At 45.9% G+C, this 143079-nt stretch overlaps 4 protein-coding genes across 7 annotated transcripts in view; 1 reads left to right on the top strand and 3 right to left on the bottom strand.

Annotated features, from left to right (window-relative positions):
• Positions 1-35949, bottom strand: part of Tdrd12 (tudor domain containing 12) — an 88385-nt gene extending 52436 nt beyond the window's left edge. For both annotated transcript variants that reach the window (XM_059274875.1, XM_059274868.1), the window contains exons 1-7: positions 35743-35949; positions 22548-22706; positions 18725-18861; positions 16738-16857; positions 4688-4743; positions 3405-3490; positions 1508-1697 (exon numbers count right to left, since the gene is read on the bottom strand). In XM_059274875.1, coding sequence (XP_059130858.1) covers positions 1508-1697; positions 3405-3490; positions 4688-4743; positions 16738-16857; positions 18725-18861; positions 22548-22706; positions 35743-35766 — 772 coding nt within the window. In that variant the 5' untranslated portion in view covers positions 35767-35949. The remainder of the gene's footprint in view (positions 1-1507; positions 1698-3404; positions 3491-4687; positions 4744-16737; positions 16858-18724; positions 18862-22547; positions 22707-35742) is intronic.
• Positions 35950-45762: 9813 nt separating this feature from the next.
• Positions 45763-52186, bottom strand: Nudt19 (nudix hydrolase 19). 2 transcript variants are annotated; one of them, XM_059274848.1, is made up of 4 exons: positions 51180-52186; positions 48902-48934; positions 47542-47749; positions 45763-46161 (listed from the first exon to the last, which is right to left on the bottom strand). In XM_059274848.1, exons 1-4 carry the CDS (start codon positions 51864-51866, stop codon positions 45947-45949), a joined length of 1143 nt encoding a protein of 380 aa, XP_059130831.1. In that variant the 5' UTR covers positions 51867-52186; the 3' UTR covers positions 45763-45946. The 2 variants fall into 2 exon arrangements, with proteins under 2 accessions (XP_059130831.1, XP_059130838.1); XM_059274855.1 differs by lacking the exon at positions 48902-48934 and having other exon boundaries at positions 51180-52183.
• Positions 52187-87124: 34938 nt separating this feature from the next.
• Rgs9bp (regulator of G protein signaling 9 binding protein) lies at positions 87125-89778 on the bottom strand. The gene has a single exon (XM_059253377.1). It carries the CDS (start codon positions 89439-89441, stop codon positions 88728-88730), a length of 714 nt encoding a protein of 237 aa, XP_059109360.1. The 5' UTR covers positions 89442-89778; the 3' UTR covers positions 87125-88727.
• A 576-nt stretch (positions 89779-90354) lies between these two features.
• Positions 90355-142696, top strand: Ankrd27 (ankyrin repeat domain 27). 2 transcript variants are annotated; one of them, XM_059274828.1, is made up of 29 exons: positions 90356-90568; positions 96578-96709; positions 104883-104993; positions 106065-106221; positions 107024-107178; positions 108294-108353; positions 108437-108490; positions 108574-108639; positions 109076-109152; positions 110359-110480; positions 111729-111807; positions 113050-113182; positions 116684-116776; positions 118444-118571; positions 119007-119089; positions 119790-119905; positions 120808-120900; positions 122848-123045; positions 125129-125188; positions 125306-125425; positions 126729-126773; positions 129765-129887; positions 131446-131643; positions 132440-132559; positions 137221-137382; positions 138742-138853; positions 140029-140107; positions 140277-140349; positions 141506-142696. In XM_059274828.1, the coding sequence occupies exons 2-29, from the start codon at positions 96608-96610 to the stop codon at positions 141734-141736; spliced, it is 3150 nt and encodes a 1049-aa protein (XP_059130811.1). In that variant the 5' UTR covers positions 90356-90568; positions 96578-96607; the 3' UTR covers positions 141737-142696. The 2 variants fall into 2 exon arrangements, with proteins under 2 accessions (XP_059130822.1, XP_059130811.1); XM_059274839.1 differs by lacking the exon at positions 140029-140107 and having other exon boundaries at positions 90355-90568.
• The last annotated feature ends 383 nt before the right edge of the window (positions 142697-143079 follow it).

Genomic DNA, 143079 nt, shown 5'->3' with positions numbered 1-143079 from the left:
TTTTTGTCCTAAGGGCTGGGTGTCTATCAGGGTCGGGCCCCATCCTTCTGGCATCACAGACTTAGGTCTCCTCATGAAGACCCTGTTGCAGACATAGCCACACTGAGAGGACTGCAGCATACAGACTCTGAGGACAAAGAATTCAGCCCACAGCACAGTTTTTGAAAAGAGCAACAAAATTGCTAAGGCTCTAACTCAGGGGTTGGGGGAAAGGAGACTAAGAGGGAAGCAGGGAAAGGACGAGAAAGGAAAGAAGGCTGGGCCTACTGATCTGTGACACCTAGAGGCTAATAAAGCATATAAGGAAGAAACGACACCAACGCACACCTCTTTCAGAAGACAGAAGCAAAGGAGACACTTGCTAGCTCATTCTCCAAGACCCTCACTATCCTGATGCCCAAACCAGAGAACAGCATTTCAAGAGAATGAAGGCCCATTATGTCTTACGAACACAGAGGCAAAATCCTTTAAAAGCAATGACAAACCAAATCAAACACTATATAAAAGATGCCACTAAAGAATGGAAACAAGCCATACACTAGAAGAAAATAACTGCAAAAGATCTATCTGAAGAAAGACTATTATCCAAAGTAGATAAAAAACTCTTAAAGCCTGCCAATCAAGAGAATAAAGAACCCACTTCTGAAACAGACAAAAATGGGCTGAGGTTTAACAAAGCTCAGTGGCAGAGCGTGTGTGAGGCCCTGGGATCACTCTCCAGTGTACTCAGAGTATGATTTTGTGCTGGCTATGAAAGAAACCAAACTGGCAGGAATTACCTAGTACTGCAGCAGGTGGCCCTAGGTCACTGACAACATCCTTACACCATGTGTGCTGGAGAGACTGTGCCAGAGAATCTAAGCCCTGTGAGTCTAAAAGAACATACAATATTTCAAAACTAAAACATGAAATAAAAAAGAGCGCATGCCTTTAATCCCAGCACTCAGGAGGCAGAGGCGGGTGGATCTCTGTGAGTTCAAGGCCAGCCTGGTCTACAGAGTGAGATCTAGGACAGGCTCCAAAGCTACACAGAGAAACCCTGTCTCAAAAAACAAACAAACAAAAAAAGAGTCCTTATTATTTACTTCTGCTCTTGCTTATGCAGGAAAATTATAGGAGACCTAGCAAGGGATAGCAGTGTGAGGGACTAAAATTGGATGCAGAGAGGTACACTTAAAATTGTATCCATGGTCCACACTAACCAACATTTGTAATAAAAAGCTCTCTAAAGTGTCTGAAAACTATTCAAAACCTTTGTTCAACTTTGTTGAAATCTTTAAACCACATATTATTTGGACTTTTGAAAAATGTAGCCCAATATTAATATAAAGTCAGAATTTCCTGGTCTCATAAATACAAACAGTAGCATCTCCAGGACCACAATACCCATCAGAGGCTCCTAAGAAGTAAACTAATTATTAAACGGAGTCTAAGCTTCTGTTTCCAAGTAGGAAGGAGCTTAGACAGAACTTGGTGTGCTGAGGATGAAGCAACATGAAATACTCACTTTCCGTTCCATGACAGTCTTTTCCTTGCAAAAGCATTGGCCACAGAGTAAGTGACGGGCTGAGCTTACTGGAGCAGGGCACCGAATTGAGACTGGGCCTGGGTTTCTCAAAAGTATCGAGGTTTTTACTCCCCATGGGTGACACATAATAAGCAAAGTTCTTTGCAACCAGATCATCATTTACACAAACCTATGAAAATGTAAACATTTTATGAATTACCATTCGGATGGGTGTAGTCAATGTTCACAAAGTCAATCAATATTTCAAACTCAGCCCAAATTCCTGAAAAATGTTTTATGGAGCATAATTTGACGGAAATTCCTGCTATGTTAGCACGCCCTAATGATTTTCATGAGAAAATAGCTATAAGCTGTAGGAAATCAAGATGTACCTTGGAGGAAGAGGAAGCTAACTCCATCTGGCCAGGCACAGATTTGGTGGGGGACCACTAAGCATAAAAGGGGAAACTGAAAAAACTAGATCCTATCAAAACTTAATGCTTTGCCTGGCAGTGGTGGCGTATGCCAGGCTGCAAAGCAATAGGGTAAAACAACCAACACTGACTTCCGGTCTCTACACATATTCACGAACAAGCAAGACGGGCACACACACTAAATAAATTACAGAACTAAGAATGCTGTCTAAATAAAATGATCAGGTCAATTTTTTGTTTGTTTTTTTCCAAGACAGGGTTTCTCTGTGTAGCCCTGGCTGTCCTGGAACTTGCTCTGTAGACCAGGCTGGCCTTGAACTCACAGAGATCCTCTTGTCTCTACCTCTTGAGTGCTGGGATTAAAGGTGTGCGCCACCACCACCTGGCTTTAGGTCAATGTTTTTAATACCAACAGAAGAGGCTAGGAATGCGGCTGAAAGGGAGACAGAGTATGAGCCCCAGCATGGCCCCAGGTGTCTGTCTCTCACTAGTACATGTGCACAGACACACACAGACATGGAAGAAATGACTGAAGGAATAGTCCTACCAGCTTCTATTCTAAGCTAGATCTTCAATGGTTAAAGTAACTCCCACTGTGTGAATTAAAGTAAAGTTTAAAATAAGGATAAACATTTCCAAAATACAAATCTCGCCAGGTATGGTGGCCCATGCCTGTAATCTCTAGCACTTGAGAGCAGAGGCAAAATTAAGAGTATAAAGTCATCCACTGCTTGGGTGACCAAGGACCTGAGACTAGATAGCCCAAGGACCTAAGGTAAAACCAAATACTAGTGTTCTTTTAAAAACTGCAACGAAATGACTCCTAATGATATTCTTCTACACTCATGAAGCAGTGCCTTGCTCAGCCATCAGCTGAAAAGCTTCCTCCTGCAGCAGACGGGAACAAGTGCACTGCCCCACAGCCAGACAGTGTGCAGAAGAGTAAGAGGACAGACCTTGGAACACTCAGCCCTAAATGGGATGACTATCAAATCCCTCCTCTGAAAGCTCAGGGAACCCTGAGGAAGAGGAGGCAGAAAGAGGGTAAAGAGCCAGAGGGGATGGAGGACACCAAGAAAATAAGGCCCTCTAAGTCACCGTGACCAATGTACATATCAACTCAAGAGACTAAGGCAGCATGCACACAGCCTGCATGGGTCTGCACCAGGTCCTTTGCATATACATTATGGCTTCCAGCTTAAGGTTTTTATAGGATTCCTGAGTGTGGGAACAAGCGAGCCTCTGCTTCCTGCACCTTCTCCTGGGCTCTTTTCCTTCTGTTGGTTTGTCCTGTCCAACTCTGATGTGACAGTTTTTGTTTTATCTTCTTATATTTTATTTTAAAAAAATTTAAGGTCATCCTCAGCAAAACTGAAAGTTCAAGGATAGCCTGGGCTACACAAGACTACCTCAAAAAACTAAAACCAGAAAACAACCCTCTCCTCCCCAAATTTTTCACTTACTTTTTCATTTTTTATTGTTGCATAAAGGTAAACCTCAAAGGTATCTTCTTCCACAGCACAAAGTTTCGCCTCCACTTGGGTAGTTGCTAAATGGCAATAAATGGACATACAAGTGAGCTGACACTAAGGTTTGTTTGGTTTTGTTTTAAAGCAAGCACAGTTTCACTAGGTAACTGGTAACATTTAGGCCTTTCACATCCACTCATACTTCAGAACAGTCCTAAAAGGTGGCACAGCACAGCAATACTGATGACATGCGTTAGGAGATACCACAGCATAAACAGTGTCGGAACAGGGTCAAAGGAATGACACACAGTCAACAACGCCTTGGGGAACCGTCAGAGGCTTCAGGAAAAAAGACAGAGAGGGGGCCTTTTACCTAAGATGCATTTTGTTCCCTGGATTGTTCTTAGATGTGATTTCATGCCTCCTGTGACAAATGTTTACATTCAATTTATAAGACATGTTTATTCTTGTTGGATGTCAGAACACAGCTATAGAACCAATCTGGTCAGTGTATCTGAATCTGGATATTGCTTTCTGCCCTGCTTTTGTGCTTTCTTAGATATTATCTATGGTACATGCTAGGCAACTGTGTTTAAATTGTTCTGTCCTGAGAAAGTTCTGGGAAAAGGTTGCTCTGTTAATATTAGTATGTGCTTACTTGAAGTTATTTGCATGATTTTCTAATCATGTTTTTCTGAACTCAGCCTTCCTTGGATTACTGCTTTTTTTGTTACATTCATGTGTAAAGTACACTGAAACTGAAGTAACGTATTTACAGCAGTAGACTGTAGTCCACCCTATTCTTTAAGGTCTTCAAATCCCAGGTCTCGCAGACAGATCTGCATAGGTTGGCAAAAGTCGACAAAAACAATTTACATACTTTCAGTTAGCAATAACTGTTACACAACAAATGTACACTTATTATCCCTTGTTCCTAAAAGAAGTCAGGCTTTTCACCAAATGCTGGATCAAGAAACTCCACACACATTCTCTTGGTATACCCTCGGCATTTAAAAGCAATCTGAGAGAGAGGCAGGGCTGTTATTGTGAGAGGGGTCCTCTACACAACCAGCCAGCTTTTTATTTCAGCGGACAATTACTGACATCCAAATCCACCTGCAAAATTATAGGAACATAATCAAAGCGACACCTGGCATGGAAGGGGCTCCGAGTAACTTAAGGAGTGCCAAACCGTCATGCATGTGGATCTTAGACATCTGGCAACAGAAGTGTAAGCCACCATATGTATTAATTCTGCAAACATACCCTGGCCTTACCTCTTAGAATATTCTGAAAGTACTGGATAGCTGCACTGTCCCATTTTGTGGCAGGTCTGGAACAGCAAACAGATCAACTTCATGAAGTGAAAACCACAGGCTAACAGCACTGTCATTTTGTTAGCTGGATGACGGGTATTTCCCACACTAACTATCAAGCATCCAACACAGACAAGGAGCCTATGCCCGCTCTGCTTCGGGGTACAGACTCCAGCTTTATCTGACAATGCCATCTGCACAGCTCAGACAGGTACAGAGGCCCTGCTGAGATGACACTCCTCCCATTCCAATCTATGGCACCTTCTGTCACACCACTGTCCCCAGTTACCTGCAACAAATCCATTTTCCCAAACAGAGTCCAAGCTCCTTGGAGAGAGAGCCCAAGTGTGCACCATCCATCATTGGCTGCCACAGAGAATGGCACTACACACTGCTCAACCAACCCCAGAGGCAGCCCTGGGAAAGCCAGCTACTCTCTCTGGGTGGCCCTCACTCCGAGGCTTAGTACACTGGAGTTTATTTTATTTTACTGCTTTTTTGTTTGTTTGTTTTTTGAGACAAGGTTTCTCTGTGTAGCTTGAGAGACTGTCCTGGAACTTGCTCTGTAGACCAAGCTGGCCTCGAACTCACAGAGATCTGTGTGCCTCTGCTTCCCAAGTACTGGGATTAAAGGCATGTGCACCACCACAATCTGGCTTATTTTGCTCTTTTTAGAGATCCTTTACAGTTTCCTGAAAGTAATATGCTTATTCTCTCAGTAAAAAACAAATATATAGTTCTGAATACCAACCATGTCCAGGCATTAGCCATGTAAATCACCTTATTTAATCTTTAAAGCAGGTATTGGAGGGCAGCGGTGGCAGCTTTAATGACTAAAACCATTGGAAACATGGGAGTTCTTGTAGTAAGTGTGTAAACTGATGACATGACTGCTCCTAGGTGTGGTTAAGGAGAAGGGTTTTTGTAGCTAGGAGGGAGAGAACAGCCAGAGGCATCTGGAAGAAGAGACAGAGAGAGAGAGAGAGAGAGAGAGAGAGAGAGAGAGAGAGAGAGAGAGAGAGAAAGACTGACATGGCTAGAGCTATCTGTAGAGAGGAGAGAACAGAAAACAGGAAGCAATGAGAAGCAGGAGCAGAGCCTAGAGAAAGGCGGCGGCGGCGGCGGCGGCGGCATAGCCAAAGCAGCCGAGGTTTAGGAGAGTGAGTGGTGGGCTGAGTGGAAGAGAACGCTGGAAGGAGTTGAGGGGAGGGGAGGGGAGGGGAGGGGAGGGGAGGGGAGGGGAGGGGAGGAGAGGAGAGGAGAGGAGAGGAGAGGAGAGGAGAGGAGAGGAGAGGAGAGGAGAGGAGAGGAGAGGAGAGAGGAGAAGGGCTAGGAGAGAGAACCCTGAAATGTGTAACAGAAACCGTGGTACTGAGCGAGCCTGGAGGCTATCAAGAGCTCTGATATGCTCATAGGCACCATAAGTCCTGGCTGCCAGAAGTAAGGGAAGTGACTCCTTTTAGTAGAGGGGAACCACTTTCACAAGATCCTAAGGAATGCCGGATTTCATCTAACCACCAGAAATCCTCCTAGTCCAGGCTGGGCCCACTTTTGGATATCTGGACTGCCTTTTGGAGTCTGGGGAACTGGAGTTTCCTCTGGACCTAAGAGCAACAAGCTTTATTTTTGTTCTTTCTAAGCACTACATGGTCCTGCTTTTTTTGCAGTGCCTACATCTCTTCCTCTGACATTCTTTGTGATGTGTAGTAAAGGTGTGCACTAAGCAAGCCAGTGGAGATGAAGAAAAAACCAAAACCAAAGACACAAAAGAGAATGATTCCAAAGTCACACTACACATGAAAAAGATCTACTAATTTTTTTTTTAACTGTTTTGTTGTTGGAGACAGGGTTTCTCTGTGTGGCTTTGGAGCCTGTTCTGGAACTTGCTCTGCCTGCCTCTACTGGGATTAAAGGCGTGCACCACCACTGCCTGGCTCCTAGTAATTTTTTTTTAAAGAAAATATATATCAAGTTCCTACTGAGCAACACACTCAAAAGAAAACTCAATATAGTATGAATGGGTGGGTACCTGCCTGCCTGTCCCCCACCCCCGCCCCCTCTTTTTGGATGTGTGTGAGAGAATAAGTACAAAAGAACACAGGAAGAGATATCCAATAACACCATTAACACAGCATTATGTGGGAAAAACATCACTTTTAAAAGAATCTTTTGGTGTTTTTTTATATTTGTGTATGGTATATGTGTGTAGTGTGTGCACACATGTTTGTGGGGTTGGAAATCAGGTATCTGTCTCTGCAGCCTGCCCTCATGGCTCAATGTGCACGTGCACCCTCTCTCTCTCTCTCTCTCTCTCTCTCTCTCTCTCTCTCTCTCTCTCGTTCTGTCTCCCAGTCATTCTGTCTGTTTCTCTCTCATGTTCCCACTCTGAGACAGTTTTTTGCCCCCCTCCTCCCCAATAAATCTCTTGCATGAGATCTGTTGCATAGTGTGGTCTCTTAGCGGCACACTTTGGCCCCAACCCACCAAGGTCCCCCTCACTTGATCCTAACATAAGATATGTGTGGAGGGCTGGAGAGATGGTTCAGAGGTTAAGAACACTGGCTGTTTCTTCCAGAGGTCCTGAGTTCAATTCCCAGCAACCACGTGGTGGCTCACAACCATCTATAATGAGATCTTGTGCCTTCTTCTGGTAAGCAGGCATACATGCAGACAGGACACTGTATGTATAATAAATAAATAAATCTAAAGAAAAAAAAGATATGTGTGGAAGGTCAGGTTAATGTCAGGTATCTTTCCTTGATCACTCACCATTTTTTTGGAGATTATCTCAAAACACAACAAACCAAACCAAACACTAGACTAGCCAGGTGGTGGTGGTGCACTGGGAACCCAGACGGTACTCCAGCCAGGGAAGCAGGTAGGCTAAGTGTAGATCTTCACCTCTTTCCCTGCTCCTACAAATCCAATCCCCCGGTCTCATGCTCAGCTCTGCAGCAGAATACATGCTGCAGCCTCCCTTACCCTGCCCTCATCTCTGTCTATCACACAGACCTTCCCCTTCTAATCTACCTCCACCTACTCATTGCTCTACCCTAGCAGGCACTCCCTGGGAGCCCACTCTGACCAGGGACTTAAGTGGTCTAACTGCAGATCTCCACCTCTCCCTCTAGTCCTCCAAGTCCAATCCCCCCATTCTCATCCTCAGCTCTGTAGCAGACCTTCTGCTGTGGCCTCTCTCTCTCTGCCCCATTTCCAGGGGACTAAGCAGATCCTGGGGGAGCATCCTGCTTTCCTCCCTCCTGTGGACCCCCTCAGCCTAACACCCAGTCCATCCCCATTCCTAAGCAACAGTTCCCAAGACCCAGAAACACGTTTTACTTGGCAGAAGAGTTTCATACAAGGCAACATACAGTTACCACACTCTCTTAAGAACCAGAGAGGAAACAGAAGCCAAGGAACAAAACACTCACCCAACAAGGACAAGAGTGGATATCTAAATATCTAAATTACATCAATATCTAAATTACAATCTTCCCAATCTCAGATGCCTAGATGCCAGTGTAAAAACACAATCAGTAAAAGTGAGGTCAGTGTCTCCACTAGAGCTCAGCCCAGAAACCCTACCACAGCATGCCCTGAATATTCCAACACAGATGAATTACAAGACAAAGACTTTAAAACAGTCTGGATGAAGATGACAGAGGTCCTTAAAGAAACCTACAAAAACACAGAGTGGAAGGAAATGAATAAAAACAGTTCCAGACCTGAAAGTGGAAACTGAGGGAAATCTGGAAATGAAAAGTTTAGGAACTTGAAGGGGAAGCTCAGAGGTAGGCATCATGGACCTAATACAAGAGATGGAAGAGAGAATCTCAAGCACTGAAGATAAGAAGAAATGGATAGATCAGTCAAAGAAAATGTTGAGTCTAAAACAATACAAAACAAACAAACAAACAAAAAACTTCTGGCACAGAACATCCAGAAAATCTGGTACACTATGAAAAGACCTATTCTAAGAATAATAGGAAGAGCCAGGCAGTGGTGATGCACACCTTTAGTCTCAGCACTCAGAGGCAGAGGCAGGAGGATCTCTGTGAGTTCCAGGACAGCCAGGGCTACACAGAGAAACCCTGTCTCAAAAAAACAAAACAAAACAAAACAAAAAAACAAAAAAAAAGAAAGAAAGAAAAGAAAAGAAGAGGAGGAATAGAGGAAGGAGAAGAAACCAAGGTCAAAGGCCCACAAAATATTTTCACCAAAATCATTGAAGAAAATTTCCCTAACCTAAAGGAGATGCCTATCAAGCATACAGAACACCAAGCAGACTGGACCAGAAAAGGAAGTCCCCTCAGTACATAATAATCAAAACACTAAACATATATAACAAAGAAAAACTATTAAAGCTGTAAGGGAAAAAGACCAAGTAACATATAAAGGCAAAACTATTTGAATTATACCTGCTTTCTCAATGGAGACTCTAAAAGCAGGACGAGCCTGGACAGATGTGCTACAGACTCTCAAAGACCAGAGGTGCTGGGCAAGACTACTATACCCAGCAAAATTCTCAATCACAACAGATGGAGAAAGTAAGACATTCCAAAAGGACATTGCAATTCTTAACATCTATGCATCAAACACAAGGGCACCCAAGTTTGTAAATGAAATACTACTACAGCTAAACTCATATAATGATCCTCACACAGTGACAGTGGGAGACTTCAATACTTCACTCTCACCAATAAACAGATCATCCAGACAAAAACTAAACAGAGAAATGCTGAAGCTAACTGAAGTTATAAACTAAATGGACCTAACAGATATTTACAGAACATTTCACCCAAACACAAAAAAATATACCTTCTTCTCAGCACTTCATGGTTTCTCCAAAACTGACCACATACATGGACACAAAGTAAGTCTCAACAGATACAAGAAAACTGAAATAACACCCTACATTCTATTTGACCACCACAAATTTAACGTGGATATCAACAACAGAACAACAGAAAGCTTGCAAACTCACGGAAAGTGAATAACTTACTACTGGATGAAAAATGAGTCAAGAAAGAAATTAAATACTTCCAAGAATTGAATAAAATGAATACACAACATATCCAAGCTTATAGGACACAATGAAGGCTGTTCTAAGAGGCAAGTTAATAGCACTAAATGCCTACATAAAAAAATTGGAAAGATCTCACACTAGTAACTTAACAGCACCTGAGAGCTCTAGAACAAAAAGAAGAAACACATATAAAAGGAGTAGATGGACATAAATAATCAAATGCAGGGCCTGAAGTCAATAAAATAGAAATAAACAAAAATATACAAAGAATAAATATAACAAACTATTAGTTCTTTGAGAAAATCAGTAAGACTGACAAAACCTTACCCAAATTAACTAAAAGGCAGAGAGAAAATACCCAAATTTACAAAACTAGAAAAGAACAGAGGGACATAGCAACAGACACCAAGGAAATCCAGAGAGTCATAAGGACATACTTTAAAAGCCTGTACTCCATCAATTTGGAAAATCTAAAGGAAATGGATCATTTTTCCGATACATACCACTTACCAAAGTTAAACCAAGATCAGACAAGCAATTTAAACAGACCCATAATCTCTAGTGAAATAGAAGCAGCCGTCAAATGTTTCTCAACCAAAAAAAGCCCAGGGCCAGATGGTTTTAGTACAAGTTCTACCAGACTTTCAAAGAAGAGTTAACGCCAATACTTCTCAAATTATTCCATAAAACAGAAACAGAGGGTACATAACCAAAGTCATTTTATGAGGTCACAGTCACCCTGATACCCAAACCACATAGAGATCCAGCAAAGAAAAAGAATTACAGACCAATTTCCCTTATTAACATAGATGCAAAATTCTTAATAAAATACTTGCAAACTGAATCCATCAAAAAGATCATCCATCATGATCAAGTAGGCTTCATCCCAGAGATACAGAGATGGTTCAGCATATGAAAATCTGTCAATGTAATCCAACATATAAACAAACTGGAAGAAAAAAAAAAACACATGATCATCTCATTAGATGCAGAAAAAGGCCTTTGACAAAATCCAGTATTCCTTCATGATAAAAGTCCTGGAGAGATCAGGGATACAAGGGACATACCTCAACATAATAAGGGCAGTTACAGCATGCCTATAGCCAACATCAACTTAAATGGAGAGAAACTCAAATCAATTCCATTACAATGAGGCACAAGACAAGGTTGTCCACTCTCTCCATACCTATTTAATATAGTACTTGAAGTCTTAGCTAGAGCAATAAGACAACTGAAGGAGATCAAGAAGATACAAGCTGGAAAGGAAGAAGTCCAAGTGTCCTCATTTACAAATGATACAATAAAATATGTAAGGGGCCCAAAATTCCACTGAGAACTCCAACAGCTGATAATCACTCTCAGCAATATATTGAATACAAAATATTTTTTACCCACTACACATCTGATAGAGGGCTAATATCAAAATATATAAAGAACTCAAAAAACTAGACACCACCCTATTGCTGTGAAGAGACACCATGACCACAACTCCTGTAGAAGAAAGTGTTTAATTGGGTGGCTTAGTTTCAGAGGTGTAGTCCATTATCACCATGGCAGGAAGTTGAGCATTCTACAACATGATCTGCCAGCAGAAGCAACAAAGAGATTACAAAGCCCAGGGACACACTTCTTCCAACAAGGACCCACTTCTTCGTCCTAATCCTTTCACCCTAGTGACTAAGTATTCAAATCTATGAGCCTTTAGAGGTCATTCTCATTTAAACCACCACAGCTAGGTATCAAGAAACAACCCAATTAAAACATGGGGTACACAGCTAAATAGAGACTTCTCAAAAGAGGAAATTCAAATTGCTGAGAAACACTTAAAGAAATGTTCACCATCTTTAGTCCATCAGGGAAATGCAAACCAAAACTGCTTTGAGATTTTATCTTATACCCATAAGAATGTCTAAGATCAATAAAAGAAATGACAGTTCATGCTAGCAAGGATGTGGAGCAAGGGGAACACTCACCCATTGCTGGTAGTAGTGCAAATTTGTACAGCCACTATGGAAATCAGTGTGGTGGTTCCTCAGGATCTACCTCAGGATTGATCTGCTCCAAGATCCAGCTACACCACTCTTGGGCATATACACAAAAGATGCTTCATCCTATCACACAAACACTGGCTCAACCATGTTCACTGATGCTCTATTCATAATAACCAGAAACTGGAAACAACCCAGATGTCCCTCAACAGACAAATGAATAAAGAAACAGATAATGTACCACATTAAAAAATGTGGTATAATAACACAATGGAGTATTTTTACTTAGCCATTAAAAAAATGGCATCATGAAATTTGCAGGTAAATGGATGAAGCTAGAAAAAATCATCCTGAGTGAAGTAACCCTGACCCAGAAAGACAAATATGCTGTGTATTTACTTGTATGAGGGCATTAGCTGTTCAGTCAATGATAACCAAGCTACAGTCTGTAGAATCATAGAGTTAGGTATAAAGTTAGGAACAGATAGATCTCTTTAGGAAAGGGAAATAGAGTTATGGATGGATGCGGGGGCTGGAATGGGAGGATCAAGTGGGAAGAAACAGCTAGAATTAAGGACCCTTTGAGAGGTAGTATGGAAACATAATATAGCAGAAACCTCCTAAAATATATACATACATATATGTACATAAAATATATACATGAAGGTGATCTAAATGAAATCACCAAGTAATAGGGAAGACAAGGTCCCAACTAGCCATCTCTTGTCACCAAATGAAGCTTCTAGTACTAGGATTGGGTTACATTTGAGTTGTTGGCCAAAGGGGTCCCATGCCAATCCTCAAACAACCCAGGCTGTTGGCAAGACTACAGGTTGCTCTCCACAACCTGACAGAAAGGCTGCATTGCTGAAGATCATATCTATACAACTCATTGAACATGGAGAAGTGGAGCTGGTGCCTACAAGCTGGTGCCTTCACCTCAACATTCTAGTGTCTTTGGGATAGGAAGGTACTCTGTGCACTACCAAAGAGAAATGTAAACACAAACCCTTGGATCTACAATGGTGTCCTGCCTTCAAGTTATGCTACGGTAACAGTGGCACAAAGCTTGTGGGAATAACCAACCAATATCTGATTTGACTTAAAGCCCACTCCATGAAATGGATCCCATACCTGACTGCTTGGGTGACCAAGAACCAGAGCCTAGATAGCTGAGGGACCTAGGATAAAACCAAAAACTACTGGTTTTGTTGTTGTTTAAAGGTATCAACAAGATGACATCTGCTCTACTCATACATGTAGAATATTATTTTAAGGTGTGTTATTGCTATGGGCCGCAGGAATATATATATTATATGAACTCAGCTGATTATGGCAAAGGCACTACCTGAAGGGATCAAGGAATTTCTTCAGAGGAAGCCAAATTCCAAGGAGCTTTTGGTGTTATTTGGCTTGTTATATATCAGCTGTCTTTCTGTTATGAAAATCATGTGTGCCTTCATAGTTTTCCCAATTGATTTTTCCCTAAGAAGTGCTAACAGTGTGGACCAATCACTCTCTGGACATATACATTCAAGGTATTTGGAGAATAGCCTCAGGAAAGGCTTCCTTCCCCCCAGCCCATCTGTTTCTCCCCTTTCAGCACTGGAATCAGATATCTCCCTTAGCCACTTTCAAGGACTAACAGAAATAACAAGTCCAGACCACCACATGCTAGTCTCCTGATTTAAGGTAAATTCCACAAGGAGACACCACCTAGGTCAGGTGGACCTTAAGTAATAGCTTTACACAATTTAGCTCAGACCCTCCTTTCTTACAGCTTTACTAACTTTATAGACCCCCAACTTCTTACCTAGCCACTTCTCAGAATGTAGACTGAGCACATAGACCCCCTTTTTCATATACTAACCGGTCATTAGCACTCAGTTGACCTCCTCTTTTACCACTCCCATTTTGGATTGTAAAAGAAAGCCTGATGGTCACTGCCTGAGGAAAATTCTTATCTGCCTTTATGACCCCGTAGAATTCAAGCCTGGTGACCTTGCTGGACCAGGGGATTGCTATGGCTTGGGTTTATAACTGGATTTCTAGGAGACTTCGGAGGAGGAACATAGAGGACGGAGAGAATAAGGAACTGGAGAAGATAACAGAGAATGGAAGAACTAGATGGGTAAGAACTGGAGAGGAACAAACAGATGGGGAAGAACTAGATTAAAGGGCTAGAGGAGAGTACTGAAGAGAATACTAGAAAAACAAGATGGAAGATGAGGAAGAGCCAGATGGGGAAGAACAAGATGAGAGAGGAGCTGATATGGGAAAGAACTAGATGGATGAGAACCTAGAAGGGGCAGAACTAAGATGAAGGGATTTAGATAGAACCTAGAGGGGACAGCAGATAAATGTAGAGAGAAATCAGGCAAGAAAGGAGCTAAAAATGAGAGCAGAGTAGAAGCTTGTAGACAGAGAACTGACACAAAATAATAAGGTGTATGGACTAAGGAGTTTCATGTACATAGATTCATTTCTTTTCATCAAAGATTAATTATCAGCTGGTTGTAGATTCTTCCCAGACCCTGGGAGGGGACTATCAAGGGGCTGGACACCCATAGTCCTCGATATGTTACTTTTGTTTATGTTGCATTTGTTTAAATCTGTGAAGCTGTGTTACTGTGCTTGTCTAAAATACCTGATGGTCTAATAAAGAGCTGAATGGTCAATAGCAAGGCAGGAGAAGGATAGGTGGGGTTGGCAGATAGAGAGGATATATAGAAGGAGAAATCTGGGAGGAAAAAAAGATCAAAAAAGTAGCCAGAGAAGGAGGAGGACATCAGGGTCCAGCCACCCAGCTACACAGCAAGCCACGGAGTAAGAGTAAGATTTACAGAAGTAAGAGAACAGGAAAAGCCCAGAGGCAAAAGGTAGACAGGATAATATAAGTTAAGAAAAGCTGGTTAGAAACTAAGCCAAGCTAAAGCTAGGCATTCATAAGTAAGATTCATCTCTGTGTGATTTATTTGGGAGCTGGGTGTCAGCCCCCCAAAAAAAGCAAAAAGCAAACAACAACAGTGGGCTGTCAAAGGTGAACCAGGTCCAGCAGTTAAGGAAAGCCTGCAAGAAACAAGCCAAGCTAAGGTCGGGCATTTATAAGTAATAATAATCCTCCATTTATGATTTATTTGGGAGCTGGGTGGTGGGTCCCCCAAAAAAGAAAAACAAACAACAATACATAGATTGGTGCCTTGGCTAGCCATCAGAGAAGCTTCTTCCTGCAGCAGATGGAACAAATAGTAACCTACAGCCACACAAGCAGAAAGTGACAGACCTTGGAACACTCAGCCCTAAATGGGATGACTATCAAATCCCTCCTCTGAAAGCTCAGGGAACCCTGAGGAAGAGGAGGCAGAAAGAGGGTAAAGAGCCAGAGGGGATGGAGGACACCAAGAAAATAAGGCCCTCTAAGTCACCGTGACCAATGTACATATCAACTCAAGAGACTAAGGCAGCATGCACACAGCCTGCATGGGTCTGCACCAGGTCCTTTGCATATACATTATGGCTTCCAGCTTAAGGTTTTTATAGGATTCCTGAGTGTGGGAACAAGCGAGCCTCTGCTTCCTGCACCTTCTCCTGGGCTCTTTTCCTTCTGTTGGTTTGTCCTGTCCAACTCTGATGTGACAGTTTTTGTTTTATCTTTTTCTATTTTATTTTGTTATATATTTATTATTAGCTCTCAAAGTCCTGTTTTCTAATGAGAAATAGAAAGGAGTGGACTGGGACGGGAGAGGATGAGGGGAAGAACTGAGAAACTGTAATCAGGATGTATTACGTGAGAAAAAAATATTTTCAATAAAAGAGGGGAAATATCATCCAGGGAGGCTCGGTCATTTTCAAAGCAGTTTGGTTTATTTTGGGGGGACACTTGGGAAAAAATTTGGTAATGAAGTCTCATTATAAATTTCTCACAAGAAAAAAAGATAAAAATGGAAAATACTCACTTTCACTACTGCAGTTATCAGAACTTACTCATGTTTTGTATTGTTGCTGCTTGGTTTTGAGACCAAATCTCACAGTACCACCAAGGCAACACGCAGTCTGTCCTCTCACATCAGCCTCGAGTATATGAATTACAGGCAGACACCACCACACCCAGCTTATTATACTTTTTTTCATTGTCACAACCATCCTGATTTCCCTGTTTTTAATTTTAGAAAAAAATTCATAGAAGTAGCCAGGCGGTGGTGGTGCACGCCTTTAATCCCAGCACTCGTGAGGCAGAGGCAGGTGGATCTCTGTGAGTTCGAGGCCAGCCTGGGCTACAGAGTGAGTTCCAGGACAGGCACGAAAACTACACAGAGAAACCCTGTCTCGAAAAACAAAAACAAAAAAAAATTCATAGAAGTAAAGCAACTTATAACTCATTTTGCTGGCAAATGAACCTAAGTAGTATCCAAATCCACCCAAAATAAAAAGAAACAGGAAAGTAACTGGAGAGTCCCCACATACAAAACCTGTACATTAGAACAGCTATTTTACTTATTTTGTTTGAAGAAAAAAGGAAAGAAACAAAGAAACAAAGAAAGAAAGAAAGAGAGAAAGAAAGAAAGAGACCAACATTGTCCTTACACTCAAACACCCTGAAATCCACACAAGTTCTTTCAGGACACTTCACAGCCTATTCATCTCATTTCCCATGCTGCTTACTACGAAGGAGAATTAAAAAATGCAGTGTTTTGTGTGACAGGTCATTGTCTTTTATTTCTAAGATAACCAAGACACCAAATCCTATCCCCTTATTTAGTACGGCTGTCTTATGTCAGATCATCTCAGGGAAGATTTAATCTAGAGGGAACACTGACTTCACAATGGCACACCATGGTATTACAGGTCTGTTCGCCCAACCCTGCATGCAAGTGGAATCAATTTTTATTAACTAGATTTTACTTTCTGATTGTGCTCTTTATAACAAATGATGGAAACACATACAAAAATAAAAAGCGTGCGAATATTTTAAGCTTTCAAAAAAAAGCTGTACTTACACAATTTCAGCACTGTCTTCACAGAAGTCAATGTGCAATGTCACGGGTTTTGTACAGTAAAGTCTGAATTTTTTTGCTCTATAAGGAAGCTGCATAAAGGATTCTACCGCAACTCGGATGCTTAAAGGTAAAATACAAATAATTCTATTATAAGTAAAAATTACACATAATAAATTCATTTAAAGCCCACTTATATAATTAATATCTCTATATAGAAAACAATTATTCCTTTTCCTGATATAGCTACAATACTTAGAGACATGTGGCCATAAGCTGTTCCCAATGGAGCAAAAGACAACTTCAGGTTTATGTATAAAGGTCTACATATTATACATAATCTGTGTGATTAAAATTCCATGGCACAGCAAAAACTACATCTAATGAGGCTACAAATGGTGAGAAATGCTTGACTACCAATTGAAGAAATCTATTTGAAATTTTATTTTTATTCTTTTAGATAAGGTCTCACCTAGTTCAGACAGGCCTGCTTCCATATCCAAGTGCTAGGATTACAGGCATGTGTCAGAATCACCATGCTGCTATTTAAGATTTTAAAATACCAAATTCAGGCAGGTGAGGTTGCTGACTGAGTCTGACCTCTGAAGACAGTCACATGGGGCTCAGAAGGGAAGGAAGAGGACTGACCCCTGCAAGCTGTCCCCTAACCTCCATATGTGTACTGTGGCTTAAATACCAACCCCAACACACACAACATGTCAGAATCACACAAAAGTTCCTGTAAACAGGCAGATGTTGTCACAAGAGCTGGAGGACTAAGATTTGATAAATTACACTATTTTTCTTCAGGCAAACTACAGGTCACTTTAACCTATCACATTTAAATATCAACCGGCTCTCTTCCTGGGTCCCCACCATCCCCTCCATGGGCAACCACACAGGCTTGTTATCTAGAAAAGGTTAGAAAATGGTGGCTGTACTGAACTTCTTCCTGGACTCTTTCATCATGTAATTCTTTTGTCCTAAAAAAAATCGAAATTGTAAAGCTGTGGACACAAGCTGCTTCTTCCTGCACTCTCTGTAAACCCTAATGTCCCATTTGCCACATGTCTGATGTACCTGCAGTCTACTTTGTACAGTGCCTTATCCACAGGAGAAGGGTCCTCATGGTTACTTAAGTGACCACCTTTATTCTGGGAAGGACACTGGAAAGGTTGGCACAAATATAAAGACTGGCCTATTAGTCCCAGTAAACCATGACCTTCAGCTCCAACTGGAGCAGCCTGCCCAGTGGACATTTGGACAACTGGAGCAGCCTGCCCAGTGGACATTTGGACAACTGGAGCAGCCTGCCCAGTGGACATTTGGTCCTGTGTCCTGCCCTCTCCGTTATGCCAGATAACCAAGAACGTATGCTTGCACACTTTGTCCTGGGTACCCTAACGGTGGTCTGTCTGCATCCTCCTCCTCTATGAGACACAACGTTTCTACTCTGGGCAGCATCATTCTTGAAGCCAATCTCCCTCTAAGACCTCCGGTGTCCATGGACAAGCTCAGGGAACAGACCAGACAGCGGCTGACAGAGGCACCAAGACATGCAGAGAGAGGCCTGCCTTGTGCTTTCAGAACAGAAGCCACCGCTGAGCCCCATTCTGACCACTTGTGCTCCCAAGCCTCTCCTTACTTTAAAAATTGACACTGGTTTTGTTGGAGAGAGAACTTAGCAGTTAACATATGCTGCTACAGCAGAGGTCCTGAATTTGGTCCTATCCACCCACATCAGGTGGCTCACAACTGCCTTAACTCCAGCTCCAAGGATCCAATGGTCTTCTGCCACACACACACACACACACACACACACACACACACACACACGCACGCACACAATACACATGTACACATGTACACATAATTAAAACACATAATTTTTTTTAAACAAGAATTAAATGTGCTTCCTTTATTGACATTTTCCTTTAAAACTGCCATTTGTCTCCTTAAGGCATATAAGGCAAAATAAACACTTATGTACTTTTTAGATTTTACTGGAATATACTTGGCAAAATCCACAAGGAAACACTCTGCCAGGTAATGGTCTGCGGAAGAGATGATGGACTTAATCACAGCCCTGCACCAGCACTTCAGCTCCTGACAGTACACCACACACACCTGCAAATGAAAACAAATCTCCAGTCACACATGAGACGTCAGAAGTCCCTTAGCTCATCACAGGCTAGAGCTACAGGGGACACTGCCTGCGAGGACAGAAGTTCAGCGAATGTTTCCTTACTATAGCAGTTCCCTTTCATCACTCACAGTTAACTATAATCTGAAAAGATGAATGAAAGTTCCAGAAGCAAACAATTCATAACTTTAATTATCCTCTGCTCCAAGTCACATAAGGAATTCTTACACCATCTTGCTCCACTGAGCCTAGAACATGAATTGCTCACTTGCCCAGGACATACTATGTAACAGTACTGGCCTCTTAATCACTTAGAAGTCATCCTGTCTTGGACATCAGGTCAGCTGTCATAGGACTGAAGCACTTGGTTCAAATAACTTTCATTTCACCTAAAAATAGCCTTAGAGCAGATTTTTATTATAGTATATTGTCATGGTGATGTTACTTTATTATTGTTGCCAGTGTCTTTGTAAATTAAGTTCTGCAGTAACTCAGATCTCCAATAGTCTTAGCAGGGTAGCTCCTTAACCAGGCTGTCTCTACAACATGCAAGTTAAAATGCACTGTTCTCTTCTTCAGTCAGAGAACAAAGCCTAGGAATGATGGTCAGAAACTTCAACCCCTGGATCTTTTCCTCATGGCCTCACACACTTTAATATCTATTTTTTTTGTCTGGTATAAACAGTTTCTGGCTTTACGACTGTATGAACTTTGTCTTCTGGGGTTTGTTTGGGCAATATACATTGTGTGGGAGCCCATAACTGACTCAGTTTCCTAGTATGAATCTGAAGTCTATTCTGAGTCAATAGAATTCAAGCTTGCTTGCTCCAGGGCTGTGAGAAAGTCCTGATTAGCCCACAGGAAGGAACACACTATCTAGCTAGATGCAGGCTGCTGATGCCAGCCAGAGGTACACTGAGATAGAAAAAGAAACTGCCTGCTCCTTGACTCAAGGCAGGATAGATAGTGGTTGAATGCCTGTGCTGTGCATTGTTCTACCTCTGTCCTTCAAAACTGTACATAAGCTGGCTGTGAAATAAACTCAGGGCTGTCCGGCATTGACCGGCAGACCTCTCGACTCTTTTCTGTCTTCTTCATTGTCTCTTCAATCCACACGCCTCTACCCAGCTACCCAGCTGTCAGCAGGCCGGACAACACTGCCTGCCATACGCTAAGTCTTCAAAAACCACTGGCTGAATACCTGCAGCTGCTCTTAAAGGAACCACCCTGATGATCCTTACTGGACCACAGGGCCCCACCAGGCCGCAGGCCACTTGACTGGCACACCCAGGCCAACCATGTGCTGACCACAGGCTTTTATAAGGCCACCCTGCAAACTAAAGTTGGAAAATACAGTGCAGCCATTCCACAAGAACTTTACAGTTCAAAGGTCAGTGGCTGGAGAGAATTCTGGCAAAGAATGAGGGCAACTTTTATTGAATGCCAAAATCAAAGACAACTGTGGGATACGTTGCACAGTTAACATCCACACTCAGCATATTTTGAAACTCTTATTCTACAGCAGTCTATCAAGTATAAAACTGATTACACATAATGACCAGGATGTAGCTCGGTAGTGTATCTGGATGCAGAAATGCAGCTTCAATCCCTATTATTCAAAACACACACCTTTCTGGTGGTGACAACCTCCCTATAAAAACATGCCTTCTCCTTCATGCCTCTTCAAGAGACAAAGAGGGAACACAAGAGGCAGTGCCTGGCAGGGCTCCCATTCCTATCTCATGGATGTAAAATGCCCAGGATGCTGTACGGTTACCATGGTATTGAGCCATGCACAAACTGCACTCTTGCATGCTGCCTGATGCCCTATCTTTTGTCAGCCACAGGTAGAAAAGCAGCTTACAGAAAGATGCTCCTTCTGGGGAAGCAGCACCAAAGCCCCTGGATTAAGGGCATCTGACAGACACACTAGCTTTTGAAAAAGAACGTCACAAAGATGAAAATGGTACTATGAAGTGCAAAGAGGCTGTGGTACACAGTTCAGAGGCCTGCATGAAGCTCTGGAGTTCATCACTAGTACAAAGTAAGAATTAAGTAAATAAACAGAGAAGACTCTGAATACTGGATAACTGGACACCAATCACTAAGATGAACAATTTTAAGAGTAAGAATCATTCTTAAGAGAGCTGGAGAGATGGCTCAGTGGTTAAGAGCACTGGCAGCTCTTCCAGAGGTCCTGAGTTCAATTCCCAGCATCCACATAGTGGCTCACAACCACTTATAATGAGATCTGGTTCTCTCTTCTGGCATAAAGTTGTACATGCAGATACAGCACTCATACATAAATTTAAAAAAAATCATTCTTAGGTGTTTACACTACAAATTGTTTCTTTATTTTCTGTTTTGGTCGTTGTTGTTGAAACTGGGTCTCTCTACACAGCCCTGGCTCTCTTGTCTGGACCTCATAGAGATCTACCTACCTCTGCCTCCCCCAAGTGCCACCACACCCAGTCAACTATCTCATACTTTATTAGTTAACAAAGGAGGGAAACACACCCAACTAACTATCTCATACTTTATTAGTTAACAATGGAGGGAAAATTCTACTTTTGGATTTATGAATCCTAACTCAGAATGAGGGACTGAGAAAAATCTTCTGTCAAAAACACAAATCAAAGAGCTGATCTAGGCAGTGGTAGCCACTACTGAATGGAGAGACCATTAAGTAGACCACTGATGGTAATGTCAAGGGTGAGACCAGGCTGTCACAATCTCCGTCCACGGGCAACCTCCCAACATAGCCTTATCTCCCAAATTAATACAACAGAAAGCTCACGGCATAAATATTACTGAGGCAAAGAGAGATCAAATCTATTTAAATATTTTACTACACGAAATATAGAGGACAAAGGGGAGGGTTTAAGAGTAAACAGGCATCTGAAATACACAGACAGATGCACATGCACACACACCTTAAAAAACCGGCTGACTACTTTCATTTTTCAAGCTAACATTTAGTGTTACATGAAAAATAATGCATCATGTTATAGTGATAATGGGGGGAGAGACACAAATATTTTCTAGTTTTTCTCAAAACAAGCTTATAAATCTCTTCCTATCACACTACTGTAAAAGCCCACTCTCCTGAAAAAGGCCTGACAAGAGACTGTGGACAATGGAGTTTATGTTGTAAGAACAGAGAAGGGCCATGACATGGAACAAGTAGAATAAAATAACACAAGTTGCCCAAAGCCTGAGTAACAACAACAAAAAAAAAAAAAAGAAAAAAGAAAAGAAAAGAAAAAAGAAAAAAGAGGCACCAGCATTAACTAAAATCCCACGTCCTGTTTGCTGAAGACTCTCCATGTACATGTTGGGTCTAGAATATTCTGGCTCCCAGCCCCAGGAAGATGACCATGTGCTTTTACAGTCAGGTGGTGAGAGAGCTCTGTCAGTGAAGGTCCCTGCTGCAAGGCCAATGGAGTTTGATCCTGGAGCCCACACGGTTGGAGAACCTTGCCCAACCATCCTCTTCCAAGACTAGGTTCTAGCTTAGGCAAAGTAAACTAGCACCAGGCGATGACAGGAGCTGCTGAATATCCCAAGGCTTTCACCATCTAGGGAGAGAACACTTTGCATTTTGAGCGCTGTTTTAAACATTGACATCGAAGCACATTTAGGCCTAATGACAACAGAAGAAGGCACATACCTGTCCTTCTTCCAGCATTAATGGCTTTATTTCTATGTCTTGACACATGCTGTTATAGAAGTCATTCATGGCACTGTTTAGTTTTTGATAGTCAACTTCTTGTTCTAAAAAATGACTACATCCTTTTATAATTACCCAGAAGCAACCTGGATCTTCAATCTGTAAATATTTAAGAAGACAAAACAATGTATGATTTAGAAGTAGTCATGTGATATAAAACCTTAAGTCACAGTAACTATTTCTAACGTAAAGGAATCTAACAAATCCTTGACAAACACTTTTGTCTTAAATGGTCAGATTGAAGCAGATATAGTGGTACATCTATGTGAGTTTGATGCCAGCCTGGTCTACACAGTGGGTTCCAGAACAGTCAGAGCTACATAGTGACACCCTGTCTTGAAAACAAACAAACACAAAATATAAAAACAAAAACAGGCAACAAAAACAAAAAAGGTCAGACTGAAGATAAAATCCCCAAACACATAAACAAGCATAGGCAAGCAATTCTCAATTATGTGCACAATTCAAAACCAAACAGGATACTAATAAGCATGGCAGCACACATGTATAATAGTAGTACTCAGGAGGCTGAGGCAGGGGGATCACAAGTTCAAAACCAGTCTAGACTATGGGTCTAACTCCTGTTTCAAATTCTACCCCCGCAAAGCAAACAGATGCCCTTGATCTCCAATATTTCAAAATATACATGATATACATAAGCAAGCCATGGACAGTATTTATGACCATTTTTTAAGAAAGAAAAAAATCTGCTGGGAGTGGTGGTGCACGCCTTTAATCCCAGCACTCAGGAGGCAGAGGCAGGTGGATCTCTGTGAGTTTTAGGCCAGCCCAGTCTACAGAGCGAGTTCCAGGACAGCCAGGGCTATGTAAGACAGATCCTGTCTTAAAACAAAACAAACAAAAAACAAAAACAAAATAAAATAACGTAAGCGTGGGAAGCCAAGGAAGCTCTGAGTGAGTCTGTAAGGAACAGATAAAGTCCTAAGTAATGTGTATTGTTGACATGGGCACAGGCATGTCATGGACACCAATGCCTCAGACTCATGGGAGTCAGCAAAGCCTTCCTCTGGTTAGAGTGTGGATGGTGACAGTGTGTATAAAAACTAACTACAGCTTTCTCCCCCTGGATGACTGCAACTCAAGAAGGCTCTGATACCAAGACTCCTTTTGGACTAGCTAACCCCTCATGCTCCTGCTGTACGTCATGAACTCACTGAGGTTCTGGTTGAGCATAGTTGTTGCTGCTCCATCAGAGTGCACACAGCCCACCATATACCAGTCTTTCAGTCCATGTGTCTATGTATCTATCCCTTCTTCATTCACCTCAGTCATGTTAAGTCCAAAGTCACACAGGACGCAGTGCATGTCGACATTCTATTATTTATTCAAAGAGAAATGGGGGCTGGAGATGGAGCTCAGTTGGAAACAGGCTTGCCCAGTATGTCTGACATTTTCCTCTCATCTCCAGCATGTCATAAAATGGGAGGAGAGTTGGCACACACCTGGAATCCCAGCACTTAGGAGGCAGAGGGAGGAGGATGGGGGTTCAACAACATCCATAGTTACACAGGGGGTTCAAGGGCTAGAGGGAGGATGGGGGAAGGACTAGGAATGAAAGAAAGTCAACGAGGAGCTGGGATACGGTTCAGTGGTAGATTGCACTTGACTAGCATGGGCAACGCCCTGGACTACACTCTCAGCACCACTCTCCCCAGCACCCCCAAAAAGCTGGGATAGGATAACAGATAAATCAAACAAATATAAATTATTACCTGGGGAAAGAGAAGAGTGGAGTTGAATATTAAAGTCAGAGCTATCTGAATTTATCTCATTATACATTATTATTTAAAAACAATCAAGGCAGTGAGATGACTCTGCCATAAAGGTGCCTGCCTGCCTGCCGCCAAGACCCGAGTGGTTTGATCCCAGGAACCCAAAAAGTAGGAGACAATTCCACAAGTTGTTAAGTTGTCCTCTGACCTCTCCATGCCTGCTGCTGAGCACACACGCAAAGAATAAATTAAAATGGAATAAAAAGACCTACAAGAGAAAGCGGCAGCTAAGACCACTTGCTCCCCTTCCAAAGGACCTGAGTCCACTCCCAGACCTCAAGTCTGGGAGCTCAAAACTACCTGTAACTCCAGTTCCAGATGATCTAATGCCGTCTTCTAGCCTTCAAGGATACCATCACACACGGTATAACCCAGATACATATAGTCAGTGTTCTGTTGCTGTGAAGAGACACTATGAGTACACAACTCTTAAAAATGACAGCATTTGGCAGAGGCAGACGGAGCTGCGGCAGAGGCAGGCTGAGCGGAGGCAGAGACGCAGTTGTAATAAAGACCAGAAACTGAGCTATTTTACACGCTGAGGAATTAGTGAAAACAAGGAGAATAAGAACCTGGAACAGGGACGCCTTTAAACCCAGCACCCGGGGAAGGAGCCATCTCTGTGAGACGTGACCAGAACAGATACGAACACTCAGTCTGAGGCCAACCCAGGGCCCAGCTGCCGATCCTGCGAAACCCAACAACTTGGAGGTGTTGGTGAGATTGCCCTACTAAACAACCTGCTCAGCTGAGATCCATTCGGGAGAGGATTCAGAATCCTACAGTCTGCAGTCTGAGGAAAGAAGATCAGCTGAGGAGTTGACAAATGAGCAAAACGTGACCTGAGAACACAAAAGAGGGCGCCGACCAGTCACCGAACCAGATCACCAGAATCATAAGCCTACACTACACCAACTGGGAACTGCTGCTCCCAAAGAATCAGAGCCCAACAGCACCGATTTAACCAAGAACTCCTAGTGCACCAAGACTAACAATTAGAACAAGAGAGGCACCTTCAGACACAGACACCGCCTATACCGAGCAGAAGAGATGAGTAGACGCCAGTGCAAAAATACAGTCAACAACATACAGACCTATGTGACAACATCAGAACCTAGCGATTCTGCAGCTGAACATACCAAGGCAGAAGAAGTAGAAGAAATCAATTCTAAAATGACTTTAAGAAGATGATAGAGATCCTTAAAGAGGAAATGAAAAACTCCATTAAAGAGGAAATAAAAAATTCCCTTAAAGAAATGGAAGAAAAAACAAACAAAAAATTGGAAGAAATCAAAGAAAGCCAAGAAAAAGTAATTAAACAGACGAAGGAAACAATTCAAGATTTGAAAATTGAAATTGAGACAATAAAGAAAACACAAACTGAAGGAATGCTGGAAATAGAAATTCTGACTAAACGAACAGGAACTATAGAAGCAAGCATAACCAACCGAATGTAAGAGATGGAACAGAGAATCTCTGACACTGAAGGCACAATAGAGAAAATAGATTCGTCAGTCAAAGAAAACACTAAAGACAAAAAAGTCATAACACAAAAGATCCAAGAAATTTGGGACACCATGAAAAGACCAAACCTAAGAATAGGAATAAAAGAAGGAGAAGAATACCAACTCAAAGGCACAGAAAATATAGTCAACAAAATCATAGAAGAAAACTTTCCTAACCTAAAGAAAGAAATATCTATGAAGATACAAGAAGCTTACAGAACACCAAATAGTCTGGATCCAAAAAAAAAAAAGTCCCCTCGCCACATAATAATCAAAACACTAAACATACAGAACAATGAAAAAATATTAAGAGCGCAAAGGAAAAAGACCAAGTAACATATAAAGGCAGACCCATCAGAATAACACCAGACTTCTCAATAGAGACACTTAAAGCCAGAAGGTCCTGGACAAATGTTATGCAGACAATAAGAAACCACGGATGCCAACCCAGACTATTATACCCAGCAAAACTCTCAATCACCATAGACGGAGTAAACAAAATATTCCATGATAAAACCAGATTTAAACAATACCTATCCACAAATCCAGCCCTACAGAAAGCACTAGAAGGAAAAATCCAACCTAAAGAAGTTAAACACACCCATGAAAACTCAGACAATAGATAATTCCACACCAACAAACACCAAAGAAGAAAAACGCAACATGACCACAAAAAATAACAGGAATTAACCATCACTGGTCATTAATAGCCATCAATATCAATGGTCTCAACTCACCTATAAAAAGACACAGACTAACAGAATGGATAAGAAAACAGGATCCATCCTTCTGCTGCATACAAGAAACACATCTTAACTTCAAAGACAGACACTACCTCAGAGTAAAGGGCTTGCTGGGAAAAGGCTTTCCAAGCAAATGGACCTAAGAAGCAAGCTGGTGTAGCTATCCTAAAATCTAACAAAATAGACTTCAAACTAAAATCAATCAACCAAAGGGATCAGGATGGACATTACATATTTATCACAGCAAAAATCCACCAAGATGAAGTCTCCATTCTGAACATTTATGCCCCAAATACAAAGGCACCCACATTCATAAAAGAAACACTACTAAAGCTTAAAACGCACATCAAACCCCACACATTAGTAGTGGGAAATTTCAACACACCACTCTCACCAAAAGACAGATCTACCAGACTGAAACTTAACAAAGAAATAAAGGACCTAACAGATGTTATGACTCAAATGGACTTAATAGATATCTACAGAACATTCCATCCTAACACAAAAGAATATACCTTCTTCTCAGCACCCCATGGAACCTTCTCAAAAATTGACCACATGCTTGGTCACAAAACAAATCTCAACAGATACAAAAACATTAGAATAACCTCCTGTATCTTATCAGACCACCATGCATTAAAGTTAGACTTCAACAACAACAAAAATTATAGAAAGCCTACAATCTCATGGAAACTGAATAATGCCCACCTGAAACATCAATGGGTCAAGGAAGAAATAAAGAAATAAATTAAAGATTTCCTAGAATTCAATAAAAATGAAAGTAAAACATACCCAAACTTATGGGACACTATGAAAGCAGTGCTAAGAGGAAAATTCATTGCTTTAAATGCACACATAAAGAAGATGGAGAAATCTCATAACAATGAATTAAAAGCACAACTGAAAGCTCTAGGACAAATAAAAACAAACTCATCCAAGAGAAATAGACGCCAGGAAATAATCAAATTGAGGGCTGAAATCAACAAAATAGAAACCAAGAGAACAATATAAAAAAAAAAAATCAATGAAACAAAGAGTTGGTTCTTTGAAAAAATCAACAAGATAGACAAACCCCTAGCCAAATTAACCAAAAGGCAAAGAGAGAGTACCCAAATTAACAAAATCAGAAATGAAAAGGGAGACATAACAAGAGACAACGAGGAAATCCAGAGAATCATCAGGTCATACTTCAAAAACCTGTACTCCACAAAATTGGAAAATCTGGAAGAAATGGACAATTTTCTGGATAGATACCACATACCAAAGTTAAAACAAGACCAGATAAACCATTTAAATAGACCAATAACCTAAAGAAATAGAAACAGTCATCAAAAGTCTCCCAAGCAAAAAAAGCCCAGGACCAGATGGTTTCAGTGCAGAATTCTACCAGATTTTCAAAGAAGAACTAATTCCAATACTCTTCAAATTGTTCTACACAATAGAAACAGAAGGAACATTACCAAACTCTTTTTATGAGGCTACAATTACCCTGATACCCAAACCACACAAAGATGTAACAAAGAAAGAGAATTACAGACCAATCTCCGTCATGAACATTGATGCAAAAAAAAACTCAACAAAATATTGGCAAACCGAATCCAAGAATACATCAAAAAAATTATCCACCATGACCAAGATAGGTTTCATCCCAGGGATGCAAAAATGGTTCAACATACGAAAATCTGTCAATGTAAAACACCATATAAACAAACTGAAATAAAAAAACCACATGATCATCTCATTAGATGCTGAAAAAGCCTTTGACAAAATCCAACACCCCTTCATGATAAAGGTCTTAGAGAGATCAGGAATACAAGGAACATTCCTAAACATAATAAAGGCAATTTACAGCAAGCCAACAGCCACCATCCAATTAAATGGAGAGAAACTCAAAGCGATTCCACTTAAACCAGGAACAAGACAAGGCTGTCCACTCTCCCCATATTTATTCAATATAGTATTTGAAGTTCTAGCTAGAGCGGTAAGACAACAAAAGGAGATCAAAGGGATACAAATTGGAAAAGAAGTCAAACTTTCACTATTTGCAGATGATATGATAGTATACATAACTGACCCCAAAAATTCTACCAGGGAACTCCTACTGCTAAAGTGGCAGGATATAAGATCAACTCAAAAAAAAAAAAATCAGTAGCCCTCTTATACACAAATGATAAAAGGGCTGGGAAAGAAGTCAGAGAAACATCACCCTTTACAATAGCCACAAATAATATAAAATACCTTGGGATAACACTAAACAAGAAGGACCTTTTTGATAAGAACTTTAAATCTCTAAAGAAAGAAATTGAAGAAGATACCAGAAAATGGAAGGATCTCCCATGCTCATGAATAGGTAGGATTAACATAGTAAAAATGGGGGCTGGAGAGATGGTTCAGAGGTTAAGAACTGTTTGTTCTTCCAAAGGTCCTGAGTTCAATTCCCAGCAACCACATGGTGGCTCACAACCATCTGTAATGAGATCTGGTGCCCTCTTCTGGCCTGCAGGGATATGTTCAGGCAGAACACTGTATACATAATAAACAAAGAAATCTTTAAAAAAAAAATAGTAAAAATGGCAATCTTACCAAAAGCAATCTACAGATTCAATGCAATCCCCATCAAAATCCCAACACAATTCTTCACAGACTTGGAAAGAAAAATACTCAACTTCATATGGAAAAACAAAAGACCCAGGATAGCTAAAAGAATCCTGTATAATAAAGCAACCTCTGGAGGCATCACCATTCCTGACCTCAAGCTCTACTATAGCGCTATAGTAATAAAAACAGCTTGGTACTGGTATAAAAACCGACATACGAACCAATGGAATCAAACTGAAGACCCTGACATTAATCCACACACATATGAACACCTGATATTTGACAAAGAAGCCATTCTATACAATGAAAAAAGAAAGTATCTTCAACAAATGGTGCCGGCATAACTGGATGTCAACATGTCAAAGATTACAAATAGATCCATATCTGTGACCATGCACAAAACTCAAGTCCAAGTGGATCAAGACCTCAACATAAATCTAGTTACACTAAACTTAATAGAAGAGAAAGGAGGAAGTACACTTGAACGCATTGGCACAGGAGATCACTTCCTAAATATAACATCAGCACCACAGACACTGAGCACAACAATTAATAAATGGGACCTCTTGAAACTGAGAAGCTTTTGTAGGGCAAAAGACACGGCCAATAAGCCCAAAAGACAGCCTACAGAATGGGAAAAGACCTTTACCAACCCCACATCTGACAGAGGACTGATCTCCAAAGTATATAAAGAACTCAAGAAACTAGACATCAAAATACTGAACAATCCAATTAAAAAATGGGCTAAAGAGCTAAACAGAGAATTCTCAAAAGAAGAATCACAAATGGCTGAAAGGCATTTAAAGAAATGTTCAACATCCTTAATCATCAGAGAAATGCAAGTCAAAACGACTCGGAGATACCATCTTACACCTGTCAGAATGGCTATGATCAAAAACACTAATGACAGTCAGTGTTGGAGAGGATGTGGAGCAAGGGGAACACTCCTCCACTGTTGGTGGGAATGCAAACTTGTACAGCCACTGTGGAAATCAGTATGGCTGTTTCTCAGAAAATTGGAAATCGATCTACCTCAAGACTCAGCCATACCACTCTTGGGCATATACCCAAGGAATGCTCAATCATACCACAAAGAAACATGCTCAACTATGTTCATAGCAGCACTATTTGTAATAGCCAGAACCTGGAAACAACCTAGATGCCCGTCAACCGAAGAATGGATTAAGAAAATGTGGTACATATACACAATGGAGTACTACTCAGCAGAGAAAAACAATGACATCATGAAATTTGCAGGCAAATGGATGGAACTAGAAAATATCATCCTGAGTGAGGTAACCCAAACCCAGAAGGACGAACATGGTATGTACTCACTCATAAGTGGATTCTAGATATAAAGCAAAGAACAATTAGACTGCAACCCACAGAACCAGGGAGGCTATATGGCAGGGGGTACCCTAGGATGACTGTGGTTTAGAATAAATTTTCTTTTTACTCAAAACATAAAAATAAAAATAAACAAAAAACAAAAACAAAAACATGACAGCATTTAATTGTTTCTGGCTTACAGTTCAGGGGTTTAGTCCATTATCAGCACGGCACCGCACAGGCAGACATGGTGCTGGAGAAGGAGCTGAGAGTTCTACATCCAGATCCACAAGCAGGAAGAGAGAGCCAGTGGGCCTGGCTTGGGCTTTTGAAAACCTCAAAGCCCACCTCTTAAGACACTTCCTCCATGGCCGGGCGGTGGTGGCGCACACCTTTAATCCCAGCACTCGGGAGGCAGAGGCAGGCGGATCTCTGTGAGTTCGAGGCCAGCCTGGTTTACAAAGTGAGTTCCAGGAAAGGCACAAAACTACAGAGAAACCCTGTCTCGAAAAACCAAAAAACAAAAAAACAAAAAAACAAATAAAAACCACTTCCTCCAACAAGGAAGTTTTCAAATCTTTTCAAATAATGCCCAGTGACCAAGCAATCAAATCTATGAGCCTATCCTTATCCAAACAATCACACATACAAATAAAATTTAAAACTGCACAAAGTATCATTTTTAGAGATAAGCTAGAAAGTGGAAAAAGTTAAATTTGAATTAAAAACACCAATTAAAACCACCACTGATTCTGCAAACGCATGTTCTACCTCTGCCTGCTGATAGGAGGGACTAGAAGCAACAAGACACCACAACTCTGCATCCTACACACCAGAGAGCAGGGATACAGGTTTGATGCAGTATTTTTCTACTCTTCTGAAGGTGTGATTTTATTATTTATTTATTTATTTATTTTGGTTTTTTTAGTTTCTCTGTGTAGTTTTGGTTCTTGTCCTGGATCTTGCTCTGTAGCCCAGGCTGGCCTGGAACTCACCGCCTGGCGCTGCCTCCCAAGTGCTGGGATTAAAGGCCTGTACCACTGCCGTCCGGCTATTGTTTTTTTTTTAAGATTTATTTATTTATTATGTATACAGTGTTCTGTTTACATGTATCCCTGCAGGCCAGCAGAGGGAGCCAGATCTCATTACAGATGGTTGTGAGCCACCATATGGGTGCTGGGAATTGAACACAGGACCTCTGGAAGAACAGCCAGTGTTCTTAACCTCTGAGCCATCTCTCCAGCCCCCTATTATTATTATTTTTAAAGACAAGATTTCACTATGTATCCTGACTGGCCTGGAACTGGCAATGTTTCAGGCTGGCCTCAAACTCACAAAGATCTACCTGCCTCTACCTCCTGAGTGCTGGGATTAAAGGTGTGTACCACTATGATTGGATGTGTGAAGGATTTTATAATAATTGGGGGGGGGGAGACATCAGTCATTCTGATTTTGTAGTCTGTAGTCAAATAATTCATAGCAAAAAGTCACCTTCATGCTTAATATAACAAGGAAGGGACAAAGCAAGGTCCAGTAAAACCAGTTAATAGGTATATGAAGAATGTAACCATGATACACGGCCAAGAAAAGTCACTAGGCAGTGACCCCAGGGCTGGGGGTATAGCTCAGTGGTAGGCACTTGCCTAATACCTCAAGGTCCAGAGCTCTATCTTAGAAAGGGAGAGAGGGATGACACCCAAGTTGCCTAGATGCTTAACTGGCAAGGACTTGAAAGTAGCTCTTACAGTATGCTTAAGAACTTAAGGACCAGATGGCTACAGTGTCTAAAGAAGCTTAGTTATGAAATGGGACTTTGCTGTGTTTTGGGTTTTGAGACAGAACCTCACATAGCCCAAGGTAGCCTCCATCTTCTGAGTGCTAGGCTAACAAGAGTGTGCCACAGCACCCAGCTGTATTTACAAATGGGATCTCTATTTCAAGGACATGAAGTAAAACACAGGAAATAAAAATCTAATAGTGTTTCACTCAACATTGGCTGGAGTGTGCTAGATAATACTTAAGATAAGATTGTCAGGAAGACTGAAAATAAACTTGACAGTTTTTATAAGCATAACTGTCTACACAGAAAATCCTAAGAATCCTATAAAAACATATTACAACTACTACTGAAACTATAAAACTATGATGAAAGGAACTGAGACACAAAACTACAGGGAGAGCCAGAGCACATGTCTTTAGTCCCAGCACTCTCGGGAGGGAGACAGATCTCATTAAGTTCAAGGCCAGCCTGGTCTACATAGTGAGTCCTTGGCAAGTCAGGCTACAGAGTGAGATTATCTTAAAAAAAATAGTCAGGGCTGGAGAGCTGGCTGAGTGGTTAACAGCACTGGCTGCTCTTCCAGAGGACCCAGGTTCAATTCCCAGCACCAACATGGCAGCTCACAACTGACTGTAACTCCAGTTCTAGGGGATCAGACACTCTCTCACAGACACACATGCAGGCAAAACACCAACGCACATAAAATAAAAATAAGTAATTAAAAAAATCATGGAAATAATTTACACTTGTGAATTGGAAGATTTAACATTGACATAAATGAAGATGCTAACACTGACTACAGGTTCAATTCTTATTATCAAATCCTAATGTCTTTTTTTCTAAACAAAATTTTAAGGGACGCTAAGTAGCCAACAAACCTCTAAAAACTGCAAAGCTAAAGTGTTGGGATGTAGATCAGTTGGTAGAATGCTTACCTAGCTATACATGAAGTCCTAGTTTCAATCCCCAGCACCACATAAAACTGACCATGGTAGTGCATGCCTGTAATCCCAGCACTCCTGAGGTGGAGGGGAGGATCAGGCTACTGAAGGAGGTAGAAGCCAGGCTCAGCTGGAGACGTTGTATCAAAACCAAACTAGCTAGAAGGATCCATACCTGACTTCAAAACTTACTACAAAGCTACAATAATCAAAACAGTGTGGTGCTATTATATAATCATAGACATACAGACCAGAAGAATAAAAAGCCCCGGATGAAATCCTTTACAATGTGGTCCAATAATAGTTGACAAAGGTCAGAAATCATTTTATGGGGAAATGATAGTCTTTCCAAAAGTATTATTGGTAAACTGAATATTTCATGCTAAGGAAAGAACTTCTTAGCACCATATAGAAAAATTACTTCAAGGGGCTGGTAAGATGGCTTAGCAGGGATAGCCACTTGCTGGGGAAGCCTGGCAACCTCAGTTCAATCTCTGAAACCTCTGTGAACATGGAAGAAGAGAATTAGCTCTACAACTTTCTCACATATGCCATGGTATGTGCCTCCTCATGATGAACATGAATGCACTCACACACAAAAAATGTACAAAAGAAAGAAAACTAACTCAAAATGTATCAAAGTCCTAACTGTGAGATGTATGACTATTAAGGCTGAGGTGCAAACAATACAAAAGCTTCACATTATTTTTGGCATTGGCTGCTTAGATATGACACAGCAACAAAAGGGAAAATAAAGTACTGAACTGATCAAAACTGTATTTTATGCCTCCAGAAAGACTATCAATAAATAGTCAACCCACATGTCTTGGTCTCCTTTCTGTTGAGGTGATAAACAACGCAAGGGAAGAAAGGGCTTGTTCTGTGGCTGGCTACTGCAGGAAGGTGAAGGCAGGCAGAACTCAGGAGGAGCTAAGTCATCACATCCAGTCAAGAGCGGAGTTAGAACACACGCCTGCATCCTTGCTTGTTCATGCTCAGCTAACTTTCCTAATTATACAATCCAGAATGCCAGGCCAGGGAACGCCAAGGCCCGCAGTGGGCTGGGTCTTCCCACGTCAATTAACACACCCGTCCACATGCCAACCTGACCTAGGTAATTCCTAATTGAGACACTCTTCCCAGATGACTCTAGGTTATGTCAAATATAAGTAACCAGCACACCATAAAAGGGGAGAAAATTTTTGCAAATGCTTCTCAGGTAAGGGATTGATATTCAGAATGTAAAGAGAGCTTCTAAGACTCAACAACCACACCATAAACCTGAACCACTCAAAAAAAAAAAAAAATGGACCGAGGACCTGAAATGGCATAATCCCAATGAACCTAAGGTGGCCATCATCCTGTGAAAAGATGCCTGGTGGGTTGTAGAGATGGCTCTGGTTAAGAGCGACTGGTTCCTTGCTCTTGCAGAGGACCTGAATTCAGTTCTCATCCATTCCCATCACCCACATCGGGTGACTCACAACTGCTTGGAGCTACAGCTCTGAGGGTACCTGCACTCACATGCACATATGCAGACACAGACACACAATAAAAAATAAAAATAAATTTTTAATGATGGTTGGGTGTCAGAGTGCATGACTGTGATCCCAGCACTGGAGGGCCAACCAAACACAGGTGGATCTCTGTAAGTTCTAGGCCATCTTGGTCTACATAAGGAGTACCAAGCAAATCAGGGTTACAGAATTGAGACCCTAAAATTAATTAATTAACTAACTAATTAATTAAAATAAGCAGGGGCCGGGTGGTGGTGGCACACACCTTTAATCCCAGCACTTGGGAGGCAGAGCCAGGTGGATCTCTGTGAGTTCGAGGCCAGCCTGGTCTACAGAGCGAGATTCAGGACAGCCACCAAACTACACAGAGAAACCCTGTCTTGAAAAAAACAAAAGATTTAAAAAAAAAAAAAGAGCCAGTAAAAGCTGATCCAGTAAAAGGTACTTGCCAACAGGCTTGACTTCAGGTCAACCTTCAGGTCAGCTGTCCTTTGACATGTAGACATGTGCACCCCGGCACATGCATTCTCACACAGGTAACACAAATGTTAGGTTAAGTGACTGTACCAAGGTCACAAGGGCAAATTTTACATAATAAATTCAATTGTAACAGATCAGTTCACCAATGAATATTTAATTTTTGGGAGGTGGTATGTGTGAACTAAGTTCTCAGGATGTAGCCCAGGCTGGCCCGGAACTCACTGTGATTTTTTTCCTTCATGCTCCACTGAGAACCCAGTTCCTAATACTGGATAGTTGAATGCTATTAGCCTTTGCCATCACATCTGCAACCTACATTACCAGGGTGTGCAACTGTGTCCCTGGCTTATCCCAAAGCGAGCCTCGGGCAGCTGGGCTTCAGGGACCCCAAGATGGCAGCCGCACGTGGGGAAGCGAGCGCCTCGAGGAAGGTGGCCGGTGCGCCTCACCTTTAGCACCAGGACCTCCAGCATCCCGCCGACGCCTCCTCGTCCTTCTCGTGCAGAGTCCCTTACACCACACAGCTCTCTGAGTGTCACAGCTCGCGTCCCTCACCACCGACACTGAGGACGCTGCAGCCTGGCCTCGGGCACTGGGGACCTCGCAAGCCCCGCACACGCACCTTCAACGGCCCGCGCTGTTCACCCTGCGCCTGCGCACAGGCCTCGCGAGGGCTAGAAAGCACCTGCGCGCCAACGGCCTGGCTGCGTACAGCGCCACCCTGAGGCGTGGCGGTGAACTACAAGGTTAGAAAGGACACAGTCCCTCTCCTCCAATGCACAGCCTTACTCCCCCCCACCCCGAGGATGGAGTGGCTGCATGCAAGCCAAGGCTTTAGCAGTATTGCCTACCACTACCTTTGGACCAGCTTCCATCCTCCATCACACTGCTTCTGTTGGATCTCTCTCATATCAATACCTGACTGGCTTGCAGCCATGGTACCGTTTTCTAATCAGCCACTCAGGTCTTTCGGCTTCCTGGCATCATTTCCACCTGACCACATTCCAGACAAGGCCCCACCTCCTGAGCCAGGTTCTGCCCACACCTGTATTTCATTGTTGTGTTAGCGCGGGGCTTCTTTAAACTCCCCATTTTCTCATCTCGTATTGGGGGATAGCGTTTCTGAGTTAGATGTGATCGATCACACGGTGAAACGAAGGACACTCAGAAGCACAGGGAAGGTTAGCTGTCAGTGCTCTCGGGCATCTCCAAAAAACAAAAGTAAGTGGAAAAATAGTCCATTAAAATTAAAGGAACCACGACTCTGAAGAGGTGATAGACCTAAATGGTTTTACAAAAGAATTCTTTGATGGTTGAATTCTGAAAAAACAAAAATTGCTTCAGTTTGTATTCAATTGTATTCATCTTCTGGTAAAGTACTCAAGATGGCAAAGAGACTTAGCTTCAAGAAAGTGTGGAAATTGGAGGAGAGGGGGTCATGTGTTTGGGAAACAATGTGCACATAGCATCCAGTTTTCAGAGCAAGCTTGAGGAACTGGAGGTGATGGTGCACGACCTCTTTAATCCCAGCCCTCAGGAGGCAGAGGCAGGCAGATCTCCGTGCGTTTGAGGCCAGCCTGATCTACAAAGCAATTTCCAGGACAGCCAGAGCTACACAGAAAAACCCTGTCTCAAAAACAAACAAACAAAAAAAAGTAAGTTGGTGCTGAGGAGATAATTCAATGGATAAAGCGCTTGTTGCCACATACATATGAGGACCTGAGTTCAATCCCTAGATTCCATTTTTAAAAACCCAAGTGTGATGGTACAATCCCAGTACCACAGAGGAAGAAATAGGCAGATCCCTGAGGCTTGATGACCAGCAAGCCTGGAGGGTGAAGAAACAAAAGAAAAAGAAAAAGTTGTAAGCATCAGGAGGTTGAAGAAACAAAAGGAAAAGAAAAAACCGGAACTAGGTAGATGGTTCAGTGAGTGAGAGAACTTACTGTGCAAACATGAGGACCTGAATTCAAATCCCCATCACTCATGTAAAAAGGTAGGCATGGCTCTGTATGCCTATAATCCCAGAATTGAGGGAAAGACACCGTAGTTCCCAGGAGCCTGCTGGCCTGGCCAGCCAAGCTACTCAAAATGGCGACTTTCAGATTCAGTGAGAGACACTGTTGATGGTACGTACGTACGTACTACAATAGAGAGGGTATGGTGGCTTCCTTGTGTTCACTTGTGTGTGTGTACATTGCACATGTGCACACACATGTACAAAACCAAGGTGGATCACTGTTGACACATGAGGTTTTCCTCTGTCATCCATAGGTACAGGCACACAGGAACAGATACACACATGAAATAGGCCTGAAGCCATGGTAGTTTATGACTAATCCCAGCAGTAGAGGAATGAGGCAAGATTTCAAGTTTGAGGTCAGCCTGGACTACAACAAGAAGAACTCGTCACACACACACACACACACACACACACACACACACACATACACGTGGTTTGCTGTGGTTGATTTCACAAGGACCCACAAATATGCATTTAAAGGCTCTGGAAAGTGGGGGCAAATCAAACGGCAAATTCTCTCGGTTATAGTGCAGAACACTTACTTTCTCCTTTGACTGGGCCCATGCTATGGGATTGTGTTCTACAATTTTTTTTTCACATGGCTTACGCAAACTAGAATTATGTGTACATGACCCTGAACGGTCAAGACAACTGCAAGTTGGCTGTGAAGACACAACTCCTGTAATCCTAGCATTCCAGAGGCCGAGGCAGGAAGAGAACAGATCCAAGGCTAACCTGCATTACGTAGGCAGTTCTAGACCAGCTAGGGCAAGTTTGTGAAACCCTGTCTCAAAACAACAGCAGCAACAATAATAACAATTTCTCTTTGTATTTTTGAGACAGGGTCTCACTACATAGCTCTGGTCGGCCTCGAACTCACAGAGACTCACCTGCCTCTGCCTCCCTCCGGAGTGCTAGGATTAAAGGTGTGTGCCACCACACCTGGGATAATAATACAAAATTAAAAAGTATCATAAAGGGAGCTGACCCTGGGGGTCCAGTCACTAGTTCCCCTGTACTTGTTTCCCTGTCTGCATCATACCACCCACGGGTATATTTCTGTTCTGTGTAGCACTGACATTTATGAAACTATCAACTCTTTCCTCTCATATTCTCCCCTATCCCTTAACATAGACACTTTATGAAAATGCAATCTAGAATCTTCATGAGTTTTACTTGAAAAAAATCTGAGTTTTTTTTTAAACAGGCTGATATTTGAGTTCTTTTAAATATTTGTGATGTTTCTAGCCATAAATAATTATTCAGACTTACTGCTTATATTTCATTAATTTCTATACTCATCATCAGAGTTTCTACTACACACTTCTATTTCAAGACTTTATATGGGTTTGATAGATGGTTCAGTGATTAAGAATGCTTACCACTCTTTTAGAAGACCCAAGTTAGGATCCCAATACCCACATCAGATTGCTCACAAACACCTGTAACTATAATGCTAAGGGATCAAGTGTCCCCTTCTGGGGACCCGCACACGCACAGACACATAAAAATAGAAATGTCTTATTAAGAGAATTTTTATTGATTAATCCTTCAGTTATCTATGTAATTTCTATCCATGACTTTTTTTCAGAGATAGGGAATCTTCAGAGTCCACATACAAATGATTATTTCTATAGCTTTTACATGAAACTGATACAAAATTATTAAGTATATGCACTCTCCCCCCATCAGAATTTTACATATCTCATCCAGCTATCCCATTACTGATTTTGGACATTTGTAACTTACTTCTTTTTGTTCCTTAAAATCAGGTTATTCTATTTATGCATTACTTATTATTAGGGAAAGGTCTCACCTCTATCCCAGTCTGGCTTTGTGTAGACCAAGGTAGCCTTAAGCTAGCGTCAAACTCAGCATCCTTCCTAACTAAGCCTTTCAGGTTCTGAAATTATAGGTATAATTGTATAATCACCATATAATCACCTGGCTCATTGTGTGTGTGTGTGTGTGTGTGTGTGTGTGTGTGTGTGTGTATGTGTCTGTGTGAATGTGTCTGTGTGTGTGCACACGCGTGTATGTGTAGGTGCATGTAGCAGCCAGAGGTTGACATTGGGCTGTCTTCCTCCGCTCGCTTTCCACCTTTTTTCCCCCACATCTTTTGTTACTTGACCATTTTATCCACATCTGATCTAGTTTTCTTTCCATCGCTGTAATAATCAACATGACCAATAGCAACTCGGGGGACAGAAGGGCTTATTTGGCTCCCAGGTTTCAGTCCATCACTGAAGGAAATCAAGGCAGGAACACAACTCAGGAATGGAAGCAGAGACCATGGAGGAGCACACCTTAGTGGCTTGCTTCCCCTGGCTGCTCACCTAGTTTCTTGTATAGCTCCAGGGAGCACTGCCGACAGTTGGCTGAGCCCTCATCCACCAACAATCAAGAGAGGCCCTCCAACATGCCTATAGGCCAATATGATGGAGGCAATTCCTTAGCTAAGTTTCCCAGGCCTGTCAAGTTGACAACCAAGATTTGCCACCACAACATATACAGTGAATTTTAGTCATCTGAGCCCCTACTCCCCTCCCATCCCCTTCTTCTCCCACTGAAACCCCTCTCCCCAACAGGCCCCCTCCCACTTGCCTGTTTTTTTGTCTGTGAACCACTGACTTAATTACTTGCATGAGAGTGGGTGGGAGGCTATTACTGGAGCATGTTGTACCCCATCACCCAGCAACCATTGACTGCCAATATTCCCTCAGGGAGGCCCCCTCCCCATCCATGATGAGATGCTGACAACCCCAATCTTGTGAAGATAACCACAGCTGCAATGAGTTCAATACGATGGCATCATTTTGCTGCACATCTCCCCATCATTGGCTCTTGCGTTCTTTCTGCCCCCTCTTCCTCGATGTTCGAGCCTTGGAGAGGCAATATAAATGTCCCATTTAGGGCCAAGCTCTCCGTCGTCATCTCTTTTTCTCTGCACGTTGGCCAGTTGTGGGTCTCTGCAATAAGAGGTTTCTCTGATGAAGGCTGGAGACTATGTTAATCTCAAATGTTGAGGTCGAGCTGGGATAACCCACCTTACTTTAGGACAGGAGCTCTCATTGAACCTAGTAGTCACTGCCTTGGCTACATCAGCTGGTATTGAACCGGTCCCCATGATCTGCCTGTGTCCACCTCCCAGCACAGGAGACCAACATGTCCAACTTTTGCAGGGGTACTAGGGATAAGAACTCAGGACCCCGTGGCTGTACAGTAAGCACTTTACAGTAAGCACTGAACCATCTTCCCAATCCCTACCTATGAGTTTATCAACACATAGATCTATGGTACCAGGCTGGGCCTGATGGTAAAGCACTGTAATTTCAGCTCTTAAAGAGGCTGGGGCAGGAAGATCACCATTGTGAGGTCTGCCTGGGCTACAGAGTGAGTTCAAGTCCAGCCCAAACAATTTTATGAGCCCTGTCCTGGAATGAAAACTGTCTGGGAAGCTGATTCAATGCCACAAGCATGATGATTTGAGTTTGGATCCCCAGCATGTGTAAAGAGCTGGATATGGTGGCCAGTGCCTGTAATCCCAGTGCTGGGGAGTGGAGACAGGCAGATCTCTGGAGCTTGCGGATCGGCTTGTCTAGGTGAGCCATACTGGGTCCATGAGAAACTCTGTCTCAAATGGTAAAGTGGGGAATAATTGAGAAAGATACCTAACATCAACCTCTGGGCTCTATACATCAGCAGACACGTGTACACACACACACACACACACACACACACACACACACACACAGAGCGACATGTGTATACACACACATACCAGGAGACATGTGTACACACATACACATCAACAGACGTGTATACACACACATCGGGAGACACATGTACACATACGCACATACATCAGCAGACACATGTATGTAAGGATTATGTCCTTACTATGTCAACAGCCTGCGACGGCGTCCCAGCCTAAAAAGCAGGTATGCCCTCTCTGTGCTCCCTCTTTCCTTATTCTCAACCCCCACCCCACCCCCATATTCCCTCTGTCCTCCACGCAGTCTCCCTCTTTCTCTCTCCCTCTCTCTCCTAATAAAGCTCTAGAAAGGTAACCATGGCTCGTGAGTCTTCTGCCACCGCAGCATCCAGCGCTCTCTTCTGTCGGCATGCGGTGCCAGCCACGAGTGCCACCGCTTAACCAACAATGTACCCACACACGAATTTTTTGTTGTTGTTGGGCCTGGTGGTGCATTCCTTTAGTGAGTTTGAGGCCAGCACGGTCTACATAGTAAGTTCAAGACCAACCAGGGCTACAAAATGAGACCATTTCTCAAAAAATTGTATAAAGAAAAAGTAAAAAGGGGCTGGTGATATAGCTCAGTGGTAGGGCACCTCCCTAGAATCCACCAGGGCGAGGCTAAGAGAGATCAATGAGACCCAGCTTGGTGTGGCACTAACAAGAGCTACTGGGGTCCAGCCCCTACAGCCCTTTCCCAGGGTCCATGGAAGAATCAGCTGAGGATCTAAATTTGGGGCTATCGAAAGAATCTAAGCACACTGAGTCTAAGAATCTAAGTCCACTTTATTCTTCTAAGTCAAATCTCTCCACACAGCTTCTTTTCTGTTCTCACACTTAGCTCTTCTCTGTCCCTTCTTCCACTTTCTCTCATTGTTCTTAGTTCTCCCCCAGTCTCTGAAGTTTCCAGTTCATATACACATACAATCGGCAATTCTCTGGCCAAAGCAAGGTCACAAGTCTTGAATTCTTTCCAGGTCATAAAGGCAGATAAGAGTTTACCTCAGGCAGTGACTGTCAGGCTTTCTTTTACAACCCAAAAGGGTATGACTAATGGGAGTTCTCTGGTAGGGTCAGTTAAGGGCTAAAAATCAATTAGGGGATTCTAAATAGGTTAGGAGTCTATATGTCAGTATAAGTCACTAGTAAAGTAAAACTCTGTTTTTCCTTGGTACCATTTCTGTCTCAGCTTATCTCAGCTGTGCTGCTTTCCTGTAGGGCAGGGGAAGTTTACTCGGTTGCTAGGCAACCTGCATCACACCGTGTATTTGGTTCCATAAAGGCACTTTCTTCTGAGTTAATAGCTAAAGGGGGATCTTTAGAACTAGGGATAATACCTGGGCTGAGATAAAAGAGGGAAGATTGAAGCTTAATTTGCATAATAAACGGAGCTTGGCACCTATCATCGCCTGGTCTTGTCAGTAGTCTCCTTGGGTCAGGAGGAATAATTATCTTTTCTCAGGGCTACTATCCAAGTTCTCTTCCTAGCCAGGGTGGAAACTCGCTGCATGCATCTGTTTCTCAAGTTCCTCGCTGACAGAATGATGCCATTCCCGAGGTCCCTCCCAGCAGTAATGCTCTGCGAGAATGAACTGTTACACCTAGCCCATTATATGCCATAAGGAAGGAGAGAAACACTTATGGGTTCCAAAGATCTTAATAATTCACCACCTCAGCAGGTCCCTGATTGATCAGAGCTGCAGGACAAGGACTTGGGAGCCTCATTTCTCCTGACAGCCCTGAGCAGGGGCAGAAGTGGGGTTTATAAGCATAAAATCCACAAACATTTGTTGCCAAATCAGTTATAATTTTCACCGATCAGGATTTAGAGATTAGGGGCTTCCTTGGGTGTTCCATCATTGTCAACAAGGCAAGACTTTCAGTCCAACCAATCAGATTCAGTTGTTCCTTCTGTGGTTAGGATCAACCACGATGTTTCTAAAGAACTCAAGATGAGTAATGGCTATTGCTATGGTTTAGGGAGGAGGTTGGTCAGCCATTGGAAAGTTCTCAGCCTGCCCTAGGGCTTGGGAACCTGAACTTTATTTCACCCTACAAGTAAAATGGAGTCTGAAGTCGAAAGGGCAGCATTCAGGCCAAGGTGCTGCTGCCTGCTCCCTTCATGAACACTATGCTCAAGGTCAACAATCATTAAGAATGTTTGTAGATTGAGAAGCCACAGAGAATATTATTATCTATGGATCTCAAATTTACATATTGGGACCATTTACTTAAAAAAATAGATTTTGGGCCAGAGAAATGGTTCAGCAGTGCTTCCACGGGACCTGAATTCAGTTCCCAGCACCCACATGGAGTGGCTCACAACCTCCAAAAACTCCAGCAGGGGATCCAACACCCTCTTCTGGGTCTGTGGGGAACTCCACTCACATGCACATATACCAATAGGGACAGGTATGCATAAACAGAGTTAAAACGGCCAGACTGATCTACAGAGTGAGTTCCTGGACAGCCAGGGCTACACAGTAAAACCTTGTCTTGAAAAAAACAAATAAATAAAAAAAATAAAGTTACAACCCTGCACATGGTAGGCAAGTGCCTGCCTCAGCCTTCTTTTAAATTTTTGAGGCAGGGTCACAAGGTTGTCAAAGTTGGTCTTGAACTTACTTTGTAACCTAGGCAGACCTTGAACTTTTGATTCTCCTGTCACAGCCTTCCGAGTAGCTAGGATCAGAGATCTGTACCACCAAGCCCGATTAGATTTCACTCCAGGTCTGGTAACTTAATTCCTGTACACTGGAGGCTATCTCCTGTACCTATGCTGTCTCTCCACTAGGTGACAGTATAATCCTCTCCTCAGTTGCAACAACCGAAAACATTTCCAGACAGCTTGAACAAGCTAAGAACCGCTGCCCTCTCTTATTCCTCTAGTGGGGATTAAGTCACACACAGGAAGGGCTGGAGAGATGGTTTAGCCATTAAGAGTATTAAAGAGGACTTGGGTTTGGCTGCCTGCATCAGTAACTCCAGTTCCAGGGGATCCACTACTCTCTTCTGGCCTCCATGTGGTGCACATAAGCTCATGCAGACAGGCAGACAGACAGACAGACACACACACACACACAGACACAGACACACACACACACATCCTTAGGAATATGCATGGCTTTACTTATTATTGACTTTATTGTGTTAGCAGGTAAATCAAGACATTCCGTGAAAAGTGAAATCCACTACAAAACATAATACGAAGATCTACAAACAGAATTAGTGTCCTGCCAGGTGTGGTGGTGTACACCTTTGATCGGAACGCTCAGAAGGCAAAAGTAGGCATATCTGTTGTCAGTTTGAAGCCATGGGGTCTACAGTGGGTTCCAGGACTGCCAGAGCTGTGCAGAGACCCTGTCTTAAACAAAGCAAACAAAACAAATTGTGCCTTAACTATCATTTCTCACCGTTAGTCAACAGATTGTCTTTAACAAAGTCAAAAGAAATCACCCACATTAAACACATTAAACCCCTGTGAATTTAACATTCTCGTTCTAACCTTTTTACATTCATTTACTATTTCCTATGTGCACAAAGGTTGATGAGTTTTCTGGTGTGTGTCTGTGTACGCATGTGAGGGCACACATGCCATGGCACATGTGTGGAGGTAGGGGACAACTCTGAAAAGCAGGCCCTCTCTTCACACCTTTACATGGGATCTGGGGATCAAAATCAGGTCACCGGGCACGTGCGCTCATGCCTTTACCTGCTGAGCCATCTCATCAGCCTGCTCTTGTCTGGTTCCTAAGTCTTTAAAATGTGGGAAGCATGCGATCAGCAAGACGGCTTGGCAAGTAAGAGTATGCCAAACGAAGCTGGTGGCCTGAGCTCCACAGACCAGCCCCACATGCAGCAGGAAAGAACAGACTCCTGTAACTTGTTCTCTCCCCTCCACACTGCTCAGGGCATGCACTCATGTGTGCGAGCACGTAAAAAAAGCGTAATAAGAAATAAAATGTAGACGTCAAAAAGAATGCTATTTGGTTTTAAACCAAATATTGTGTTTCCCCCACTTTGGTTTGAGACAGGGTTTCTCTGTGTAGCCCTGGCTGCCCTGGAACTCACTCTGTAGACCAGGCTGGCCTTGAACTCAGAGATCCACCTGCTTCCACTTCTCGAGTGCTGGGATTAAAGGTGTGAGCCATGTATGTTAATTATCAAGCTAGATACCTGGCAAGAACATGGCATCACCCTTGAAGGATGCCTCAGTCACTGTTTATTTGCTATGATCAAATGCCTCACAGAGACAACGTAGAGTTGGGGTTTAGTTCAGCCAGTTTCACGGTGCTGAAGACAATGTGGCATTCGCAGAGGTGGAAACCTGAGGCAGCCTGCTCAGATCTCCTCAGATCAGAAAACAGAATCCTGCTGGAACAGAGGTGGGACTCAATCCCTCAAGACCCACCCACGCCAGCAACCCACTTTTTCTAGTTAGAGCCTGCCCCTCAGTTGTCACAACCTGCCAAAACAGTGCTACCAGCTAGGGACCACGTGGAGGAAATGCCACATTCGAACTTAATACCATCTAATCAGGTACCCCTGAATTAATTCCTGCTGAAAGTCGAAGAGATCCGGGGCTCAGTCTCCACCGCACATCAGGAAACCCGCTAACACGTGGGGCAGTTCGAGGATGGCGGGAGGACCCCTTTTTAAATGTTCAAGCTAATAAAACACAGAAGAGACAACCATTGTGAAGCCATTTATCCAGTAACCAGGTTCTTAACACTTCATACATTGTACCCTCATGGCTTGTGCAGTCTGAAGACAGGAAGCAAACGCACACAACACAGGACACATGTCAGTGCACAACTTTACAGACACAGTCCTTGTATTTCAGACACGTTCAGTCGATCCCCACAAGTGGAGCACCTCACAAGTGGGCAGGCAGGCTCTTATTCAATACGTAGTTCTTAGGGTACACGAGCTTATCCTTGGACAGCAGAGACACATAGATTTCATAGAGGTGGAGACTGTGGATCACCATTCGGTTAACTACTTTGCCTTCCTTCATGAGTTCTTCAGTCTTTTTGTCAGTAGACATTGGTTTTTCTAAGAAATCTGAGTCTTTCACATACAGCTCATCTCCTGAAAAATAGTAAAAATTTGTTTCTACAAAGCATTGTTTTATAAATCACCCCAATATACTGACATAAATCAGTATTTTTTGCTATATATTTCTTGTTGAAGCTGAGTTGGTGTTTTTCTTGTTGCTACTTTTAATTTATTTTTAAATTTACTTTTATTAAATATTAAATAATATTTAATTTACTATTAATCCACGGTATGCGTAAGCACGTGTGTGTACTGCCTGACGTGGGTACTGGGAACCAAACCCAGATCCTCCGAGAGAGCAGCAGTACGGCCTCCAACCACTCAGACACTTTCTCATCCTGTTTCAAGTTTTGATTACATTTGAGAGAGGAGGGGAAGGGAGAGGTGTGTGTGTGTGTACACAGGCAGAGGTCAGGGACCAGCCTGCCAGAGTTAGGTCTCTCCTTCCACCAAGTGTGTGTGTGTGTGTGTGTGTGTGTGTGTGTGTGTGTGTGTGTGTATGTGTGTATGTGTGTGTGTGTGTGTGTGTGTGTGTGTGTGTGTGTGTGTGTACAGGCAGAGGTCAGGGACCAGCCTGCTAGAGTTAGGTCTCTCCCTCCACCAAGTGTGTGTGTGCATTTGTGTGTGTGTGTGTATTTGTGTGTGTGTGTGTGTGTGTGTGTGTGTGTGTGTACACACAGGCAGAGGTCAGAGACCAGCCTGCTAGAGTTAGGTCTCTCCCTCCACCAAGTGTGTGTGCGTGACTACAGAGGTGATTACTCATGGAGGCCAGAGGACAACCTCAGGTGTTGTTCCTCCAGAACATTCCACCTTTTGTTCCAGACAGGGTTTCTTATGGCCTGGGTTGTCTCAATTAGGCCAGGCTAGCTGGCCCATGAACTTCCAAGGCTCTGCCTGTCTCTGCCTCCCACTCTGCCATCACAGTGCTGGGATTACAGGAGCCTGGCACCACCGTGCCTGCCCCATGCCTGGCTCTTTGCCCCAGTTCAGGAGACCCAAACTCAGGCCCTCACACTTGCAAGGCCAACGCTCTACTGACTTAGCCAGCTCTCTAGCCCTCTTGGTTGGATTTTAATATCCCTACTTATGCCTATCCCAAGATAAGCATTTTCTTTGGGCACATCATAATGGATGACTACAGTGCTTCTGTTGTGAACTATAATTATTTTATCATCTATTTCAGCAGCACTGGGAATTAAAACTGAGGTCTTGATGCAATCTAGGCAAGTGCTCCACCAAGTCACATGCCCAGCCAAACACTGTAAGTCTTGGATTACCTTATGCTCTCTTTAGCCTATTAAATATTAACATTAATGTTGGCCTTAATAACAACACTTTTGATGTTTCGATATGGGTTGGTCTGATAATCTTAAGGTGAATACTAACCAGAGCACTGGTACTTCCCCAACTCACCTGGGAGAAGATAGATGGAGCCATCAGCAGTTAAAAGTATTATTGGCAGCCATTTCTCAGTTATTTCTAAAGGGTGATCTGAAGAAAATCTGTACAGAGCGGAGAGAGAGTTGAAAGTTTCAAGTCTTCTCATTTCATAGAACTGTGGTGGTGCCAGCCAGATTTTTTTGGACAGGAAACACTCAGTTGCCTCTGATGGAGACAACCACTGTAGGAGACAAAGGAAGCAGCTTTGTGAGGTTTATTCCACCACCAGCCAGGTCCGAGGGTGCTAGATGGGTATATAAGATCTGCCTGATGTGAAAACTAACCCATCCAGGGGGCCTTGCTAGATCTCTCAGACAACATGAGAACATTCAGAGGCCTGGACAATGCCATGTCCCTTAACCAGGAGGTTGACCAAGAAAATTGCCTGAGTCTAGGAGATGAAATCCCGCCCGGGCAACACAGTGAGGTCTTGTCTCAGAAAGAAAGAATTGGTGGCTGGAGAGATGGCTCGGTGGTTAAAAGCAGTTGTGGCTTTTCCAGAGGACCAGAGTTGGGTTCCCAGAACCACATTGGGTAGCTTCATGACCACCCATAACTCAAGTTCTAGGCAATTCACCGCCTTCTTCTGGCCTCCATGGTCATCTGCATGCACGTTAAAGTATAAAAATAATTAATAACAATCAAATCATAGTTGTTAAGTAATAATATTTATCAAAAATATTAATAATTATTAAATGCTAGTTAAAATGCTGATAATTAGTAAAAATAATAAAAAAAATCCTTTCGGCCATGAGAGCTAAACTCACACACCACATAATAACTTGATAAAATCTATTTCCAAACACCAAAAACTGCCTGACTATAAGTAAGTAAATAAATAATGAAGTGAGACCTACCACTTGTCTAGGGCTTCTGCCTAAAGTCATTCCCAGACTACTGAACAGCAGGGGAACCTAAGCAGCATCTAGTTCTTATTGACTCGAGCAGACACAGATCAGAATTTGGGAGGAGGCTCACATTGGGTAGTATTGGGTGAGCCGTGTGCCTGAGAAGGTCTACACAGCACTGAACCCCGAAACTACTACATAATTACTTGTGCACAAAAAGGTAAAACCATATGATAGAGACGATGACTACTTCTAAGGAAAGAGCAAGACCTGGGAGGTTCCTGACTAAATTCTTCATGCTTACCTGGAGCCAAGACTTTTTCCCATTTTCTCCAGCAGTGTATTCCCAACACTGGGAAAGCCTTAATTAAACGTAACCAGCACTTGCGCACTCAAGTGACCAGAGAAGGGTCACATAATGGAACTGTAGCTAAATTAGCTCCTGAATATACTGTAGAGCCACCCCCAAACCATTTAAAACATACCTTAAAAGGACAGAGTCCATCTCTAATAACTGCCTGCCGGGAAAAGCGCAACACTATTTAAAAGAATAGAAGAAAACCCAGCAGTCGGCAACTTACGAACAATACTAACATGTAATTCAGGACATGTCAAATGCAGGGAAATGTGGTCTGTATCAACAACAACAACAAACCACACACACACACACACACACACACACACATGCACGCACAAGCATAAAATAATATCTTTTATTTTTTATTTAATTTAAAAAACAGACTGAAAGTTCTCAAGGACAATTGCACTACAGTTTAAGAGAGCAAAGGGCAGATGAGCTATAAAAATCTCAGCAGGTCCCAGCAGAAAGGAGCTGGGGTGGATAGAGAGATAGCCATGCTCTGAGTGGCCACTAGGTAGAAGGGGGTTGGGGAGTAGCTTGAGAGAAAAAGAATGAGAAAGCCCAGTGTCTGAGCAAGCACACCCAAGCTTTGGAATGTATTTTGTAGGTAGAATTTTCTGTCCCTCCAGCCAGCTCCCAAATAACCACATGGAGACTTATTAATTATGAAAGCTTGGCTGATAGCTTAGGCTTGTTTCCAACTAGCTCTTATAACTCAAATTGACCCATTTCTATTAATTTACTTTGCCTCATGGTTTTATGACCTTTACTCCATAGGCCCATGTTACTTTCCTGCTCCCTCCACCCTTCTTCTTCCCAGCATTCTCTGTGCCTGGAAATTCTGCCTAGCTATTGGCCATTCAGCTTTTTAATAAACCAGTCCGAGTGACAGATCTTCACAGTGTAAAAAAAGATTATTCCACAACAGTATTTCAAAGGAAAAGAGAGATGAAAAAGAAATTTCTGAGTAATTCCAGAGATGCAGGCATGCTCTGTAGTGCTACATCACGGGAACACTGTAAGCATTTGTACCCAGGGGCTCCTGGAGGGATTCTAGGTTGTGACAAGGTGACAATTGAAGCTATCACACTGCCTGACTCTTTTCTAGCTCCTGTTCTAAGCAGTCTAGTTAGTTCAAAGATGTAAACAAAAAGATCAACATAATAAGAGAAAAAGAAAAAATTAATTTCAGATTTATGCATGTGTTTTGCCAGCAAGTATGTCTGTGCACCACATACGTGCATACCCTCAGAGGCCAGAAGAGGGCGTCAAATGCTCTAGTGCAGGCAGCTGTGATGCTTCCAGAAATACTACTTAAGGCTGATATTTCAAAGGAAAAGTGTAAACTTAAAAAACAGCAATTGCGCGGGGCGTAGTGGAGCATGCCTTTAATCCCTGCACTCAAGAGGCAGAGGCAGGCAGATCTCTGAGTTCGAGGCCAGCCTGGTCTACAGGGTCAGTTCCAGGATACCCAGAAACTGTTTCAAAGAGAAACCCTGGCTCAAAACAAAACAAAACCAACACACACACACACACACACACACACACACACACACACACACACACACAAACACACACACACACACACCAACAATTGAATTTACACAAATGAAATACAGAAGGAAAAAGGTTGAAACAAGTGTATGCGCATCCATGTCCTACAGTAGAACAAGCAATCCATTGCAGTTACAAAAACAAACAAACAAACAAACAAAAAAAAAAAACAGACGAAGGGGAGCTAAGGAGATGGCTCAACTGAGATCTGTAGAGGAACCAACTTGCAGAAGGCCTGAGTTCCATTCCCATCACCCACTCAAGGTGGTTCCAACTCCAGGAGATCAGTGGGCACCTGCGCTCAAATGCATATACTCCTACTTGGACACACGATTTAAAATACGTCATTTTATTTCTTTTTTAAAAAAGAAATAAAAGTTTAAAACATTTGAATAAATGAAGAAGTTGCCGAAGCCTAACTGTGCCTGGTGCTAGTGAGGAGGAGGAGGAGGAGGAGGAGGAGGAGGAGGAGGAGGAGGAGGAGGAGGGAGGGAGGGAGGGAAAGAGGGAGGGGGGGGGAGAGAGAAATGAGACGAGGAGAAAAGAGTTAGAAACGGGAGGATGGGAGAGGAAAGACAGTAAAAGGAGAGAGAGGGAGAAGAGGAAGGTGGGAACAAAGAAGGGAGGGAGGGAGAGGGGAGAGGAAAGTTGACAGGACTAAAATCCTGTAATATGTTCCAGAAATCGAATGATAACGATTAGGGGATGAAGTGAATGAATCGTTGTTTAGTTTTCAGAACAGGCAACGGAAGCTCTGCCGTGTCCCCACGGGGTGAGAGCCTCCGGCAATGTCACGCCTTTGGTCTGCCCTAATGCCCAGCGCATCCCGCGGGGTACGCGGGCCCTACCTTGTAGCCCACCACCTCGGTCAGGTCGGGATGCACCGGCGGGGTCTCGCGCAGGCAGCACAGGAGGAAGGTGGTGTCGAAGCGGCGGGTGCCACGCCAGTACGGCGTGAGCCAGCCGCCCCAGTTGCTCAGAGCCCAGATGTCGGGCGTGCAGTCCAGGTGCTCGCACAGCTGCAGGAAGCAGCGCGGGTCACTGCGCACGCGCGAGCGCCAGTCGGCCAGGCCCGGCGGAGGCGACAGCGCCAGGCCGGGCCCTGGAGAAGCCGGCGCCGAGCCCCGCGGCCTCAGCAGCAGCACCCCAGCCTCCTCGAAGGTCTCGCGGATGGCGCAGATGCGCAGCGCTACGTCGTCAGGCAGCGCCCCGGCGTGCGCGTTGTCGTGGACGATCCCCGGGAAAGAGGGGTGCTGAGGCGGCGCCGGGCCTAGGCCGAAACGCGACGGTGTGTGCCGGGGCGCGAACAGTCGCAGCCAATCGGCCGAGCTGTCGGCAGCGTCCAGCGCACCGCCCGGGAAGACGTGCGCGCCTGGCATGAAGCGCTGGTTTGGGGCGCGCTCGAGAAGCAGCAGCCGGAAGTCGTCGGTGGCGGACTGAGGGGCGCCGGGACTCGGACGGTTCCAGCCCGCGGCCAGCACCACGGTGGCTGCCCGCCGCCAGGTGCTCCGGCCGGATCGCAACGGGGCGCTCATGGCCGGTGGCCTTCAGATCCCCCTTACGGCGTGGCCGGATCGTGGAGTGCTGTCCCGAAGCCGGATGAACTTGTGGGGTTGGGAAAGATCGGCCTTCAGGGCCCCAGGCGTCTGGTTGTGGGAGGAGCATGATCCCCGCGCCAGAGCACCACCCTAGAGTGCTCTGCGGCTCAGTTAGGTCATTCTCACCCGACCAGTGCTGCTGTAGTCACCTTCCAGCGACTGGGACACAGGTGATCCTCCTGGGAGTGTTGGAGCTGAGGGCAGGAGTGCTGAAGGGCGTGGAACAGAAACCACAATCTAGTTGTGTACCTTTCCCACTAAACTCAAGTGATTAGGACTTTGTCCCTACGCTGTTGCCTGTTGGGCGAGGGAAAAGGAGGAGGTTCTAGGAAATCTGAGATTTGCAAATTCACTGGAACCCTACTAATAAGAAATGAGTGGGAGGACTAGATGCCGAGTGAGGAATTTGTTGTTGTGTACTTTTGAATGTCTTTGGCGAGTCCTTGTTCTTAGAATAGTTTGTCTCCAGTTGTGAATGCTTGTATTGCCAGGGCGCCCGAGGAACTGGGCAAAGCATCTTAGTGTGATTAGTTAGTTGCCTTTTCGTGGGAGATGTTTAATCTAGCCTAGCAATGCTTTCCCTCTACTCCGACTTTTAATTGGCTGAAAGACTTGCACTTCTAAGAACAGCATGACTATTTTTTTTGGAAACAGCATGTTTCTGTCTCTCATTTTACAGCTCTTTCTCAGTCAACAACTCTTACAAATGCCATTCTAATTGATCACAGATTTATTAGTTTGGCGGGGAGGGGGGGGAGGCTGCTAGAGAGAGGGTTCAGCAGTTAAGTGCACATGCTGCTCTTGCAGAGGACCAAGTTCAGCTCCCAGCAGTGCAACTCCAGTTCCAAAGGATCTTCCGACCTTTTCTGACCTCTGTGGGCACTGCAACCACATAATGCAGGAACAGACAGGCAGACACCCACAAATAAATAAATAACTCTTTAAAAATATTTTACTCCTGCTGAGCATCTTGGAAACATTTACTTATTTAGGGACTAGCCTAGAATGGGTATACAGTCCAACTTGGTCTTGAACTCTCCCAAGTGCTAGGATAACATGTGACCTATTAGCCTGGCAGTGGTGGTTCTTACCTTTAATCCCAGCACTCGGGAGACAGAGGTAGGTGGATCTCTGTGAGTTCCAGACCCGCTTGCTCCATAGAGAGAGTTCTAGGACAGCCAAAGCTACACAAAGAAAAAATGTGACCCATCATGCCCGTCTACAATGGTGGTGTTGTTGTTGATGTTGATGTGGTTTTGTTTGCTTTTTTTTGTTTTGTTTTTCAAGACAGGGTTTTTCTGTGTAACATCCTGGCTGTCCTGGAACTCGCTTTGTAGACCAGGCTGGCCCCGAACTCACTGAGATCTTCTTGCTTCTGCCTCTCAAGTGCTCAGATTAAAGGCATGCACCACCACTGCCTGGCTTCTTTATTTGTTTTTCATCTTTTTGGTTTTAGGGTTTGAGTTTGAGAAAAAGTATCATTATATAGTCTTGGCTTTCATGTAACTCTGTAGACCGGGCTGGCCTTGAACTCACAGAGATCTGCCTGCCTCTGCCTCCCAAGGCTTGGAATTAAAGGTGTGTGCCACCATCATTATTTTAAAGTTGACTTTGTTGTTGTTGTTACCATCGTGTCTAAAGATGCAGTTGCTTGTATACTGACTGTACCTCCAGAAACAGAAAATGGGGCGTCAGGTTGAGAAGCACAGCTAGAGGAGGAAGGGAGAAAACCTGCCCTCACCTGCCACCTGCCATCCACTTTGGAGTCAACAGACTACCCACGTCTAAACTGCTGCTCTTGGCACTGAAGCAGGAGTTTGGATCTGAAATTCATTTCTAAATCTATCATAGATTCCAGATGACATGGGCACTTGGTATTCTTTTACATTTATTACTTATTTATATTTGCAAGCGCCACTGAGTGCGTGTGGAGCCCAGAGGACAGCTTGCAGGAGTGGGTTTGCTCCTTCCACAATACAGGTCCTGAGGTCATCAGGTCTGGCAGCAAGTGCCATCACCCTCTGAGCCATCTCATGAGCCCCCTGCATCTAAAGAAGAAAACAATCGTGGGGGTAGCAGGATGGCACCGGTGTCTGTGAAGGCCATACCGACGACTGCATAGCGACTCAGTTGGGTGGGCCTGGCCTAGAGGCTCAGAGACAGAACCCCATGAGAAGAGTGGTAGGATAGGAAAAGGGGTGGTTTAAAGTGCATTTCGGAAGTAGACTGCACATTGGTAGTTGATTGGCTCTGCAGAGCAAAGGAGAGGAGGAAGTTAAATTCTGATGTAAGAGACTGGGGTGACCTTTCTCCAAGTCCTATTATGTGTAAGACACTGAAAACTTTGTCAGTTGCCTTGTGTAATACTTGCCAAAGCCAATAAGGTAGAAAGTTATTGCTACAGGTGACTAACCTTTTACACAAGAGACTAAGTGTTTTAAGGAAGGACACAGTCACTAAAATGGCTCCATGGTTTGGGGGCTCTTAATGGTTATGTTTTCCCCAGATTCTGGTCATTCCAGAGCCGGTTGACCAAGCCCTGGAGTAGAGAGCAAAGTAGCAGAAGTGATGTTGATGTATTTGTTTTTGTAGTTCTCGGGTCACACCCACAACTTTGGCCATTCGAGGCACATGTTCCACCTCTAAACTGCATTACTAGCCTGTGTTTTTTTGGGACATTGTCTTGCCGTGTAGGTCAAGATGGCCTCAAGCACCTGATCATCCCATATCAGCCTTTGAAGTCATGGAATTGCAGGTGTACACCAGCACCATCAAGCTGGAGTGTGTGTGTGTGTGTGTGTGTGTGTGTGTGAATTGCACATAAGTGCATGTGCCTTCAGAGGCCAGAAGTGGGTTCTGGGGACTGAACTCAGGTCTTCTGTAAGAGCAACAAATACACTTGACCACCGAGCCATGTCTCCAGCGCAGAAACTGGATCTGAACCAATACAGAACCATCTCAGCCATCTCACTGCCATGCCTATTCTACCAGTAGCTTTTGTCATGGTGTAATACCACTTCTGCGAAACCAGAGATCAAGTCAATATCCTGGAATGTAGCCAAGAATCTGAACAGAAGCAAAGAATGGTCCCTGAACATCAAGAGAAATACAAATACAGATCTAATCTGCTGAGTTCAGAGGAAAAATTAACTATTCCAAAACCTGGTGGCTTAAAACAGTAAACAAGTGTGCCATGCATGGTGGTACATGCTTTAATCCCAGCACTTGAGAGACAGAATTGGGGAGGTCTCTGTGAGTTTAAAGGCCAGCCTGGTCTACAAAGTGAGTTCCAGGATAGCCAAGGCAGTTACAGAGAAGCCATGTCTTGAAAAAAATAAAAGAATAACAATGAAAAATAATAAGCATTGTTCTACCTTCTGTGGATAAGGAATGTGAGAACAGTTAGTTGAGTGCCTCTGACTGTCCTCGGTGAGAACAGCATTGCCATCCAGGGCCTGCCTGGGCTAGTGCACCCCATTCTTTGGTGATTCGCATGACTGCTGAGGCCTCAGTTCCTTCCCACATTCATCTTTCCATTTGGCTCGTTGGCTATATCAGGGATTTGTTGGCTCTGATGCCTTTAACAGCCTCAGAAGCCCCACTCATTGTTCCTCTGTACTGTCACACTGGTCAGTTCCAGTGACTGGCAGGAAAGATGGATACCCAGGGTCATCTTGGAAGCTGGCTACCACGGTGGATTAAAACCAACGAGGCTGTCTAGCTTTTTACTCAACAATGGGCATTAAACTGAGAGCTTCCCAAATGCTAGACAAGAATCCTTCCACCGCGTTAGAACTTCAGCCATAACCATCTAAAAGCAATAAGAAAACATTAAAGACTTCTGTAACACTTGGCTCAACATATAAGTACAATAATGTAGATGTTCAATCAACTTGGGTTTGTATATATGTAACTGTAACAAAAACCAAAAACAACCCTAGCAGTAAAGTCGACACAACAAACTAGAAAATCTGTTTGTCATGAAGTTTCGAGTTCATGAAAAGTAGAGGAAAAACCTGTGACTTCACGGGAGAACTCCAGAATAGGTAAGAAAAGACAGATCATCATGGTTTACTTAGGATCAGAAGCCTGGCAAGTGTTTAAATCTGTCTCCACACCTACCTGCATGCTCCCAGAGTGTCCTGCCCTGCTCTGCAGCGTGGTGGCTCACTGCCAGCCGCTCAAGGCCAAGCATTAAGTAAAGGCAGGAACTCCGTATGATCATTACTGTTAATTGTGTGCCAGTAGGTCACCAGGGTACAAGTGGCTTTGTTTACAACAGTTGCTCACTTCACAACTAAAATTACTTGATCCTTCATTCTGATCCATTGATCCTCCCCAACTACCTTCACAATAAAAAAACAAAAAGTTCCTATTTAATTTATCAGAACATTCGTAAAACTCTGAAAGAAAGGGGGAAAAATTCAATCCGGTTAAATTGCCGTTTCCCTAGGTCCATAAAGCCCTCTTTCAGTCCCGAGTTGAGCAAGCTCACACACATTTTTGTTATTCATTGTAGGGGTTCGTATAAATGCCATGACCAACAGAGTAGCAAATGCATGAGGCAAGAGGGAAATTCAGTTCAACATGGCTCAGTAGCTGGTGTTGGTTCAAACTTCGAGAGTCTTGACACTGGGCAGTTTATTTTAGGCATATTTAAGTACAATACAATTTGGAAAAAGGTTCCCTGGTGTAACAAAACCCCCTGTGCACAAGAAGGCATAATTACATCAGAACTCTTCTAAAAGTACTACCACTTAGGTTATTAACCATCTCCAGTTCTGGTTGGGGGAGCCCCTGGCCAAACAGATAGTGCAGAGGTCATCTAGACTGTTAGCTACCTCCTGTCCTGGTCCGGGAGCCTATAGATAGCACAGGGATTACCAGGGCTATTAGCCACCTCCACTCCTAGTCTTCTGGGTGGAAAACAGGTTATACATCTTTTCCCTTGAAAAGACAACCCTGCCTGTTTAACATTTCTGTTTTCCCTAGTACTATCTGGGAGGGCAAGATCTTTTTGCCCTGACAATTCATTATCCAGATTTTCAGTTAAGAGATTAGAGGAACGACATTGAGGCTTTATTTCAGTGGTAGAGGATTCACCTGCTTTCACCCTTGTAGAACAACAACCTGGGTGCAAGGGAGATGATACAAAGCTAAGAGATGCTCCCTGCCAAACCTGCGAGCCTGAGTGTGATTCCCAGAACCTACAAGGTAGAACACTGACATCTGCAATTTGTCCCCTGACCTTCACATGTGCACAGTGGCAGAAAATACAAATGAGAAATAATACACAAAAAACTAACCTGTGTTAAAGAGGGCATTAGGTTCCCTGGAATTAAACCCAGTTCCTCTGCATGAGCAGTCAGTCCTCTGAATCACCCAGCCATCTGTCCAGCCCACAAAATCTACTGCTTTAGCTGAAATTGCCCAGTGGGAGATCTTATTCTGTTTTGTAAAATGGAAACTGCCCTAAATCATGAATTACAAATAAAACCAATTAGATGTGTCTTAGTCATCGTTCTATTGCTGTGAAGAGACACCACGACTGCAGCAACTCTAACAAAAGAAAACATTTAATTGGGGACTCGCTTACACTTTCAGAAGGTCAGTCCATTATGATCATGGCAGGGAGCATGGTGGCATGCATGGCCCTGGAGCATTAACTGAGAGCTCCATCCTCATCTGCAGGCAGAGTGTGAGAGACTGGGTCTGGCATGGGTTTTGAAACTTCAAATCCTACCCCTAGAGGTCCTCTAACAAGACCACACCCCCTAATCCTCAAATAGTGCCACTCTCTGATGACTAAGCATTCAAATATATGAGCCTATAGGGGCTATTCTTATTCAAACCACCACAGTCTGTCACCTAATTTGTTAATAATTCTATCTCTGTATAATGACTTCCTGGAAATGGCAAAAACTGTACAGACTGATCAATGTTTGCCAGTGTCTGAGAAAGAAGAACAAAAGCCTGTAAATTCACTTTCAGGGGATCCAATGCCCTCTTTGGACTCCTTGGGCACCAAGCACACATGTGATACACATATGTATATGCAGGAAAACACATAAAGCTAAAATTTAAATAGCACTTCTCTGAAATTTCCAGAAATACATTTTCAAAGGGGTGGAGAGGGTTTGTTAGAATGGATTGCAACCAGTAGGGACTACGTAGTCCCAACAATGGCTGTCTGCCTGTCTGCGCTCTGGAGAGGCTAAGAACCTAGTAGCCACTTGGTCCTCAAAGATAGATAGCTCAGCAGTCCTGCTCTGGAGCTGAAGGCCTGGAAGATTCCTGGAAATTCACTGCCTTCGATCCACAATAGAAGTCTGAAGAAGCCAGGGTCTGAGTACAGGGAAAAGGGGCTGGCTAAAGAAATCCACCCTGACCCTGGAGCCCAGAACTAGGGAAAGATGGCTCAGATCAGGGCAGAAAGAAACACAGTTTGGCTCAGATCAGAGTCATCTTTGCCCCTGGCCAACTTGACTTATGAAACCAACCAATCACAGAGCAGAACAGTAGAACCCTGGGCCCCAAGTCAACCCCCTGGTTGACTCCACCCCCAAGACATGATGTGTAAACCACCCTGCCTAGTCAGTTAGAAAAAAGGCTGTTCTCTCCACTCTGGTAGAGGCAGCTACTCTCCTGGACTTCTCCTTGCCAAATAAATCTGTTTCTCAAAAGAGTTTTGGGTGTGAAAATCTTCATTCACTGGCGCAGAGAAGATCCTTGCTGAGAAGTCCCTCAGTGGACAAAACAAGGGAGAACTGAAAGAGTAGAGCAAGGAGAAGCTGAACAGATCTTCGCTGAGAGTACCTCAGTGGACAGATCAAGAGAGAGCTGAAAAGTAACACATTTCTCTAGAAGCTGGAGAAGATTGCTACATTTCTGCAGGGGTTTCGTTTTTGCAGAGTGAAGCAAAAGAAGCAATATCTTAGGCCAGAGAAGCAGAGCTCTGCTAGGAAGTCCTCTTAAGTGGGGGCTGAGCAAAGCTCAGCTGTAGCGACTCTCCAGGAGAGGAGCAGGTTTGCTATATGCTGAGGGGAGACCATTTCCCATCACACCAGGTACAGTCTGACTTTCCCGAACAGTCAGGATACCCTTCTCTGCTGAAGTAGTTCCAGGCCTAACTCCCCTGAGAAGTCAGAAAAATTTCTCTTCCAGGGCTGGGCTGTTTCTTTGCAGTTCCAGCTATCAGAGCTGTGCTAAACAGTTCCAGGTGTCCGGGACACATTCAGGGCAGAGCTGTTGTTTTTCTGAGCAGCTCCAGGTGTCTGGGATACTTCACCCTCCAGGGCTGAACTGTCTCCTTGCAGTTCAGCCATCAGAGCTCCTAAGCAGCTCAAGGTGTTGCCTGACTCGCAGGTAGCCAGGACACCTTTCCCAGAGTTGCAAAACTCACATTTTGGTACCAAAATCCGGGACCAAACCCAGAGTTGTTGCAACCAATTTACTTACACTAAGAGGTCAGCAGAAGACTGGAGGGTCACAGCAGAAGCAATAGACGTATTTGTGTTAATCCCACCAATCTAGAATAAGATCACTACTACAGTTCAAAGCCAAATTTGAAGCAAGCTTTAATTAAAAACTGTCCAAGTGGATGGGCTCTGGCCAGGTCCAGACCTAGGTTCCTAGGAAATGGCCCAGAAACAAGTATGGCCAGGGCTTAAGAAGGAAAACCCATGATTCATTGCATTTCCCATCAGGTCCAATCAGGGGCAAGCATACATCCTGACATACCTTCATCCTGTGAACCTCCCGCCCACATGTGGTTGCTGCGGGCCGCAGGAATATATGATAAGAACTCAGCTGGTTATGGCAAAGTCACTACCTGGAGGAATCAGGGAATTCCAGAGGAAGCCAAATCCCAAGGAGTTTTTGGTGTTACTTGGCTTGTTATATATCAGCTGTCTTCTGTTATGAAAATCATGTGTGCCTTCATAGTTTTCCCAATTGACTTTTCCCTAAGAAGGGCTAACAGTGTGGACCGATCACTCTCTGGACATACACATTCCAGGTATTTGGAGAACAGCCTCAGGAAAGGCTTTCTCTGGAATCAGATATCTCCCTTGGCCACTTTCAAGGACTAGCAGTAATAACAGTCCACATGCAAGTCTCCTGATTTAAGGTAAATTCCACAAGGAGACACCGCCTAGGTCAGGTGGACATTAAGTAATAGCTTTACACAATTCAGCTCGGACCCTCCTTTCTTACAGCCTTACTAACTTTATAGACCTCTACCTCCTTACCTAACCACTTCTAGGAATATTTAGATAACCTTCTGCACTGACAGCTATGCTCAGCCAGAACCCCAGTTCAAGCCTCCCTGTAATTATCATCATTAGCAGCATCCAGCCAGGTCCATCCCCAGTTGGAGGAAAGCGCCTTATCAGAGATACCTTCGTACTCTCTAAGAACAGACGTAAGCATCCAGGCTACCTGTTTGAGAAGGCCTGGCGGATGTGCCAATTAAGCCTTACTTCCTCTTTTCCCAAATCTTACCTGTAGTTCCAGATCTCCCTTTAACTATCACCAGAGGCATCCAGCTGTACACAGGTTGCCTAGTGACTGAGCACACTTTCCCCTACCCTGCAGAAAAACGGCAGATAGCTTGGACAGATAGGAGCCACAGGAAAAAAGAAGACAGTTTTATTTTCTCCCATTGACCTAGCAACTTATACATTCTTAACATTTTCTACCAATCACGTTTAAGATTATAGTTGAGCACGTAAGATCCCTCTTCCTAGATACCTGAATTTAGCCTTTAGTTAATTCATTTCCCCATTGGTCACTTCCTTTGGGGTTGCAAATGATAATTAATGGTTATTGCCTCCCTATGTGATTCTTATCACCCCTCCGTTTGACCCTGGAAGCCTGGCTTTGCACTGCCAAGGGACTACTTCTTGTAAGTGTATATATACCAGGACTTCCAGGGCACAGGGGGAGAGAAGAGAAAAGAGAATGGAAGAACTAGATGGGTAAGAACTTGAGAGGAACAAACTGAGATGGGGAAGAACTAGGTTGTAGGGCTAGAAGAGAGTACCAGAGGAACGAGATGGAAGATAAGGAAGAGCCAGATGAGGAAGAAATAGATGGGGAAGAACAAGTTGAGGAAGAACGAGATGAGGAGAGAGAAGGAGATGGGAGAAAAGATGATATGGGAAGGAGCAAGATGGATGAGAACCTAGAAGGGGCAGAACAAGATGAAGGAATTAAGATAGAACCCAGAGGGGACCGTGGACAAGTGTAGAGAGAAATCAGGCAAGAAAAGACCTAAATATGAGAGCAGAATATAAGCTTGTAACTGACACAGAATAATAAAGTATATGGACTAAGGGGTTTTGTGTACATAGATTCATTTCTTCTCATCAGAGATTAATTATCAGCTGGTTGTAGATTCTTCCTGGACCCTGGGAGGGAACTATTGAGGGGCTGGACCCCCATAGTCCCCGAAATGTGGTCAAGCACATTCTGTGAAGATAGGTCAAACAGACTTATTTAGGGGAGTGAAAACATGTGGCTTGTTATGTCCCATAAACAATGGCCTCCATCATTTCAGGAACTGTCTGTCCTTGGGCAAGGGGCTTGCAGATCAGAGGCATTTTTGTTTCATGGATCTCTTAGGCATAGTAATTAAAACTTAAAATATAACTTTGGCTCTCACACTTGCTCTCTTTATATGGGGCCACCTGTTGGAAGGTGACACACTGAGAGCAAACCTCTCTTCTCACTTAATTTTGGTGGACACTCCCAGGGGTGTGTTTCCTAGGTGATTCTAAATTCAGTCACATTGACAATCAATGTGGACCTTCTCCCTCATACCTAAGAGAAGACGGATCTCTTTGTCCAGTATAGGGACTGTCAATATGCTCTTAATGTTCTTGTATATTAGACTGTCACAGTATTATACTATAGTGGGTAGCTGTTCCAGCTTTGAACTGGAAGTACTACCCCTAGTGAGGCTTCTGGTTACTGCCAGACCTATCTATGACCTGCCCCTGGGGTGGGGCCAAGTTGGGAGCCCTTAAGATCTGAGATCCGGATGTGCCTACTCACTTAGTTCCTCATGATCCTGGATGCTGGATGGTAATCTGAGCAGAGTTCTCCAGAGAACCTTGCTGGACTGCACCTCACCTCTCCTGGATCCTGTAACCAACCCCTTTACTGGCTGTAAGTTACCCCCAAATAAACCTCCCTTTTAACTACGTGGAGTTGCTTTGTTAATCCCCACAATATTATACTGCTTGCATTTAAATAATCCTTACTAGATATAAAACCAGGAACTTAAAACAACAGACTCTAAAGAGTTAAAAGTGCCCAAGGAACTCCAGGAGAGAAAGGCTGAAGTCCTGGCACCAAAGGAAGAGGTGCTGGCCTCCAGGAAGGGGTGCACACAGCTCTGAGAGCTCGTAGCAAAGAGAAATCATCATGTATTTCTTGTTCTTGTTTTTGTTTTCATCCTCTCTGTAGGACTGAAACTGCCACAGGAAAGCAGAGAGAATCTAAGAACTTTTCTCAGTTCTGCTTAAACTAAATCTTTTTTTCTTTTACTGGTTTCTGATTCCCAATTTCTTTTGGAAGACAGGGAAACAAAGATTATGAGTTGATGGCCATAAGTGCCTAGTGACGGCTGTAAACGTACCTCACTACATCTCATGTAGACGGTATATTGTGAACTAACCTTCTGAGAAAAAAAGCCCTGTTTACGCTAAATATTCTCTAAGGCTGACTGTGAGGCAGGATGGAAAGATGGGGGAATGTGACGAGTTGGGAAAAGAAGCTTGGGAGAGAAAGTGGTTCCTGTGTTGCAGGCCCTGACCTGCTTTTGCTTCTGAGGAAGGAAGGGAACTTCAGGCCGCCTGATAATGCCAAACTTACTGCCTGCACAGACCATATTTACAGACATTTCAAAGATGACCGTTATAAGAGGGGTATTTGCATAGCTCAAACCAAGAGGAGTTCCATGTTGCTAAGGTATTCCCTATGCTTGCCTGCCACAAGTCTAGCCAAAATCCTGGCAACTCCAGATTCAATGAGAGACCCTACATCATGGGTATCAGACAGAGAGCAATGGAAGAAGACACTTGGCATCCTCTTCTGTTCCTTGTGCTCACGTGTTGACAACTAATTCCCACACACGTGTACCCCCACACTCACACACCACATACATACAAAAAATCTTAATGCGCTTGTCTGCATATATACATACATATGCAATTATATATATATATGTAACACAGAGACACGCATAATATGTGTGTGTGTGTATGTGTGTGTGTGTGTGTGTGTGTGTGTGTGTGTGCGCACCCCTTGTATACAGTGCCCTAGAAGGCCTGAAGAGGGCTTTCAAATCCCCCTAGAACTAGAATTCTAGACAGTTGTAAGTTGCTATGTGGGTACTTGAAATGGGTCCTCTGGAAGAGCCACTGGTGCTCTAAACCATGGAGCCATCTCTCCGGCTCACACATGAAATTTTTTTTAATCACATTTATTTATTTACTGTGGGCGTGTATGTGTGAGGAAGTGCACACTTGTGGAGGTCAGAGGACAATTTGTGAGAATCAGTTCTCTCCCTCAACCATGCAGGTGTTGGGATCGAACTCAGGTGGTTAGAGCTGGTGGCAAGCATCTCTACCAGCTGAGCCATCTCGCTGCCCCCCCACACATGAAATTTTAAATATGATCACAAGCAATAAATGTACTTACCAAGGTTTAAAATGATCCAGAAGCCGGAAAGTGATGGCGCATGCCTTTAATGCCAGCACTCGGGAGGCAGAGCCAGGCATATCTCTGTGAGTTCAAGGCCAGCCTAGTCTACAGAGTGAGATCCAGGACAGGCCCCAAAACAATACAGAGAAACCCTGTCTCGAAAAAAAAAACAAATAATAATAATAATAATAATAATAATAATAATAATAATAAATAGGCTTGAGTACTTCCTCCTAAAACACTTAAGCAATTCTCCTCAAGACGCTACCTGACACCAGGTGGTGGTGGTTCATGCCTTTAGTCCCAGCACTCAGGAGGCAGAGGCAGGTATACAGAGGCCAGGCTGGTCTACAGAGCAAGTTCCAGGACAGCCAAGGCTATATAGAAAAACCCTGTCTTGAAAAGTCAAATAACAAAAACAAAAACAAGAACAACTCCACCTTACAACTTTGTTTACTGTTGAGCATGGTGGCACACCCCTGTTAACCCAGAACTTGGGGGACAGGGACAGTTGAATCTCTGTCAGTTCTAAGCCAGCCTGGTCTACATAGTAAATTTCAGGTCAGCCAGGGACTCTGTCTTAAAAAAAGGGGTGTGGGGACCCACAGAGGCTCCCTAGTAAGGCCTTACTCAAGGTCAGAGAATCTGAGCTTGCTTTACCCAGTAGGGCTATATAATAGGATGATTTGTCCAGGGGCATGGCTACCAGGTGTTTTTGAAGAGTCTACACTTGGCTGTGTGGTGTGCTTTGATCTTGAAAGGGGGAGGATTTTTGCCTCTTCCCTTGGCAGTGTATAAAAAGCCCATTAGAATAAATCTCAGGGCAGCTGGGTATTGACCCAGGGCCCTCCTGAAGCTATCCTGTGTCTCTGTCTTTTCTCTCCATCTATGTCTATATTTCTATCAAATATTTCCTCATTCCTCTCTCCTCCCCCCAAGAACCCTTCGACAGGTAGGACTCCAACAATGGGGTGGAGTAGGAGAAGTTGGGATTGGGGTTAAATATCCCAAACTAAGGATGTTTGGGGGGGAAATCTGTATGGAAACCTATAGGGTAAACTTTATAGGGTAATTAAAGTAATTTTTAAAAAGGAAGGACAATGTGTTCCCCAGAAGATATGGTTATTAAATGAAAATCTCCATGCCAGGAGTGGGATATCTCCTTATCAAAGCCCAGTTCTGTCTGGGTGGAGGCCTCAGAGAGTTCCTCAGACTGCTGCTGGGGCCAGTGTGGCGTGGAGCTGTGTCTCCACTGCGCCATCTGGGGACAATCAGAACTTGGTGATTGTGGAGCACTGGTATGATACAAAGCCATAACCAAAATTACCTTAGGCTGCCTTTAGCCCTTTTAGTGGCCACACCCATCACCAGATTTCTGTGTCTGACTGACGATCATTTTGGTTCTCTGGGAAACCTTCTGGAATACATTAACCCAGTACACCACCAACTTCTACCCAGAACCAAGAGCCCATCAGACGGGAGTGAGGTCTACAGCTGTGGGGTCAGTGCCTTACATAGACTCTGCAGCCCATGCACCCACCAATTGTGTTTGGCAAATGAATTCATTGATGATTTTCTTTGTTCTATCACTATGAAAACATCATCAAATTGCTGTAAGATGGAACACGGAATTTGTAGTAATCGAAATCCATGTTTTTCAGGCCAAGGCATTCATATTTAGCTCCAGGATAAGCTATCTTTTAACCTCTTTGAGGTGAGAACTCTCTCTCTCTCTCTCTCTCTCTCTCTTTCTCTCTCTCTCTCTCTCTCTCTCTCTCTCTCTCTCTCTCTCTCTCTGTGTGTGTGTGTGTGTGTGTGTGTGTGTGTGTGTGTGTGTGGACAAGAGATAGAAATTGGTTAGACAGACTTAGGAACAAGAGCCCTGAAAGTAGCACTCCGTTTCTGTCCTTAGCCAGAAGCCAGGCATATCTTTGCTTGTGTGCTGGCTGGAAGCCAGGGATGTCAAATGGAGAGCTCTAGTTTCTCTCTCTTCTAAATAAGCACCTCTTCCTAGAACTGTGTGTAAGGGTGTGAATGAAACACCAGTTCAGACAATAATCACTTCAGGTGAACAGCTAACCCAAATAAACCCTTTCCTCCCCAAGTTGCTTTTGGTCACTGCAGTAGTTTGGATGAAAATGGCCTTCATTTTCTCACAAGGACTGGCACTTTTAGGAGGTATATTCTTGTTGGAGTAGGTGTGGTCTTGTCGGAGGAAGTGTGTCACTGAGGCTTTGAGGTCTCAGAAGCTGAAGCCAGGCCCAGTGTCACTCTCTCCTCCTGCCAAGATTATCAGCTACCTCTCCAGTACTATGTCTGCCTGCATGCTGCCATGCTTCTCCCCATGACAATGGACTGAACCTCTGAACAGTAAACCAGCCCCAATTAAGTGTTTTCCTCTAAAAGAGTTGCCATGGTCAGGGTGTCTCTTCACAGCAATGGAAACCCTAACTAAGACAGTCACATCGTTTTATTACAATAGAAACCCTAACTAAGTGTGGTAGTTTGAATGTAACTGGCCCCCATAATCTCATAGGAAGTGGCACTGTTAGGAGGTGTGGCTTTGTTGGAGTGGGTGTGGCTTGTTGGAGTAAGTGTGTCACTGTGGGGGTGGCTTTTAAGGTTTCCTATGCTCAGGATACCGACCAGTGTCTCAGTCAACTTCCTGTTGCCTGCAAGATGTAGCACTCTCAGCTCCAGCACCGTGTCTGCCTGCACGCTGCCATGCTCCTGCCATGATGATAATGGACTGAACCTCGGAAACTGTAAGCAAGCCCCCATTAAGTATTTTCTTTATAAGGGTTTCTGTGGTCATGGTGTCTCTTCACAGCAATAGGAACCCTAACTAGGACAGTTAGACACCCTGGAACCACAGAAATCAGGTGTGGTAGCACACACCTGTCATCTTAGCACTTGGGAGAGGCAGAAGGATCATACATTCAGGGTGGAAATGGGTAATATCTATTTTCTAATTTCAGCCCCTCTCCTAAATGACTTTAGAGTCTCTTGAAGGAGGGATATTGCAGTAACTTTGGAGGCTGTTGAGAATGGATATTAGGGGTCTGTCAAGGCCCATTAAGGAAAAGGTCTTTCCTTCTGGTCAAAAGAATAGAATCTACCTCTGTTCCTGGGTGGAGATCTGACATTCTTATCTACTCCTGAAAATAGAACATTACATACTCTCCTCTCCTCCCTTAAGAATTAATCCATCTGGGCCTGTCAGTCACCTAGCTGGGAGACCACCCCTCAGGAAGGCTGACTCACCAGAAGACATGCAAAGGAGAGGGGAAGAATAATCATCCCTTTAATGAGATAACGTATTTAACCTCCCCAGAAACCACACCTCTGCGCAGTTGCTTACAGAGACTACCATGTGACTGTCCTGCACTTTTGAGTTTTTTTGTTTTTGGTTTTTTTTTATGTTTTTCTTCCTTTCAGATACTGGCCAAAGCCTAGGCATGCTTTTCCCTGTGTTCTGGGCTTTCTTGCTCTTTCTCTCTGAAGCTGCACACCCACGTCTTTTGTGCTTACAAATGGTGGCATGGCTTTCTCTCTTCCTTTTCCTCTCCCTCCTACTGACAGCTGTCAAGAGTACAGCTTGCCTGCCCTATTGTTTTTCTCAGAAACTATAAGAAAATTGTCCTCAAACTTCCAGATAGTAGAAGGAGAGAACTGAACCCTGTAGTGGACTCATACCTCTACACATATGACCTCTACCTGTACGTACACACACACACACACACACACACACACACACACACACACACACGATAGACGATAAATGTAAAAACATTTTTGAAGGCATACCTTTGTCCCTCCCTGCCACTTTTCTTTTTTCCTCTCAAACACATATAAAGCTGCCCTTGAGTCCCCTTCTGAGTCCATTTTTAAACTCTTTTTTTATTAATGAGAAGAGAATCACGGATCCCCTGGTAACAGGACACTGTGAAATAAATTTGCCTTGCTCTCCTCTTTTGATAGAGGGGGAAATGGAGGTCCTTGAGAACTTCCTTGCCCCAGGTGAATGGTAACACAGTGGTTGGGGTCCTGGAAAATCATGGGCCACCAAAGCCACCCCAGGTCCTTTGTCTCAGGAAGTTGAAGAATAAATTTCATGGACAATGGGGAAGGTGGGTTTTTCTAAAGGAGCTTATTATTATAGGTTCATAGATGGGAGCTTAAGAGAAGGAAGCAAGTGAGCTCCTGTATAGCAAATGCAGAACTCAAGACAAGCATTGCCACCAAGGTCCTCTTGCTAGGGCTTCATCTTGGTCAATCCCACCCATGAAACGTTCATGTACCTTTCCATCCTACTGTCTGGACTCTTGGACACACCCTTTCACGTAGCGTCCAGGCACTGGAAAGGTAAGGGTGGGGCTGCGCACATGGTCCCGAGGGTAAGGATGCTTGTTGCCAAACCTGATGGCCTGATTTTGATCCCCAATGCTTACAAGGTGGAAAGAACCAACTCCTTCAAGTTGTTATCAGACTTTCACACATGTAGAAGTTGCTCACACAAACACACATATATACACACACAAATAATAAATTAAAAAAAAGCCAGAAGAAACTAATGAGAGAGAAGACTAGAGCCATGGCTCAGCAATTAAGAATATGTACTGTTCTTGCAGAGGACCTGAGTTCAGTTCCCAGCACCCATGTTGGGCAGCTAATAGTTGCCAGTTACTGCCACTCTAGGGATCCAATGCCCTCTTCTGGTCTCCATGGGTGCTGCATTCATGGGCACATTTACACACTCACACACACAATTCAGAATAAACTCTCCTCTCCTCCCCGAGACAGGGTTTCACTGTATAGCCTTGGCTGTCCTGGAGCTCACTCTGTAGACCGGGCTGGTCTCTGACTCACAGAGATCCTTCTGCCTCTGCCTCCTGAGTGCTGGGACTAAAGCTGTGTACCACCATGCCCAGCTAATGGCAGCTTTTCCGGAGGACCTGGATTGATTCACATTGTGGCTCACAAACCCCTATAAGACAGTTCCCGGGGGATCTGATGCCCTCTTCTGGCTCCAGTGGACACTGCAAGCAGGTGGTCTGCTGTGGGATGGTCTGTATGTCAATAAATAAATCACTGATTGGCCAGTGGCCAGGCAGGAAGTATAGGCAGGACTAACAGAGAGGAGAATTGAGAGAACAGGAAGGCGGAAGGAAGGCACTGTCAGCCACTGCCATGACAAGCAGCATGTGAAGATGCCAGTAAGCCATGAGCCACGTGGCAAGGTATAGATTTATAGAAATGGATTAATTTAAGATGTAAGAAGTAGCCGGGTGGTGGTGGCACACGCCTTTAATCCCAGCACTCGGGAGGCAGAGCCAGGCGAATCTCTGTGAGTTCGAGGCCAGCCTGGGCTACCAAGTGAGTTCCAGGAGAGGCGCAAAGCTACACAGAGAAACCCTGTCTCGAAAAGCAAAAAAAAAAAAAAAAAAAAAGATGTAAGAAGTAGATAGCTAGAAGCCTGAGCCATTAGGCCAAACAGTTTAAACAATATAAGTCTCTATGTGTTTACTCGGTTGGGTCAAAGTGGCTGTGGGACTGGCAGGTGAGAGAGATTTGTCCTGACTGTGGACCAGGCAGGAAAACTCCAACTACAGTGGTCCACATGCATGCAAAAACACTCATACACATGAAAAATGAAATAAATTTTTTAAAAGATTTATTTACTTATTATGTATACAATGTTCTCTCTGCGTGTATGCTTACAGGCCAGAAGAGGGCACCAGGTCTCATTACAGATGATTGTGAGCTACCATTTGGTTGCTGGGAATTGAACTCAGGACCTCTGGAAGAGCAGACAGTGCTCTTAACCACTGAGCCATCTCTCCAGTTCCCAAAAATAAAATTTTTAAAGGAAAGAAGAGGTACAGTATATTAAAGTGACATAACATGGCCTTGAAGAGAAAGAAGAGGATTTGCTTCATAAATTTTTATTTTATATTCATTGGTGTTTTGCCTGCATTTTGTATGTCTGTGTGAGGGTGTTGGATTTCCTGGAGCAGGAGTTACAGACAGTTGTGAGCTGCCATGTAGGTGCTGGGAACTGAACCCGGGTCCTCTGGAAGAGCAGCCAGTGCTCTTAACCCCTGAGCCATCTCTCCAGCCCCAACAGACAGCGTCTTAACTCTGTCTCAGGGAGTGAGCTGCAGTGGGTGAAGCCTGATTTCTTCAGGGTGTGGGAGCAGGTTTCTTAGAGTGACAACTGTCTTAAATGGGCACATAGTATCCTAACACTGGCCAAGGACAGGAGTCAGAACTGCTTGTTTTCAAAGTCCCTGGCCTAAAAATGCCTTGCCAGTTTCTATCTCTGTTTTTATGTCTTCCCCTTAGAGAGTTCGTGAATAATGAAAGTGTCTTATTTACAACAAAGTTCGTTGAAAACACCTGACTTTATATAATGAGGTGACTTGGGGCTAGAGCCCCAGGAAAGGCCCCCCAGTGATGGAGAATTAGAGAGTCACTACTTTCAACCCTAGGGACATGGGAGGAATAGGAGGAAGCCTGGAGATTAAACACCATACAACTCTGAAACAAAGCCACACATGGTGACACAAGCTTGTTATCCCAGTAGCTGGAGGCTGAGGCAGGAGGAGCCTGAGTTCAAGGATAGCCTTGTTGGAAAAGGATAACCTCCATGCTGCACAAAGAAAAGACACAAGCAAAGCAAAAATAACTCAGCAAGGCGATTTCTTTTTCCAAAAAGGGTGCGTGTGCTAAAACGTAAACCAGGCTAGCAAGCACACGTGGCTGAAATAGCCTCTGTCATTTACGCCTGACATAGCTAATGGCCTTGTCTCATTCCATTCTCAGAAGCTCAAATCCACAGCCTGACAGGACAGGCTAGTAGCTGCAAAGAGGCAGGGGAGGCCCAGGGAATATAAGCCTTGTAGAGCTAGAGCGAGGGGGGTGAGGGGGTGATAAATGTTTCTTGCAGTCTGCACTAAATAGTGAGTTCAAGGCCAATCTAGACTACAAGGCAAGACACTGTCTCATGAAAACAAATAGAAACAATAAATAAGCAAATAAACAAACAAAACCTGTGTAAGCATCCGTAACAAGACATTTGATGAGGTTCAGGATTACTAAACCCATAGAAGTGCAGGGTGGGCAGGTGGTACACTTAAAGAGGGAATGGATGCCCCATGCTCATGTCTTGCCCCGTGCATCTCTGCACCTGGTGGGTTTTCTGTGTCGTTTATAGCAACTTTTTAAACAAACTAGTTCATGTAAGTGAGGTGTCCTGTCTAGTTCTGATAGCAAATTATTAAGCCTATTAACACAAAATAGACACAGTGTAATCAGAGCTTTGGGGCAAAGTTCTGTCCCCTGCAGGACCAAAGGACTAGTGTGGCTGTCCTTCCCAGTGCCCCAGCTGAGGAGAGTGATGCTGGGGAGCTTGGAGAATGGAGGCCGTCTGTACAACAAAGCAGTCCCAGTCAAGACCAGGCTTTCTGGATCTTCGTCTCAGTATGGTTCTGTCAGGAAGTTCTAAGGGGGTATCGTTACTGCTGTCACTTAGAGGGACACTCGGTTCCCACGAGATGGCCGCTCCTGCTCCAGGGTCTTAAACCTCCACACTGCATGCAGACAATCACCCTCATTTTGGGGGTGGTCCATCCTGTGAGGGTCCCCATGACTCGGAGGTGGCTTCAGTCCCTTGTCTCAAGATGTTTATCGATCAGTCTTATTGATTAATCCCATCGAACAGTTCCGCTGTTCCAAGGTTATTGTAGGAAAGAGTGACTCAAGAGGGAGGGCTGGAGAGGCCAACACAGACCCAGAGAAGGACAAGATGGCATCAGTTAGGCCAGCGACAGATATCTATTGCAGATAGCCAGTTAACAGTGGTCTCGAGAGAAATCAAACCAACAGATGTTATAAAATTGAAGAGGAGATTTGTAGTGGGTAGCCATTCCAGCTTTGATCTGGAAGTTCCAACCCCCATTGAGACTTCGGCAACTGTCACGCCTACAAGGTGGAGCCAAGGGAGGCGCCTGGAGACCTGAGATCTGGATGGCGGGCACTCACTCGGTTCCGGGACCTTGGACGGTGGAGGTGGGCCAAGCAGAGCTCCAGAGAACACCGCTGGACTGCGATACACCTTCCCCAGACCCTGCGACCTACCGATCCCTTAACTTGTAAGTTATGCCATTAAATAAATCTCCTTTTAACTATGTGGAGTGGCCTTAATAATTTCACCAATAGAGATTTATCTTGGTGTGTGTGTCTGTGTGTGTGTGTTGTGCATGTGTTGTATATTGTATATTTCTGTGTGTTGTGTATGTGGTGTATGCATGTTTGTGTAGGCTGTGTGTGTTGTGTGTGTATATGTATGTATATATATATATATATATATATATATATGTATGTGTGCTGTGCATGTGTTGTGTATTGTATATTTCCCTGTGTGTGTGTGTGTGTGTTATTTATGTGATGTGGGTATGTATGTGTGGGCTGTGTGTGTTGTGTGTGTGTGTATGTATATGTGGGCTCTGTGTGTTGTGTGTGTGTTGTGTGTTTATATGTACATGTATGCTGTGTGTATGTGCAACGCATGTGTTGTGTGTGTATGCCTCTATGTGTGTGTGCATGAGCACACATGTATGAGTGTACAGGATCCTTCAATGAACATGGAGCTTGAGCTCTTTTTTTTCTGGTTTTGCAGCCAGACGGTCCCAACAATGCTCCTGTCTCATGTGTCAGCCCTGCTGCCCTCCCCACACCAGCCCTGGCATCATGGTCACATACAATCTTTTATTTTAATTTTTTTGAACAGAATTTCACTATGTAGTTCCAGCTGGCCAGGAACTCACTAAGTAGACCAGGTTGGACTCAGACTGCCTGCCTCTGCCTCCCAAGTGTTGGGATTGAAGGCGCTTGCATTTACATGGGTGTTCGAGGTCAGAACTCAGGTCCTCACTCACGTGTGTGCAGCAAGTGCTCTTACCCAGAGCCGTCTCTGAAGCCCAAGGCTGGCTCACACTGTGCTGTCCACCTTGAGGACTGTCTTCATATCACAGACAGACCCTAAGCCTCTCTCAGACAGCCTCAATGTGCACACAGAAGTCTTCATATCACAGACAGACCCCAAGACTCAGACAGCCTCAATGTGCACACAGAAGTCTTCACATCACAGACAGACCCCAAGACTCAGACAGCCTCAATGTGCACACAGAAGTCTTCACATCACAGACAGACCCCAAGACTCAGACAGCCTCAATGTGCACACAGAAGTATGCTTATTGTTTCTAGGTGTTTCTCAGGCCATTCAAGTGAGTAGCCAGTACTAGTCACTAATTTGCAAGAACTGAGGCTGTAGCTGTGTGATGTCCAGCATATTCAATCCCTGGCACCACCTCCCCGTACATAAATACAAAAGATTGGAACTCAGGACACCTATGCTATGGTGGAACGCAGGCTCATCAGAGAAGGCTTGGTCAAATGTGAAACACTATATTTATTTATTTGTTTGTTTGGGACAGGATTTCTCTGTGTAGCCCTGGCTGTCCTGGAACTGGATCTGTAGTTCCTGGCCTCAAACTCAGAGTTCCTCCTGCCTCTGCCTCCTGAGTGCTAGGATTAAAGGTGTCACTACCTCTGCCCAACTCATTTTATTTTATTTTATTTTTTAATGTAAGCCTAGGCTGGCTTCAAACTCACAGTCCTCCTGCCTCCACAAGCCAGAGTCACAGGTGCAAGTTGTCATACCTTTGAGTGTGAGTTCCTGGAGAGGCTGCACTTCTCCCCTGAATCTCCCAAAAGGCTGCCTGATTAGAACTTCAGTGATGGTGAAGAGTTTGAATGTTGCAAGTCCAGAGACTAACTACAATTTATTTTGGCTACCTTTAGTCTCTGGAGTAACCACGCCTTGCCCACTTCTATGTCTGGCTTAACACTAACAGATGAAACTTTTTGACTATATTAACTTAGCAAAACCTTTGTTTCTGCCAACCAAGAAAGCTAAGAATGTTATTGGATAGTATCTGGGGCCCATAGCAGAGATGGTCCCATTCTGCTTCAACCTTCAGGCTAAGTCACGGTTCTGTTGCTGTGAAGAGACACCATGACCAGGGCAACTCTTAGGAAAGAAAGCATTGAATTGGGGGCTGGCTCACAGTTTCAGAGGTGAGTCCATTGTCATCATGGGGTGTGGTGGCATGCAGGCGTGGTGCTGGAGAAGTCACTGAGAGCTACATGCTGATTTGCAAGCAGAGAGAGACAGAGACAGAGCAGAGGGAGAGACAGATAGAGAGATAAGCCTGGGCCTACCGTGGGCTTTTGAAACCTCAACCTAACCCCCAGTGACACACTTCCTCCAACAAGTCCACCTCCCAGTCCTTCTCAAATAGTGCCACTTCCTGATGAGTAGGCATTCAAGTATTGGAGCCTATCAGGGCCATTCTTATTCAAACCACCACACCTGCTATCTTGGTTAGGATTTCTATTGTTGTGATGGAACACCATGACCAAAAAGCAAGTTGGGGAGGAAAGAATTTATTTGCCTTACACTGAACAGCACTGTTCATCATTGAAGGAAGTCAAGACAGGACCTCAAACAGGGAAGGCACCTGGAAGCAGGAGCTGATGCAGATGCAGGAGGGGTGCTGCTTACTGGCTTGCTCCCCATGGCTTGCTCAGCCTGCTTTCTTATAGAACCCTGGACCACCTGCCCAGGGACGGCACCACCCACAATGGGCTGGGCCCTCACACATCAATCGCTAATTTAAAAATATACTACAGGCTTACCTATAGCTGGATTTTATGGAGGCATTTTCTCAGCTGAGGTCCCCTCCTTTCAAATAACTTGTGTGTGTGTCGAGTTGACCTAAGTCTAGCCAGCATAGCTGCCTATGTCATAATTCCACCAATGTCTTAGAAATGTATCTTTTGGAGGGTGTTTCAAGACAGGGTTTTTCTGTGTAGCCCTGGCTGTCCTGAAACTCACAGAGATCTGCCTGCCTCTGTCTCCTGAGCCCTGGGATTAAAGGCATGGGCCACCATCATGCCTGGCCAGAAAAGTATCTTGATTTATGACTTGCTCTGCTCTGTTACTATTAAAAACCTCATGCCACTGCTACCAGGTGGGAACATGGAATTTGGGGTGATCTAAATCTGTGTTCCTGAGCCATTGTCACTCATATGTGGCTCCAGTGTCAGCTGTCTCCCCACTTAGAGGTGAGAGCTGTGTTTTAGCATCAGTACACTCAACAAGAGAGAGCTTTTAAAGATGAGGCAGTCCGTGTCAGGCGTCTTGAAACAAACAGCATTGATCACAGGCCTTTTGCAGAAGCAGTCATTAACTCGTTGGTGGAGACAGTCCGAGTTAACCATAGCTGTCTTTGTGCAGCTGGCTCCCGGGGGAACGACAGTTCTGCACACTGTCTTGTACAGTTCCCATCACAGAGATAAACACACGGGGGTTCATCGGGCTTCCAGGCTCCATTTTCTAATGTTTGACATAAGTGAGGCCATGTTAATATTGACAGCTTTCACAAACTGTGAATAAGAAGAAGCCTGTGAGAACCCCAGTTTATTCCCAGTTTATATTCAGTCAGAAGCACAGGTCCCACTTCTGATCAGTGTCTGATGGAGGTGGGGTCTTGTCACTCTTAGCCTGATACTCGTTCCAAGCAAAAACTGTCAGAAGTAAATTTTAGGAGACCAAGTTAGTTTCTGCTAGACAATTTCTTTCACGTGTGTGTGTGTGTGTGTGTGTGTGTGTGTGTGTGTGTGTGTGTGTTGTGGAATGTCGTTCTGTATGCTATGAATGTGTGTTGCTCTGAGTGGTCGATAAATAAAATGCTGATTGGCCAGTAGCTAGACAGGAAGTATAGGCAGGATAAGAAGACAAGGAGAATTCTGGGAAGAGGAAGGCTGAGTAGGGAGTTGCCAGCCAGACACAGAGGAAGCAAGATGACAAGGCAGAACTGAGAAAAGATACCAAGCCACTTGACTAAACATAAATACGAATTATGGGTTAAATTAAGTGTAAGAGCTAGTCAGTAATAAGCCTGAGCTAATGGCCAAGCAGTTATAATTAATATAAGCCTCTGTGTGCTTACTTGAGGGACGCAAGTGGGAGAGATTTGTCCCAAACGCTGGCCAGCTGGGACACAGGAAAACTTCCAAATATCTATATCTATATATATCTATATCTATATATATCTATATATCATATAATTCTTTACTGATTCTTTGGGAATTTCACTTCATGCACCCCAATCCCAGTCACCTCCCAGTCACTCCAAATCTGCCCCTTACCCCTTCAGTCTCCCCCCAAGAGAAACCCCCCAAATTAATTAAAAACAAACAGAAAAATCCACCTTACTCCTCCATCTTTCCCGTCTCTCCAATACCTCTTCATTCTTCCTGGTGGCATTGGGAGCTGCAGTGTGTCACACAGGACACCCTTCTGTCCAGTCAGCCCAACCCTAAACTGTTCATTGCAATGAGTTACTGGTCTGGTTCAAGGCCTCTGGTCTCTGGCACACCATCATCACTGGACCCTCACTGAAACTCCTCTCGAATGTCTTGCTGTTGCCTTGAGTCTTGAGGATCCTACAGCTACTGTTTCACAAGACCAGTCCCTTTCACGTGCTCCAGTGATGATATTTTATTTGTGCTCTAATAAATAAAACTTGCCTGGAGATCAGAGGAAAAAGCCAGCCATTATATTAAACAGAAGTAAGGCAATGGTAGCACACACCTTTAATCCTATCACTTGGCAGGCAGGGATCTGTCTGGATCTCTTGTGAGTTCAAGGCCACACTAGGGAATAGAGCCAGGCATGGTGACACATGCCTTTAATCCCAGCACCAACCACAGAGGTCTGGAGGTCTGTACAGACAGACAGGAAGTGACAGAGCTGAGTGGGAAGAGGAAGTGATGTAGCTGGGCTGAGAAAGCAAATGAGAGAACAGAACAGAAAGGCATATAGGCGTGGGTACACAGGAGTAGGTCTCTTTGGAAGCTGCGGAGTTGGTGAGGTAAGGTTGGCTGGTGGCTTTCCCTATTTCCCTGATCTCTCAGGTTTTCATCCCTATATCTGGCTCCATGTTTTTTATTTAATAAAACCATTTAGAAATTTGTACACTCTAGCAGATCATAGATGGGGTAGATGCTAGGGTGGGCCAACCCAAGGCTAGGGTGGGCCAACCCAAGGTCTGGGTGACAGCTGAGCTGGTCAGTCCAGGCCACTGGGACCTCTCCACTAAGGTGAGGGGCAGAGCCAGTTCTCCTAGGTCCATGGCATCTAGGCCAGCTTTCCCATGCCCATGGTGAGGGGTGAGGCCATCTCTCCCAAATACAGGGGCCAGCTCTCCCATGAGGGATAGGACCAGCTCTCCTGCTGTAGTGTCCAGCAAGGGGCAGGGCCAGCTATCCCAGGGCCAGTGAAGGGTGGGGCTGGCTCAGCATGGCCTCGTATTTCAACATACATGGTTCCTATGGCCCCCTGTGATAACATGGGCCAAGGACATCAACACAGACCCCAGATGCAGCAGGACCATGGACCCAGACATGGCCATAGGCAGCAGCTCAGGCCTGGATATCACCATGACCACATTGGCAGCACAGGCCACCCAGATCAGTATGGCCTCAGTGGCAGCATGGCCCTTGGACCCCAACATGATTTCAGATGGCTGATCAGACCCTGGGCATCTACACAGACGTTGGTGGTAACAGGAGCCACCAACATCAACTCAGATCATGACTGCTGCAGGGCCACAGACCCAGACACTGTGGCCCTGTGTGGTAGCACAGGCCACTCAGATTGGCATGGCCCCAGTGGCAGCACAACCCTCTAATGCCAGCATGGCCACAGGTGACAGCCAGACCCCAGGTATTTGCATGGCCTTTGATGATAACAGGAGCCACAGACATCAATACAGACTCCTGCTGTGGTAGGACCACACACCCAGACATGGCCCTACACCACAGCCCAGGCCTGGACATCACCATGGCCCCCAGCTGCAGCACAGACCAGTCAGATCAACATGGCCCTGGTGGCAGCATGACTCTTAGATACCAACATGGACTCAGGTGGCTGACCAGACCCGGGACATCTGCATGGCCTTCAGTGGCTACTGAAGCCATGGACATCAAGACAGTCCTTGGCTGTTGTAGGGCCACGGGGAATTTTTCATATATAGGTAAAACAAAACCAAAAAGAAAAAAAACCCACAACACCCAAAAAAACAAAAATAAAAATCTTCACGTCTGGCCACATAAATCTTCTAAGATGAGTGAGTAGGGAGTATAGAAGGATTTTTTGATTTAATGTATCTGTTTTCATTTTAAAATGCATAACTGTCTTTCACTTTAAGGTTTTAGTAGATTTTAATCTAGCTATGGAAAAGTTAAAGTTTGTGTATTTACTGTTGGGTTTTTTTGTTTTGTTTTGTTTTTTTTTTTTGGTTTTTCGAGACAGGGTTTCTCTGTGTAGCTTTGCGCCTTTCCTGGAACTCACTTGGTAGCCCAGGCTGGCCTCGAACTCACAGAGATCCGCCTGGCTCTGCCTCCCGAGTGCTGGGATTAAAGGCGTGCGCCACCACCGCCTGGCCCATGTTGGGGTATTTTTTAGGACTTTTAATGTAGTTGCTGCAGGCTGCAGGAATATTTCGTAAGAATTCAGCTGGTTATGGCAAAGTCACTACCTGGAGGAATCAGGGAATTCCTCCAGAGGAAGCCAAATCCCAAGGAGTTTTTGGTGTTACTTGGCTTGTTATATATCAGCTGTCTTCTGTTATGAAAATCATGTATGCCTTCATAGTTTTCCCAATTGATTTTTCCCTAAGAAGGGCTAACAGTGTGGACTGATCACTCTCTGGACATACTCATTCCAGGTATTTGGAGAACAGCCTCAGGAAAGGCTTTCTCTGGAATCAGATATCTCCCTAGCCACTTTCAAGGACTAGCAGTAATAACAGTCCACATGCAAGTCTCCTGATTTAAGGTAAATTCCACAAGGAGACACCACCTAGGTCAGGTAGACGTTAAGTAATAGCTTTACACAGTTCAGCTCAGACCCCCCTTTCTTACAGCCTTACTAACTTTATAGACCTTTAACTCCTTACCTAACCACTTCTAGGAATATTTAGATAACCTTCTGTGCTGACAGCTATGCTCAGCCAGAACCCCAGTTCAAGCCTCCCTGTAATTATCGTCATTGGCAGCATCCGGCCAGGTCCATCCCCAGATGGAGGAAAGTACCTTATCAGAGATACCTCTGTATTCTCTAAGAACAGACTTAACCATTCAAGCTACCTGTTTGAGAAGGCCTGGCGGATGTGCCAATTAAGCTTTACTTCCTCCTTCCCCAAATCTTACCTCTGGTTCCAGATCTCCCTTTAACTATCACCAGAGGCATCTAGCTGTACACAGGTTGCCTAGCGACCAAGCACACTTTCCCCCACCCTGCAGAAAAACAGCAGATAGCTTGGACAGATAGGAGCCACAGGAAAAAAGAAGACAGTTTTATTTTCTCCCATTGACCTAGCAACTTATAGATTCTTAACATTTTCTACCAATCACGTTTAAGATTATAGTTGAGCACATAAGATCCCTCTTCCTAGATACCTGAATTTAGCCTTTAATTAATTCATTTCCCCATTGGTCACTTCCTTTGGGGTTGCAAATGAGAATTAACGGTTATTGCCTCTCAATGTGATTCTTATCACCTCTCCGTTTGACCCTGGAAGCCTGGCTTTATATACCAGGACTTCCAGGGCACAGAGAGACGAGAAGAGAAAAGAGAATGGAAGAACTAGACGGGTAAGAACTTGAGAGGAACAAACTGAGGTGGGGAAGAACCAGGTTGTAGGGCTAGAAGAGAGTACTAGAGGAATGAGATGGAAGATGAGAAAGAGCCAGATGGGGAAGAACAAGTTGAGGAAGAATGAGATGAGGAGAGAGAAGGAGATGGGAGAAAAGATGATATGGGAAGGAACAAGATGGATGAGAACCTAGAAGGGGCAGAACTAGATGAAGGAATTAAGATAGAACCTAGAGGGGACCGCAGACAAGTGTAAAGAGAAATCAGGCTAGAAATGAGCTAAATACAAGAACAGAATATAAGCTTGTAACTGACTCAGAAGAATAAAGTGTATGGACTAAGGAGTTTCGTGTACATAGATTCATTTCTTCTCATCAAAGATTAATTATCAGCTGGTTGTAGATTCTTCCCGGGCCCTGGGAGGGAACTATCGAAGGGCTGGACCCCCATAGTCCCCGATATGTAGTATGATAAATGATAACAGTGATGGCAGTATATTTTATTTACTTATTATTTTAAGATTCCTCTGCGTGGTGTGTGTGTGTGTGTGTGTGTGTGTGTGTGTGTGTGTGTGTGTGCCTGCAGAAGCCAGAAAAAGGCACCACATCACTGGCACTGGAGTTACAGGCAGTTGTGGGTTGCCCTCAGTGGGTACCAAGAACCAAGCCTCGGATCCTCTGCAGGAGCAGTCGTTGCTCTTGGCATTACAGTGAGCCATCTCTCCAGCCCATTTTAAAACCTGCCCTCATTCTCCCCTTCCCCCCTTTTCTCTTCCATTTTTATTTGTGAGATAGTGTCTCATGTAGCCCAGGCTGGCCTCCAAGGCACTATTATAGTGAAGAATGACCTTGAATGTCTAATCCTCCTGCCTTCACCCCCCATGTGCTATGATCACAGGCCCGTACCCACCGCTCCTGGCTCTTCCTCCATGAGATCCTGAAATGTTTTTCTGTTTAGGATATAACTCTGTGGTAGAGAACTTGCCTAGCATATGTGCAAAGTCCTGCTACAATCTCCAGCAGTAGAGGAAAAAGAAAGTAAAAAAAACCAGTGTTTTGTTATTGGGGTCAAAAATTCTGGTTATGTCTCATGATACTTTAGAGCCTGATTGTCATTGCTTTGTTTGTTTGTTTGTTTGTTTGTTTGAGACACACTGTGGAATAATCTTTCTGTACACTGTGTGAATATATGTCACTATGATTGGTCTAATAAACAAGCTGACTGGCCAATAGCTGAACAGGATAAGCTAGGTGAGAAACCAAACAGAGAATGATGGGATGAGGAAGGGCAGAGTCTGGAGACACCAGCCAGCCTCTGAGCAAGCAGGACATATAGAAAATGAAGTAACAAGCCATGAGCCATGTGGCAAAGCAAAATAGAAATATGGGTTAATTTAAGTGTAAGAGTTAGCTAGTAACAAGCCTGAGCTATCAGCTGAGCATTTATAAATAATTATAAATAATATTAAGTCTCTGTGTGGTAATTTGGAAGCACCTGTCAGGACATGGAGTGGTCAGTCAGGACAGGAAAACTCTGTCTACAGAGACAAGGTTTCACTTTATAGCTCTGGCTGACCTGGAACTCTCAATGTAGACCAGGCTGGCTGTGGAGCCCACGGGGAATTACCTGCCTCTGGAGTGCTTGGATTGAAAATTTGTATCAAGCCTTTAATTTTAGTACTCAACAGGCAGGCAGAAGTAGGCCAGCCTGGTTTGTATAGTAAGTTCCAGGACAGCCAAGGCTATGTAGAGAGAGTGCCATGGTTTGAACGAGAATGGCTCATGTAGGCTCATATATTTGCATGCTCAGTCCCCAGTTGATAAACTGTTTTGGTAGGATTAGGAGGTATGGCCTTGACGGAGGACGTGTGGTCTTTTTGGAGGAAGTGTATCTCTGAGGGTGGGCTTTGAGGTTTCAAAAGCCCATACTGGGACCAGTACCTCTCTCTGCCCGCTGCCTGTGGATCAGGATGTAAAGCCCTCAGCTACTGCCCCAGTGTTCTGCCTGTCTGCTCCCCACCATAATGATGATGGACTAACCCTCCCAAGCTGTAAGCAAGCCCCCAATTAAATGCTTTCTTTTATAAAAATTGCCGTGGTTGTGGGGTTTCTTCACAGGCATGGAACAGTGACTAAGACAGAGGCTTTGTTTAAAAAACAAAACAAACAAAGTGTGTGCTATCATACCCAGCTAGACATCCTGATTGTTAAAACTTACATTTTAATAACATAATAACATTTCCAGATGATAATAGCATTTAAAGTTTTATTGTAAAAACAATATAACAACATTAAATAAAAATATTGAAAAACATCATTTATAATCTCACCACCTTAACAAATATTTTCATTTCTGTGTATTTCTTTATAGACTTCTTCCACACACCTAATACATATATATCCATGCAGGCAACACTCAACTATACTTTCTGGCACCAGAATGTTCGAAAGACCCCTTACAATCACTTGACAACAGGAGCTATCACTTCTTGTATTTACACAGGTCCGATAAACTTAAGGTCTTAAACTTCTGAAACACTAAAAAACTAGGGAACTGGGGTGTCCTCTATCTTGCAGTCCCGAAGGGAAAATATCCAGAACCCTCCATGGAATGAGATGGAAAATAAGTAAATGACAGGAATATTTTCCCAGACATGTATATTGTCCGACCATCACAGGACCCGTTGTCCGTTCTCAAGAACCAGAAGAGAGCGCATTTGAAGAGTAGCTTTGATCTGTGTTGCTCACAGCCATGTTTTCTGTGTTAGAGGCTGAGCACAAACAGATGCAGAGGAAAACACCCGGCAGACAGCCACAGTCTTGAAGCCTCTCTGAACATCTCTTTATGCATCCGAGGCTGTGGAGAGTAAGTCTGTTGATTGGGCTGTATGCTTCCATTCCAATATGTCTGAAGAAAATTAAGGATATGCTTTCAGGTTGTAAGTTGATAGTGGAGTCATGTGAAGGTGCCTTTTCCTGCTAGGTTATTAATGCGGCACATTATCTTTACTTTTTTACTTATTCACAACATTGTGGTTAGAACTGTTGATACGACATGTAGATGTGAAACCCTTGATTCCATGATAGATCCACCATTACACATAGAAACAGTCCCTGCTGCACGGTTTCCTAAGGTTAGGGAGCTAACATAGTTCCCAAACTATATGACACATGACAGGGGCTTGTCTTTACAGTTTCCCAGAATCTCTTGAGGTGGCCTGATTGCTTCACAAAACAGACTGAAAATAAGATCTTGTTATTTGTGTGTGTGTGTGTGTGTGTGTGTGTGCCCGTGTGAGTTGGATGTACAGTGTCTTTGGAAGCCAGCAGAGAGTGACAGATACTCTGAAACTAGAGGTACAGGCAGGCACGAGCTGCCTCTTGTTGGTGCTAGGAACTGAACCCTGGTCCTCTGCAAGAGCAATAAGTACTCTTTACCTGTAAGCTGTCTCTCCAGCCCCTAAAAATAAATAAATAGACTCAGACTTAAGAGTCTGAATTCTAATTCCTTATCTGTTTAAATACTAAACACAGATAGCATAACACAATAACTCTGCTTTCCTTTGTAGTGCTGGGAGCTGAATCCAGAGCCTTGAAGTACTAGTCAAGTCCACTACTGCTGACCTACACCCCAAGTCCATGCTTGCTCTTTAAGGTCTATACTCTAACTCTGTGTTCACTGAAATGACTCTAAGCTTAATTAATTTTGATTTTTAAAACTAAATAGTTGTTATTTTTTACACATATTATATATTTATTTTGTGTGTGTGTGGAGAGGGAGACACACGTGTCACAGTACGTGTGGAGAGGTCAGAGGACAACTCTCGGTGGTCTGTTCTCTCCTTCCATGTGGGTTCCAGGACGGCACTGGCGTTGGCAGGGTTAGCAGTGAGCTCCCTTACCCCTGAGCCACCTCATTGGCCTGACTCCTAATCTTTTTAAACATTTAAAGTGTTTTATTTTATTTTATTTTTTTGGTTTTTCAAGACAGGGTTTCTCTGTATAGCTTTGCACCTTTCCTGGAACTCACTTTGAAGACCAGGCTGGCCTCGAACTCACAGAGATCTGCCTGCCTCTGCCTCCCTAGTGCTGGGATTAAAGGCGTACACCACTACCGCCCGGCGTATTTTATTATTTTTAATTATGTGTATGGATGTGTTATCTGTGTACACATGAGTGCAGGTGTCCACAGAGGCCAGAGGTGTCGGATCCAATTGGAGCTGGAGTTATGAGCAGTTGTGAGCCACCTGATGTGGGTGCTGAGAATCGAACTTGTGACCTCTGGAAGAAGAGTATATGCTCTTAACCTCTGAGCCATCTCTCTAGTCCCTAAACTATTTTTAGACAATAACCACCACACTACAAGATTACATTCAACAAGGATATACCTAAAGTCATCAGGAAAAAAAAAAAACCCATAAAAACCCAAAACCAACTAACCAAATAAGCCTTTCTCGATTTAATGCGATCTGCTGAACAAGGGCTCACTGAGTTAACTGGTCAAGCGCCCCCCCTTCCTCCCCCCCTCCCCCGGTGCCAGTAGAAGATTCGAGGCACAGGGATAGCGAACGGCTTGAGGTACTTGGCGAGAGGCAGAGTTTCCTGGCCAGGGCAGATGGTGGGTCCTGGAGGGAGAGGCACACCCCGAGGGATGCAGAGGTGAACTCCTTCTGCAACATTTTGGTCATCAGCTCCTCATACACAGGAGCTCACAGCTTTACAAAGCATCCATCAGAGAACACTCTAAGGAGGAAGGGAGCAGCTTGAAAATGGACCAATGTGCACAATGGGGCAGGGGGGTGCAGCATTACCAGGGACCTCATGCAAATTACACATCTCTTCAGTCAAAACTGCTTTCCAGTTACTCAGCATCACACATCCTTTACACAGCATCCTGCAGACTACAGGGAAATCACAAAGCTCAGGCTTTAATTCCACCCTGAATATCTTCCCTCATGGCATTTAAAAACATAACCTTTTATATTACATAAAATCATCCAACTGGTTGTGGTGGCCCACACTGGTAGCATATTCTGAAGAGGCTAAGGCAGGAGGATCACTATTTCGAGGCCAATCTGGGCTACACATTTAAAGCAAGGCATAGTGGCGCATGCCTTTAATCCCTGCACTCAGGCGGCAGAAGCAGTAGGATCTCTCTGAGTTCAAGGGCAGCCTGGTCTTCATATGAGTTCCAGGACCGCTAGGACTACATAATGAGATCCTGTCTTAGAAAAAAAAGTTATCTAGGTATTTACTTCCTTCAATATCATTATTGTAATCATTAGTAGCTTACTGCTGGTTCAGAACCCATTCCCTTGATAGGCTGATAGTCCCTTGACATCCCAAGCTTTTGTCTTTTAATATCAATTAATACATTTTTGAGGGCCACAGGATTGAATCTGAAGGCTCCAACATGCTAAGCAAGGGCTCTGCCGTTAGGCCACAACCCCGATCTTCTTCACTTTTCATTTTGAGTCTAAGTTGCCCAGGTTAGCCTTGAACTCACACCGCAGCCCACGCTAATCTTGAACTGGTGATCTTCCTGCTTCATTCTTAAATAGCAGACCTACACGAAACCCAGCTTAGCCGATGCATTTTGAATTTTTTTCCTATCAATTGTATCAAGTATAAGAGCATACCAAATGTCTATAGAAAATAAATGACTTCAACAGCAAAGTAAGAATCAGCAAAGCTTGTCAGTTACACGTAGAAACAAGAGTAGACATATTAGTTAGAAAATAGCCAGTTGGTGACTTTGCCTATGTCCTAGCAGTTCCCCTAGACAGCATCAGAATACCAAAGAATTCACCTCATGTTTAACATTTTCAAACTCAGTGAGTTTCTTGGGTTCACAGATCTATTAGAAGAATGTTTACGTTAATTCAGCCCTTTCTTTTTGCAACATTTTATCACAAGTTGCAGTGATCTGAGAGCCCTCACAAACAGGTGGGCATCTGATGACTCAGCTAATTAAATAGAGTGACAGTAGGACATTTGTCCACTTAGCTTTTAAAGCAGTGATTCTCAACCTGTGGGTTGCGACCCCACAGGGGTCACAATTAGATATCCTCCACATCAGATATTTACATTACAATTCATAACAGTAGCAAAATTACAGTGACAAAGTAGCAATGAAAATAATTTTAAGGTTGGGGGTCACCACAACTCAAGGAATTGTATTAAAGTGTTGCAGTGTTAGGAAGGCTCAGAACCACTGGCTTAATGGATTATTCAGTGCCATATGGCTTACGTTTTCAATACACTCTACAGAACAATTTTGAGAAATTTACTAATATTTGTGTGTGCACACACATGCACCCACCATGTATGTGCAGTGCCCATGGAGGCCAGAAGAGGACGCCAGATTCCCAGGAGCAGGAGTGACAGGTGGCTGTGACCTGAACAGCAGTCCTTTATAAAAGCAGCAAGGGCTCTTACCTGCTGAGCCATCTCTCCGGCCTCCAATTTTTAAAAAATATAAACCAAAACTCCCTGATAGGAGTAGAGAGTTACAGTCTTGGAAATGGCAGGGTGCCTTCACCAACTGTTTCTTACAGAGATTTCCTAATGCCATGTCACCAAATGCCTCCAGACTTCTCTTGCCAGAGAGATGAGTCTCTGAAGAAGGTGACAGAGACTCTCAATTGTGTTGTGTGTGGCAGGCAGAGTTTAAAACTTTCTACATTGTCTCTAAAGGCATCCTGGACAAGCAGCGACGTGGTACCTAATCAGAGTTACCTAGCCCGGAGGGAGCAAGAACTCTTACTAGTAATTATTGTAAAACATTTAATCGGCTTTAAGACCTGTGGGGCCAGGTGACAGTGGTCCATGCTTTTAATCCCAGCACTCAGGAGGCAGAGCCAGGCAGATCTCTGTGAGTTCGAGGCCAGCCTGGTCTACAGAGCGAGATCCAGGACAGGCACCAAAACTACAAGGAGAAACCCTGTCTCAAACAAACAAACAAACAAACAAACGAAAAACCCCTGTGGGTCTTTTAAAAGCACAGTCAAATCACCTGCAAACAGATTCCATATTTCACACACACTCCACATGGCCTGGGGTAGGGGGCGCAGCACCTAGACCCAGGTGCCCAGACTTGTGTCCATTAGCCTTCCAAATTGACCTTGTAAAGAACTGCTATTTCCCTACACCTGGTCCTCTTTCTCACTTAAAAAAATCATCATCATCATCATCATCATCATCATCATCATCATCTGGTGTTTAGGGGGTTTTGCCTGCACGTATGTCTGTGCACCGCCAGCATGCAGCAGTGCTGAGGATCAAACCTAGGTTCTCTGGAAGAGCAGCCAGTGGGTGCTCTTAACCCCTGAGCCATCTCTCTAGCTCTTTCTCACTGTTAGAGGGTAAAAAAAAATCCTGGTTCCAGCCAAGCAAATCTTTGATCTCATTCCAAATTATCTTTGAAAAGTTAAATGCATCTGCTTTCTCTGTCCCACTTCGCCAGGAATGTGACAGAGCCTGGCCAGAAAGGTAACATGGGCTTGGGGCCAAGAGTGTGTCTCAGGTCTCCTTCTTTATAGGTGGAAAGTGAGGCTGCTTCTGCCTTTTATGTAGATGATTCTGGCAGTTTGTGCCATGATCTCGAAATTCAATCTCTATGCAAAAATATGGATTCCTTTTAAAAGATTTAGTTTTAGTTGTGTGTGTGTGTGTGTGTGTGTGTGTGTGTGTGTATTATGTATATGTGAGGGCAAGTGCCTAAGGAGGCCAGAAGAGGGCATCAGACCTTTCCTGGAGCTGGCGTTACAGGCAGTTGTGAGCTGCTGGAGGTGGGTGCTGGGAACAGAACTTGCATGCTCTGCAAGAGGAATAAATACATGCCTTTTTTAAAAATGTGTTTTTTGAGACAAGGTCTCTTTATGTGGTCCTGGCTGTCATGGAACTCGCTCTGTAGACTAGGCTGGCCTTGAACTCACAGCAGTCTGCCTGCCTCTGTCTTCAGAGTGCTGGGATTAAAGACATGCACCACTATGCCCGGCTACAATATAAACTTCTGTTAAGCCATCTCTCTGGTCCCAAAAATATAGATTTTAAAAAATAGATGCAGATCATATTTAGTAGCCTCGGGTACATGTAAAAGATCTCTAAGCTTGACTCATTTGGCATATATGAGCTTGTGGCCCAGTTTCTTTTACACTATAAACAAACAAACAAAACCCAGCTTCGGTACTAATATGCTAATGTCATTCTTTCAGATGTGTGTGTTGGTGTGTGTGTTTAAAGCTCCTTAAATTCCAACTCAAAACTGTTACATTTTGAACTCAGTCTCAGCTGCCGGGCTCCCAGCCTCTGTGTGCTAGTGATGCCAGTATTGCCCTTTCCTGCAGCATGGGGTCAGACAGTTGGGCAGCTCTCTAGAAAGCTTGTGCTCCTATTGGCTGGCAAGTAAAGTCCAGGGATAGATAGGATTAAGGGCTTCAAAGAGGATTCCCCCAGCCCTCCCTCAAAGGAGGGTCAAACACTGTGGTCTAATTCTGGGATAAAATAAGCCTCTGGGGAGGAGAACGTGCCTGTTTACATAGCAGTGTGGCCCCTCCCGAAGTGGCATTTACTGTTCACCGCTCCCCCCTCCCTCATCCAGGGATGGGTAGGGAGAGTCTTTTCTTGAGGCAAGTGTGCAGTGGGTCCAACTCTATCTACCACATCGAGTTGAAACAACCTCCTTGGGTTTCCTAAATGGGGTCACAACACCAAACCTCGGGGAGCTGCCGCTCCCGGTGACTAACGGACAACGTCCGCCAAGAAGTGCAGTAGTGTCCCTAGAGAAAGCACTTTGCATGAACCTCTACCAGCAAACTTTCCCAAAGCTTAGGCCCCAAAGGATTAAGGTAATAAACCCACTCACATCTTACTGCAACTCCTTTCTCGACTAGGGAACAAAACGGCGCCCTTACTATGCTTGATGCAACTCTACACCTTTCCCAAATTGCCCTCATGCAAAGTGGGAGCTACCGACTAGGGCGAGGGTACCAAACTTGGCGCACACGTGTTAACCCATCAAACTCAAAGGGATCTGGGGTCACTCTGGACCGGTTTCTATTAATAGGAGATAAAGCTCCTGCAGACATTAGAGGTAATGCCCTGACCGCCCTGTGCAGTTAACTCCTCTTGAGCCAGCAAGTTAAAAAACAAAACATGTCTTGCCCAGGCAGAAGTGTGCCTTGAAAGGATCGTGTTCATACGCGTGCACACACCCGGGTTCACTACCTCTCTTTAACAGGCCAGCCCCCGACACCCATACCCTGGAAGGAGAAGGGGCAGTGGGTGGTCGTTGGGTATCAGTCAGCTCAGCTTTGCCACACATAAGGCGAGTGCCACAGCCACCAGCAGCACGGCACTGAAAACAGTGGCGGCTAGGGCCTTGCTGGGGTCGCAGGGTCCCGCGCGCTCCTCTACTGAAATGCCACCAGCCGAAGACGCACCGGCACTGGCACCGGACAGGAGTTCGGCGCCCGCCGCCTGCCGCGCCTGCACAGTCCAGCGGGGTACGTTGACTTTCATTTCCATGTCGTCGATCATCTCGCCCACTTGGAGGACTTCGCGTTCCAACTCGGGCAGATCGGCGACGTCGAAGTCGCCTTCGGCCTCGTGTCGCAAACTGCGAGCGCTCAGGGCGCGCGCGGCCACAGCAGAGGAGCCTCCGGCCACTCCTGTGCGCACGAGTGGCCGGCGCGGCGCGTGCAGCGGGAAGGCAGCTCCCAGCGCCAGTGAGCGCTGCATGTCAGCCTCGAGCAGGTCCAGGCAGCCCGAAAAGGCCACCCAGAGCCGCTCGAACTCCGCGCGCTCCTCGGTCGCCAAGCCCCGGTCGCGCAATGCGATGGTCAACCGGGCGCCGGTGGCTACGGCCAGCTCGCGCGCCTTCTGGCGGGTCTTCTGCAGCTCCTCGCGTAGGTCCTGCGTGTCCGCGGAGCCTCCCACAGTCAGCACCAAGTGATGGTAGCACGCCGTGGTCTTATTGAGCGCGTCCAGCAGCGCCTTGCACTCCTCCCTGGCCATGGCGCTGCCCTTCGGCGGCGGTGCCCCACTCGCACCCTTCAGCGTCGCAGGTCGCCTCCAGCCCCGATGCCAGTCTTGGGCTGGGCGAACCGAACGCTCCTCATTGCCTTTCCGCCGCTCTAAACGGAGCTCTCTGGGGGACCCTCGACGTGCGCCTCCGACGTCCCCGAGTGCAGAGGGAGTCGGGCTAGCTGCCTCCCATCCTCTCCTCCATTTTCCGCGACGCGCTCCAGGTCACTCGCAGTGTCTCTGCACGACTTTCTCCTTCACGGTGGCTCCCTGAGAAGCCCAGGATGCAAACCCCATCCTTGGTCGATCCCACGTCTCCAGGCTGAGCGGCACGCCTCAGCTCGGGCCAAGGGCAGCAGGATCCAGTTTCCTAGGACACGCCTCCTGCGGCGGGTCTGGGCCAGGAGCTTCCTCCCCCTTGACCAGCGGTAGGCGGGGCCCAGCCAGGGGAGGTCAAATGTGGCTTTCCCTCCTTTCCCTACCATGCATTCCATTATAGTTCTGGAACCTTAGCGCCTTGCAAATCCAACTTTTTCCTGTTTTGCAGACGAGGAAAACTGAGGCTCGGTAGAAAGAAGCTTATGCGGAGCCCATGATAGTGAGGAGACGGGGCTGAGGGTCACTGACTCCTGTAGGCAACAGAGTAGTGTGGCTCGGAGGACTGAGCACCTCTGATCTGAGTCACCGGCAACACAGGGCGATCGGCGGGGCAGAATGGTTACCTAGGTGGGGCTCTTCTCCATCGCCGTCCAGCCCCAGTTCGGGGACCCACTTTGGACCCCACCCCTAGTGTCAGATCTTCTCCAGGTCCCGCCCTCTCGCATTTTGGGCACGCGCACTCCCTGACTCTGGGCGGGGCTACTCTGAGTAGGAAGCGCGGAGTCGCCTGAGCCCCACCCCCCAACTGAACTGGACTTAATGATTGCTCTATTTACATGTCAGTCTCAGTGAAGTTGACCTCTTATTGGACAAACTGGGATGAGGCTCCACCCAACGGCGGAGTAAAGGGGTGGGCTGAAGATTGGAGCTGCCGCACCCGGGTGGTGGGCACTGAGATTCCAGCCCAGAGCCTGGGAGGTGCTGTCGTAGCTCAGAGGTGAAACTATGTAGCCTCTTAAGTAAGTGTCCTCGAAGGGTGTCCTCCAGCGCCTCCCTACTCTGGGGGGCGCGGAGGTCGGGCGGGGAGCGGAAGGGGGAGGGGCTCCCTGCGCTGAGCTGGAGCCCGGGGCAGGGCTGATGGGCCCCCGGGGCCCGGGCCCTTTGCGGACTGAGCTCCTAGCCCCTCTGGTTCCTCTACTGTCCGCAGCGGGGCGCGCTTTGCCTACGGTGTCCACCTAGTCTAGAGGAAAGGCGAGGCGGCGCGGAGAATGCGTCCTCTGTTCTCGGGGCTCCACGGCAGGCCCGGGTCCGGGGATCTGGAACTTGGGACAGTGGACGGGGCCGTCGCTCACAGGTCGTGTGACCTGGGAGGTTTTCCGGTGGCCAACCTGGATACTTGAGGAGGAGGCTGTGTGTGCAGGTCCCAGTCTAGGCCGTCCGATTGTGGTCCCCGCGAGGGATGAAGGAGGAGAGGGTATGCCTGCCTGCTTTACACGTGGCGACGTCCTCTCGCCCAGTAGGTAGAGAGCACTTCTGGAAAACTCTTAGGTAGTCTGTTCAGTTTCTTGGTTGAAAACGGACTGTCCAGATGAGCGCGCGCCAGGCGGTGCCCCTCCAGCCTCGCCTCCAGCTGCAGGGGACGTGGACAGTCAACAGCGGGTGGCAGTGGTAGCAAGTGACACATCGTTATCGAGGAATATGAGGGCTGATGAGGCTGGACAGACAGTGTTCAGTGGCTGGGAATTGTTTCGTTCTGTGTAGAGAGGCTCCTGTTTTCATTAAACGTTGTAGACTTCCCACTGGCCCTGAAGCGCAGGAGCGCATATTAGCGTTTTGAGAGCCCCCCAGTGCAGGCCGTGGTGGTGTGGCAGCCAAGAGGGTCTAGAGCCCTGAGCTCCAGTACTTACTGTCACTTAGGGGTCGTTCCTTTAGCCAGTTCATCTGGCCGTTCGCATCCAGAACTTGGATGTTGTGGGACTTGGCAGTTCTCTGGGGAGGATGGTGGCAGCCACACGGGCCACTCATAGGTCTTGATAGGGGAATAGGTTTCAGGAATGAGTGGAAGGAGGGAGAACCCATCCCTTTGGAAAGCTGGAGGGGGATGGGGAATGATGAGGCTGCAAAAGTAGACAAAAGCCAAACACCAAGTAGAGACCATGGGGGGAGGCAGTGGCGGGGAGGGAGACAGAAGAATATTGTGTACACTCGAGGTTGGAGAGGTCACTTGGGTGTGATTCACCAGGACAGGTGTGTGTGTGATATCCGGGAGGCAGAGGCAGAGGATGGTCTTGAAGTTGGGTGAATGTGTGTTCCCAGGTTAGACCTTGGGTGAACTCCGAGAGCCTTGTTGTCTCACCTGAAGGAATCCTACAGGCAGCTTTTTTTTTTTTTTTTTTTTTTTTTGGTTTTTCGAGACAGGGTTTCTCTGTGTAGTTTTGCGCCTTTCCTGGGACTCACTTGGTAGTCCAGGCTGGCCTCGAACTCACAGAGATCCGCCTGGCTCTGCCTCCCGAGTGCTGGGATTAAAGGCGTGCGCCACCACCGCCCGGCTTTAAAGTCTGGCTGGATTATTGTTTTGTTTTGTTTTGTTTGTTTGTTTGTTTGTTTTTTCGAGACAGGGTTTCTCTGTGTAGCTTTGCGCCTTTCCCGGAACTCACTCGGCAGACCAGGCTGGCCTCGAACTCACAGAGATCCGCCTGGCTCTGCCTCCCGAGTGCTGGGATTAAAGGCGTGCGCCACCACCGCCCGGCTCCTACAGGCAGCTTTACTATGAGAGCAGCAGTAGTGTCTGCATAGGGCCTGGGTTCCAGGTCCTGTGCCTGGACCTCCGTGTGCCAATCCGACGGTGCTGCGCTCATACCAGGCTGCTGCAGGCTTTTCGTTATTGATTTGTCTGTGTGCTCGTCAATGACTTTGTGCTGTTAGGACACTCCCTGACGATTAGCTGGTGACATTCGGCTGGTGTCCAGTAACTTCTTCGTCTCCAAGGGGTGCTGAGGAACACGACCAAACAATTATAGATGACAGACTTAGAGAGGAATCAGTTCAGAGGAATGAATGGTCATGAGGTTGGCCATCTTTGGGAGATACTGAGAAACGGCCTTCAGAATGCCTGCCCATCTGCTGGAGATCTGGCAAGTAGATGGGTACATGGCGGTTGCAGGGTGATAGGGTGGCATTTTGAGTAGTGATTGTAGCCCTCCAAACTTAACTGCCCCTGACCTTTCCTCCCCAACACGGCACATTCCAGTGTCACTGTGTTTGACAAGCTTTGAGCATCTTGTTTATTTTGGGCTCTTTCCCTTTTTACCTGCATGGCTGCTGCCTGGGATTAACCCTTCACCCACCTGGGCAAGACAGCTGTCTTCTTGCTTCCTCTTAACAGCCTCGCGGTGAGCCAAATGAAGGCCTTTAACAAAGGATTTTAAGAAAAAATATAGCTGAGATCTGTAAATATTACAGGCCCAGAAGGACATGGGTGACTAGAAGACACAGACTACACCCCCCATGATGGCTTCCATTGGCATTAAAAATAGACGACTAGAAAGTTTTCCCTTTTTGTAATCCCCGCCCGCACCCCCCCCCACACACACACACTTTGAATCATATATTCCTGGAGAGCATTGCTCATCACTTGGCGAGGGTGCCTGGTTAGGGTCCTCACAGGGCAGAGATAGCTACAATGGCCGGGAGTGCATCTCTGGGGCCACAGACTCCCTGTGCTGGATTCTGGGAGCAGTGCTGCATCCTGTCACCTGATGGGTCCTGGCCACCCTGACTTATCTGGGTTGGCAGGACAGTTGAAGACCACAAAACCACATTGAACTGTGCACACTGTCCCCTGAAATGTTCAGGCTAATTTGGGGCGCCGTATGGCTATCTTGTTGACAGGGTAGCTAGCCTCAGATGGCTCGTGTTCAGGGGTATTTGGCATTTCCGACTAACGCTACTGACTTTTCTGTAAATTATCATATCATTAGAGGTCTGGCAGGGATCGTCAAGACTCCTGTGGTGCTCGGATTCTTAGGACTTTTATGGACTCATCTTACTTAATTAAAAAAAAGTTTTAGCCTAGTTTTCTGTGCTCACATAGAACCCCTCACCTCCTGAATCCTTAGCATTGCTCCGGTATGTTCGAGGCACGCCTCCATCTCGGATCCTCTCCATTCCCTGCTATTCCTTTTCCTCTCTGGCCTTATCTCCTGTGGGGAATGACAGTTTTGGTGCTTTGCCAGTGTGGCGATGTCCTTCCCCAGCTTGATCTCGACATAACGTAGCACATCCTGTTTCTCAAGTGGTTTTTATCCAAAGCATCTTCTGCTGTTACACTCCACCCTGTGGACCAACTATGAGAAAGAAACCAGAAAGAAAGGCTGTTCCTCGTGACTCTGTCCCTTCAAAACTGCATTCGCCACTTCTTCTGTTGGGGATCAGGAAAGGATTATCTAGTCTCCAGCAATAATGGAATTCAATGGATCAAACACCTGAACTGTTGCCAAGATCTCCCTGAGGCCCAAGGAGGGATCGTTTGCACCCGTTTTTTATTCTAGCCTCTTCTTAAAAGTCTTCTTTGAAGGTAGCTCCTCAGATCAGGCCCCAGTGGGGCCAGTAGTCAAGTTAGCTCTCACTGGGCCAAGAGATTTGGTGTGGGGCCTGTGTGGCTGTCTTCAGGCCAACTTGTCCATCTGGGGAGATGGCGTTTGGTCTTGTCATTTGTGGCTGATGAAATAACCTTTTCCAGGTGTTATTCTTTCCATCACTAAAAAATGTTATTTTAAACATTGGTTTTGTGTGTGTGTGTGTGTGTGTGTGTGTGTGTGTGTAGAAATTAAGGGACAGGAGCTGGAGAGGTGGCTCAGTGGTTAAGAGCATTGGCTGCTCTTGCAGAGGACCCAGGTTCAATTCCCGCACCCACAACTGTCTGTAACTCCAGTTCCAGGGAGATATGACACCCTTTTCTGGCCCCCACATGTACCAGCATGCACATGGTTCACAGACATACATGTAGGCAAAACACCCATGCACATAAAAGAAAATAAAAATAATAATTTAAAAAAGAAGTCAGAAGTCAACTCTCGGGAGTCAGTTCTCTCCTTCCATGTGGGTCCTGGGGATTGAACTCAGGTCATCAGGCTTGGCAGCAAGCACCTTCACCCACTGAGTCATCTATCTCACTGGCCACATTAATTTTAATTTTAAAATAATGATTATATGTTGAAAGTATATGTTGGCCGGGCGGTGGTGGCGCACACCTTTAATCCCAGCACTCGGGAGGCAGAGCCAGGCGGATCTCTGTGAGTTTGAGGCTAGCCTGGGCTACAGAGTGAGATCCAGGAAAGGCACAAAGCTACACAGAGAAACCCTGTCTCGAAAAACAAACAAACAAACCAAAAAGAAAGTATATGTTGGATATAGAAAATTAAAATCAGTTTTAGCTGTTCTCCTTTTAAGCGTGACTTCTAGACATTTATATTATGCACGTATCAGGCATGGTGGTGCTTACCTGTAGACCCAGATACTGAGTTGAGTTACAAAGATCGTATATTTGAGACCATATAGATACAATAAAAGCAATACAAGTACAGCCAGCGCAAGGTAGTACAGTCAGTAAACATTGTTGCCACCAAGCCTGAGGACCTGAATTCCATCCCCAGGGCCTGCCCATATGTTGGAAGGAGAGAAGCAAGTCCTGTGAGTTGCCCTCTGACCTCCACATGCATGCACATTGTGGCACACGTCCTGCCCCCCATGTGAAAAACCAAAAAGAAAATGCAATCATTCAAAACAAATGCAATAAGAATTTCCGTCTAACCGTGTGATCTGTGTCTGTAGTTCTATTTTTTACCTACCTCTCTTTGAGCGGGTCTAGACCATTGGAACACAAGTACAGAACAGAAATAGGACGGCCGCACACGAGGACTCTAGTGTAGCGGACAGCTTTCCCAACTGCTATGAAAGATGGCGGTTGTGCCAAAAGTGACGTTGGGACAATTGGCTTACCATATGGAAAATGAAATCAGCTGCCGATTTATAGCATATACAGAAATAAAATCCAGATGGGTTGGAGATGGCAATGTGAGAAAGTTTAGGGTTTTTATAGGTTACAGGGAGCTGTGTTTGTGGAATTGGAGGGGACCTGGCCTCAGGTGGCCTTTGATGTAGAGAAGTCACAGAGTAACAGCTTCTAGCTGCCCTTGTTCCATTGTTCTCTGGATGGTTTCATCTGCCTCACCTGTCTTAATGCTGTGACTGTTTTGTTCCTGTTTGGCTGTGTTCACTAGATCACATGGACACCGCCTTCCCCCACCCCCACCCCCATGTTTTCTTCTTACTTGGTCTGTATGTAAGGCCCCTGGAGGCTGATGCTCAGAAATCATAGCTAGTTAACTTAGGCCACAGGGTTGGCTCAGGATGAAATAGTGTAGAGAAAGCTGGGTATAGCATTGCAGACGTACTCCAATCCCAGAGTGAGGGAGACTGAGGCAAGAGAATCCTGATTTTGAGATCAGGTTGGGCTATATATGTAGGGGGATTCTGCTTCAAAAGCAAAACAACAAGCCGGGCGGTGGTGGCGCACACCTTTAATCCCAGCACTCGGGAGGCAGAGCCAGGCGGATCTCTGTGAGTTCGAGGCCAGCCTCAGAGCGAGATCCAGGACAGGCACCAAACTACACAGAGAAACTCTGTCTCGAAAAACCAAAACAAACCAAAACAAACCCACAAACACCAAGTGTTTGGGCATTTAACGCGTTGGCAAGCACAAGACCTGAGGTTCAGTCCTTAGAGCTGCGTGCGTGTGCGCATGGGTAGGTGGGTAACCACAACCAAAAAAAAAAAAAAAAAAAAAAAAACCCACAAAAAACACAATCAACTATGCTGGTTGTGATGGCAAAAGCCTTTAATCCTAACACTTGGGAGACAGAAGCAGGTGGATCTCTGAGTTCAAGGTCAGCTTGGTCTATAGTTCCAGGCTGACTGGTACATCCTGAGGCCCTGTCTCTTCACAGCTTTTTCCTCCCTTGTTCCAGGAAGCTCACTTGGACCCCCCTGAACTCCATATGGCTCTATATGACGAAGATCTCCTGAAGAACCCTTTCTACCTGGCCCTTCAGAAGTGGCGGCCTGACTTGTACAGCAAGGTGGCCCAGATGCATGGCATTGTAAGTCTACCCGTCCTGAGGGTTGCCCTCAGGTGTGTGAGCAGTGTCAGAAGTGTGGCAGAAATGAGACATTCCGAGGAAGTCAGTTACAGAGCTGCTAAGTTTAGCAAAGCCCTGTGCTGTGCCCCAGGTGTTAGGGCATGCTGGCCGTGTGCACGAACAGTGAGGGACCCCTTCAGGCCGTGTGCACGAACAGTGAGGGACCCCTTCAGGCTGTGTGCACGAACAGTGAGGGACCCCTTCAGGCTGTGTGCATGAACAGTGAGGGACCCCTTCAGGCTGTGTGCATGAACAGTGAGGGACCCCTTCAGGCTGTGTGCACGAACAGTGAGGGACCCCTTCAGGCTGTGTGCACGAACAGTGAGGGACCCCTTCAGGCTGCTACCTGGATGAAGCAGCTGCCTGGGACCGAAGCCTGGTGTCTTAGTTTGGGTTCTATTGCTGTGATGAAACACCATGACCAAAGCAAGTTGGAGAGGAGAGGGTTTATTTGGCTTACACTTCTATATTGCTATTCATCATTGAAGGAAGTCAGGACAGGAACTCAAACAGGGCAGGAACCTGGAGGCAGGAGCTGATGCAGAGACCATGGAGGGATGCTGTTTACTAGCTTGCTCCCCATGGCTTGCTCAGCCTGCTTCCTTATAGAACCTGGGGCCACCAGCCCAGAGGTGGTACCACCCACAATGTCCTGGGCCCTCCCTCATCAATCACTAATTAAGAAAGTGCCTTGTAGCAGGATGTTATGGTAAGGCATTTTCTCAACTGAGGTTCTCCCTTTGAGATAACTCCAGCTTGTGTGAAGTTGACATGAACTAGTAGGCATGCCAGTGTTCGGCAGTTCTCACCTGGTGAGACTCGGGAATATGAACATGTGAATTCATACACAGCGGCATGGCTGGTTTCACATGTCAACCTGGAGTGCTTGATGCTCATTGGCTAAGGGCACTTCCTGCTTCTGCAGAGGACCCAGGTTCAGTTCTCAGCACCAACTTAATGAATTAAAAAGTATTCATCAGGTCCCAACCTAGAATCACCTGGGAGGAAAGTCTCAGTGGAGGAATTATCCAGGTCAGGTCGGCCTGTGACCATATCGTTAATGGATGCAGGACAGCACAGCCTGCTGTGGGCCACACTGTGTCACGAACCTTGGATGGCAGGAGAGTGAAGAAAGCTAACTGATGTGGGTGACAGCAAGCAGGCAGTATGGGTGTGTCGTTTCTCTCTGCCTTGACTGTGCGTGTGACCACTGGAGGTCCTGGCTAGCCCACCCCTCAGGGGTGGACAGTCACTGGAAATGTCAGTCCAGAGAACCCTTTCTTCTCCTGGGCCACTTTTGGTCAGGATTTTTTTTTTTTTTTTTTTTTTTAATCACAGAAACGGAAATGAAACTAGCACGTAGCTTGGAAAGATGTTTCCCAAAGGGAAAGAATTTCTATGACATAGGGCACAACCTCAAAAGCTTACGAGGTGGCCAGGCAACAGGAATGGGAGAAGCATGCAGGAGAAATGGTGGCATTGGGGTGGGGGGGCTCTGCTGCCTGGAGGAATACCCCGTGTCCTGATGTTGCAGATCTTCCTAGTGCTTGGGCTGGGCGGGGGGGGGGGGGGGTGTTAGTTAATATTCTTGACACTATGACAGAATACCTAGCGGGAACCCGCTGATGGAGGAAGAGATGATTTTGTTCGGCTAGCATCTTGACTGTTGGCTCTGGGCCTGTGGTGAGGTGGATCATTGTGGTGGTGGGAGTGTGTGGTGCAGAAGGTTCTTCTCCTCAGGGTGGAGAAGGAAGCAGCAAGGGAGGAACCAGGGACCAGCTCAGCCCACAAGGCATATTACCAGTGACTTGCTGTGACCAGATAGGTCCCACCTCCTAAGCCTCTCGAATCTTCTCAAAAGAGCCACCAGCTGGGACCAAGCCTCTAACACCGGAGCCTGCCATCCCTAAGCAATGTTTCATTTTGCACATTAGTGGTTGTCTTGGTTTGCATCACCATCTGTCAGGAAGGGAAATCAGGGCAGGAACTCAAGGCAGGAACCTGGAGGCAGGAGCTGAAGTAGAAGCCGTGAAGGACCGCTGCTTACTGGCTTGTTCTCCATGGCTTACTTAGCTGCTCTCTCTGTCTCTCTGTCTGTCTCTGTCTCTCTGTCCTGGAACTCACTCTGTAGACCAGGCTGGCCTTGAACTCACAGAGGTCCGCCTGCCTCTGCCCACCACCACCCAGCAACTTGGCTGCTTTCTTATATAGTCCTGGACCCCCTGCTGATGGAGGCATCTTCTCAGTTGAGGTTCCCTCTTTCCACATAACTCTAGCTTGTATCAAGTTTCCAAAAAAACAACCAGGACAGCGGGCTTCTTCTTTTCCTTTGTTTTTTTCAGTGCCGAGGCAGAAAATCAGCATTTTGAACAAGCTAGGCAAGTGTTCTACCACTGAGCCATACCCCAGCCCCTCACTGGGGGATTCTAGGCAAGTGCACTACCACTGAACTATGTCCCTATCCCAGTACCTTGTGTGTATGAGGATGTGTGTATATGAGGACACGTGTATGTGCATGTGGAGGTCACAGGACAGCTGCGGGTTCATCCCTCAGACACTATATACCTTTTTTTGTTTTTGATACAGAGCCTCTCATTGGATTATGAGGACCTATGCAGCTAGGCTTGCTGGCCTACTAGCCCCAGGGCCCTCTGCCTCCTCAGTGCTGGGAGTGTGTGCATGCTCCACCAGACCTGTTTTGTTGGTTTTTTCCACGTGAATTGTAGGGTTAAGTTCAAGTCCTGCACTCACTCACTGAGCCATCTCCCTCTGAGACTCCTGGTTTGCTTTTCAAAGCTTCATTTGAAGTTGAGTGTGTTGGGAACGTGGGCGCTGTCTTTGACTCCACCTGGGAAGTCCCTGCTGGTTTCTTTCTCACCTCACACCGTGTTCCCACTTCTCTTCTCCTGTGGTGTCTGCTCAGGTCAGTCTCCGGTCATTGGTGGCTCTTCTGGAAAAACAGAACTGAACTAGCGTGTGCTTATTTATGCCCGCAGAAGCTTTCTTGCCTCAAAGATCATTCTGGGTTTTGTGATTAGTATCTTTCTTTGTGTATATTAACCAGAGATTTTTTTTTTTTTTAAAAAATGGGTTTTGGATGCCATAGAATTCATTATTAAAAAAAAAAAGATTAGGGGTGGAGCATGACGAGGAGGCCAGTAATTCAAACACGTGTTAGGCTGAGGCTACATAGTAAGTTTGAGGCCAGCATACATGACGTAGTGAGACTCTGCCTATAAAACCCCAGTGGATAAATAAATAAGCAAGTAAGGGGCCAGAGAGAAGGCTCCATGGCTAAGAGCATGTGAGGACCCAGATTCAATACTTGGATCCCAGATGTGCACCTCCACGTCCAGCGCCATCTTTTGAAATAGTACTCTACTCCATGAGAGCTGCCTTGGCCTTGTCGGGTGAGGCGGCTTCCCCGCAGAAGTCAGCTGTGGAATGAACCACTCTGCCAGCGCACTCAGGGTGCAGCTGGGGCTGGAGGGGTCACTCTGGCCTCTGTTGGTCGTGGGTTGGGCAAGTGGGTCACAACTCTCCACTGTGCAGTGTGCTCTACGTGTTTCTTAGTTGAGCGAAACAGTAGAACATTGCAGTTGCTTCTAGAAGGTTTCTCATCCTTTCTCATACCGTCACTTCTGAGAGAGCAACATGGCATCAGCAGTTTCGTGCTTTATTTCTGTCCTGGGAGCTTGCCAACAGGCTCAAGAATTAATCAGCCTAGCGTCGTGGGTTGATCCGAACCCTTTATGGGTGTGGCGTTAACTCTTCTTGTTGTGACGACATGCCAGTCAGAAGGGACCTAAGGAGGAAGGGTTTATTTGTAGTCACTGTTTCAGAGGGTCACAGTCCACCATGCTGGAGAAGGCATGGTGGCATTCATAACGACTGGAGCAAAATTTGGCAGAGACATCTCCACGTCATGGAGGAACAGGAAGCAGAGTGCAGGACTGGAACCAGGGGGAAACCGTTGTAACCTTCAAAGGCCCACCCTTGGTGACTTACTTCCAATCACCAGGCTCCACCTTCTAAAGGCTCCACAGACTTCCTAGATAGCAGTGAAAGCCGCAGAAAAAGTATTTAAGACATGAGCTGTGGGAGACAGTTCAGATTCAAACCATAACCATTCGACTTAAAAAAAAAAAAAGCTATCAATTCACCACTAAAAATTGTGCAGGACTGGAGAGATGGCTCAGTGGGTAAGAGCACTGGCTGCTTCCGGTTTGATTCCCAGCACTTACACGGTGGCTCACAGCTGTCTGTAACCCTGGTTCTAGTGATCCAGTGCCCTGTTCTGGCCTCTGTGGACAGTGTATGCATGCAGCACACAGGCATACACAGAGCAAAACACCCGAACACACAAAGTCAAAATGACGGAATAATAAATATATGTCTGTAGTATCAGCCACCTCTGATACTTCTCCCTACACCCAAACTGGTGTGATACCCGCTCTGCGGGTCGGCGGCAGCTGAGTGAGGAGTCAGCCACTGCTCAAGCTGGCTTCCTTCCAGCACGTCCCTTCCCTGAAGGATTCCTCTTCCTGCCATCTGGTTGCACCGTGGAAATGCCTTCTCCTACACCCCTCATCTTCCAGTCACAGGGACCTGTGACACCCACACTGCCTATTATCCGGGCTAATCATGCACCTGGGCTTCCTGAGAGTGGCCTGGGCAGGTCTGTCTCTTGGGACTCTTGTCCATGGGCTGCTGTTTCCTGACTTTGTAGGAGAGCTGTATAATTAAGATCTTCCCCCAAGGTGAGACAGCACCAACACGTCCCCTCAGTGACTCACATTCATCCAGATGAGTAAAATGAATTTATTCAGGGTTACTTACATAGCAGAGGGTCACTACAGACAGCTACATTTTCTTTTTTTTTTCAAGTTTATTTATTTTTATTTCATGTGCATTTGTGTTTTTCCTGCATGTATGTCTATGTGAAGGTATCAGAACCCCTGGAACTGAAGTTACAGGCAGTTATGAGCTGCCGTGTGGGTGCTGGGAATTGAACCCAGGTCCTCTGGAAGAGCAGCCAGTGCTCCTAACCACTGAGCCATCTCTCCAGCCCCCATAGCTACATTTCCCTAAGTCGACAACCCACCACTTTTTCTCAGATTCCTATTTTATAATTACTCTAAGCATTGCAGAACTGACGCGGACTTCGGTTCAGGAGCTACCCCGTGTCGAAGCAATACAGGTAACTATAGGCTCAGACAGCGTGAAGTACAGACACCACCAGACCTGGGAAAAGTCAGCTGATAATTATCAGAGACGCTGCTGGGCTGGGCAGACACTGCCCAGCTGTGCAAAGGACGCAGGTCTCACCGCAGCTGGTGCACAGAGAGCCAAACAGTGGCTTGCTGCACGGTGGAGTCACTCTCACCAGGAGGTGGAGGACTCGCTCAGGCAGCTGCCTAGAGAAAGCTGTGCAGGTTTCCTGTGTGATCCGGAGGATGGGTCCATTTGCCTGTCAGAAAAAATTACCAGAAGACAGGCAGGTACCAGAGGTGGGAGGGTCTGGAGTTCCAAGCTGGCCTGGGCTGCACAGCAAGACCTCAAACAAACAAACAAGGGTTTGGGCTAGCCATAGCTTGTGTGTGTGGGTGTGTGTGGGGGGGGGTTGGGCAGCAGGGGGCCCTCTCCCTTGGAGTGGGAAGGGGTTGGCCTCCTTTCTATGTCTGTCAGGAAACCGGGAAGGGGAGGTGTCTGAAGTTGGAGGGTCCCCTGTGCAGTCAGCGAGTGTATGCCACTCTGCCTGGCGTGCTTGGTGATGGAATGCAGTGCCGTGGGTGCTGGGCATGGGAAGGTGTGCCAGCACCAGGATGTAATTGTAATGCGGGTGGAGCTTCTCAGAACACACACAAGTTCCTGGACCCGTGGAGGCCAGAAGAAGGCTTGGAGCAGGACTGTTGATGGAAGGTGTCTGCCACCCCTCAGGGCAGTGGCGGTGGGCATCACAGGAAGCCCCTGGGTCCGGACATTAAATGCCGCTAGGATTGAGTCTAGGCATTCCCTTGCCGGAACCCACACTGACTTGAAGGTCCTCTTCCGTGTGTGCTCAGTGTGCATTGCTCTTTTTATGTAGTTGTGAGGCCCCCAGTGGACCCCCGGAGTTGTCTCCCATTTCAGAGCTCATACCCAAACGCCTCCCTTTATTTTTGACTTAAAATCTCGGATCTGAGGGGTCTGGAGAGATGGCTCAGCAGTTAAGAGTGCTTGCAGCTCAATCTTGAGGTCCAGAGTTCGGATCCCAGCACACATATCAGCTGGCTCCCAAGTGCCTGTAACTACAGTTCAAGGAAATGGATGACTTCCGGCCTCTGGGCACCCAACCACACATGCTATCTTTTTAAAAAACAAATACATAAAATTTTCTACTTTTTTATTTTGAGACAATATCCTAGGCTGGCCTCAAATTCACTGAGGGGTGACTTTGCACTGATGAGCCCCTTGCCTGGACTTCTTTGAGTGCTGGGATTACAGGCATATGCCACTATGTCTGGTTTTTTGTTCAAAGATGCTAGGGACTCACAAGGAGTTCAGCAAAAGCTACAGAATAGAATTTAAACACACAAAAAAGAAAGTTTTAATTTTCTTGAATAGGAACAGTGAAGACATGAACATCAGAAATTAAACGTGGGCCGGAGCGATGGCCCGTTGGTTAAGAGAACCTGCTGCTCTTGCGGTGGACCTGGCTTCAGTTCCCTTCCCACATAATGGTTTGTAGCTCCAGTTCCTGGGGATCCAGCGCCCTCTTCTGGCCTCTGTGGGCACAGCATGCATGTAGTGCATAGATACACATTCAGGCAAAACACTCGTACTCATAAAATTAAAAAATCTTTTTACAAATATTTTTTTTCATTTGGGAGGCAGGGGCAGAAGGATCTCTGTGAGTTTGAAGCCAGTTGGTCTACAAAGTGAGTTCCAGTACAGCTAGGACTCTGTTACACAGAGAAATGCTGTCTAAAAAAAAAAAAAAGTTTTTAAAAAGAAAAGGAAAAGCTAGGAAGTATTTAGGGAAATTTGTAGCAACTGGGCATTTGTGCATAATAATGCATTATGGTTATACTTTTTTTTTAATTTTATTTTTCAAAAATTATGTATGTATGTGCATGTCTGTGTGTGGGTTTGTGCATGTGTGTGCAAGTGCCCCAGAAGCCAGAAAAGGGCGTTGGATCCCCGGGAGCCGGAGGGACAGGTGGTTGTGACATGGCTGACCTGGGTGCTGGGAACTGAACCCAGGTCTTCACAAGAGCATAATTATGTGCTCTTAACCACTGAACCGTTCTCCAGCCCCCTGGATCTGTCTCTTAAAAGAAGCTTTATTGAGCTGGGCGGTGGTGGCGCACGCCTTTAATCCTAGCACTTGGGAGGCAGAGCCAGGCGGATCTCTGTGAGTTCGAGGCCAGCCTGGGCTACCAAGTGAGTTCCAGGAAAAGGCGCAAAGCTACACAGAGAAACCCTGTCTCGAAAAACCAAAAAAAAAAAAAAAAAAAAAAAAAAAAGAAGCTTTATTGTTCAGAAATATATATGGATGAGTCACTTCTCTACCTTATGTAATTTTCTGGGATTTTTCTTCAAAATAACCCAGAGTTTGGGGATAAATGGAAATAACACATGACTGGCCAGTAAATTCCTAGCTTTTCAGCTGGATAAAGGACATCTGGGGCTCACTACATTGTTTTCTAGTCTACTTTTACATATTAGAAATTAAATAAATTGATCTGGGAGTGGTGGCACACGCCTTTAATCCTGGTACTAGAAGGCAGAGGCAGGTGGATCTCTGTGAGTTCAAGGCCATCCTGGTCTACATAGTGAGTTCCTAGACAGCCAGGGCTACATAATAGAGAGACTCTGACTCAAAAAAATATTTTAAAAAAAGAAGGAAGGAGAGGAAAAAGAAAGAAAGAAAAATTAAACAAGTTAGGGCTAGTGAGATGGTTCAGAGAGCAAGAGCGTTTGCTGTCAGTCAAAACAAGCTGCCTCCAGCCTTAGCGAGGGCCGCTGTCCAGGTGATGCTGGCACCTCTCTGCAGGTCCCCAGCGTGAGAGGTTCCAGTGGGCCTCCTTGGAGACATTGCAGAAGTCACACACCGCTCTCTGTCTAGTGCTGCTCCTCCTCTGTTTTGCAGGTCTTGGTGCCCTGTAGAGGAAGCCTGCCCGGCAGCGTTCAGTCCTCTTACCAGTTCGAGTCCTACGTTTTGGTGCCCACTGAAGGACACTTTCAGACCTTAGATGGAAAGGTACTCATTCCTCGGGCGCCTCAGGGTTGATGAGGGGTGGGACAGACTAGAGGCAAGATAGCCCTGTTCCTCAGCCTTTCACATCGTTGGCATCAAATGTTGATTCCTATATGTGCATAGCAGCTTTTGAAGAGGGCTATGGGACCCCTGCCTTTGTTAGGGGGCCTTTGAGACAGGAGGCCACGGTAATAGTGAATAGGACCTAGACTCTGTCATGGAACGTGTCCTGGGGCTAGAGTTCTTCTCCCTCCCTCTCTCAGCCAAAGGGAGTCATCTACCTGTATGTTGGGGGTCCCGGGTACACCCGTTCTCAGGTTTCTATCTCACTGGGCTATTTCTTTTGTTGTGGCTATTTTGGTTGGTTGGTTTGTTTGTTTTCGAGACAGGATCTCACTGTGTAGCCCTGGCTGGCTTGGAACTCACTCTGTATATCAGGTGGGCCTTGAACTCACAGACATCAGCCTGCCTATGCCTCCCAAGTGCTGGGATTAAAGATACATGCTACCATGCCTAACCCATATATATTTTTTTCAGACAGGGTTTTGGTGTATTTTCTGGACTGGCTTGGAACTCATGATCCTCCTGCCTCCACCTCCTGAGTATTTAGATTATAGGCATGAGCCACCATGTCCAGCTATGTGTATGATTTTTTTGTTTAGTTGCCTTTTAATGGAAGCAGGTAGAGTCTAAGAGGTAGACATTTCATTTGCGCTCAGCTGGCCCCATTCCCCCAACTAATGAATGCATGGTTCATAACTACTCTTCTCACTGGAGTTGATCTGCAGTTTGACCCCAGGGCCTGAGCATCTGGGGCTTTCGGGTACTGTGGCAGATCTGGGAGGGTGACAGTTATCTGTAAGCCTGCTGAGGCAGTTGGCATCCCTGTGGCTCATGACGCATACTGTCACAAATTTTCTCACCCATCTGTTTCTTGCTTCCTAGCCAGGTGTCCAATGGATCCACACTGGGGTGGAGGCACAGGCTCTACCCAAGGGCCTTTTGGGAGGAGGCTCCAAGGGGTCTCAGTGCCTGCCACCCCCGGCTGGTCCAGTCATGTTTTCTTGATTCCAGGATGTCCTCATTGAAGGAAACAGGATTAAGCTGGGAGCTGGTTTTGCTTGTCTTCTCTCTGTGCCCATACTCTTTGAAGAGACTTTCTACAATGAAAAAGAAGAGAGCTTCAGCATTCTCTGCATCGCGCATCCTTTGGAGAAGAGAGAGACTTCCGGTACCGAGGGAGGAACGCCCTCCCCACCCCCCAAGGAAAAGTCTGCTCGTGCACCTCCTGCCCCCTCACGCAGCTGTTAAAAGCTTGAATGTCACACACACACACACACACACACACACACACACACACACAAAATATCAAAGAGCCCACTAGAGACCTGCATAACTTTATAAAAATCCCCTCTGGGACGTGATCTAAGGCTTCCCTTGCTGAGGTGATGTGGATCGGATATGATAGGTGGTACCTATAGGTGGCCGTTCACAGCGGCCTCACCGCTTCTGTGATCAACCTGGGGCAAGGCTTGTCCCTGGAGCTGTGCAGAGCCGGAGCCCTGGCTTGGCGTCGGGCCTCAGCCTCAGGGTTTAACTTTGTGGTGTTGTTAAGCCGACTGCACGGTTGTCTCACTGAGAGCTCATTGAGTTTCAGTGGATTGTTTAGTTGCCCCGGGCAACGGCACAGTCCCTGTGCCACATGCACCCTGAAGCTTGAATTGCCAGGAATCGGCTTCTCCGTAGCCCCACAGGTCATACCTATTGTCACAGATTAATGTGATTTTGTCCCCTGAAAAGACCTAGTATAGCTTTCTGGGCTCCAGTATCTCCTTCAACTGAGCTGTTTTCTTGGGCAGTATTTTGAAATGTGGACATTCCCTTACCTTCTTCCCTGGTCCCTGGCCATCTTTTCTTGGAACCTGGGGCTCTAGACCCTTCTGGAACAAGGGAAAGGATGTGACCCCCGCCCCCCCCATCAGTCAGGAAACAGTGAAAACTTTAGCTAGCTTGACCCTCTGTCTCTCTTTCAGAAGAACCTTCGGCACCCTCAGATCATTTTCCCCTGAAAACCATTGAAGATGTGAGAGAATTTTTGGGAAGACACTCAGAGAGATTTGACAAGAACATCGCCTCTTTCCAGCGGGCATTCCGAGAGTGTGAAAGAAAGAGTCTCCGTCACCACATAGTTAGTAGCTTGTCTTGTTCCGCCTGCCTGGCAGCGCTCACTCCAGAGCTATTGACTATTCTGTGTGCTCCAGAATTCAACTGGCTACCATTCCATGGCTGGGAGTTATGTTAAAAATGTGGTGGCACAGGCCGTTAATCCCAGCACTCAGGAGGCATAGGCAGGGGGATCTCTGTGTGTTCGAGGCCAGCCTGGTCTACAGAGTGAGTTCCAGGACAGCCAGGGCTACACAGAGAAACCCTGTTTCAAAAAAACAAAACAAAAACAAAAACAAAAAACCACCACCAGCAAAATGTTTCTACTATGCAAGTAGCATAAGGCCCTTTAGGAAGTGAAAAATCTTAGAGAAGTCTAAAAATGAGTATCATAAAGAAACGAAAACCCCTACTTCCGGTTGCCAGCTATGTTAACACCAAGGGGAACTTTTTCCTCAGACACACCTTAAAAAAAAGTTAAGAGCCAGGAGAAGGCTTCAGTGGGTAGAAATGCTCACCATGCAAGACAGACAGCTGGGGTTCAGATCCCCAAACCCCACATCAAAGCTGGACAGTGGCATGTGTCTGTAATCACAATATGCTTAGGAGAGGCGGTGGGAGGTGGAGGCTGGAGAATCCTCCAAAGTCGTGTGAGCCTGCTAGCCTGAAGTACCCAGCACAGTGGCAAACAGCAAGAGAGGCCTCTAGGAAGGCAGAAGGTGAGAACTGACCCCCGAGGCCATCCTCTGATCCTGTCCTCTGACCTTTGCACTCACGGGTGCTGTGGCATGCACACACAAATATGTAAACGCGTAAATAAGTTAAAACGTTGAGGGCTGACGAGATGGCTCAGCTGCTAAAGGCGCTTGCCACCAAGCCGGCAGAGTGCGTTGGATTCCCTGGACCCACATGGTGGAAGGAGAGAGCTGACTCCTGAAAGTTGTCCTCTGACACCGTCCCTGTCACATGCCATGTCACATTCTAAACCAATAATGTAATTTTAAAGAGCTGAACATCCATTTCAAAAGATGATTTGGCAAAGCTCACATATGCCCTAGAACCTGTCATTCTTGGACATGTTACCCACTCAGGCTTTTGTGGTAAGAAGGGTCTCCTCTCTCTCTGTTCTGTGTTGCACAGGACTCCGTAAACGCTCTCTACACCAAATGCCTCCAGCATCTTCTCAGAGACTCTCATCTGGTAAGCAGATAGCTACGCAAAACAACAGCAGTTTGTACAAGTGCAGATCCAAACTCTCAACCAGCGTTTCTCTTGAATTCCAGAAGGTTCTTGCAAAGCAGGAGGCCCAGATGAACCTGATGAAGCAGGCAGTAGAGGTAAGCAGAGAGTGGAAGGCAGTGGCTGGGAGACTCTCTGTCACCTCATACACATCCCAAGCCTGCGTCTGTTGGTTCCACAGATATACGTCCACCATGATATTTACGACCTGATCTTTAAGTACGTGGGGACCATGGAGGCGAGCGAGGTAAGTTTGCAACCTTTGTTCTCCAGGATGAGAGCCTTATCCTGAGGAATTTGAAATCTTTGGGGCTGGAGCAATGGCTCAGCAGTTAAGAGTAGACGCTGCTTTTGCCAAGAACGTGAGTTTGGTTCCTAGCCCCTGTGGAGGGTGGCTTACAACCTCCTATAACTCCAGGTGTGGGAGATCTAACACCGTCTTCTGGCCTCTGTGGATACCTGTGGTCGCATGCACAGACACAGGACACACACACACAATTTAAAACAAATTGTAACGCCTTTAATCCCAGCACTCAAGAGGCAGAAGCAGGCAGATTTTTGCGAGTTCGAGGCCAGCCTGGTCTACATGTCGAGTTCCAGGAAAGCCAGGGCTGTGTAGAGATATCTGTCTCAAAACAAACAACAAAAATCTTAATTTGAAGGTTTGCTCAAATCTGTTGTAGGATGCTGCCTTTAACAAAATCACAAGAAGCCTTCAAGATCTTCAGCAGAAAGACATTGGTGTGAAACCCGAGTTCAGGTAAGAATTCCCATGGCTTCAGAAGTTTAGGGTGCTTGGCAGGTGGGGATCCATCTTCTCCCCTCAGTCACTTTGGCAGGGCTTCTCAGCAACAGAGGTGGCCACTGACTTGCTGTTACAATTGAGGAGCTGTGCAATCGCTCCCCTGATGACAGACGGCTGACGTTGACCTGTGACTGTCTTATAACCATCCCCTCCTGTGTTCGTGCATGCGCCAGTGTGCCACCTGGGTGGGAGCTAAAGTCCCCAGATGGACATGTGACTCACTCAGCTGGGTCCCACGTGGAGGCCATCTGCCCTCACCTGCTAGTCTGAGAGAACCCAGCCATGGGGGCTCTCACTACCCAGTTAAATTTCATGAGGGTAAAAATATCTGAAGTGTCGATGTGTAAGCCTCTTCTCATTCTTGTGGGATTTCCATCTTTGGGTTTTATTAAAGTTTTAAAAGTTATTATTTTTGTTGCCATTTAAAATTTTTTCCTTCACTTTAATTTAATATTATTTTAATATGTATGAATGTTGGGCCTGCATGTATGTGCACACACCTGTGCAGTGCCCTTGAAGGCCAGGAGAGGGCATTGGAGTTCCTGGGATTAGAGTTACAGCCAGCAGTGAGCCACCACGTGGGTGTTGGGAATCAATCTGGGTCCTCTGCAAGAGCAGCCAGTGCTCTTAACCTCTGAGCCATCTCTCCAGCCCCATTTTAAAATTGTATTATTTGAATTATGCGTATATATGTCTTTCTGTATAGGTATGTATATATGAGTGCAGGTGCCCTCAGAGGCCAGAGCAGTTGGCATCTGCCTGGAGCTGGAGTCACAGGCAGCTGTAAGCACACTGTGAGTGCTGGGAATCAAACTCAACTGCAAGAACATCTCCAGCCTAGACGTTTTGAGATAGCAGCTCCTTGATAATCCACACTAGCACTGAAATTGTAAACCCTCCTGCTTCAGCCCCCCGAGTGCCACAGTCACAGGCCAGCACCTCTAGGCCAGGCTTCTGGATTTTTGCTTTTCCAAATTTCTAGTGAAGCCCTGGCATCTGCAAACCTGAATGGAATGCCACCCACCTGGGTCACAGTACTTCTTGGTCTGTTTCCATTGGTCATCCTCAAGGTTGTAAGAAATGTCTGAGCAGGTATATGACCAAGACAAGAACAGTAGGGTCCTCTGCTGGAGCCTGAAGTTTCCATTTTCCAAATCACAGCTTCAACATCCCTCGTGCAAAGAGAGAGCTGGGCCAGCTGAACAAGTGCACATCCCCACAGCAGAAGCTGCTGTGCTTGCAGAGGGTGGTGCAGCTCATGACACAGTCTCCCAGCCAAAGAGGTTGGTGCTGGGAAGGGGCCGGGCGGGGCCAGGCAGCAGATGCTCACAGGCAGATGTGCAGCCGTGAAGGTCCTCTAGGAGGAGCACCGCCAAGCAACTAGAGTTGCATGGAGAGTGTGCCCCGGGGAGCAGCTTAGATAGGATTAGTTTAGCAAATCCCCAGAGAAGCAGCTGCTTCAGTTCCGCCAGGATGAGTGGGTGTTTGGGGGTTCACCTGTCTGTTAGGCTATCTCACCTCATGTTGTATTAAAATAAAAAAATAAAAAATTGCAGGGTAAAAAGTAAAGTAGGGGTTGGTGGTGTCACTCAGCGGTTGAGCTCTTGCTGAGTGTTCATGAGCCCCTCCACCCGAGTTCCAGCACAGCACTGCTAAAGAGAAAATTAAGACGAAGGAAGTGAAGAGGAATTTAGGATATAGTTGAAGAGCAACTCCCAAAGAATCCTGAGTGGGATAATCATGCAGTGGCAGCAGCAGGAGGTGCGTGGGGGCGGGGGCGGCCCACGTCGGTGGTGACAGGTTTGTAGACTGTGTCCAGAAGTAGGTTCTCGGAGAGGACACTGGGTGGCAGAGGTGGCCAGGACACTCGTGGTCTGTTCTTTTTTGTGCTGGTTGGCTTTTACTTAGTTAGTTAGTTAGGTTTTGTTGTTGATGTTTTGAGACAGGGTCATGTTATGTAGCTCAGGCTGGCTTCAGCTCATCCATTGCTGGGATGATAAGTGTGTGCCATCTCACCCAGCTTTTTCTTTTTAATTAATTAATGTAGTTAGTTAATGTTTTTTGGTTTGTTTTTGTTTTTGTTTTTTGAGACAGAATTTCTCTGTGTAGCCCCGGCCTTCCTGTATCTCACTCTGTAGACCAGGCTGGCCTCAAACTCACAGAGATCCTTCAGCCTCTGCCTCCCGAGTGCTGGAATTAAAAGTGTGCGCCACCACCACTACCCCAGCTTTCTTTTTATTTTTTAAGACAGGCTCTCACCATGTAGTCCTGGTTGGCCTGGAACTCACCATTTAGCTCAGACTGGCCTTGAACTCAGGATCCTCTTGCCTGAGACTGCCAGAAACTGGGATGACAGGCGTGTGCCAGCTGCATCAGACATCTGTTCAGGACATGTCAAGGAGACGGCAGTGTTCTGCCTGGCGTGTGATTTTACTGGAGTGTGGTCTTGCGTCTTGGTTGGTGGAGGAGAGTTTATGCATCCTTTCTTCCGTTTGTGTCTCATGGTGGCTGCGGACCTTCTTTCCCTGCAGTGAATTTGGAGACCATGTGTGCCGATGATCTTCTTTCTGTCCTGTTGTATCTGCTTGTGAAAACAGAGATCCCTAACTGGTAACATTTTGTTGTTGTTAAAATATTGTTTCCTTATGTAGGCTTTTTCCAGGCAGGGTCTCTTCTGTAGCCCAGGCTGACCTCCAACTCTTGATTTTCCTGCCTCAGTCCCTGAGTTCTGGGCTTACAGGAGTTACCCACTCTGCCCAGCATAAAATACTTTAAAATCTGGTTGTGCTGTGTTCTGTATTTTTGGGGTGACTATAAGCAAATATGCCTTAGGAGCTAGTCTTATCTCTCCCCTCCATCCATCAGGGTGGCTCCCTTCAATGGATAGATGGGGAAACTGAGGCCCAGAGAGCTTCTGTTTCACCTTGTGAAGTATGTTGCTGGTCCATTGCTGAGGAAGCAGATACTAGCTCTTTCTCTCACAGGAAACCATAATTCACTTTGTAGCCATTTGCTTTCTAGCCAGACGGTGGTGGTACATCCCTTTAATCCCAGCACTCAGGAGGCAGAGGCAGGTGGATCTCTGAGAGTTTGAGACCAGCCTGGTCTATATAGCAAATTCCAGGACAGCCAGTGCTACATAGTGAAAACTTCTCTGCAAAACCCCAACCCCAAACCCCAATAATCAGCTGTCTTAGTCACTGTTCTGTTGCTGTGAAGAGACATTATGGCCAAGGCAACTTATAAAAGGAAGCATTTAACTGGGGGCTGACTTACAGTTTCAGAGGGTCAGTCCATGATCATCATGGCAGAGAACATAGTGACAAGCAGGCAGGCAAGATGCTGGAGCAATAGCTGACCTCACATGATCTGTAAGCTTCAGGCAGAGAGACAGAGACAGAGACAGAGAGACAGAGAGCAAGCATGTCTGAGCAAGCTTGGCCTGGCGTGGGTTTTTGAAACCTCAGAGCTCACCCCCAGTGACACAATTCCAAAGAGGCCCACCTAATCCAACAAGGCCATGCCTCCTAATCCTTCCCAAACAGTTCCATTAACCAGAGGCCAGGCATTCAAATGTGTGAGCCTGTGGGGACCATTCTCGTTCAAACTACCACATCAGCCTTCTAGCAGCCAGCCTTTTCCAGGAAAGTAACAAATAGTTTTTCTTGTCCTAATTGTACACATATCTGCAGTGGGATCGAGGGCATAGCAGACATTATACCCCCACCCCTACCCTAGTAAATAGACTTGATGGAGATCTTTAACATCCATCCAGGTCAATAGTGTTTTTGCTTGTTTTTTTTTTAAGTGCTAACTATGCAATGATAACCTGCTTTTTCTTCTTTTGGTCAGGATGGCAAATTTGAGTTACATCAAAAACTTCAGATTTAGCAGCTCGGCCAAAGATGAGCTGGGCTACTGCCTGACCTCGGTTGAGGCTGCGATCGAATACATCCGGCAAGGAAGTCTCTCCACGAAGCCGCCTGTAAGATCTCCCTGCTGACCTGCCCGCCCTCCCTCTGTGGCCACTGGGGGAACCTTTGAGTGTTACAGAGAGCTGGGGTTGAAGGGATGGATGGGGGTTCTTCCGTGGTCTTCCAAGACTGGAGCCTCAGCTGTCTTAACAGTTATGAAGTTATGAAGCTCGAGAACCACTCAAGAAACCTGTCGTTAAGCCTCTAATTGATTGTGAGAGCTGCTGTGTTAACAGTGGGATTTACACTGTCCATATCCCGCTTCATTAATTCTGTCATCTAAAGAAGCAGTGTGGGAAAGGAAGCCAGATACGGCGAGTCTGGATATCGTGGGGGTGATAGGCAAGAAATGATAATTGATGTGTGCAATTTGAGGACTCAGTGGCCTTACTATTGCTTTCTTGGTTGGTTGGTGAGCTTTGGTGAGAGAGAGAGAGAGAGAGGGAGGTGTTGTTCCTATGTAAATTTTGAGAGTCTTAAGCCAAGATTTCACCACTCGATGGCCTGTTTTACTACATGGTGGCAGATAAATGGTAAAACTTAGTGGGGAAATCTTCACACTGAAGTCAGTAAATTGAAGAGTTGAGCAGGCATGGTGGTGCATGGCTGTAATCCCAGTACTTAGGAAGCTGAGGCAGGAGGATTGCTGTGAGTTTGCAGCTAGCTTGGTCACATAGTGAATTCCATGTCAGCATGGGCTAAACTGTGAGACGCTGAATCAGAAGGCATAGGAAAAAGAAAAATAAAGTAAATATAAAGAAAATAAGCAAAGAGGACAGTGAGTTTGAGTTCAGCCTGAGCTACATACAGTAAGACCCTGTATTAAAAAAAAAAAGACACTGTACCCTGGGTATTGAGCAAGTCAGGTCTGTCAGATGCGATGCATCTTTACCTTGCTTGGCCTGCTGACCCAGGTGGTGCTGTAGTGTCCTTGTCTTTTGTGGTACCACATGGGACTCAGTCTGTAAGGACAGACTTGGCTTTAACTGCAGCCTTGCTTTTAGTTCATGGAGTTTGAGTAGGAATGTATGCAGCCAACAGTAACGTGGTGATGCCATTTCCCTGGGGAGAGAGCCTGTGTGTATCTCCATGTGGCAGGCGGGGCTTCTGTGTATCAGTCAGTTGGACTGGTTTCACTATCAGGTCCATGTAACAATGTGGTTTCACAGAAATTTCCTCTCCAGAGTGTCATGAAACGTGAGCTGGCCACAGGCATCCTTAGGCTGTTCATAAATGGAGACTTCAGCTTTCCAGAAACAAATACATCAGGATCAAGGCAGAGAACCTTGAAATAAATGGACCCCTTGCCTACTGTTTTTCAAAATTTTTATTTATGTGTGTCTGTGTATGTGTATGCTAAGTGTGTGCAGGTTCACAAAAAGGCAGAAGAGGGTGCTGGATCCCCTGGAACCGGAGTTACAGGGCATTGGAGCCACTTGATGTGGGTGCTGGGAACCACACTCAGGTCCTCTGGAAGAGCAGCAAGTGCTCCTAACCACTGAGCCATCTCTCCAGCCCTATATATTTAATTTTTAAAATTTATTTCCTGCCTCTTTCTCCATGATCCTGGTGTGCTTTGCTTTCTTGTTGGTCTTTTTGGTTTTGGAAAGGTGGTGCTGGGGGTGGGACTTGGGTCCTTAGGCATGCTAGGCTCTGAGCCACATCCTGAACCCTTGGTTTTGGAGGTCAGATCTCTCAGCTTAGGCTGGATTGACCTTGAGCTCCCAGTCCAAAGCTGAAATGACAGTATACCCCACTATGCCCGGCTCTGAGCTCCTGGTCACGGTATCCACTCATTTCCCGTGAGCCTCTGGGTTGTGCGGCTTCTTCGAGCACTTGTTCTTCCCTGTAGATTTAGTCCTGGGAGCTCCGCCTTTCAGCATTTTCCTTCAATAGGCACCCTAGATTTGAGAAGAGAGCCCTGTTGGACCTGTTGGACAGTGCCTTTGATGTTTCTCTGGTCCTAAGCTACTCAGCTGTCAGTCAACGTGCAAAGTAGATTGCTGGGGCTTTATATAGCATGAGGCAGCTGGGGACAGAAATGGCTCCTCCTGAGGTCCTGGCAGGATTTGTGTGTCACATTAGTTAGTCCTCACTGGAGGTGGGCAGGCATGAGGGATGATGCTTGAGAAAAGACCCTGGAAATGACCCTTCCCTTGAGGCACTGTTGGCTTCATCCATAGCCTAGTCAGAACTTAGAGACGTCTAAAGAAAGAACTTTGTTCCACCATGTTGCCAGGGGACTGTGAGTTTCCTTCACCTCCCACCAAATTAACCAGGTGGTTAATTTGTCATTGTACCATTGGTTCCAGGGGCCCAAGCAAGCATGGAAGCATTGTGGTAGGAGTGATTTTGTAAAATAGGCACAAGACTGAGAGTGTGGCTCAGTGGTAGAGCCCCTGCCTAGAATCCCCCAGTGAGGGGCTGGGGTGTGGCTCAGTGGTAGAGCCCCTGCCTAGAATCCCCCAGTGATGGGTGAGACTCAGTATTAATCTCTTTGCTTCAAATTCTGCAGTGAGAGGTTGGGGTCACTTCTCAGTAACAGGGCTTTAGCTAGCACAACAAGGCCCTGGCACTGCAGAACAAAGCCAGCCCACAGTGAAACAGAACATAGTATTGAAAGTCTTACCTCAAACATTACCTGTGTGCACACAGTTTCAGCCGTTGTAGCAGTCGGGTAGTAACAGTAATGATAAAGTATAAATTCTAGATTTTTAGATTTTATTTTTATTTGTATGTATGTGTGTAGATATTTATATGTGTGTCCATATGCGTGTAAGGCCAGAAGAGGGCATCAGATTCCCTGAAGCTGGATTTACAGGTAGTTTTGGGCTACTTGATATGGGTGCTGAGAACTGAGCTCGGGTCCTCTGGAAGAGCAGCAAGCATTCTTAACCACTGAGCCATCTCCTCAGCCCCAAATTTCTAGATATTTTCTGTCCAGGTAAGCATTAACTTTGATAGGAAGATCGGAGTATGTTAATATAGGTGGATCCTTGAAATGCAATAAGTGATTGGAAGTGAGAGGTCTGTCAAGCATGCCCCTATGTCTCCTAGATTTCCTCCCAGTGAATTAGGCTGACATTTTCCTGAGCATATTCACAAAACAGATTCCCCAGGAGTAGAAACTAGTGTGTCACGTGGTACTGTCCACAGCTCTGTTTAAAGTGGCAGAGCCAGGCCATTTGGGCGTTAGGAGGGAAGCCTGAGAGGGGAGGAGGCTAGGGCAGGGCAGGCCTCAGTCTAGAGAATGATGGCATGTATACGGCACATTCCACTCCCGTAGATGACTTTGTTCACCCTGTGGCCTTGCTGCCCCAGACCACAGTCTTCAGAGCTCATTTCTCAGGGTTCCCACTCTGTGCTGAGGAGGATCTGTGCTTCACCTCCGAGAGCAGATCTGGGCTGGGGAGAGCCCCTGAAGGCCATTCCTGGGTTCAATGACAGGGTTTATGCCTGGGCTCTCTACGGGGAGGGTCTGTGACAAAGTCTGTAATGTGTGATGACCACAGGACGCCGAGGGATTTGGTGACAGACTATTTCTCAGGCAGAGGATGAACTTACTGTCCCAGATGACGTCAACACCCATTGACTGCCTGTTTAAGGTAAGACACCAGGATATCTTTGAAGGTAAAGATATGAGAACACTGTCCCATCTTTCAGTGTCTGTAAAAGTCCCGGAGAGGTTCATCTCTGTTCTGTCTGGGAGGGTGGCAGGAAATTCTGCCTGTCTTCCCCAACACGTGCTGTATGGTTTCCACTGCACAGTGCACTGTGGCTGTCGGGCCTCAGAACTTTTGTCCATCATTCAAGGCCAGCTCAGTGAAACTTCTCACTGGTACCTGACAGAGCTGATACCTCTCCTGGGCCCAAGGAACCAGCATTTTTGTGTAGGCCTCAGCGGAGAGTGCAGCATCTAATGCTTTGGTCCAGAGCACAGGAAGCTCCCTGTCCAGATGCTCACTGACTCCTTGGAGGCTCAGGAGGCAGTTCCTAGCCATCACTTTGGGCTGCAAGAGAGTGGACCTTCTCTGAGAGTCTGCTGGTATTCTTAGGCTTCTGGGAGAGCCCATAGAGGGGCACATCTGTGAGTCACTGAGGCCAAGCCCTGTGTGTGTGTGTGTGCTGGTGGGTCCTTCTGCTAATTGCAACTGTTTTCTTTCCCTTAAGCCTAGGCTCCACTTGATTACTATAGGGATAGCACTGAGGCTCTGCCTGTCTGACCCCCTCTCTCCTATTTCCTTCATGGATGCTGGAAATTGAACTAAGACCTTGTACATGCTAAGCAAGTGCTCTGCTGCTGAGCCACAGTCCAGCCCCTTACTGGTGGGTTCTAACAGGTATTCCAGAGCTGAGCCACGCTCTCCATCCTTGGTGCTTTGAGACAGGGTCTACCTATGCAGCCCATGCTGAATTTAAACTCATGATTCTCCTGCCTCTGCTTCCTGAGCACTCAAATTAAAGGCATGTGTCACCCCCGCACAGCTGAGGCTTTTGCTAATGAAGTGTCAAAATTCACACTGGGGTTCTGGATGGACTGTGGGCCTCTTCTTAGAACTTTGGAAATATTGTTAGGTTGTTAAAAAAAATGCGACTCTGCATTTATAGAAACAGTAATTGAATGTGAAAGTTGTCCACCCAGGCTGGTTTCATTTCAGTAGCCAGCACAGTGTCTCTATCTGCCCAGACAGGCTTGAGGCCAGTCCCAGAGAACAAGCCATTACAGAATAATCTCAGCTAAGCCTTTAATCCTATCTCGGGAGGCAGAGGCAGGCAGATCTCCGTGAGTTTGAGGCCAGCAGAGCGAGTTCCAGGACAGCCAGGGCTACACAGAGAAAACCCATCTTGAAAACCAATCCAACCAAAAAAAAAAAAAAAAAAAAAAACAAAAACAAAAACAAAAAACAAAAAACAAAACAAAAACACCAAACCAAAACCAGAGTTCAAGAATAGGCTGAGCTACAGAATGAGACCTATTTTAATAACAAAATAAGCCAGGCTTGGTGATCCAGGCTTGTCATCCCAGCTACTCTGGAGGGTTACAAATTCTAGGCCAGCATGATATATAGAGTGTGTTCAAGGCCAGCATAAGCCTTGAGATCCTGTCTCAGTAGCAGAAGGGCCAGGATGCAGCTTCATTATGGAGAGGTTGCCTAGTGCATGGGTCCAGTCACAAATACTGCTAAATCAAACCAAAACCACACCTAAAGAACCATTCCTTGGAAAGCAAATGATTCCCTAACATTGATAGTATTCGGGATGCCCCCTGTAGCACATTGCGTCTGGTAACCAAAAAGAAGTGGAAAGACTTCTAAGCCAAGATGACCAGGACAAAGATGCCATGCAAAAGATGTGCCACCCACTTTGTTCCTGCGAGGCCTGTGAGAAGCTCGTCTCTGGGTAAGAGGGGCCAGGGGGCACAGAAAGCCAGGGTGAGGATTTGCGGGCTGTGGAAGCTCTTCCCATTGTGCCGTGGCTGTGTTACGAGTGCAGGGTGACACCTGCCTCTTCTACGTCCTCAGCGCAGGTCCTGCCCGAGCCTCACAAGGGATTTAAGAGGGAGGGGGCAGTGCTAGTTTCTTCTGGTACGGTTTTTGGTTTCCCTTTATGCTTGGTTGAGGCCTGAGGGGTCAGTGGGGAAGGACACTAGAGCTACAGGCCTCAGATCCTCACCCCGCGGGAGAGTGAGAGGCACTTCTGCCTGATCCTTTACCAGTGTGGACGGGTCTCATCTCGGATGGCGTCCAGTTTGACATCGTTTTGTGCGGCCTGGCAGGGAGGGGCTTTGCCATGCCTTTCTCTGCTGTGTTTTTCCACATCTTCTTTCTGTTTCAGGAGGTTGAATGACCCATCAGTTGTCACTCCTTTCTCCAGAGATGACAGGGGTCAGACCCCCCTCCATGTGGCTGCCCTCTGTGGTATGTGGCCTTGGGCTGGCTCCTGTGAAGTATTGAGGCAAAAGGATGGTTGATACTCCAGGGGCCAGTGGAGGTTCAGCTAATGTGGTACTGGCAGAGGCTGTGTTGTGGGTGAATCCCACAGGGCAGGAAAGACCGACAGTGTCTTCCTGAACTTGTTAGCCACTGTGCCACCTCACAGGCTGGAGGAGCATTTTATGGGGCTCCATGCTTGAAGACTCTCCTGGCCAATGAGGACAGGCTGAAATGCCTGCTAAGACGATCTCAGAATTATGGTTTGGAGTTCACCTATCTCTGTCTTGAAAGACAATATTGAGCTAGGTGTGATGGTGCAGACCTGTAATCTCAGCCACTCAGGAAGCTGAGGCAGGTATAAATGTCACCAGGCACCATGTGGTAGCTGGGAATCAACCGGGTCCTCTGGAAGAGCAACCAGTGCTCTTACCACAGGGCCATCTCTCCAGCCCCTGGCCCATTGCGGTTTGCTGTTGAAGTCGACTTGGGTGTGATCCCTTCATAGGGATTTCCCACAGTGACTCGAGTCTTTGGTGCTTGACTCTTGTCGGTCAGCTCTGCCTCCTGTATGGCTGGGAGTGTGTCTCCTGATGGGTTTCCTGCCGGGGCCATCGAGGGTGAGGTAGTGTTGTAGTCGGAAGCTGCTCTGCTTCCTCCACTGGTGAGAGGTCCTTCTGCTCTGCAGGTCAGGCGTCCCTCATTGACTTCCTGGTCTCCAAAGGTGCCATGGTGAACGCCACTGACTATCACGGTGCCACCCCCCTCCATCTGGCATGTCAGAAAGGCTTCCAGAGTGTGACGGTGAGCAGCAGGGTTGTGTGTAGCATTGCTCAGCCGATTGATTCTGCTCTGCGTAGTGACTTCATGGCTGTACCATGTACTGTTCCAGTGCTGGCTGGACTGTTGCCAGGCACAAGGAACCCGGGGGCCGAGGCATCTCCCTGGAGATGGGTTGAGATGGGAAACTTCATCTCAGGGAGGGAAGGGCAGGGTTCTAGACATTTTTCTTTAAACATTGTTCTGAGAGGAAGCAATGACATATCGTAATTTGTATGTGTATTACATATGCATGCAGGCATGTGAGCCACAGTGCATGCGTGGAGGTCAAAGGAAAACTTGCTGGGATCAGTTCTCTCCCTCCACCATGTGGGTCCCAGGGATTGCACTCAGATTGTCAGGCTTGGTGGCAAGGGCCTTTATCTGCTTAGCCATCTTGCCAGCCTGCAATGGCACAATTTTAACAGAGGTATAGTTTGAGGATCCGACCTTAATGCTGGGGTGTTGGATTTTGGATCCTTTTGGATTTTGGAATATCGGGCACATAGCCTAAAGGTAATTTTTATAATGTTCTAAGTATCTTAATGTGCCTCTGCTTTGGCACATATCAATGCCTCTGTCATATGAGACCTGGTATGGAATTTCCTACTTGGGTTATGTCAAAAGCTCAACACTTTTCAGGTTTGGGGGAGTTGGGGATGTATCTCTGTAGGAAGCATCTACCGATCATGGGTGGGGCCTCAGGTTTCTCCCCTAGCACTGAAAAAAAGAGAGAAAATACTATTTTGGACTTGGGGCCAAGAGTGTACAGCCTGTGTAATGTTTAAGATCTGACCATGACCCCGGCCCTGGAAGGACGCACTTGTGGGTGCCGTGTTGCCCATGTTCCCTGTGGGGCTCAGCTGCTGTCTTCTCTCCTCTGCCAGCTACTGCTGCTGCACTACAAGGCCAGCACTGAGGTGCAGGACAACAACGGGAACACCCCGCTGCACCTGGCCTGCACCTACGGCCATGAGGACGTAAGTGTCACCTGCCACACCCAGCCACTGCTTTACATATTCCTCACTTGGGAAGAATTGCAGATTTGAAACTAGTCCAGTGTTGTGTTTTGTGTTGATAATTGCTGAAACGCTGGTATGTAATTTTTTATTTTATTTACCCTTTTGTTACCGTGCATGTGCATGGTGTGTGCCTGATGGGACGCGTTGCCATGGCACATGTAGAGGTCAGAGGGTGGCAACCATGTGGAGTCTGTTTTCTCCTCCCACCTTAGTGTACTTTGGTTTCTGTTGCTGTGATGAACACCACGACCAAAAGCAACTTGGGAAGGGAGGTGTTGATTTCACCTTCTCGGTCACAGTCCATCACTGAGGGAAGTCAGGACAGGAACTCAAGGCAGGAACCCAAAGGCAGAAACTGAAGCAGAGGCCGTGGAGGGATGCTGCTCAGTGGCTTGTTGCCCATGGCTTGCTCAGCCTGCTGTCTTATACAACCCAAGACCACCTGCTCAGGCGTGGCACGGTGCACCGTGGGCTGGGGCTTACCACATCAGTCACTAATCAAGAAAATGCTGCACAGACTTGCCTACAGGCCAGTGTGATGGAGGCATTTTCACAGCCTCTTCCCTGGAAACTCCAGTTTGTCAAACTGACACCCATCTGCAGGGGTTCTGGGATGGAGCCCAGGATTGTGTAGCAAGTGTGCTACCTCTGGAGCCGTCTGCCGGCCCTGGATCTAAAACAGTTAAATGTTGAGTGTATTCTAGATGCTACATATAGAGAAATTTAAAGCCTAATTGTCCATGATCTTACCCTGAAGTTAAATCATTTTTACTCATCCACACTACCATCTGGCTCTTAACTCTGTATGTATACAAGCTTTACAATTTATCCTACATCTAGGAACTCTGTGATTTCCATTTCTTCCTGTTACTTTACTATGTATATGTTCGTCATGTACTTCCCTCCCATTTCCAGAGATGTACAAAGAGGTACACCCTTTTTTCTGGTCTTATGGTGTAGTCCAGGATGGCATTGAACTCCTAGACCACCTGTGTGGTCTAGTCAGTGAGTAGTGGGGTCAAAGGTGTGGGTTCACCACAGATGTCCTTGTAGAAAATCTGAATTGTATCTAATGTTATATAATTTGTATCTGTTTATATGACTGCTCTTTGTAGTAAGAAAGTCATTTCAAGTGACAGCTAGAATCACCTGTCTGCATATAACCTTCTTGGTAAATACTTCCTTGCCAGCCCCTACTTTGAGATTCATTTTGCATGGTTCTGCAGTCCACAATACAGTTTCATTTTCTTAAAGGTTTTTCCAATATACCTAATTAATTTGCAGTAGTTCAGCTTTGTTTTGCAAGTTTGAAAACTTCTTTTATTATTTTTTTAGATTATTTTGAGACAGGCCATCCCTGTCTGTCATCCAGGCTTCCTCAAAGTCCCTCAGCTTTCCAAATGCTGAGATTATAAGCAGGGCTACTCACTTCCTGTTCATTGGCAATTGGAGAATTTTTTTTTTTTTTTTTTTGGTTTTCCCTGCCTCATGTTTTGCTTGTTACTGGGAATTACCCCAAGGCCTCCTTGCATGTTAGACAAGGAAACAAAGGTTATAATACTGAGTCACACCCCCATCCCCTCACTGGGGGATTCTAGGCAGGGGCTCTATCACTGAGCCACACCCCCAGCCCCTCACTGGGGGATTCTAGGCAGGGGCTCTACCACTGAGCAACACCACCAGCCCCTCACTGTGGGATTTTAGACAAATACTCTACTACTGACCCATAATAATGAGGTGTCTTGATCAGGGAATGTGGAACCCTTGAATCGTGTCTGCTGGTTTCTGTATTTTGTTTTGGTGAGTGGAGCCTTGGTCAAACCAGGCTACGGCTAAGGGCCGCACTGACACTACCCTAGGCCTTCCTTTGTGTTAGAGAATGATGATTTTGCCGTGTCTTTGCAGTGTGTGAAGGCTCTGGTCTACTATGATGTCCAGGCCTGCAGATTGGATATTGGAAATGAGAAAGGAGACACGGCCCTGCACATTGCTGCACGCTGGGGTTACCAGGGCATCATAGAGACGCTGCTGCAGAATGGAGCCCCCACGGAGACCCAGAACAGAATGAAGGAAACACCACTCAAGTGTGCACTGAACCCCAAGGTAGCTCCTTCCGTCTCTGAGCAGCCATGTAACTATAAAAAAAGTAAATCTGCTTGCAGACTGACCTTCCGAAGAAAATGTACGCTAGCACCAAGGACAAAACTCAGCCTCCATCCTTTTGATATCTTTGGGGCCTCGTTGTTCATGGGTTTTCCTTACTGATAGAGTTTCCAGTTTTGTTAGCAGTTTCTCTATTGTATTGTCATTAGGAGCTGCTTCCAGCAGAGTCTGCTCCGGCCTCTGAGCGCTGGGCCTGTGCCAGCCATGTACTGTGTGAGAACAGGGCAGTAGATTCGGTTGTGAAGAGCCATGGAGGCAAATGGAGGCCAAGACCCTACAGAGACAAGCGCTGTTTTCTCTCTTCATCTCTGCTTCTCCAGACTTCATTTTAACTTCGCCCAAAATTGAATGACTGAATTAGATAAGTTAGAGACTGTGTCTCAGTTCAGGATAGCCTTAAACTCACAGAAATTCTCCTGCCTCAGTCTCCTGAGTGCTGGGATTATGGTGCCTCTAGACTTGGTCTCTTGAGGAACAGGAGGAAGCCCTGGATTTTCCATCTGTCCAAGGGTATGGAGGGTTTGCAGGACATAAGACATGCTTTCTTTCTTTTCAAAAAGGATTTATTTTATTTTTAATTTTTATTTATTTTTAAATGGAAGATACTTTTTTCTTTCTTTCTTTCTTTTGGTTTTTTGAGACTGGGTTTCTCTGTGTAAAAGTCCTGGCTGTCTTGGAAATTACTTTGTAAACCAGGCTGGCCTCGAACTCACAGAGATCTGCCTGCCCCTGCCTCCCAAGTGCTGGGATTAAAGGCATGCACCACCACCATCTGGTAGAAGATACTTCTTTTAAAAATTAATTTTTAAATTTATGTGTATCTGTGTGTCTTGTATTCTTGGGTGGGGGCAGATAAATGCATCAAAGCCCCTGGGACTAGAGTTACAGGCAGTTGTGAGCCACCCAACATGGCTGCTGGCAATGGAACTCAGGTCCTTTGGAAGAGCAGTAAGGTGTTCCTAAGCACTGAGCCATCTCTCTAGCCCTACTTATTTTAAATTATGTGTATGTATGTTTGTCTGTGCGAATGCATACGTATGTGAGTGCGGTGTCCTGGGAGTCCAAAAGAGGGTATTGAATCTCCCCAGAGCTGGAGTTAAAAGTGGTTGTGAGCCACCCAGTGTGGGTGTTGGGAACTGAACCTGGGTCCTCTGGAAGAGCAGTACGTGTTCTTAACCACTGAGCCATCGCTCCAGCCCCTGAAGATTCTTGCTGTTGTCAAACTTTCAAGCCAGCTGTAAAGTAAATGGAGTAATAGGAAGAGAGCACCAAACTCAGGCATCGGTCATAGCAATCGTCTTACGTGGGATTCCTCAACCACTCCTAAGTTATCTACCCAAGTGTGACCAGGTCGAGAATATTCTAGGTCTCAAAATGTCTGTCCAAAGGACTCTTTTTGATCCCAAAAGGAGAAAAGGTTGCTGGGGACAGTTAGCAGGCAGCTCCTTTGAATGAAGCCTAGCACCATCAGTGTGAAGCCAGCTGACGGCTGGAAAAAATAAATGCCATTTTAAAAATAGTGGGAAAACTCTCAATCATTTTTTTTTTTTTGTTGTTTTTGTTTTTTTTTTCGAGACAGGGTTTCTCTGTGTAGCTTTGCGCCTTTCCTGGAACTCACTTGGTAGCCCAGGCTGGCCTCGAACTCACAGAGATCCGCCTGGCTCTGCCTCCCGAGTGCTGGGATTAAAGGCGTGCGCCACCACCGCCCGGCTCAATCATTATTTTTAAATTTTAGCTTTAAAAAAATAGTTTAAATTTGTGTGTGTGTGTGTGTGTGTGTGTGTGTGTGTGTGTGTGCACGCACACGCACGTGCACAGAGAATCTAACATGTAGGTCCAAGGTACCAAATGCAAGTGGTCAAGTCTGGCGGCAAGTACTCTTTACCTGCTGAACAGTCTCTCCAGACCCCAAAGTTAGCCTTTTCATAGATCTAAGAGCTTTTCTATTGGCCTTCCCTGGGGATGCTGGTAGCTTTTTACAGCCATCTCATTGGATGCCTTTCCTGTCCTCATTGTCCCCTAGATTCTGTCTATCATGGAAGCTCATCGTCTGTCCTTGGAACGGAGGCCGCGGCCTGCTGAGGTAAGTCTGTAAGTCCGTAGGCCATGCCTGCTGCTGTCATGAGCTTGGCACCTCTCCTCTAGGCCTGATGTGTCTGTGACCCATGTCCATTTCGTCACTCACACTGCTGTCCCACAGGTCCCTGCACAGTCCCCTACATGCTCCGTGGATTCCATCAGCCAGGGCTCCTCTACCTCCAGCTTTTCCTCCATCACGGCGAGCTTCAGGCAAGAAGAGGTGAAAAAGGACTACAGGGAGGTGAGCCTCCTCCATGGGTGAACGCTGGTGGTACATCAGCCAGTTAAAGCACTGTAGGCTGGCCAGAGCTGCCTGCCAGCCTACAGCCTGCTTACCAGTTAGCTGGTTTGGTCTACTCCAAGGTCAATGCCTTTGAGATGTGCTCAACTGCATGTCATGTCGACTTCGCCTTCTCTGGCCCTTCTAGGTCTTTTCTCCATAGCAGCTCTTGGAATGTGTGTATGAGAGAAAGAGATGGAGGACTCAGAGACACAAACAGAAAGAGACAGAGACACATATGGGGCAGGGCAAGAAATAGACAAAGAAACTGTATTCTAAGAAAAATGGACTTGTATAAAGCTGTCTGAGAGGTCTAAGTTCAGACTCTCTGAGTGCACCTCTGTGCCCACTGTTAGTAGCCTGGCGCGCATCATCCCTTACGGTCTGACATGTTTGCGCTTCACATTTTGTAAAAGCTGTTTACAGTCTGTCTTCTTCCTTTTGTTCTTAATGCTTGTTCAGTATCAGGGCTGTCAGTCTATCTCATCCTTCAACTGAGGTGTCAACCATTGGATCCCTGTTCCATTGCTCCTCTCTTGGGTCACAGGCCACCCCAGTAGGGTCATCCCCCACCCCCAAAGCATTCTCCTGATGGGGGCCTCCAGTGAGCTCCATACAGAGTCATTGAAAGGAAAGCCAAGGTGTGCTCAGACAAGGTCCCCAGTCTATCAGAGGCCTGAGGTTGTTCTTGGGAGGGGTGTCTGCTCTCACAGCCTCTGTACCTAGCAAAGTATGAGAGCTGAGTATACAAAGTAGTGGATCAGGGTGGCTGGCTTCTTCAGAAGTGATCCTGACCTGCATCTGGTGGCAGATAACCTATTGTCTTCGCTACTCAGGAGGGTGAGGCAGGAATACCACAACCCAAGGTTTGCTTGGGCTGTAGTGTGAGTTCAAGGCTTAGCCTGAACAACTTAGTGAGACTCTGTCTTGAAATTCAAAGTGAAAAGAGCACTGGGGTTTATCCCGGTGGCACCAAGTTTCCATCCCTGGTCCCAGCAAACAGAGAGAAGAAAGCCTTCTTGTGTAACAGTCACCATTGTCTCACCTCCCACAGATCAGCAATTCCAGTGTATATGAAGTGGGAGGGTTCTGTGCAGCTTTTAGGGCATTCTAGATGAACAGTATTGGGGATACATTTTAATAGTGCCGAGTGAGCCACTGGACGTGGAGAGAAGGCTAGTTGGTTTTCAGAATGCTGATGTCATTCCTGTTGTTATTTTATTATTAAAACCCTTTCCCTGACTTGCTTTTTCCTTCCATTAAGGTAGAAAAGCTTCTAAGAGCAGTTGCTGATGGAGATCTCGAAATGGTGAGTTTTTCAGAGAGTGTCTTTTGTCACTGCGACAGAACACCCGAGTCTCATAACTGAAGAGGAAGCGGGTTCAGTCCATCCTGCAGGGAGAGCATGGTGGTGGGAACACGAGGCAGCTACTCTTCACATGGGGTGGACCAGGAAGCTAAGGGAACCAGAGACAACCCGGGGTGGGTAGAACCCTCAAAGGCCTGTCCCTAGTGCAGGATATCCCCAGCCAGGTCTTCTTAGCGATATGAGTGACACCCCATTTAGTGAATGATCATCCAAAACAAGAGCCCGTGAGGGACATCTTAAGATTAAAATCCCAAGAAAGAGCATCTTCAAAGCTCTTAGTTTGAAGTGGCTGCACTTGTGTGTCTTGCCTCTGTTTGAGCCTCTTGCTATGTGGCCTCTCTGTAAGCTCCCCTCAAAGCTTACATGTACTTTGCATGTACTCTGTAAGCTCTATAGGTCATTGCCAGCTTACTCTGTAAGGTCCCCCTCAAAGCTTACATACACTTTACCTGCACTCTGCGTGTACTCTGTCATGGAGATGCTAGGCTTTCCCAGGGAGGAGGTGCATAGGCAGCGTGGCCCCTGCCTTCTCCACATCGCCATTCTGGGAGTCAAAGTGACGCTGGCAAGAATCCAGACCAAGGTTACAGGAAAGGAAAGCGTGGGGAAGGCAAGCAAAGCCAGGGCTGCGTGAGCCTCAGTGATAGTGTGTGGACCTTGGACTCCTGGGTCAGCAGGCTTGGGACTCTGGGATGTCAAAAGCAGGGACGGGGCTTAGAACAGCAGCAGCCAGTAGAGACCAGAGTCTTCCCCGGATTCCCATACGCACTTTCCATTGCCTTCCTGAAAGCAGCAAACCTGGAGCTCTGAATGAGTCACCTTCCAAGGGCCTGGCACAGTTTTCCAGAGTGCTTTTTGGGCCTGGGGAGATGGCTCAATGGTGAAGAGCATTGAATGCTCTTGTAGAGGACCTAGGCTTTGTTCTCAGCACCCGTTAGGTGGCTTACAACTTCCACCAATCCAGTCCCAGAGGAATCTAACACCTGGCCTCTGTGGGCAGCAGGCACGCATACATACACATAAATTAAAATAATGAATACATCTTTTTTAAAAAGGATGCCTTTTCACTGATGGCTCCTTTCACATGTTTGCTCCTTGCGTTGTCATCGCAACAAGACAACTTGAAAGAAAACAGATTTGTTGCAGCTTACAGTTTCGGGGGACTGACCAGTTATCGGGCAGAATATCATGGTGGTTGAGACTCCTGTGTGGCAGAGAAATTCTTCACTTTGTGACAGATAAAAAGCCTAGAGAGAGGGCCTGTGAGATGGCTTAGTGAGTAGCGGGGCTTGCTGCACAAGCCTGGTGACCTGAGCTTGATCTGGAACCCACGTAAGGCGAGAACTGACTTCACAGTTGTCTTCTGCTCTGACCTCCACACTTGTTCTGTGCCATGTGTATGACACACACACCCCAGTCATGCATGTGTGCACACACATACATACAGTGGTAAAGGTTTTTAAAAGGCAGAGTGGGAGGGAGCAAAGTGTTAGAGATCATATAATCCCTAAGGGTCCACCCCCAGTGACCTGCCCCCTCCAGCTGGGCCCCACCTCCTAAAGTGCGGTTTCCAGCACTTCCGAAAGCAGCACCGTTAGCTGGGGTGTAGATGTCCAACCCGCATGGGGCATTTCATATTCAAACCATGGTAGAGGTGGTAAACAGGAATTGTGGGGTCTCCTTCTTACAGCTTCTGGGACAGGCTGCTGTCACAGGGGTCTGCACCTAGCTGGTGTTAGACTGTTCCTCTCCTTCGACCAGCTTTGGAGAACCCAGCATTCTTTAGGTACTTAAGAGCCACCGTAGGAGCCTGTTCGTCAGTCTATGTGGGAAGAAATGACTAGCCCAGGTTATGACCATCTACTCTGCCTCCCGCTGGGGGCAAGATGGAGTTCAGGCCACTTGTGGACGGGGTGGGTACAGTGACACCCTGTGCTGGACCCTGAGTCACCATCCAGACCGACCTCCTTGTGCTGTCACAGGCCCCTCTGGAGGCCACCTGCCCATCTGGTTCCACCCTGACTTGCGATCAGAGCTGGCTGGTTTTGTAGTTAGCACCCCTGTGTAGGATCTGGAAGGGCCATGGGGGACAGGAGGCTTGGCATTGATGGGGTTCCCTGCAAGCTCTGTCCTCCTTGGAGACATACGCTGACACCTGGACACCTGCAGTGAAGCCTAGAAATGCATGTCCATGGCTGCTTTCTTTTCTCAAATGAACTGTTATTGATAGTTTTCTTTTGGGGGGTTACATGGTCTTACTGTATGGTTCAGGCTGGCCTTGAACTTGTGACCCTCTTGCCCCAGCCTCCTGAGTGCTGGGATTGCAGGTGTGGGCCACCACACAGGCTGTCTTCTCAAGTTTCAGATCCCAGCAACTAGCCTGTGCTGGAACCCATGCATGCCCAGTCTGGAGGTTCTTAGCTTCCTCCTTGCATGCTGGCATGTGGAAGGACCCTGGTGTGGGGTCAGGGATTCTGGGTGTGCTCTGGAGCACAGCATTGAGCACTCAGCATGAACTTTCTGTTGGGTGGCAAGGGAGGATCTGGAACTGACCTGGTTAGGTGGTACAGGAGTGTGTGCTCAGGGCCAGAGTCTGAAAGCCTGCCCTCCAAGCAACTTCAGCCTGATGGGACAGAGACTAATATGCTGGAAAATTATAGGTTAATCCCTCTGTGCTCCCCAGGGAACTTAGAATGGCCTGAACACAGGTGGAGTGCAGATTTATTGTTGTAGAGCAAATGATTTTTGTCAGTGACTGCAGTAGTCCAAGGAGCTGATTTGGGGTGTGTGTGTGTGTGTGTGTGTGTGTGTGTGTGTGTGTATGTGTGTGTGTGTGTGTGTGTGTGCAAGCGCGTGTGCAAGCGCTTGTGCATGCGCGATAAAGGCATCAGAATAATCGAGTTCCCGTTTCTCCTCTCTGGCCACCACCAGGTTCGTTACCTTTTGGAGTGGACGGAAGATGACCTAGATGATGTGGATGAGGCCATCAGCACGGTGGATCTGGAATTCTGTCACCCCTTATGCCAGTGCCCCAAGTGTGCTCCAGCCCAAAAGGTTTGCTTCTGCTGTATCTGTGGGGTGGGGTGCGGTGGGAGGCACATTCTTCTTTCTGCCTAGGAAATGCTTTGCCTTAAGTAATTCCTGAGTGACACAGGCATCCCCAAGGGGCTGATTAGTCAGCTGGAGGGGGAGAGCATCATCCCCTCTTTGGTCATTTTCAGCCCACCTGTTATTTATTTTTGAGACAGTTTCTCTGTGTAGCCCTGACTGGAAGTCACTCTGTAGACCTGGCTGGCCTCAGACTCAGAAATCTGCCTGCCTCTGCCTCACAAGTGCTGGAATTAAAGGCGTGCACCACCATGCCATGCTGGACTTTGATGTGTATGGGTGTTTTGCCAGCACATGTATTGATGCACCACATGTATACAGTACTCATGGAGGCCAGAAGAGAGCGTCATGTGCTGTAGAACTGGAGTTACAGATGTGTATGAGCTGCCGTGTGGGTGCTGTAAACTGAACTCTGGTCCTGTGGAAGAGCAGCCAGTGCTCTTAACCACTGAGCCATCTCTCCAGGCCCCTTACCTCCCACCACCGCCACCCCCACTTTTTTAGGTGTGATTTACATATAGTAAGATCCAACCTTTAACGCATACAGTTTAATGTTTGTTCTCAATGTGATGCTCTACCGAGCAGTTTTGTTTGCCTTTTGATTGATTATTCTCCTCTCAGCATGATTTTAAAAACCACCAGGGATAAGAAGGCAATCTCATGATAAAAATGAAAGTGAAGTGGGGAGGTGAGTGATGTATTGACTGTCTCAGGAGATTTGGCAAACTGTAGGTGATTTGTTTAATCTCAGGCCTCTTGCTTCAAACTCACTTTGTAGTTAAGGATGACCTTGAACTCCTGACCCTCCCCCTTTACCCAGGTGGTGGGATTACAGCTCTGTGCTCCCTCCCCTGCTGGCTTCCATGCCTAGTCTTCCACCAAGCACCATCATGAAGAGAGACTGTATTTATGCATCAGTACCCCCTTCATGAAGCCCATACCCTTCCAGTCCCTGGAGACCCACGATCTGTCTCCTGAGCATTGGGCTCTGTCCCTCTTGATGCTGATGTGTGTTTCCTTGGTAACTGGCCACTTTACCGAGCACTACCACAAGCAGCTTTTTGTTCCACAGAATGACCGTTTTTTTCCTTGGCTGTGATGCCTTCCAATTTATGTGTTTGGAGTCAGGGTTGGTGCCCAGGGTGCCGGTGTGGTTGCCCACCTGTCCCAGGCTTTTTTATTGAACAGGCTTGGCTTTCTCATGACGTTTCATGGACTGCTCCTTCCTTCACATATAACTTGTCTCTTCATAGCTCTTGCCTGGCATGATAAGGCATCCTTGTGGAGGGCTTACTTTATTGAAAAATACAAGTCAAGTCTTTTGGTGTCTCATTTCCTTCCAAAGAAGTGGGAAGTCACACTCATAGGTCATGTTGAGTCCAGATCCCTCTGTGATCCCAGAATTTGCCTAGGAACTGTGAGGGAGCAGGGAGGTGATTTCCATTGCCACCCCTGGCCTAGCCTCTGAATAATGTCGTTTATCTCCACCCTCTGCCTTTACTAGAAACTGGCAAGGATTCCTGCCAGTGGGCTTGGTGTAAATGTGACCAACCAGGACGGCTCCTCTCCCCTGCACATGGCTGCCTTGCATGGCCGGACGGACCTCGTCCCCCTCCTGCTGAAGCATGGTGCCTACTCAGGTGCCAGAAACACAAGCCAAGCTGTGCCGCTCCACCTGGCCTGCCGGCAGGGGCACTTTCAGGTATGGGCCCCATCTCCTGGGCAGCAGAGTAGGTACTGACAGTGACTGGGCGGAGCTCAGGGAAGCCCAGAGGACAGCATTTCCTTTCTTCCCACAATAGGACCTCACACCTGGGGTGGCACCAGTGCCCACCCTAGCCAGTCAGAGCTGCCACTGTAATTCTGACTGAAGCCAGAATGAATCTCCTCTGCCATGGTGCTGGCCACTCCACTCGCTACCTTAGATCTGTGCAAAATAGCTTAGATTTTATAAAGTATAATCAAGGCCCCGCATAGCAGTCTAAGACAAAAGTTTGCAATTATTAGCTTTTGTTTTGTTTTGAGACAAGGTATGTAACTCAGCCTAGTCTCAGACTTTCAATCCTTCTGCCTCAGCCCCCTGAGTGCCAGGGTTACAGGTATGTGCCATCACACCTGGCTTTGAACCAGTTAGCTTCCTAAAGTCTGTTTTCTTTGGAAAGTCATCTGGGTATCTTTGGTGTCTTTGCCTTGGGACGATCCACTGGGGGTTTTATAGGCAAGACCCCGTTTCCAGTCAGTGTCTCTCGCAGATGTCCAGCAAACTGCTTCCCACAATGCATTGGGAGCAATGGCTGCAGCTCCCCTTAGGTAGCTATTAAGATGGAAACTCCAGTGCCTGGCACATTGTGGGCAAGGAGCAGACCCCGGGGATGTGAATCCCTCCCACATTAATCATCTCCTTTCTCCAGAGGGTCCAGAGGGTCTATTTCACCTGAGAAGAAAGATTGCTTTTCCTAACTTATAATTAAGATTAAAGTTTTTCTTCTCTGGACTAGGTGGTGAAATGTCTCTTAGATGCCAATGCAAAACCTAATAAAAGGGACCTCGGCGGGAACACGCCCCTCATTCATGCCTGCTCTGGTGGCCATCATGAAGTTGCCGCGCTGTTGCTACAGGTGAGAGCCCTCTCCCCCGGCCAAACCAGGCCTTCTTTTTCCCTCTTCCTTTTCTTTCTTTCTTTTTTCTTTCTGTAGTTTCAAAAACTACACAGGGTTTCTCTGTGTAGCTGTGGCTGTCCTGGAACTCAGGGATCCGCCTGCCTCTGCCTCCTGAGTGCTGGGATTAAAGGCATGCACCACCACTGCCTAAGTAGGCCTTTTTTTTTAAAACAATTTTTGTTTTTATGTTTTTTAAAGATTTGTTTATTTTTATTTTATGTGTATTTGTGTTTTGCCCTGCATGTATGTCTGTATACCATGTATATGTATGTAGTGCCCACAGAGACCAGAAGGTGGCACAGGTTCCCCCGGAACTGGAGTTAACAGGCAGTTGTGAGCTGTCTGATGTGGATGCTGGTAACTGTATTCAGATCCTGCAAGAGCTGTACACACTCTTAACCACAGAGCCATCCCCCAGGCCCCACACAAGGCTTTTTAAAACCCTGTCTATGACTATAGACTCCCTACCTGTCAGTCACCTGTCTCTGAGATGATGGACTGTGTACCTGCCTGTCAGTCACCTACCTATCACATCCCAGAGGGGATGATGGACTGTGTGCCTTCCTGTCAATCATCACCTGTCTCTGGGATGATGGACTGTGTGCCTGCCTGTCAAACACCTGTCTCTGGGATGATGGACTGTGTGCCTGCCTGTCAATCACCTGTCTCTGGGATGATGGACTGTGGGCTTGCCTGTCAATCACCTATCTCTGGGATGATGGACTATGTGTCTGCCTGTCAATCATCACCTGTCTCTGGGATGATGGACTGTGTGCCTGCCTGTCAAACACCTGTCTCTGGGATGATAGACTGTGTACTTGCATTTCTGCTAATGATTCTGTGACAAAAGGGCAGTGTCCAGAACACAGCTCTGCTTCAGCTGAAGGTCTGGGCCTGGCCTTATCACTATGGGGACTGTCACTGCCTTCGTCCCTCTTGCTAAAAGTAGCACATGTTGATGGAATCAGAGACTGAAGAAGCAGGGAGCCCTGCCTTGTCCATCCTTCCACTGCTTCACAGAGTCCACATACTGGAAACAATACATGGGTAGAAATAAGGCCTAGTGATACATTCCTGCAATCCTAGCACTCAAGAGGCTGAAGCAGAAGGGTTGGGAGTTCCAGGCCAGCCTGGGCTGCATGGTGGGACTCCATCTCAAAGAGTTTCAGGCTAGCCTGGGCTGCATGGTGGGACTCAATCTCTCACAGAGTTCTGGGCCAGCCTGGGCTGCATGGTGGGAATCCATCTCAGAGAGTTCCAGGCCAGCCTGGGCTGCATGGTGGGACTCCATCTCAGAGTTCCAGGCTAGCCTGGGCTGCATGATGGAGATCCATCTCAAATTACTCAAAACAAGAAAGAAAATAAAGTGTGTACTTTTTAGATTAGTGTATTTTGTTTTCTATTTTACATCAAAAATAGTTGCTTAAAGCCTTGGTGGCTTTTGGCCTGGTGTGGTGGCACATGTCTGTAATCCTGGTACTTGAGAGGCTGAAGCCAGCCTGGGCAACTTAGTGAGGCGAACTCAAAATCAAAACAGAACAAACGAAATACCCAGACCGCCGGAGTTTGGTGGTCAGTACAGATGCACCAAGTGGCCGGGGTCACCGTTTGCCTCACTGGTCAGTGGTGGCTGCTCCCTCATGCTCTCTGACAAGCACTGCGGGGCGCATCCTCATCTGTAAGTCCCTTTGCTTGGTGTTCTGTTATTGTTGTCTTTTAACCCACAGCAATTTAAGAAAATATTTTTCTGTTTAACATAGGAAATTGTTGCTAAAAAGAAAATCGTTGCTTAAAAACCTTGATTTGGGGACTACAAGAGGGCTCAGCAGTTAAGAGTCATGGTCTTGCAAGGACCTGACTGGTTCTCAGCACCATGTCAGATGGCTCACAGCCACTAGAAACCAGAGCTGCTGCGGAGATCGGCTGCTTCTGGCCACAGGCACCTAGGCTGTCTTGCACAGACCCACACAAACACACACACATGCGCATAATTAGAAATTGAAAGAAAAGAAGCTCCAGGAATTTTATAGTGAACCACACACCTATAATCCTAGCACTGAGGAGATTGAGTTTAAGGTCAGTCTGGGCTACATAGGAAGTTTGAGGCCAGCCTGGGCTACATAGTGACATCATCTCAAAAACAGACTTTTTTTTTTTTTTTTTTTTTCTTTTTTTGAGACAAGTTCTCGCTGTGTAGCTCTGGCTGGCCTTGAACTCACTATGTATGCTACAGGCCACAGAAATATGAAGTAGGAATTCAGCTGACTATGGCAAAGCTATTACCTGGAAAAGTTCAACACAAATCAGAGATTAATAGATAGAGTTAATGTTCCAAACTAACCATTTCTTTTTGATAACTCAGATTCATAGTATTCAGATACACTTGACCATATTATACCATACTAGTTAATGATAGATTTTTATGTTACTCCTCTGCTCTCCTTTGTGGGATAGAGATAATTATATACAACTATACCTATTAAATGGTTAAACTAATTCTCAGCTTGCCGTCTATATAGATTATTGATTATAAATATATGTATTATTGATATAAATACTGATTAAATATCAATATTAATTAACCATTACTTACCAGTTTTCCAGTCATCTCCAAACTTTAAACTTATCCACATTATTCACTGCCCTAGAGAGAATTAAACGTTCTCCTCTTTTTTTACTAAACAAAAAAGCAGGATGTGCTACAGGCCTCAGAAATACGAAGTAGGAATTCAGCTGACTATGGCAAAGCTACTACCTGGAAGAGTCAAGGATTTTTCCAGAGGAAGCCAAGGCTCAAGGAGTCTTGGTGTTATTTGGCTTTTGAATATATCGGCTGTTTTCTGCTATGAATTTTATGTGTGCTATTATAGTTTCCCCGATTGATTCTTTTTCCTAAACTTCTAAACAGTGTGGATTGATCATTCTTTGGGCATAGTTTTTCCATATACAATTAGGTGTCTGGATAACAGTCACACAGGCAAGGCTTCCTGCTTCCAGGCCTTTTGATTCTTCCTTTAGCAAGCATCCAAGGCCAGCTCTGGACAAAAGCATTTTATCTGAGATAGTATCTAACATCCAAGGACACTAGCAGACAGAATAAGCATTCCAGACCACCTGCTAGTCTCCTGAATTAAGGTAAATATCCATATGGAGACACTGCCTAGGCCAGGCGGACATTAGGTACACAGCTTTGTTTCTTGTGCAAATGAAGCTCAGAACCCCCTTTCCCTCACAGCCCAAGCGGCACCTCTAGACTTCCCCTCAAACGGTTTACTGAGAACAAAAGGGTTTTTACATACCAAGTGCATTCACACAGGTTACCTAGTGACGGAGTACACTTGCCCCGCCTGGCCAGAGAGAGGGAGGGCCAGAAGATTGCTGATTGTAGGTGGATTGAGATGGTCATGGGGAGAGGAAGGAGAGGAACGAAGATGGAGAGAGGAACGAAGATGAAGATGAGGACAAGATGGACAGAACTTAGAACTGTGAGAGGACAGGAGGAGACGGGACAGAAAGGAGCTAAGTGTGAGGACAGAACTGAAGCTGTGTGGATAGAATTGTGTCTTAGAAGAATAAAGTGAACGGACTGAAGGGTTTCGTGTAAGGAGATGCTTTTGCTGTCCCTCAGATTAGTATCCCCGCCACTTGTAGCATCTGCTCCGGGACTCTGGGAGAAATCTCAGGGCGGGCACTCAGGGGATTTCAATACCTGTAGATAGACGTGCTGGCCTCAAACTCAAATAGGCTTGCCTCTTCCTCCTGAGTGCTAGGATTAAAGGTGTGTATCACTACCCTGTCTTTAGAAAATAATTCTGTGGAGCTGGGAGATGGCCCAGCCGGTAGGCAGAAGTGCTTGTGCAAGCCCAGCTACCTAAATCCTAAATTCCAGTCCTGGAATCCAGGTAAAAAGTGGCTGCCCTGGAGCTAGAGAGATGACTCAGCCATATTAAGAGCACTGGCTTTCCTTTCTTCTCTCTCTCTCTCTCTCTCTCTCTTTTTTTATTTTAGACAAGGTTTCTCTGTGTAGGCCTGGATGTCCTGGAACTCACTCTGTAGACCAAGCTGGCCTTGAACTCAGAGACCTGCCTGCCGCTGCCTCCCAGTACTGGGATTAAAGGTGTGCGCCACCACGCCTGGTTTACTGGCTGTTCTTTCAGAGGATCCAAGCTCAGTTCCTAGCACCCACATAGTGGCTCACAACCATCTGTATTCCAGAGTATTTGGTACCCTTTTCTGACCTCCAAAGCTACCAGGCATGTACACAATGCACATACATGCACCCTGGCCAAACATTCATACACATAAAATAAAAATAAATAAACCTTTAAAAAAAAATGTGGATGCCCTGTGGTTCATGCTTATAATCCCAGCACGCCTACTTTGAAATGGGAGGTGGGGAAGGAGAACTGGCAAGGTGCTCCTTTATGCAGGAGATCAGCAGAAACGAGAGAGACCCGGTCCCAAAAACAAGGCAGGAGAGATCAACTCCCAAAGAGTTGTTTTCTCCATATCTGCGCTGTGGCACACATGTACTTCAGTTAATAAATAAATTTATAAGAAGTAATTTTATAGTGAACAGTCACCTAGATTCTTCACCTACTGTCCTGTCTCTCTCCTAGCACGGGGCCTCCATCAATGCTTCCAACAACAAAGGCAACACAGCCCTGCACGAGGCTGTGATGGGAAGGCATGTCTTGGTGGTGGAGCTGCTTCTGTTCCACGGAGCATCTGTGGACATCCTGAACAAGAGGCAGTACACGGCCGTGGACTGCGCACAGCAGGTGATGCGGAGCGCCTGCGGACTGAGGCAGCCCCGTGCTCCCTCAAGCACACTGTGGATCCTTTGTGTTCAAACCAGATTGTGAGATGGCAACAGCCATGGTCTCTGGTGCTCTGTGCTGAGCTAAGTGAGCATGCCAGATATCCACTGGCAGGGCTAGAGAGTAGCCACCGTCATCTACCGTCACCTGGTTGGACATGCTCAATGTGCCAGTGCTCATTCTTTCTAGGGTCGTTGTTCCAAAGGCCCAAGTGAAGGTGGAGCACCTATCAGCTGCCACTGTTAGACACCTTGGTCCAGTACACACAGATGCTGTCACATCTGGGAAGTGGCAGGCTAGACACCATTCTGGATTTGCCAGCCCTGTAGCATAATGGAGAGTTTTAGTTTGTGGATTTAAATCCCTCAGATTCTGAGAGAATTTAGATCCCCAGCTTACTACTCTTTCCAGTCAATCATGGAGAAAGAATGTTGCTTTCCTCTGTCCTGTCTTCATGGTGCATCTCAGCTTTAAACTCCAAATGGACAGCGAGTTGGTTGTTAATTGCCCCAATAGAGATGTTAAAGTCACTATAAATGCAACCTAATTATAGGCCTATTTAATTTTAAGGGTAGAGGCATGGCTCAGTGGGTAGAGCACCTGCCTAGAATCCCCCAGTGAGGGGCTGGGGTGTGACTCAGTGGTAGAGCCTCTGCCTAGAATCCCCCAGTGAGGGGCTGGGAGACCAAGGTCCTGGGTAACATCCATACTATCTCAAAGGGAAAAATTTCCAAATACTGCCTCTTATTGTGTTAATCTAGAGATAGAATATACTTTAAGAAGGTGTGCTGGGTGACAGGTGATGGTGAATTTTGGGTGTCCTTGAATGTGTTGAAGTATCTGTGAGGGTTGATGTTACTTAACAGATAGCACTTTAACTTTTCACTTAGTACTTTCTCAAAGGCGGATGGTGCCGAGTGTTCTACTGTGGATTGGGCGGTGGCTCCCGAACAGCCTCCTGATAACCATATAGTGACTGCCGACTGTGCTTACCCCAATTGTGTGTAGCAGGTTAACGCGCAGGCTGGGGCTCCTAGTGAAGGCCAGAGCTTCTCCTAAATGAAGACTGGAACCTTTTTTAAAAAAGCTTCATTGTTGCCCAGGCTGAACTGAGCTCATGCTGTTGTCCAGCCTCAAGTGTGGACGACAGGCACGTGACAGGACCGGCCCTGTTTTCACTGCCGTTTTGTTATTCCCGAGCTATCTTAGGGAGAGGGGTCAGTCACACCCAATATATTGATATTTACATGGAAACCCGAGTGACAGTCTGTTGAGAAAACATTAAAACTACTTAGTGACATTGTCCCTTTGCAATTGTAGGACTCAAAAATAATGGAGTTGCTGCAGGTAGTGCCGAGTTGTGTTGCATCCTTAAACTGTGTCACCGAGACAGACCACAAGGAGTGCGTGACCGTCCAGATCAGGAAGAAATGTAAGTGCTTCTGGATCCTCAACCTGGGTCCATTTGGGAATTCATGAGTAGTCGCTGCTTTTCAGTGTGGTGTGTGTGTGTGTGTGTGTGTCTGTGTGAGAGAGAGAATGTGTGTGTGTGAGAAAGAAAATGTGTGTGTGTGTGAGAATGTGTGTGTCTGTGTGAGAAAATGTGTGTGTGTGTGTGTGAGAGAGAGAGAGAGAGAGAGAGAGAGAGAGAGAGAGAGAGAGAGAGAGAGAGAGAGAGGAGAGAGAGAGAGAGACTGTGTGTGAGAGGTCAACTGTGGGTGTCATTCCTCAGGAGCCGGCTGGCCGGCCAGCAGGGACAGGACTCTACCTGTCTGCTTCCCCAGTGCTAAGATTACAAACATGCACCACCACCCTCGGCCGGCATGTGTGTCTGTCCGTGTACCATGTGTGTGCCTGGTGCCCTTGGAGACTAGAAGAGGGCATCAGATGCCCTGGAACTGGAGTTACAGTCACTACATGGTTCTGGGAACCCAACCAGGGCCCTTGAGAAGGAAGAGCAGCCAGTGCGCTGCAGCACTGAGCCTGTGGTTCTGGGCAGGAACGCAGGTCCTCATTCTTCCGTGACAGGCACTTTACCAACTGGGCTGTCTCCCCAGCCCTTGGTTTCAATTTGCGGGGCACCAAGGGTGATGATTAGGACAGACAGCATGTACCCCATGGTGTCCAATTGAGCACTTCCTTTGTAAAAGATTACTTGAAGGGGATTCTGTTTAATGAGCTTTTCAAAACTGAGTCTAAATGCAGTTGCAACCACGTAGATAAACCCACTCACGTTTCTAGATAATTCCAGGGTGGCTTTGCCATAACCAGCTACAGCTGAGGAACATCAGTATAGACTTAGCTTTGTCTTACCAGGGCTGCCTAGTAAGGAATAGCTTTGTACCAGGTTTTCAAAGCAGAGTCAGCACTTAGTTTTCTAAATTTTGTTAAGCTAAGAAATCAGAAAACTTTGTTTCCTTTTTCGAGGCATGGTCTCTGTGTAGCCATTGGCTGTCCTGGAACTTGCTTTGTAGACCAGGCTAGCCTCAAACTCAGAGACCAGTCTGCCTCTGCCTCCCCGAGTGCTGGAACTAAAGGTGTGCACCACCACGCCCAGCATGAAATTTATGAAAATTTTCATGTGTTTTACTGTTTTTTTTTCCACAGGGGATCCCAAAATGTATAACCTGCCAGAAGAACCTTTTAGGAGACAGTTTTGCCTCGTTCACTCTGGGGGGCGGTTCCAGTGAGTATCTAGTTCAAGCTGACTTTTGTGGTTTTGACCAGGCTTTGCTCCCAGGAGATGCTGGGATATGTGCGGCTTTAACTGCTCATGCAATGCTGCCATCTTGTGGCCAGCAGAAAGCTTTATATCTTTGGTTTGGATTAATACTTGAGTTTATTTTGCATTTCAGGGAAAGAACCTCAAGGGAAACTTTGGGAAGGGATAGAAGTGTGCCTGATCTTACTGGAGGTTCTCTGCAGGAGGTGAGTGAGTACACCGTAAGGGCGTGTCGTCTGGCTTTTTCAAAACTAACCCACAATGAACATTTCTCCTCAACACTCATCATTTCACTCCCTCCTTCACTGAAAGAATGAGCAACAGTTAAAGACAAGAGTGTGGACTTAGGAGTCAATTTTAAATTAAAGCTCTGAACAAGCAGGTGGTGCACGCCTTTAATCCCAGCACTTGGGAGGCAGAGGTGGGTGGATCTCTGTGAGTTCAGCCTGGTTTACATAGCGAGTTACAGGCCAGCCAGGGCTCCATAGCAAGATCTTATCTCCAAAAATTATAAAATTATAGCCCTGAGCTGAGAAAGTCAGGGAGAAGTGGAAAGTTATGGTGTACTTGGGAAGCTGCAATTCAGTGTGAACAGAGAGCAGACTAGCCTACATTTTACTGCTTTTTTAATATTTGAAATAAGGACAGTATATGTATAGGTTATAACGTGTTATAACACATTATGTTCTTTATGTACCCAACTTCCTACTGAATCAGTCGATTAGAAAAAGCCTGATGTATAATCTGTTCTGTCTTTCCAAACTGCTGAAGAGAAAGAACGGCATGCACACCACAGGTTTGCTGGGACAAATACACAAATGATCATTTTAGAGACTTTATGTGATAATTAGTGTGACAAATTTAGCACCCCCCTCACCCCCCACTGAGACAGTTTCATACTGTAATGTAGACTGTCCTCAAACTCATGGTAACCTCCTGGCCTCAGTTCCCCAAGGGCTAGGGTTACTGGTGTGAACTGCCATGCCCGGCTTGCATGACAAAATTTGACTTCCTATTTAATTTTCCATAGCTTTGCTTATACCTCTGCTCCTGGGTGTGTCCTGCCCAGGAACAGGGGTGTAACATCTTGCGGCGTGACAGTGAGATGCCCTTACTGTGCGGTCTCCCTGCTGGAAAAGCAGGAGCAGCAACAGCACATACTGATCAGAGATTAGAAATACACAAAGCACTTTCTGTGTGTCACGTGGAGCATCATGACAAGCACCGTCACCACAGGGACATCAAATTGTCACTGTGTCTGTGGGGTTCTCAGTGCGTTGTCTGACACCCTCAGGCAGAGCTGGTGCTATTTAGTGGTGGTTTAAAACAGTACAGCCATAACCTGTTTTATCTTCTCTCCAGCCAGAGAAGCAGAGTGTCTCGGGAATTCAGAAGGACCCATCAGACCAGAGCAGATGTCAGGCTTCTGCGGAAGGAAACAAGGGGCCCCCAGAGAGGCCCGTGCCGACGAAGGCTGCTCCTGGACACAGGCGGATGGTCCGCAGGCATACAGTCAATGACACAGCCATACCCCAGGTTCCAGAGGTGACTGGCCACCTGACCACCCAAGATGCTAGTGTTTCTCAATCTTAGCAGTAAGGGATTGGTAAATCTGCTATCGAGACACGAGTTTGCAGTAAGATGGTGAGCATGAGTACAGCTTAGAACTAAGCATACTTTCAAATAACCAGCTTGAGAGACTGTCCCTCAGATTTACCACCCTCTCTCCTCTTCAAAGCTAATATACTTGAAAAGGAATAGGAGGGAATGAATGAGCCCCTTCATCTTAGTGTTTGGATTTCCTGGTGATGGGCAGAGGCTTCACCATCAGATTCTGACCTCCTTTGGCTGGAAGGTGCTGGGTGTCTGTGGTGTGGATAAGCGGGCAAACCCTATGCTAGAAGGATCCCCACGTCCAGAAGTCAGAGAAGCAATGTCAGTCCCGTGGAACTGGATGCCAGGCAGAGAAGCATCCTGTTGGGATGAAGAAATGGAACCTGGAAACACTTGAACTGGAAAGTGCCTGAATGCAATTTTGATGTCCATCCCAGTGAAAAGGATCTACCATTCTGCCTTGTTCTACACCACACCTATGGGAAAAGTTGGCCGTCACTTTCCCAAGAACAGACACTTGGTCACTGCACATGTGCACGTGTAGCCGTTTCTACGATGGCTACTGGAGAGCAGCTTTGGCACATCTGAAGTCTTTTGATTCAAATTCACAACTTACAGCACTCTAAGCCAGGTCAGAGTTTAAGTTAGAATCTGTTGCCATTGGTTCCTTTTTATAACTTTCTATAGATTCTATTATTTTTTTATGTTCCTGATCCTAAAGTTGCAAACATGGGTTCATCCTGAGTCCATTTTCAAAGGACTTTGTAAAGAGGACATGATTTTGTGCACATTCTGGGAGATACTTGCGGATGTATAGAAGGGAGGGGCTGATTATTTTTCTACAAAGTAATTTATGATTTCTAATTTTCTAATGTGCCTTGGATATGTGCCAAATGATGGGAAAGAAAACAGTAAACTTTATGACTCCTGAGCACGTCACGCAAGTTTTACTTTGCTGTGCAGTTTCTCAGACACTCTTCTATAAACCTGTTGTGAAAATTGCTCCCTGGGAGAAATGGAATTTGCCTATTCCTGCTTCCTGAGGTCCCAATGACAAACACTGGCGTTCACACTGGGGAACCACTGAGTTCACTGGGCTTCCTTACAGAGCAATGGGTGGTAAACGTTAATAGTCGTCACACAGGAAGGTCGGTGTCCAGCATGGATGAGGACTCTTGCCTGTGTAAACAGAGCCCTCTTCCCTGCCTCTCTATATATACATGCTAGCCCCTCCCTGAGTCCATGTGTAATCACAGGCTGGAGGTGTACATTCAGCTCAGGGTCCTATGATGGTCCCCCACCCTTCCCATAAAGGAACAGTA

This window comes from Peromyscus eremicus, chromosome 1, assembly GCF_949786415.1.
Source record: "Peromyscus eremicus chromosome 1, PerEre_H2_v1, whole genome shotgun sequence".
Classification (NCBI taxonomy): Eukaryota; Metazoa; Chordata; class Mammalia; order Rodentia; family Cricetidae; genus Peromyscus; species Peromyscus eremicus.
Note: the sequence above shows the minus strand (reverse complement) of the source record. Positions and strands in the feature narration are given on the sequence as shown.

What these genes read in the sequence shown, in the direction of transcription:
- Nudt19 (XM_059274848.1), bottom strand. Translation starts at nt 51,866, where the DNA reads ATGAGCGCCCCGTTGCGATCCGGCCGGAGCACCTGGCGGCGGGCAGCC. An exon ending in ATGGACTCTGTCCTTTTAAG is followed by an intron (nt 47,750 to 48,901) that starts GTATGTTTTAAA and finishes TGTCTCCTACAG; the next exon opens with TGGTTGTCTCCATCAGAGGC. An exon ending in CTCCATCTATCTTCTCCCAG is followed by an intron (nt 46,162 to 47,541) that starts GTGAGTTGGGGA and finishes ACTATTTTTCAG; the next exon opens with GAGATGAGCTGTATGTGAAA.
- Rgs9bp (XM_059253377.1), bottom strand. Translation starts at nt 89,441, where the DNA reads ATGGCCAGGGAGGAGTGCAAGGCGCTGCTGGACGCGCTCAATAAGACC.
- Ankrd27 (XM_059274828.1), top strand. Translation starts at nt 96,608, where the DNA reads ATGGCTCTATATGACGAAGATCTCCTGAAGAACCCTTTCTACCTGGCC. An exon ending in GCACCTACGGCCATGAGGAC is followed by an intron (nt 120,901 to 122,847) that starts GTAAGTGTCACC and finishes GTGTCTTTGCAG; the next exon opens with TGTGTGAAGGCTCTGGTCTA. An exon ending in CTGATGGAGATCTCGAAATG is followed by an intron (nt 126,774 to 129,764) that starts GTGAGTTTTTCA and finishes GGCCACCACCAG; the next exon opens with GTTCGTTACCTTTTGGAGTG.